Source organism: Macaca mulatta, chromosome 4 (genome assembly GCF_049350105.2).
Source record: "Macaca mulatta isolate MMU2019108-1 chromosome 4, T2T-MMU8v2.0, whole genome shotgun sequence".
NCBI classification, from domain to species: Eukaryota; Metazoa; Chordata; class Mammalia; order Primates; family Cercopithecidae; genus Macaca; species Macaca mulatta.
This window is the reverse complement of record NC_133409.1, coordinates 152,538,542-152,666,961: the sequence shown is the minus strand read 5'-3', so window position 1 is coordinate 152,666,961 and position 128,420 is coordinate 152,538,542. Positions and strand designations below refer to the sequence as shown.

General features: G+C 44.1%; 4 protein-coding genes, 4 long non-coding RNA genes and 2 pseudogenes across 40 annotated transcripts; 6 read left to right on the top strand and 4 right to left on the bottom strand.

Moving 5' to 3' along the window:
- The first annotated feature begins 29,913 nt into the window (after nt 1–29,913).
- Nucleotides 29,914–35,800, top strand: LOC144340515 (uncharacterized). The gene is made up of 4 exons (XR_013416699.1): nt 29,914–29,978; nt 31,118–32,719; nt 33,570–34,032; nt 35,472–35,800. It is a non-coding gene; the product is annotated as an uncharacterized LOC144340515 (long non-coding RNA).
- A 6,579-nt stretch (nt 35,801–42,379) lies between these two features.
- Nucleotides 42,380–61,757, bottom strand: LOC144340514 (uncharacterized). Of its 2 annotated transcripts, none has more exons than XM_078000629.1 (4): nt 61,394–61,757; nt 44,824–46,470; nt 43,953–44,063; nt 42,380–42,789 (listed from the first exon to the last, which is right to left on the bottom strand). In XM_078000629.1, exons 2-4 carry the CDS (start codon nt 44,860–44,862, stop codon nt 42,616–42,618), a joined length of 324 nt encoding a protein of 107 aa, XP_077856755.1. In that variant the 5' UTR covers nt 44,863–46,470; nt 61,394–61,757; the 3' UTR covers nt 42,380–42,615. The 2 variants fall into 2 exon arrangements, with proteins under 2 accessions (XP_077856755.1, XP_077856754.1); XM_078000628.1 differs by lacking the exon at nt 61,394–61,757 and adding an exon at nt 47,636–48,141.
- On the top strand, nt 56,964–58,039 carry LOC711058 (farnesyl pyrophosphate synthase pseudogene; annotated as a pseudogene).
- Nucleotides 61,758–64,086: 2,329 nt separating the features above from the next.
- Nucleotides 64,087–67,897, bottom strand: LOC144340505 (uncharacterized). The gene is made up of 3 exons (XM_078000626.1): nt 66,541–67,897; nt 65,675–65,785; nt 64,087–64,482 (listed from the first exon to the last, which is right to left on the bottom strand). The coding sequence occupies exons 1-3, from the start codon at nt 66,577–66,579 to the stop codon at nt 64,309–64,311; spliced, it is 324 nt and encodes a 107-aa protein (XP_077856752.1). The 5' UTR covers nt 66,580–67,897; the 3' UTR covers nt 64,087–64,308.
- A 1,297-nt stretch (nt 67,898–69,194) lies between these two features.
- LOC144340511 (uncharacterized) lies at nt 69,195–99,149 on the bottom strand. The gene is made up of 5 exons (XR_013416695.1): nt 99,059–99,149; nt 98,728–98,961; nt 86,967–87,036; nt 82,542–85,071; nt 69,195–69,764 (listed from the first exon to the last, which is right to left on the bottom strand). It is a non-coding gene; the product is annotated as an uncharacterized LOC144340511 (long non-coding RNA).
- A 2,970-nt stretch (nt 99,150–102,119) lies between these two features.
- LOC144340503 (patr class I histocompatibility antigen, alpha chain E-like) lies at nt 102,120–126,397 on the top strand. 32 transcript variants are annotated; one of them, XM_078000613.1, is made up of 8 exons: nt 102,120–102,205; nt 102,336–102,605; nt 102,851–103,126; nt 103,744–104,019; nt 104,141–104,257; nt 105,010–105,042; nt 105,147–105,194; nt 125,007–126,397. In XM_078000613.1, the coding sequence occupies exons 1-8, from the start codon at nt 102,151–102,153 to the stop codon at nt 125,009–125,011; spliced, it is 1,080 nt and encodes a 359-aa protein (XP_077856739.1). In that variant the 5' UTR covers nt 102,120–102,150; the 3' UTR covers nt 125,012–126,397. The 32 variants fall into 32 exon arrangements, 30 of the variants coding, with proteins under 30 accessions (XP_077856739.1, XP_077856741.1, XP_077856735.1 ...); XM_078000615.1 differs by having other exon boundaries at nt 105,010–105,046; nt 105,151–105,194; XM_078000609.1 differs by lacking the exon at nt 125,007–126,397 and adding an exon at nt 105,360–105,602 and having other exon boundaries at nt 102,336–102,598; nt 102,838–103,126.
- Nucleotides 105,725–108,504, top strand: LOC144340509 (uncharacterized). Its single transcript, XR_013416692.1, has 2 exons — nt 105,725–106,902; nt 107,021–108,504. It is a non-coding gene; the product is annotated as an uncharacterized LOC144340509 (long non-coding RNA).
- LOC144340504 (iron-sulfur cluster assembly 1 homolog, mitochondrial pseudogene) lies at nt 109,456–110,095 on the top strand (annotated as a pseudogene).
- On the bottom strand, nt 118,859–122,480 carry LOC144340513 (uncharacterized). Its single transcript, XR_013416697.1, has 2 exons — nt 121,194–122,480; nt 118,859–119,380 (listed from the first exon to the last, which is right to left on the bottom strand). It is a non-coding gene; the product is annotated as an uncharacterized LOC144340513 (long non-coding RNA).
- On the top strand, nt 121,826–124,841 carry MAMU-E (major histocompatibility complex, class I, E; the record flags this gene model as incomplete). The annotated part of the gene is given in 7 exon segments (NM_001114966.1): nt 121,826–121,880; nt 122,011–122,280; nt 122,526–122,801; nt 123,419–123,694; nt 123,816–123,929; nt 124,657–124,689; nt 124,794–124,841. Coding segments are annotated over 7 exon segments (1,072 nt in total), but the record flags the coding sequence as incomplete, so codon positions are not given.
- Nucleotides 126,398–128,420: the final 2,023 nt, after the last annotated feature.

Sequence of the window (128,420 nt, the reverse complement as noted above, 5' to 3'; positions counted from 1 at the left end):
TGTTTGTGTGGACAGATGTTTTTGTTTCTCTTGGGTATGCTGTATACCTAGGAGGGGACTGCTGGGTCATATGCTAACTTAGCATTTGACATTTTGAGGAACTGCTGGCCTGTTTTCTAAAGAAGCTACACCTCTTTATATTCCCACCAGCAGTGTGTGAAGGTTCCAGTTTCTCTGCATCCTCACCAGTGTTCACTATTATCTTTTTATGGTAGCCATTCTAGTGGGTGGTTACAACTAAGGAAAAAAAATCAAACTTTAAAGAATTAACTTAGTTTTATTTGGAAATCTTACTGAGGACTATAGACTGAAGCCTACAACCCAACAGCAGCCCTTTAGAGAGGCTCTATCAGACTGTACCAGCTCAGTATTTTAGCCCACTGCTTATATTATAGGTGTTCTGTATTGCAACATCACATCACACTTGGTGAGAAGTTACATTGAAGCAGAATCACACCAAAGTTTGGAAGCAGGAATTCATCCAGTGTAGATAACGGAAGCACAATCACTATGCCCATCAGACATTATGTTATGTGCAGGGAAAGGCAAGGGCATTCATCTTTTAAGGAATGTAGTGGCTTAGGCAAGAGGCATTGGGAGCTGTGTGCTCTCCTGTTTTGTCCTCAAAGCATCTTTCCAGAGAGGTGCACATCCTCACAGTCAGGGACTTTGTGAAATTATGCTGGCAAGTAAAAATCAGCTTCTGACATTTACTACTTTGTCTCACAGTGTGAAATACTATCTCATTGTAGGGTTGATTTGCATTTCCCTGATGGTTAATGATGTTGAACATGTTTCCATGTGCTTATTGGCCTTTTGTATATCTTCATTGGAGAGCTGTAAATCAAAATCCTTTATTTCAAAATTTGGTTATTTGCCTTTTTATTATTGAGTTATAACCAGTTTTATATATTATAGACAGAAGTTTCTCTTTTACCATATGTATGATTTGCAAAAATGTTCTCCCATTTTGTGGGGTTTTTTTTTCACTTTCTTGATGGCATCTGTAAACACACAAAAGTTTTTAAATGTGATGATATCCAGTTTATCTTTTTCTTCTTTTTTTTGCTTATGCTTTTGGTGTCACATTTAAGATTAGGTGTCTTTACTTAATCCAAAGCCATGAAGATTTATGCGTATGTTTTCTTTTCTTTCTTTCTTTCCTTCCCTCTTTCCTTCTTTCTTTCTTCTTTCTCTCTTTCTCTTTCTTTCTCTTTTTCTTTCTTTCTCCCTCCCTCTTTCTTTCTTTCTCTTTCTTTCTTTCCTTCCTTCCTTCTTTCCTTCTTTCCTTTCCTTTCCCTTCCCTTCCCTTCCTTTCCTTTCCTTCCTTCCTTTCCTTTCCTTCCTTCCTTTCCTTTCCTTTTCTTTCCTTTCCTTTCCTTTTTTTCTTGAGACAGGGTCTCACTTTGTCACCCAGGCTGGAGTGCAATGGTGCAATCACGGCTCATTGCAGCCTCAACTTTCTCAGACTCAAGTGATCCTCCCACCTCAGCCTCCTGAGTAGGTGAAACTACAGGCGCATGCCACCATGCCCGGCTAATTTTTGTATTTTTTGTAGAGACAGGGTTTTGCCATGCTGCCCAGGTTGGTCTATGAACTCCTGGGCCCAAGCGATCCACCCACCTAAGCCTCCCAAAATGCTGGGATTACAGGCATGAGCCATTGTGCCTGGCCTGTTTTCTTCTAAGAATTTTCTAATGTTAACTCTTACACTTATGTCTTTGATACATTTTGAGCTACTTTTTATATATAGTGTGAAGTAGGGGTCCAACTTCATTTTTTTTTTTTTTTTTTTTTTTGCATGTGGATATCCAGTTGTCCCAGCACCATCTGATGAAAAAGTTATTCTTTTCCGCCCTTTGAATTGGGTTAGCAACCTTTTCAGAAACTAATTGACCATAAATGTGAAGGGTATTACTAGACTCTCAGTTTTATTCTTTTTGATGATATTATAAATTTGACTTTTTAAGTAACATTTTTCTTTCATTGATATTCTATAGAAACACAATTTTTATATTTTGATCTTGTATCCTGCCAATGTGATAAAATTCTTTAGTTGTAATACTTTTATTAAAGTAAATTCTTTGGATGTCTATGTATAAGATCATATCATCTGCAGTGAAGGTAGTTTTATTTCTTTCTTTTCAATTCAGATGAATTTTACTTTATTTTCTTGTTCATTGTAGCAAAAAATTCTATTAATCTGTTTATAATACCCTGTCACTTGATGTTTTTATTTATATTGTGAACATCTCATCAATTTCATGGAAAAACCTTGAACTCATCATTGTAAATCCTATTCCATAGTATTTTGTGTGCAGCTGCTTCTCTGGTGTAAGTATTTAGGTGATTTCCTTTATTTGTCACTACACTGAATGTCCACTGCACAGACATCTTTACACACATATCCTTACAGCCATCCCAAAGTTTTCTGATTTCCCATAGCACTAGATGATAGTGGTTAATCTGATGATCTGACTGACTAACCAAGCAGACTGACTGACTGACTGACTGACTGACAACCCCATTGCTGCTGTGTATAAAGTCAGTAACTACATTTGGAACTCAGCTTCTCCAGGCCCAGCCGTACTTAGTCTTTCCCAATCTGAGAGGTTCCCTTTCTGCCTCTAAATTTATCTGTCCCTGAAACCACCCTTGTACTGCAGTCCAAGAGCTATTCTAGCCTGATAGTCCTGGCTCTACCACTTGCAAACTGGTAGAAAGTATCATCTGAGGCTGGATGCAGTGGCTCACGCCTGTAATCCCAGCACTTTGGGAGGCCGAGGCAGGTGGATCACAAGTCAGCAGTTCGAGATCAGCCTGATCAACATGATGAAACCCCGTCTCTACTGAAAATAAATAAATAAATAAATTAGCCAGATGTGGTGGCGGGCGCCTGTAATCCCAGCTACTCAAGAGGCTGAGGCAGGAGAATCGCTTGAACCCAAGAAGCAGAGATTGCAGTGAGCCGAGACGGTGCCATTGCAGTCCAGCCTGGGCAATAAGAGTGAAAATCCATCAGAAAAAAAAAAAAAAAAAAGTAAATATCTAGAGAAGGTAAGTAAGGGATTTATCTCCATTCCCTTCATATCTAGTTATCACATTTTCCATGTAGCTCAGTAAGGTTGAGTTGAAAACATCTTGACTTTAGTCATTTAGCCACTGAGCACATCATAGCTCTTTTTGTACCTCAGTCCTATTCATATATTTAATTTAACAAGCTTACTTATAAATGCTAAGTCTCTCACTTAGCCACCTCTGACCCTACAGCTCCAAAGTCCCTTCCATTTTGAGAACATGCTCCTGCCAGGCCAATCTCCTCACTGCCCACGATTATCCATCACTGTCTTTGCTTCTGCACATTTGCTCATTCTGACCTCGTCAATTCTCAAGCATCAGCAGCCACCTCTAGTTGCAACAGAGTGGAATTTCCTTAATATTGCCCTCACCCTCTCTAGGGCATTCTATAGGTAGAATCTTCCTTTTTGTGGTCCCTAAGTTGGCCTGGATATTACACTCTAAAGTCTAGAATGCAGAGTCATGCCAAATCCCATCGAGAACCTTATTTATAAGTAACTATTTTTGGCGCCCTCCTAGACCTACAGAATCAATCTCCAGAAGCAGAACACCTCACTCTTTTAAAAATTCTTGGGGGATTGTGATCAACTAGTCAATGGATCTCGGGTTGGTGTCCACAATACCACACTCCAGTCTGCCTAGTTTCTGCTTTCCTCAATCAGTTCATCTGCGAGCTATCTTGCTTCTCACCCTCTCTTCCGCGACAGGTCAGGCACCACGTTCTGGCAGTTTTCCCAAACATTCCTCTACATTCTTAGCCCCCCGGTCTCCCCTCACTTATGGACCTTTTATCATTTCATCTAAGGATAAAGAAGCTTTGTATTTATGTTCTTGCTTATGATTCCTTCCATCCCTTCCAAATTTTAACCTTCACATATACATTTATTTGAAAAGTATTTACAGCTTACTAATTGCAGGAATTGCATTAGGTGCTACTATTCAATTTCCCCAAACATTGTCTTTCAGGTCCCTATATGTATTTTAAAAAACCACTACATCGGGGAGACAGAACAAAGTTTTAAAATTCTGGTATTAAGTTATCCACCACATTGTCTCAGTCTATCTTTCTGTTCAGTCAGCTAATTATTAGGATAAGAAGATACCATCAATCTGATTTTCCCCCCATATTTTTAAAGGAGAGGAGAGAGAACAGTTTGGAAAGTCAAGGGATTGGTATGTGCAGGAGTTCACAGCTCTCACCTTTGGGATTTTATTTAATATTTTTAGGCTTGCTTTATTTATTAGCAAAAACAGAATAATTAGTTATTCTCTGACAACTGTATAAGATTGTAAGGGTCAAGTGTGTTCATGTGTATAAAGCACCATGAATATTATATATCAAATGTAATTACAATAGACTATATGTAAAATTAGAAAACACATTTTGAAATAACAAATGGTAGAAACATATATTGAAAAATATTAGTGCAGGAGGTCACAAAGTTTGAGTTATTTGCTTTTCATTTCATTTTAAAATGAGCATATCTGAGTATGATGAGTTCTAAGGATTCCTTTCAGGGCAAAAAATTGAGGTTACCCCAGTGCAGTTGTCCAGTCTTTCCACTGGATGACAAAAGGTAACCATGTATTTCTTTGAAATGTTTACTTGCTTATGGCACTAAATTTTGAACTTAGACTTCTAGAAATGAGTCTATAACTTAAATTTCTTGAAGGCAATCTCAGAGTACCTATGAAAAGACATCTATGAGATACTTTTGCAAAACTACCTAACACATCAAACATGTGCTCACCACATCTTATCGAAGCAAAGTGTAAAACATTCTCAGGGACTTATAAAGCTAAAATGTCACCTTCTATGTTCAAGATATATGTTGAATTCTATGTCCAATTCTCTTCTCATTATTGGACTTAATTCTGTAAAACTTGAGGCTTGAACTTTTCATGAACTGATTGGTGTATCCTCTGCTTAATTGATTTTCTTCCCATTTGACTTGGAGGATGGTGCTGGCCAGAGGCCCTTTCTTGTAGAGGCCTTTAAAGATATTTATTGGGAAGAATGTACTACATGGGACATTTGACTAAAAAAAACACTGTTATGGCCGGGCGCGGTGGCTCAAGCCTGTAATCCCAGCACTTTGGGAGGCCGAGACGGGCGGATCACGAGGTCGGGAGATCGAGACCATCCTGGCTAACACGGTGAAACCCCGTCTCTACTAAAAAATACAAAAAACTAGCCAGGCGTGGTGGCGGGCGCCTGTAGTACCAGCTACTCGGGAGGCTGAGGCAGGAGAATGGCGTGAACCCAGGAGGCGGAGCTTGCAGTGAACTGAGATCCGGCCACTGCACTCCAGCCTGGGCGGCAGAGCAAGACTCCGTCTCAAAAAAAAAAAAAAAAAACCACTGTTATTAACACTGACAATAAGCAAACACATATTTCTTTAGCTGCCTTGCAATTGGTACATTCTCCGCTTTCCATTGAGGAAGTATCTGCTCTACCCTTGCTTCAGAGATTAAACATTTTGAAACTCTCAGTTTTAACATCATTGAGCCATATTATTATTGAAATAATTCTTTTCCCAAAGAACCAGGACTACACTAAAACTCCAGAAGATGCCCCTAACCAAGACTAATATTCTGACATCAAAGAAAATCTGTGGATAAGATATTGGGAACTTCTGAAAAATGTTAGTAGGGCTATGACTGGAGAATTTTCACAATCTTAACAAATCTTGCTCATTCAACAAGCCCTTGGAGAGCCTTCATGGGAACCTGTGAAAAAGAAACTCCTCAATGTATTACATGGAAAATAACAATAGCAACAACTATAATAATAATAGCAGCTGCATTTAAAGGGCACTGGCTGTATTCTAGGCATTGGCTTAACTACCTACATAGGTTATTTCATTCAGTATTTATCACAACCATATGAAAAGAATGTTCTCATCCACAATAAAGAAATGAAGTTTAGGCTGGGTGTGGTGGCTCACACATGTAATTCCAGCACTTTGGGAGGTTGAGAAGGGCAGATCACCTGAGGTCAGGAGTTCGAGACAAGCCTGGCCAACATGATGAAACCCTGTCTCTACTAAAAATACAAAATTAGCCAGGCGTGGTAGCACGCACCTGTAATTCCAGCTACTCAGGAGGCTGAGGCGAGAGAATCACTGGAACCTGGGAGGCGGAGGTTGCAGTGAGCTGAGATTGCACCATTGCACTCCAGGGTAGGCAAAAAGAGCAAAACTCTGAAAGAAACAAGAAAGACAGAAAGACAGAAAGACAGAAAGAAAGACAGAAAGAAAGACAAAAAGAAAGAAAGGAAGGAAGGAAGGAAGGAAGGAAGGAAGGAAGGAAGGAAGGAAGAAAGAAAGAAAGAAAGAAAGAAAGAAAGAAAGAAAGAAAGAAAGAGGGAAGGAAGGAAGGAAGGAAGGAAGGAAGGAAGGGAGGGAGGAAGGAAGGAAGGAAGGAAGGAAGGGAGGGAGGAAGGAAGGGAGGAAGGAAGGAAGTCTATAAGGTATAGGTAACTTGCTCAAGAAAATTAGGTTCAGAAAGGTGAAGTAACTCGCCCATGGTAATACAATTATGAAGATCTGAGGCCAGAATTGAGTTCCAGGCAGTTTTGTTCTAGATCTATTGCTCTTCAGCCACTATAGTGTCATGCCAAGACTGGCCTAAACTCGTCTCTTCTGCTCAAACAGGCCCTTCTATGGTAATGATCATGAAATACATGGCTAATAAAGCATTAGGGGCAGGAAGAGGGGCGAGAAGAATGCAGTATTTGAGACTATGGTTACTGACCATATTTAAAATCACAATTTCATGACTATTAAGATTCCTCTTAAACTTTTCTCCCTCATGTTTCATGGTATCCAGGTGAAAGAAGATCTGGCTCTCTACATCCCAGGACGTGTAGAACTGTCCATGGTTCTGAAAGACAAACTAGCAGGTTCCACCACCTTCACAAATGGCATTCTTACTGTGGAAAACTGCACTAGTGAAAAGTCTACATATGACTTTGTACATGCATCACTTACAAGGATTCAGCAATCCTTGGAAAGATGACACGGAAAGACCCACAGAATATTCTCTTTATATGCCGTATACTAAAATATGCAAAACAAAATCAAATTAGACGACACTATAAGTTAGAAGTTTATCTTGAAATTTTAGATCAGAATGTAAAGAAAAGAAATCCAGCATTATTCTATGGACAAGAGAGAATGGATATAGATTTTAACTAACTATATATTCCCTCAAAACACATATGCTATCCTTTTTAACCTCACCTTAATTTAAATTTAACCACACATTTACTTTCATTTTTGTTTTTTGTTTGTTTTGTATTTATGTTTTATTTTATCCTGTATCTTCCAACCAAGATTTCCCCTTTTGCCTGAAGCGTATTCTTTAGAACTCCCTTCAGTAAAGGCGTGTTTGTGCCAAATTGTCTTTGGAAAAAATCCATTGAGACTTGATTTTTATATTATTATATTTTCATTTCTAAATGTTGTATATTTGTCTTTTCAAATTTTCCTGAACATTATTTGTAGTTTCTGATCAACTGAAAGTCTTTTAAATCCTGTTTTTTAATCACAGTAAGCAGAGCTATTTTATATCTTATTCTTATTATTCTGCTGTATGGTGTTTCTGCTTGGTCTTTCATGGTGACTTGTATCTTGTGAACAGTTTTGTTGTTGTTTTCGTAGTAAGTGCTCATTTTGCTTATGGAATAATTTTAGGAAATTTTGAAAGTGTGGATGATGGCATCTTCCTCCAGAGAGGGTTTGTGTTTGTTTCGCGTATTATTCGCATTTGTTTTCTGACAGGTTCCTTGGAGCCTGGCCCACTATAAACTGAATTCACAATCTGATGATTGTCAGACAATCCAGGTAGTGAGAACTTGGGCTGCAAGTACATTTATGTGCAGGGCCACCGTGTTTACTCCCAGTTCCACTCAGCACCAAGGCGGCTGTCCCTGCAGTCCTTTGAGCATGGGGCATTTCCCTTACACTGAGGAACTGACCTTAGGGGTCCCAGCAAAATGGAGGAGCTCATCCTAGGAGATTTCCCACTTTGAGTGCTATTTGAGCTTTGCCTCCTATTCCAAATGCCTTATGAGGCCGTGGAAACTAAAGCTTAACTTGTTTACATTGAGCAAATGAGCTCAGGACAAAAGTAAATTCAGAGCTCCCTGATATTTACTAGACAGTTTTCACTGATGTGAAAGCCTCTCAGTGCTTTTATGATGTATTTTATCTTTTGATAACCCATTTTTTGTTAGCACGAGAGTAGGTGTGGATACCTAATACGCCACATTAGTGGTTCACACCTTATTCTTAAAGCTCCTTATCACAAACCTTCCCATCTTGTTCCTTTGAAGTCATTGAATATCTGAGCAAACTATTAGCCACTACCCATGCATTGATAAGGATCTAACAGTAAGACATTTCTTTAGGCAAAATGAACTTCCAGATGGTCTGATTGAAAATCTTCCTGCTGGAAGTACTTTCCTTTCCACTCTTCTTTATGACAATTCTTGAAAAGGGCTGTAATGCTGCAAAGTACACTTTTGGGTATTCAAAGCATATTCAAATTTCTTCTTCTATAGTCAACAGTCCTTAGGGAACTCCTCAAGACTCCAAGGATGAGACAAGGGAGAATGGATTTACCAGTGGTAATAAGAATACTAGGAATATAGTACACATTATGAGGCAACTTAGCTGGCCTTGCTAAGGACCAGCTCAAGTCTGATACTGTATGTATATACAGTATATATATCCACTTCCTCCTGATGACTGAGTGCTGGTGACCATAAGCGAATAAATAAAATCCAGGTCATGATGGACATCTCAAGTCACTTAGTTACTTGCTGTATCATGATCATGGCATTCAGAATCTACCAGGGCCCAATAGCAAGCCAAGAACTGTTATTTAGTGGAAGAATAAAGAATAAAGCTTTTCTTCAAAGCCCTGGAACTTGAGTAGTGAGCTTCTATGCCTGTTTCTCACACACACACACACACACACACACACACACACACACACACACACACACACAAATATCCAAGGAAGCATTTAGGCCAAATGGCAGATATGTTTGATGCCTGCCTGGATCAGAATGACATTTCCATTTCTTATGGAACATTTTGCACTTGTACTAACTTACCAGATTTTAGTTCAGAGAAATCCCCTCACTAGATAAGAAATCACAATTTTTCTTTGTTGAAATTATTTATCTTCATTAACGTTTAATAACACTGGTGCGGTTATTTTTTCAAAGAGCTTGTACTCCAATCTTGGAGGAATTCCTTAAGTTGAAAAGCCCAGGGCCTGAATAATGAGGAAGTCTCATTCCCAACAGCTTCCAATCAGCTTAGGATTGAATGAAGACACATGTGATTGCATGGTTTTAAGAGAGGGTAGGGGACATGGGCAGTGCTTGTTTCACACTTAACTGAACTACTTCCTTGGCCTCCATTCAAATTTAACTGCAGCGTTGATGACTTGATTTACAGAGTCAGAAATTTCTCAGGTGTGGAATGTGCTGTCTTAAATAGTAATGAGGCCAATCTATATAGACTGTCCTTCTTTATCATTGGGGGTCATATAAAGTCAGTGATTCCTTTAGAAATTTGAGGTTACAAACACAAGGCCTCAACTCACTTCAATTTGAAAAACCCGAACAAGGAATATCTGATGCCTGGATCCTTATTTGTCTCACAAAACTGAATTGTGAGCTGTGACATTTTCTCCCAAAAGTCTCTTTTAGGACAGAACTTCTGGTAATGGCAACATGAAGAGATAGATCAGCAAGTGTTCCTCTAAACAGCAATATGAAAACTGGACAAAATGCTAAAAATAACTATTTGAAGTCACTGGTAAACAAAAAAAAAAAGGCAAGCAAAAATGTAATAGCGCTTTGATCTTGATATTGGGTAAAAGCTGTAAATTGGTGGCCTTTCCTCCTTACCTATGAGTTTGCTCCAACCTCCCAGCTAGTAACTGCAGCCCTAATGGCTCAAGAGGGCAGTTTATAGAGTTAAAAGCCAAAATAAGCTAAAAATGTAAAAGACAATTTTGAAAGAGATCGGCTGAAGAATTCAGATTCAAAATCTGAATACAAACTATGCTCACATCCATGTGTTCTCATCATTTAGCTCCCACTTATAAGTTAAAACAAGTGGCATTTGGTTTTCTCTTCCTACATTAATTTGCTAAGGATAATGGCCTCCAACTCCATCCATGTTCCTGCAAAGGACATGATCTCATTCTTTTTTATGGCCACATAGTATTCCATGATGTATATGCACTACATTTTCTTAAAAGCGAGCAGGAGTACCTATTCTTATATAAAACAAAAACAGGCTTTAAAGCAACAACAGTAAAAAAAAAAAAAAAAGACAAAGGACATTATATAATGATAGAATGATCATTTCAACAATAAGATATCACAATCGCAAATTTATATGCACTTAATAGTGGATCTCCCAACTTTATAAAACAACTACTACCAGACTTAAGAAATGAGATAGACAGCAAGACAATAATAGCAGGGGACATCAATACTCCACTGACAGCTCTAGACAGATCATCAAGACACAAAGTCAACAAAGAAACAACGATCTTAAACTATATCCTATAACAAATGGACTTAACAGATATTTACAGAACATTTCTTCCCAACGACTGTAGAATATACATTCTTCTCAACAGCACATGGAACATTCTCCGAGATAGACCATATGATAGGCCTCAACACAAGTCTCAATAAATTTAAGAAAATTGAAATCCTATCAAGTATCTTCACAGACCAGAGTGGAATAAAACTGGAAATCAACTCCAAAAGGAAACTTAAAAACTATATGAGTACATGGAAATTAAATAATTTATTCTTGGATGATTTTTCAGTTATCAATGTAATCAAAACCTCTGGGATATAGCCAAAGCAGTGAAAATAGGAAAGTTCATAGCATTAAGTGCTGACATGAAAAAGTCTGAAAGAGGCTGGGTGCCGTGGCTCACGCCTGTAATCCCAGCACTTTGGTAGGCTGAGGCTGGTGGATCACTTAAGGTCAGGAGTTTGAGACCAGCCTGACCAACATGGTGAAACCCCATCTCTACTAAAAATACAAAAATTAGCCGGGCTTGGTGGCACACACCTTTAATCCCAGCTACTCAGGAGGCTGAGGCAGGAGAATCACTTGAACCTGGGAGGTGGAGGTTGCAGTGAGCTGAGATCGCACCACTGCACTCCAGCCTGGGTGACAGAGCAAGACTCCATCTTAAAAAAAAAAAAAAAAAAAAGGTCTGAAAGAGCACAAACTGAAAACCTAATGTCACACATCAAGGAACTGGAGAGATATGAACAAATAAAACCCAAAGCCAGCATAAAAAAAAGAAATAACAGGCTGGGTGCGGTGGTTCACGCCTGTAATCCCAGCACTTTGGGAGGCCGAGGCGGGCGGATCACAAAGTCAGGAGATCGAGACCATCCTGGCTAACACGGTGAAACTCCGTCTCCACTAAAAAATACAAAAAATTATCCGGGCGAGGTGGTGGGCGCCTGTAGTCCCAGCTACTCAGGAGGCTGAGGCAGGAGAATGGCGTGAACCCGGGAGGCGGAGCTTGCAGTAAGCGGAGATCGCGCCACTGCACTCCAGCCGGGGCGACAGAGCAAGGCTCCGAGACTCCGTCTCAAAAAAAAAAAAAAAAAAGAAAGAAAGAAAGAAATAACAAAGATCAGAGCAGAACAAAATGACACTGAAACAAAAGTAATATAAGAGATAAATGAAACAAAAAACTGGGTGTTTGTAAAGGTAAACAAAATTGATAGACCATTGGTGAGGTTAACCAAGAAAAGCAGAGAAGATCCAAATAAGCTCAATTAGAAAATAAACTGGAGATATTACAACTAATACCACAGAAACACAAAAGATAATTTAAGGCCACTATGAACACCTTTACACACACCAGCTAGAAAATCTAGAGAAAGTGGATAAATTCCTGGAAACATACAACCCTCCTAGACTAAATCAGGAAGAAACAGAAATCTTGAACAGACCAATAAATAACAAGCAGTGAGACTGAAACAGTAATAAAAAAATTGTCAACAACAACAACAACAAAAAGAGTCCAGGACCAGATGGGTTCACAGACAAATTCCATTAGACATTCAAAAAATTAGTACCAATCCTACTGAAACTATTCCAAAAGATAGGAAAAAAGGGAATCCTCCATAAATCATTCAATGAAGCCAGTATCATCCTAATGCCAAAAGTAGGAAATGACATAACAAAAAAAGAAAAATACAGACCAATATCCCCAATGAGCATAGATGCAAAAATCTTCAACAAAATACTAGCTAACCAAATCCAGTAGCCTATCAAAAAAATAATACATCATGATGAAGTAGGTTTCATCCCAGGGATGCAGGGATGGTTTAACATATGCAAGTCAATAAATGTGATACACTACATAAACAGAATTAAAAACAAATATCATATGATTATCTCAACAGATGCAGAAAAAGCATTTGATAAAATCCAGCATTGCTTTATGATAAAAAACCTTCAACAAAATAGGCATAGAAGGGACTTACCTCAAAGTCATGAAAGTGATATATGATAAACTCACAGCCAACATCATAGTGAATGGGGAAAAGTTGAAAGCATTCCTCCGAGGACTGAAACAAGACAAGGATGTCCATGTGCATCACTTCTATTCAACATAGTACTGAAAGTCCTAGCCAGAACATCAGGCAAGAGAAAGAAATAATGGGCATCCAAATTAGAAAAGAGGAAGTCAAAATGTCCCTGTTCACTGAGGATATGATCGTATAACTAGAAAATACTAAGACTCATCCAAAAGGCCCCTAGAACTGATAAACAAATTTGGTAAAGTCTCAGGTTACAAAATCAATATACACAAATCAGGAGCATTGCTATGCACCAACGACGACCAAGTGAGAATCAAATCAAGACCTCAATCCCTTTTACAACAGCTGCAAAAACAAAAAGCAACAACAAAAAAACTTCCGAAAAAACAACATCCCCCAAAACCTAGGAATATACTTAACCAAGCAGGTGAAAGATGCCTACAAGGAAAACTAAAATCATAGATGACACAAACACATGGAAACACATCCCATGCTCATAGATGAATAGAATCAATATTGTGAAAATGACCATACTGCCCAAAGCAATCTATACATTCAGTGCAATTTTCATCAAAATACCATTGTCCTTCTTCACAGAACTGGAACAAACAACCCCAAAATTCATATGGAACCAAAAAAGAGTCCACATATCCAAAGCAATACTAAGCAAAAGTAACAAATCTGGAAGCGTCACATTAACGGACTTCAAGTTATACTACAAGACTATCGTTACCAAAGCAGCATCGTACTGGTATAAAATAGGCACTTCAGCTGGGCACGGTGGCTCACGCCTGTAATCCCAGCACTTTGGGAGGTAGAGGCGGACAAATCACTTGAGGTCAAGAGTTCAAGACTAGCCTGGCCAACATGATGAAACACCATCTCTACTAAAAATACAGAAAATTAGCTAGGCATGGTGATGGACGCCTGTAATCCCAGCTATTCGGGAGGCTCAGGCAGGAGAATCACTTGAACCTGGGAGGCAGAGGTTGCAGTGAGTCGAGATGGTGCCATTGCACTCCAGTCTGGGCAACAAGAGCAAAACTCCTTCTCAAAACAAAACAAAATAGGCACTTAGACCAATGGAATGGAATAGACAATCCAGAAATAAAGCCAGATGCTAACAGCTAACTGATCTTTGACAAAGCATACAAAAAAAACAAATTGGGAAAAGCACATCCTATTTAATAGATGGTGCTGGGAAAACTGGCAAGACACATGTAGAATGAAACTGTATCTCCATCTCTCACTTTGTATAAATGTCAACTCAAAATGGATCAAAGACTTAAACCTAAGACCTAAAACCATAAAAATCCTAGAAGATAACATTTAAAAACCCTTCTGGACATTTGCTCAGGCAAAGAATTCATGACTAAGAACCCAAAAGCAAACACAACAAAAATAAAAATAAATAAATGAGACCTGGTTGAATGATAAAGCTTCTGCGCAGCAAAAGAAATAATTAGCAGAGTAAACAGACAACCCACACAGTAGGGGAAAATATTCACAGTCCATACATCCAACGAAGGACTAATATCCAGAATCCACAAGGAATGCAAAGAAATCAGCGAGAAAAAAAACAAATAATCCCATCAAAAAGTGGGCAAAAGACATGAATTGACATTTCTCAAAAGAAGATATACAAACAGCCAACAAACATGAAGTGCATCACAGAGGTCTGTTACTGTTCCAACCCCAAAGCTCAGCACCCTGTGCGGCATGTGGTAAGACCTCAGCAAATACATCAGTTGGCTGGATGAAGGAGGACAGGTGTGAGCTGACAAGGAAAATCTTGTGATTTTTGTTGGCGGATGAATGTAAAAGTGTTGATGTACCTCCCTTGTAAGGAGATAGAAAGGTAGAGAGCAGACAGATGCATGCATGGATGAATGCATGTATGGATGGAAGGATGGATGGACGGACGGACGGACGGATGGATGGATGGACGGATGGATGAATGGATGGATGGATGGATGTTCATTTTCTGTATGTGTTTCTATTGCTGTTCTGCCTTTCTGTTTTGTCTCTGGCTCTGTCTGTGTCTGCCATTGTCCCTTCACTATTGTGCCTTCATTATTATCAGTAACATCTTTTACCTGGTCTTACAGGATCTTGCCTGTGTTGTATTAGTAGTCACAGGACAGAAAAAGGAAAGAAGTCTGTGGAAAACAAAATAAGGGAAACAGATGCTTCAGACATGGGGCAGTGGGAGGATGTGTGGACCTGAGGCCCCCAGGGAGACAGGGGCTGCACCTCACTGCAGAGTCAATCCTGCTGAACACAGAGGGGAAAAGCGCTCAGACAGCCGTGCCTGTGCTGATCAGAAGGGAGGGCTGCGCCTCCAGATCCTTCTCCTTGTGTTCTTCAGGGCCCAGCCCTGGGAGTTCCAGGGTCCCACTTTCTGAGTTAGGACCTCAAGGCCCTATCAGAGTCCAGCCCCAGGAAGCCTGCAGTCATAGCACTGAGCTAGTCCGAGTTACTGCCATGAAAAGGGATTTGATAATTCCCAGAGGAGCCTTTCAGCCTCTTTCCATGGTTGTTTCTGCCCTTTCAAAGGCACAGCCAGAGACATCAGAAATGAAATTGTGTATAATTATATGGACTTTTCGACAATCATTGAAATTTCTGTAAGCCCCAGTTACATTTTGGCAACCCCATCAAAGCCAGGTGTGCCCAGGGCAGTCAGCTCAGGCCCTGGACTCTCATTCAGATTGGATTCTATGAGAACCGTATTCGCGGTGAGAATTCTAGAGCCAGATCTTGCTACTCCACAATTGCCTCACGTTGCAAGACAAGCAAATCTAGCCTGAGTCTCCAGATTCCAGGGCTGCCTAGGAGGAAATTCCATTCCCGCGTGGATGACCTCAGGCTCCGAACCCCTGCCCCACGCAGTCCTCACCCAGTGCTCGAGTGCTCTCAATCAGAATCCGAGAGCAGCGCAGCGGCGCCCCCGTGTGGCCACAGAGCCGAGGACAGAGGATCCCGCTCCCCTTTCTCACCAGCCGGGACCTCCAAGGCTCTCACTCTCCTCCCAGCACCTGGACAGGGCTCTGCACGCAAGGGGCCTCCGGGTCTCAAGTCAGGCTCTGAGTCCATTCGGCTTCCCAAAATCCATGTTGACAATGACATTTCCTCTCACCACTGAGTGAATGGACTTTTGCCTCAGGGCAGAGAGAGGCCTCCAGGGCAAAACAATGGGATCAGATCTGGGGATGACCCACCCCAAACCCTTGCTACCACAGAACCCAGTCTCTCAGCCACCAGATGGGGCCTTGGCCTCCCGCCCCCTCGTTTGTTCCTGCTGCTGTTCCTGCAGGTGGAGGCTGCTCATCCCAGGGATCAGCCTGTGAGCCTCCAACCCTGGGGTCCGGGGACAGCAGCTCCTGGTGCCTCCGTCCAGGAAGAAGGGAGCCTCCAGAGAGCAGAAGGGAGAAAAAATGGATCAAGGGAGAAGGGGGTGGGGGGAAGGAAGAGAATGAAAGGAGCCAGGGAGGAGAGAAAAATGGAAAACATTCTATTAGGAGTGTGTGTGTGTGTGTGTATGTGTGTGTGTATGTGTGTGTATGTGTGTGTGTGTGTGTGTAGACCAGGAGAGTTTCTAGGGTTCTGAGGAAAAGAGAGCTGCTATACAGATGCTAAGGGGCCCAGCCCTGGGAGTTTCAGGGTCCCACTTTCTTAGCTAGGATCTTAAGGCCCTATCAGAGTCCACCCCCAGGAAGCCTGCAGTCATAGCACTGGGCTAGCTGGACGGCTGCCTCTTCTTTGCCTTTGACAGCAGGAGCTGCCATGCCAGGCCCAGGGGCCCTGGGGTCATGGGCAGAGAGCAGGTCCCTCTGCTGGCAGCCAAGGAGATGTTGTTCTTGGAGGGTGCGTCAAAGACTTACTTAGCTGGGAGTCTGAAGGTGGTCATGGGTTACAAAGAGCTCAGTGGTGAGCCTGGCCCAAGCTTCTGACCCCTTTCTTTGGATCTCAAGGGCTCATCATTCCCTATTCCCAATGGATCTCAAGAATTTGCCTATTTACCTCCTGCCTCAGACCCTCCCCACTTTGATACCTTGGGACGCAGGCATCCTCTTTCCTTCTCCTCCAGCTACCCAAGCACCTCCAGGCCCTACTCTCTGCCAACTTGAACTCCAGGACCCTGCAGCCCCACCCCCAAATTGCTAGATAATATAGTGATTCTATTTTTAGTGTTTTGAATAGTCTCTATACTGTTTTCTATAGTTGCTGTACTAATTTCACACACTGTGTGTAAGACTGCCCTTTTCTTCAGATCCTCACAAGCATCTGTTTTTGCTTTTGTTTTTGTTTCTGTTTTGTCTTTTTAGTTGTACCCATTCTATCTGGGGTAAGATGATATTTCATTGTGGTTTTGATTTGCATTTCCCTGATGATCAGTGATGTTGAGCATTTTTCAAGTACCTGTTGCCCATTTGTATGTCTTCTTTTGAGAAATGTCTATTCATGTCCTTTGTCTACTTCTCAATAGAATTTTTTGGGTTTTTTTTTAACTCTCGAGTTGAGTTCCTTATATATTCTGGATATCAGTCGTTTGTCAGATAAATTGTTTGAAAATATTTTCTCCCATTCAAGATGTTGTCTCTCTACTCTTTTGATGGTTTTCTTTGCTGTGCAGAAGCATTTTAGTTTATTATAGTCCCATTTGTCTGTTTTGTTTGGGTTGTCTGTGCTTTTGAAGTCTTAGCCAAAAAATCTTTGCCCAGACCAATGTCCTAGAATGTTTCTCATAAGTTTTCTTCCAGTTGTTTTATAGTTTTGGATCTTACATCTAAGTGTTTAATCCATCTTGAGTTGATATTTATATAGGGTGAGAGACAGGGATCTGATTTCATTCTTCTGCATATGGATATCCAATTTCCCCAGCACCATTTATTGAAGAGAGTGTCCTTTCCCCAAATGTATGTTCTTGGCACCTTTGTCAAGAATCAGTTGGCTGTAAATATGTGGATTTATTCCCAGATTCTCTATTATGTTGCATTGATTGACATGTGTTTGTAGAGACGAAGTCTCAGTATGTTTCCCAGACTGGTCTAAAACATCTGGGCTCAAGTGGTTCACTCTCCTCAGCCTCCCAAAGTGCAGGGATTACAGGAGTGAGCCACAGTACCTGGCCTCTATGCTGTGTTTTGATTCATCATTATCTCCTAAGCCCTTTCCCCACATTGATATTCTAGTAAACATCCCATGATTAAATTATATCTCTACACCTTGAGATAAACAAAAAATTATTTAAGCAGTAAAGAAAAATATGAAAAAATAAAACTACTACCAATGTTATTAGGAGGATAACCTTAAAACATTTCAGTAAGAAAATTTTTCTTTCATTTTTTTTAGCTACACCTGCTGGAATGGAAAATGTTTCTTAAATGAGACAAATATATGAAATTGAAAATGCTTAAACTTCAAAGGACTTACATTACATATATAGTCATTCTTTCTTAATGATGAGATAGGTTCTGAGAAATGTGTCCTTAGGTGATTTGGTCTTATGTGAACATCATAGAGTGTCCTTACACAAAGCTAGATGGTATAGCCTACTGCACACCTAGGCTACATGATAAAGCCTATTGCTCCTAGGATACAAACTTGGATAGCATGTTGCTGTAGTGAGTACTGTAGGCAACTGTAACACAATGGTAGGTATTTGTGGATCTAAACATATGTAAACAGAAAAAATACAGTAAAAATGCGGTAAAAAGATTTTTTAAATGGCACACCTGTATAAGTTACTTACCATGAATGGAGCTTACAGGACTGGAAGTTGCTCTGGGTGAGTCAGCAAGTGAGTGGTGAGTGAATGTGAGGGTCTAGGCCATTACTGTGCACTACTGTAGATTTTATAAATGCTGTACACTTAGATTACACTAAATTGATTTTAAAAGTCATTTTCTTTCTTTAATAATAAATTAACCTTAACTTAGTGTAACTTTTTTAACTTTATAAACTTTAATTTTTTAAACTTTTCAGCTTTTGTAATAGCACTTAGCTTAAAAGACCAACATGCTACAAAGCTGTACCAAAATATTGTACAAAAATATTGTTCCTTATATTTTCATTCTAGAAACTTATTTCTATTCAATTTTTTTTACTTTTAAATCTTTTCTGTTAAAAACAAAGACATACATTAGCCTAGGTTGACAAAGGGTCAGGATCAACAATATCACCATCTTCAGCCTTCACATCTTATCCCACTGGAAGATTTTCAGGAATAACATACATGGAGCTGCCATCTCCTGTGATAACAATGCCTTCTGGAATACCTCCTAAAGAACCTGCATGAGGCTGTTTTAAGTTAACATTTTTTAATAATTAGAAGGAGCACACTCTAAAATAACAATTAAAAAGTATAGTAAATACATAAACAAGTAACAGTCATTTATTATCATCAAGGATTATGTATTGTACATAACTGTATGTGCTAGACTTTTATAGGATTGATAGTGCAGTAGGTTTGTTTACACCAGCATTACCACAAACATATGATTAATACATTGTACTATGACATAAAATGTCACCTACAATGTCACTACAGAGAAGAAACCCCCAAAATCTGCGCTCCTAAGCTGCATATGCTTCAGGTGATACTCTAAGAAGCCCACCAGAGAAGAGTTGCTTGGAGATTGCATGCTAAGTAGAAATGCCAAAGGCTTTGGAGTATGAGGAGATGTTGGAATTTTAGCCCAGCCAAACCTGGGTTGAGCCAACAGGGTGGTGAAGCACTATGAGTGAGGACCCTTGCCTTGGAGGAAGACCACACTGAACTAGACTCATGTTAACAAAGGCTAAAATCAAGCCTAAGTAGAATCAAAGTGGGTCTGATTTTTATGATAATTAATGAACTGTCAAGCAGTTAGCAGTCTTAGGAGGAAGACAGCAAAATCCAGAACCTCTATAACGCATCACCCAGAATATGTGGCATGCCAAGCAGCAGAAAAATGCAACAAGTAGAGATAAAATAATCAACAGAAGCACACTCAGATGATCTGGATACTGAAGCCAGTGAGCAAGGACATTCTTTAAAATATTTATTATTAATATGTTAAGGATAATAGAGGAAAAGATGAGCAAACTATTTCACAATCCCCAGAAAGATCAATCACAAAAAGAGAAAACACGAATGAACACTGTGAGAAGGGACAACTTATAAAACCACAGATTTTATTAAAACAAAAATAAGAGAATATTAGACAAAACTTCATGATAATACCTTTTAAAATTTAGGTGCAATGAAATGAATTCTTGAATAACACAGCTGAATAAAGCCAACAGAAAACTAGATAGAAAATATAAATAGTCCTCTATCCATTAAGAAATTGAATTCTAATTAAATTCCTTCCCACCAGAAAAACTTCTTGACCACATTTCTTCCCGTCAATTCTTTCAAAAACTTAAAGAAGAAATGTCAGTCTTATATAGTCATCCCTTGGTATCCTTTTGGGATGGGTTCTAGGACCCCTGTGGATACCAAAATCTATGGGTGCTCTGGTCTCATGTATAAAATGGCCTAGTATTTGCCTACTACCTATGTGCATCATCCTATATACTTAAAATCATCTTAGATTACTTACAACACCTAGTGCAATGTCCATGATTGTAAACAATAGTTATACTATAATGTTTAGGAAATGATGACAAGAAAATGTCTGTGCATCTTCAGTACAGATGTAACCACTGTAGGTAGTCCTAACTACATAGTACACATGAGCAGCAACACAACATTTCCAATCCTCAGGCAGTTGAATTCACAGATGTGGAACACACAGACATAGAGGACAGACCGTCTTATATTTTATATAATGAAGAGTGGCCAGGTGCGGTGGCTCATGCCTGTAATCCCCATACTTTGGGAGGCCGGGGTGGGCAGATCACCTGAGGTCAGGGGTTCGAGACCAGCCTGGCCAACATGGTGAAATCTCATCTCTACTAAAAATACAAAAAAATTAGCTGGGCGTGATGACAGGTGCCTGTAATCCCAGCTACTCAGGAGACTAAGGCAGGAGAATCGCTTGAACCTGATAATTGCTAGGCTTTGAGTAAAGTAGATTGACCTCTATAATGTGACCCTCCCCAAACAACATAGAACTCTGCAGCAGACATCCTGGGATTTGAACTGCAATATCAGTCACCTGACCCACAAAGAGCTGGTTGGTTTGTGTACAGCATTTGCAAGATGAGCGGACAACACCCTGTTTGGAAGTCCACCCCTTTGATCAAAGAAGTTAAAAACAGGACAGTTTTTTTTTGTTGTTGTTGAATTGCATGATGTTTTCTGAGAAGTGGTGAAAGAATTGAACAATGACAGAAGTGCCTATGTTTTAGTTTTTCTGACTTATGGGCAGTGACTGATGGCCTGGCCATATAATTAAGAGAGCAATGAAAAACTGGCCTATGAAAAGAAAACCCACATAGGACACAGTCTTATGGAAATCACTATGGTAATTTGAGGGGTGCATTAATGTAAGACATGTTGATGTCTGATATAAATTGGATGTTGTCCCCACCCAAATCGCATGTTGAGATATAATCCCCAGTGTTGGAGGTGAGGCCTGGAGGGAGGTGATTGGATCATGGGGATGGCTTCTCATGAATGGTTTAGTACCATCCCCTCGGTGCTGTTCAATGCCCCTCAGAATAACTTCCCTCCAGGTTTGGAAGGTGATTGAAATCAACAAGCATTTATTTCTAAGTGCTTTCCGGGTGTACCTGTAATTCCAGCTACAAGAAGAGCTGAGGCAGAAGGATCTCTTGAGCCCAGGAGTTTTAGTTTTGCCTCAGCAACTTTTGAGTCCAACCAGGGAAAATATCAATACCACATCTCAAAAAAATCCACGTTTGCTTGTGGTGATCACCTGATTCCATGAAATAAGTAGACACTGAGGGCTGCAGCAATGCAGAGATGGGCTGAATCAAGACATATTCCTTTTACATCCTCCACCTCACAGGCACGAAATACCCCTAAGGACTGTTCTGTTTAAGAAGAGACAGAGACAGCATATGGCTATGTGGCAGATTCTCTCATGGGAAAGGCTTGGAGATAGATAGCTGGCAAATTAGACTGATACCAGTATTCCTAGGAGGCAGCAAATGGGTCTTGGCAGGAATAGATACTGGAGTGAGCATTGATCAGCTGGTGGTAGATATGTTATCAAACTGAACTGGGCCCACTCGCCTGGTGCAACAAAGGTAAACGTCCACATTGAGATTTTGTAGTGGGAGAAAGGAAGGCATTTATTTGCAAGGCACCAAGCAAGGAGAATCGGGCAGCTCACACTTAAGACCTAACCTCCCCAGTGGCTTACAAGCAGGAGTTTTTAAGACAGGGGTAAAGTTCAGGAAAGCAGAGTGACAGGCAACATCAAAAATCAATGCATAGAAATTACACACTGGTTTGGCCTAAAAAGGTGGGGTATCCTGACGAGGGATCTTACAGGTCATAGGTGGATTGAAAGATTCTCTGATTTGTGATTGGATAAGGAGCTAAAGCTTTGTCTACACACTTGAGGGCAGAAGGGAGGAATGTTCAGGTATGGTCTGTGGACCTGACTGTCTCCAGGCCCTTCAGGAACAAATTTAGAACAAAGAATCACAGTCAGCATTGAGTCCTCATTTTCTCCTTTTCTGAGGTCTCTTCATCCCTGGCTCTGTTTGGTGAGAGGCTGGATTCTTGAAAAACTACTCAAGATGTTAAGATGTTCTCTTTAGTTTCTATAAAGAATCAAACATCTTGTAACTCTAGCTCCCTTGGCTATTGTTTTAAGCTATTTTTACCTGCTTGCTTACAAGTTCACTCACTTGCTTTTTAGGGCTGGCTAGATGCCTGGAATTTCTCTTGAAGGAACTCAACATTTTCCTTTATTTCCATGTTAGGGAAGCCTGGCAGGCTTCTAAGAGAAATCCCTACTTCATCTCAGATGCAAATGCTTCGAGTACTATTATAGAACCTGGATGGAAGATACTGCAACCATTTGCATCACTGAGTCACATTTCTTCACAGCAGGAAACACACTTGCCCAAAATGTCCAACAGTGTTCAGAAAAATATTTTGCTCAGAGGAATAGTTTCATAGAGAATAAAAATGGTCAGTTGACCCATTGCTTTTATAAAGCAGGAGTGGGGAGACATAAGCATGAAGGGCGGGCTTACACACCTTCATGAGTGTGCTCACACTGGACACAAGTGTGGACAAAGGAGTGTCCCCACTAGAGAGTGTCCTCTTTTTTCCTGCTGGATCAGGGAAAGGTGCTGGTGTGACTCTACATACAACTTTTCCCATGGCAAGAGGACACTGGAGTGATGACTATACTTCACCTCAACTCTCCTTTCTCATACCTGAAGCAGTGCTCTTACGACTAGGGATGCAAATAAAAGTTCCAGAAACAGGAATTATTCCTAAGCAAGAAACTGTAAATATATTTTAAAACCATTATGCAAGAATTCCTAAGGGCCTGGAGGAGTAGGTTGTGCATTCACTGCATCTGGCAAAGTTGGGAATAACACTGAGTGCAGCTGTATTGCCCGGGGTCAGATAGCCGCTCAGTTCTCCACCTGCATAACCCTAACCTCTACAAACTGGAATGGACTGACAGGAGACACTTGCTAGAACAGTATTGCTCCCTTCAGTCTAGGCCAGCACAGTAGCAGAACCTAATGTTCCTTCCAAAACTAGAAATGTTTGGTATAAATGAAGAGAAGGAGGATTAGTAGCTGAGGGTAAATGAATGAATAAACTGGTTGTGTAATAAGGAAAATCCAATGTTACATGAACTCCTAAAAAAAAAAGAGGTATAAGCAAGAGATGATACTGTCTCTTGACAGTGATGGTGCACCCCATCTCCATGGGGACAGAGGGTTCTGTGCTCAGGGTGCTTCCAGACGTCACCCCCTGCACTTCATCTGGCTGCTCATTTGTATCCTTTAAAACTGCTATTGTTTGAATGTTTCCCCAGAAAAGCATCTGTTGGAAACTTAATCCCCAATGCAACAATGTTAAGAGATGGGACCTTTGAGAGGTGATTGGACCATCAGAGCTCTGCCTTCATTAATGAACTGATTAAGGCTGCCCTCATTAAGGCTGATCATAAAGGACCTGAGCCTGTGAGTTCGACCTCTTACTCCCTTTAGCGCTCACCATCTCTTGCACTTCTCCCTTCTGCCAGATACAGTCCCTTGATGCTGGAATTCCCATCCTCGACAACCAAGAGCCAATTAAATTTTTGTTCGTTGTAAGTTATCCAGTCTCAGGTGTTCTATTATAGTGGCATAATTTAAACCAGGGATCCCTAACTCCCCTGCAGTGGACCGGTACAAGTTTGTGGCCTGTTAGGATCCAGACTACACAGCAGGAGGTGAGGGGTGGGGGAGAGAGCATAAGCATGACAGCCTGAGCTCTGCCTCCAGTCAGATCAGTGGTGGCGTTAGGTTCTCATGGGAGCACGAACCCTACTGTAAACTGTGCATGCGAGGGATCTAGGCTGCACCCTCCTTTATAAGATTCTAATGCCTGAGGTGGAATTCTGAGGTGGAACAGTTTCATTCCAAAACCAATCCCTGCCCACTTGCGCCACCTGCCCTGGTCAGTGGAAAAAGTTTGTTCCATGAATCCAGTCCTTGGTGCCAAAATAGGTTGAGGTAAGCTATGATTACTGCTGATTTAAGCTATGACAATAATAAGCTGCAATACTGATTGTGAAAGAAAAATAAAATCTTGGGACCCCAAACTCACAATGCCAAAGGGAAAAGTTAAGTTTGGGAGCTGAGTCATGGAAAAACTGCCTTTCTTTTGTTCCTAAACAAATACCTGCAAAGATAGAAGACCACATATCTCCCCAGGTGGCCTCCCTCACAAATTGCTCACAAGGTAATTCCTTGTGGGCCCCAACATCTTTACCCTAAAACTGAGTTTTGTTGAATTTCCCCCAACAATGTAAATTGACAGCTTATCTTCACAGGTACAGGACAAACACAAGACTAGAAACCATCCCTCCACCCACCCGGAGACAAGTGCGTATTTGACTACTGTGTATTTACTTTAGCTTATGTAAAATGCAGATTTACTGAGCACAAGATGAATGCATAGTTGGCCGATTTTTCCCCTTCTGCCTGCTCTTTCCCCTGTAAGTATTGAAGTCCTCAAAACCCTCTCAGGAAAAAGCATGGGCCACAGATGCTAGTGGTTTGTGTCTTTTTTTCCAAGGTGTGTCTTGAAACGGGAGACTGGAGGGACCCATGGATCCCAGCCCTGGACCTGGTTCCCCCAGTACGAGCCATGAGCCAGTTGAATCTGAATGCAAAGATAGAATGAGGACTGACCGGAGTCACACTGACATCAACCCCCATAACATGGGGACAGATCAAGAAAACCACACAGGAAGCTGAGAAACTGCTGGGGCGCCAGGGTTTCACCTTTTGCTGGAACTCAGAAGTACCATCGATGCTTAATGGACTGATGCTTTCTGACTGAGCTCCTCTCTACCCTGAATACAAGAGACCCTAACAGTTAGGCAGGAATCTCATCGCCCTTATTCATTATGAAGAAGTTGCAGAAAACAGACCTTCATCCTTCTGCAACCCTTAGGATTAACAGGCCTCTTGTAAAAGGGAAGGGGGAAATATGTAAGAAGCATTCAAACCCCAGTGACCCCATTTTGAATAAGGGCTAAGAAAAATGAAGCTGGATCACCAACCGGCAATTAAAAGCTGCACAGCCTGCAGTTGCGTTGCTCAATTAATTTAAAAACAAAAAGGAGGAGATGTTGGAGGCCACACGAATGTTTCTTATGATTAGGCACAACTGAAGCCTGCCAGTAACGATATGAACCTGTGATCAATTAAGCAGCTGACCAATCATTGCATCCTCCTCCTTGCTCTTGTTACCCAATAAATATGAAGGGCTGAGAAGCTCGGGGTGGCAGTCTTCGCTCACTAGAAGCAGGGAACTCTTTTCTTCTCTTCTCTCTTCTTCCCCATGCTAGCTTTTCCTTAAAATGACTTAGGGTATCTGGCAGATAAAATTTCTAAGCAGCAAAGCATCCAAAGAGTGACTTGGGTGCTCTTAAAAGCATTCCATTTTAAAAGGGAAACAGAGCATAAAAGTTCAGAAAATTTACAGCCCTGCAATGCAGTAGAAAAGAAAAACCCATTTTTTGAGGAGAAACTCAAGCTAGCTGCAGAAATTTGCATAAGTAACAATGAGCCAAGTGTTGATCCCCAAGACAATGGGGAAAATATCTCCAGGGCAAGCCATAAGTCTTCATGGCAGCCCCTCCCATCACAGATCCAGAAGCATAGGAGGAAAAAATGGTTTTGTGGGTCCCGCCCAGGGTCCTCATGCTGTGTTCAGCTTAGGGACTTGGTGCCCTGCGTCCCAGATGCTCCCACTGCTGCTAAAAGGGGCCAAAGTACAGCTTGGCCCATGGCTCCAGAGGATGCAAGCTTTAAACCTTGGCAGTTTCCACATGGTTTTGAGCCTGCAAGTGCACAGAAGTCAAGAATGGAAGTTTGGGGACCTCCACCTAGATTTCAGAAGATGTATGGAAATGCTAGGATGTCCAGGCAAAGTTTGCTGCAGGGGTAGGGCCCTCATGGAGAACCTCTGCTAGGGCAGTGTGGAAGGGAAATGTGGGGCTGGAGCCCCCACACAGAGTCCCTACCAGGGCACTGCCTAGTGGAGCTGCGAGAAGACGGCTACCGTGTTCCAAACCCCAAAATGGTAGATCCACCAACAGCTTGCACTGTGCATCTGGAAAAGACACACTCAGGCCACACTGTGAAAGCAGCCAGGAGGGAGCATATACCCTGCAAAGCCACAGGGGCAGAGCTGCCCAAGATACGGGGACCTACCTTTTGCATCAGCATGACCTGGATGTGAGACACAGAGTCAAAAGAGATCATCTTGGAGCTTTAGAATTTGACTGCCCCACTGGATTTAGGACTTGCATGGGCCCTGTAACTCCTTCGTTTTGGCCAATTTCTCCCATTTGGAATGGCTGTATTTACCCAATACCTGTACCTGCATTGTATCTAAGAAGTAACTAGCCTGAGTTTGATTTTACACGCTAATAGGTGGAAGGGACTTGGCTTGTCTCAGATGAGATTTTGGACTGTGGACTTTTGGGTTAATACTGAGATGAGGAAAGACTTTGGGGGATTGTTGGGAAGGCATGATAGTTTTGGAAATGTGAGGATATGAGATTTGGAGGGGACAGGGGCAGAATGATATGGTTTGGCTCTGTGTCCCCACCCAAATCTCATCTTGAATTGTACTCCCATAATTCTTACATGTTGTAGGAGGGACCCAGTGGGAGATAATTTGAATCATGGGGGCAGTTTCCCCGACACGATTCTTGTGGTATTGAATCAGGCTCACAAGATCTGATGATTTTATCAGGGGTTTCTGCTTTTGTATCTTACTCATTTTCTCTTGCCACTGCCATGTAAAAAGTGCCTTTCACCTTCTGCCATGATTCTGAGGCCTCCCCAGCCATGTGGAATTTTAAGTCCAATTAAACTTCTTTTTCTTCCTAGTCTTGAGTATGTCTTTATCAGCAGCGTGAAATTGGACTAATACAGCTGGCTTCATAGATTGAATTGAGAAAAGCTGCCTCCTTTAATTTCTAAAAGGTATGTGTAAAATTGATGTTATTTCTGAATTATATGTTTGATACAATTCATCAGTAAAGCCTCCTGGAGTTTCCTATATGAGAAGGATTTTGATTACAAATTCAATTTCTACAATCAATATATGGCTGACCACATTATCTATCTCTTCTCAGGTCAGTTTTCATAAGTTTTCCCTCTAAAGGAAATTGTTCATTTCATTTGCTTGTCAAACTTATTGACATGAGATTATCAATATTTCTTTTTGAGATCTAGAGTGTGTACTGATGTTCTCTCTACAGAGAAAAGAGACTCGAGTTGAGAACATGTCTGTATCTCAACTAAGAAATGTTTTTGTGACCACAAAGGGGAGGAAACAGGAAGATGTGGTCAACTGTGGCAGAAGTTAAGGCTAAAAAAAAGAGTGAAACAGTGAATTTAAAGATACTAAACAGACATAACGACAAAAATTAATAAATGCATCCCTTTGGATTGTGATTTAAACACATCCATTTTTAGAAATGGTCATTTATTATAATTATGAAGTTCATAAAGTTCTCTCAGAGCCACATTTAAAAATATTTACTGATGAAGTATGACTGAAATGTTCTTCAAAATATCCAGCATGTATTGGGGGTGGGAACCAGTTGAAGGTATAAATGATGCAAGATTTGCTATGAGTTGATGATTATTGAAGGTAATTTATGGTCGATACATATGTGATGGTTCATTGTACTATTTTCCCTACTTATGTCATACTTGAAGTCTCAATAATAATATTTTTCCAAAGAAAGACGCTGAAAGCCAAGATCCTTGAAAATCATATACCTTCTTCCAGGGACAAGCTCTGTGAGGAAATATGATGGGATCATTCCTGAGGAGGTCTACTAAGGAGGTCTACTGAGATGAGGGGAACCTCCGCTGAGGGCCCCAGAGGTATAATTTGCCCACCTGATTGGACAGTTTCACTCCTCTTGTACCCTGATGACATTTTCACAACTGTGTGCTCAGAAAAGCATCCTTGCAGGAGGAAGGTTCAGTCACATGGAGGGAGAAGGGAGAAATAATAGACAAGGAGAGCAGAAACTCCCATGTAAGATTTCCCAGCAACCTCTGAGAAAGAAGGTCAGGAACGAAAGGTCAGCCTGGGCCTTCCCCCACGCTCCCCAGCCTTGGTTCCCTAATTAGTGCTCCTGATTCAAGGAAGCAAGCTGCAGGGCCTGGCACTGTCTTCTATTTGGAGCTGATTATGGCAATGTACCACAGTGTACTATTGCTCAGACTAAAAGTGGTTTCTTATGTTTTTTAATTCCCCTTGAAAATCTCTTGTGACCAAAAAAAAAAAAAAAAAGTCTCTGGGTATACAGAAAATAGATTGATAGGTTGTGCCATAACTGTAACTAATGTGAACTTCCAAGATACAAATGTATTCACAACTTTATTTTTTCAGTGATTCATTCTAATGCCTCTTGAGGCTTCCTGTGAAATGTCTAAGCACCCTACAGCCAAAGGGGATACTCACAGTCTCCTTCAGTCCTAAGAACCGAAAAGAAGAAAGGAAGCTGTTGCCCTTCTCTGCTATAGGTGTTGCTGTTGAAAACTCATCCCACACAACTGATGTTGATAATTTTTCACTGCCTTAGTCACCTAAAAAGGCCTTGCTGATCCACATTGCTGTCCAGATTACTACGATTCTCTAAGGAAGGGACGATTGTTGCAACTGAGTGATGGAAACACTTTGCTATTCTTTCTAATTTTTTATGTTTAAAGTTTTCCATAATAAAAAGTTAAAAACCAAAAATTGAAAGAATCTGACAGGCTGGGCACAGTGGCTCACGTCTATAATTCCCGCATTTTGGGAGGCCAAGGCAGATAGATCACTTGAGCCCTGGCATTCAAGACGAGCCTGGGCAACATGGAGAAACCCCATCTTCACAAAAAACAAATACAAAAATTAGCTGAGTATGGTGGCAGGCTCCTGTAGTCCCAGCTACTCAGGGGGCTGAGGCAGGAGGATCACTTAAGCCCAGGAGGCAGAGGCTGCATTGAGCTGAGATGGCGCCATTGCACTCCAGCCTGGGCAACAGAGTGAGACCCTGTCTCAAAACAAAACAAAAACCAAACACAAACCACTAAAATTCCATAAAATAAAGAAAGTAGAAAAAAATTAATAGAACCCAGTCAGAGGCCACAGGAGATGTGGCTAAAGGAAAAATTTTGGGTTGGGTGAACTCTCCCATGGGCTCTGGAACACAATATCCCAAGGATCTCAGGGATTAGCGCCCTTCATATTTACCTGCAGCCTGGGAGTAGCTCCCTCCTTTTCCACCTGTTGGAAGAAAATGTCCTGTGAGAGGCCAGGGAAGAGGCAGGGCCATGACGTCCTAGGCCATGAGTCCTAGACTTGGATCCCAGAGAACTTTGCAGAACTGTGACTGCAGACCCAGGGCAATGTCAGGAAACATCAAGAAAGGTGATGTGGGTCCTGGACCAACTGCCTTCCTGAGGTCTGTCCTCAGCAGGAACCTTTCTCTAACTTGTGACTGCTGAGATCAGGTCACCATCACTACAATCATCAAGGTAATAAATTTGTCCTTCATTTTCACAGGTGGTTTACAAAAGAGTAAATGCTGGCACACAGGGTCCCAGGCTGGTACTTCCAAGTTACAAGGTAGGGCACACCTCTACCTGGCGCTGTTAGAAGGAGTAAATGTGGTTTTTCCATTTTTTGTGTGTTTTGCTTGTTTGTTTATTTGTTTGTTGAGACAAAGTTTCACTCTTGTTGCCCAGGCTGGAGTACAGTGGTGTAATCTCGGCTCACTGCAACCTCTGCCTCCCAGGTTCAAGCGATTCTTCTGCCTCAGCTCCCCGAGTAGCTCAGATTACGGATGCCTGCCACCATGCCTGGCTAATTTTTGTATTTTTAGTAGAGATGAGGTTTCACCATGTTGACCAGGCGCATCTGGAACTCCTGACCTCAGGTGATCCAAAGTGCCTCCCAAAGTGCTGGGATTACAGATGTGAGCCACCGCGTCCGGCCAGATTAAATGTGTTTTAATGCGTCAAAAGCACCTAGAACAGTGCCTGAGACATAGTAAGTTCTAGAGCTTCTATTAAATAAATAAAATATATACAAAAGTGATGCTAAATTCAAGATCCTGATCCTTTGAGACACCCAACATGTTTAGAATTGTGCTCAACTTCCACTTACACATTCACAGTGAAATGTTTCTGGATAACTGAATGATCTGTGTGAGGTGTCCATCTTTTACATTAAACTTGGTACAGCATACAACAATATTCTCTTATATCATAAAAAATAATTTACCAAGCTAACACAAGCTTGCTTTTTTGAATTCTTTTTTTCCACACAGCATAGAATTACACTGCTATATTTTTAAATTACAGATAATTTGAAAATATTTACACTGTAGTGCCCAAATATGATAATTATGATATATATTTATGTATATAAATAAATTTTATTTATATACATTTATTTAACATAAATAAATATATGTATATATTTATTTAACATAAATAAATATATGTTTATTTAATTATAAATAAGATAATTGTAATTATAAATATTATAATTATAAAATTGGGTAAAATGTTTGCAAATTAAAAATTATACTTAGAATAAATTTCTCACTTTACATCTTGAAATATGCTAGTAGTTACAGTATCTTTTCCTTGATGTATGTTTTATTTTATCATGGGAAGTAAAGGGAAAAGAAGGGAAACTTCATAAGTGAAAACAGGCGCCTGTCAGCCCAGGTACCTGGATTTTCAAAACCCTTTACCCAGGTGTGAGCCTTCTGACTTCCTGGATTCTCCACACTCCAGCACCGAGTTCCCTCTCCTATGATGAACTGGGGTCAGGAGAGGAGACGGACAGATGGGCCAATGCTGAAGGGCAGTCAGTCACCTGTGCCTGCAGAGGAGAAACCGCAGCCGAACCTGACGGGACCTCATGCGGAAATGAGTTTCCACGGACGGCCTCCAGCTCAGGGTTTCCATCCCAACTCGAGATCCCTAAACACCGAGGGCTCTGCCCAGTGTGGTTTGATCATGCCCCTCCTTCCCCACACTGTGGCTTTCCCTCCCAACTCCACACCCCCGGATGCTGGTACCAGGCTGGTACCAGGTGTTCATGGTGGACACCGCTCCCTCCGACGTGGGAACACTTTTGATCCAGCCGCTTTGACAACGTCGTCCAGTCTCCTCTGGAGAGAGCCACCGAGCCCTTTGCTGAGGAGCTGGTACTGACAGGGAACAGAGTTGCGATCTCGGATGGGGTTGGGGATGGACACCAAAGTCGTCTTCTAACCACCAAGTGGGCTCTAACCACGGAATTCGTCTCTTACCAGTGACTCCTCCAGAAGAGGAAGAAAGAAGCCTCTCTACACTAAGCTGAAACACTTAACACACTAAGTGTTACATTAAGTACACTAAGTGTTAAACTTAGTACTAAGTGGTACACGAAGCTGAAACAGCAAACTGCAGCCATGGCAGAGGAACCTCAACTTAAATAGTGCGGAGTTGCCACTTAGTTTCAGCGGCTTGTAGTCGAGGAGGAAGCGCGAGGCTTTAGCCGCTGCAAGATCCAAGCGCGCTCCCTCCCAGCGGTGGCCCCGGGCTCAGGGAACCAGGGCTGCTTCTCTCAGAGGCGGTTCGCCGCCTGAGAAACCCTCCGCTCCGAATCCGGGCTGGCCTCTCCGGGAAGCCTTGAAACTCAACTCCCGGGTGGGCCAGGAAGGCTGTCCACGTTGGGCAGCGCCGAGCTGGGGCCTCCCTCAGAGCCGAGCTGCTCGCAGCCCTCCAAGGCCCAGCCGAGCCTGGAGGAGAGACCAGGTCTACGCGGGTGGGGCCCTTGGTGCCTGGCGACCCCATGAGCCCCCACCCTCCAGCTTGGGGCGGGATAACCCAATCGGATGCTGGGGGTGGGGGTCCGTTTGGAAACCACTCTCTGCTTTGAGGACACGCGGGGAGCTTCCCTGGGAGGAGGAGGCTCTGAAGGAAAAGTGGATGAACACTGGGCAGGCCAACACCATTCTGCCCCAAGAAAACCTGGAGGTGAAGATGCCTTTGGAGAGAATAATAAAATGAAAAAGTCAAGGTGGATTGTGCCATCCCCTAAAAAGTCCAGCTTGTCAGTTAAACTTTCCCCAGGAGGATGGTGCCTGAACTAGAACGGGCCTCCTAAGATCTTATCTAGCTCCTCTCCTCTAAAAGCAAGTCTCTCCTCCTCTTGAAAAATAGCAAACACCTAGCAGAGGATCCCAGCTCCCAAGCCACTAATTGAGCTGCCAGTGTCCTGCCACTCTGATTGATGAAACACTGCCCAGGAGTTTATAACAGCTGGAGAGGGTCTTAAAGTTAGAGCCAGGAAAGGTGTCCTGGGGAAAGGTGAGTGAGTACAGAGCGACACCGGAAGCTGGGTTGTTCCCTGGGGCGGACAGGCATGCAGGCTGTCCAGCAGGTCCCCACCAGAGAGAGTCAGGAGGTGAAAAGATTTGTCCTGCAGAGGATGAAGAGGCATCGGAGGGGAAAGGCATGTTTGGGGTCACCTGGATTCTGCCGAACCAGAGAGGGAGGTGGAGATGGGAAGACACCCCAGACTACAGAGTAAAAAGAGATTATGTGTTTTAGTCACTCAAGGTTTTCTCAGTCATGACAGGAGCCCAAAAGGTAGCTTCCCTGTAGTTTGTGGTGGGAAGAATGACAAGATGGGAAGAATATCACCAGGGAAAGGGGTCAGTGGTTGGGAGTGAGGAGACAGGAAGGGAGTAAAGAAAGAACTAGGGGCTGGGTGACAGCACCAGTCTCAGAACCAGGTGCTGGGTTCTGCTTCATCAGGTTATAATCACATTGATGAGAGACTCCAGCAAGTGGAGAAATGGAAGCTGTGAGACCAGCCAAATGTGGCCTCATGATGGTATTCCCTGGCCCCATTCCTCTGCCACACTTGCTAGCAAGGAATCCGGAATCCTGAATCCTGGGATCCCTCTGTGTGCTGACACCAACCTGCCCTCCCTCCTCTTCTCCTCTCACCCTTTCCCTCCCTCCTCTGTTCTCCTGGCCTGGAGCCCCACTCACAATGCCTCTCCCTTCTCTTCCCCTCTGATAGCTTAGGAAGAACCAGATGCAGGCTGAGGTTAGGTGTTTTAATAATTTACTCAGTACTCTCTGAAAGTGTATTTGAGGACAATGACATTGTCCTTGGTCTCAAAGCATTTTCCCCACATCTGATCCTCAGCTATGAGAAGGCCATCAGATTGACTCAATGCCTGGGGAAGGAAACTTTGGCCCAGAGCCTTAAGGACGCTTGCCTGAGTTCATCTAACCCTTCAGCTGAACCTCCGGAACAACATCTTGCAAGAACCCTAATAGTAGAAGGCCCAACTTTTATCTCAAAACAGTAGACTCCAGCCCCTGGTGTTTTATTCTGCTGCCTGCTGGGGAAATTGGATAGGAATGATTTAGATATTTTGTGCATCAAAGAGGCCACCTACGCCCTTGGAGGAGCTTCTCCTGTGGCCCCAGTTGCTCCGGCCAAAGATGACCTCATCTCTACAATCCATCTCTGTAAAATGGGAAGAAATTCAAACATGCAATACATCAAGAATTGAATCCTTTTTCAGGAAATTTTGGGATATGTTCCAGAAAGGAAGACCTATACCCAAAGAGGGAGATTTTGGATCTAGGGAACTGCGGCACTGGTAAGAGGGGATGAAACTCACCAGAGAAGTAGGTGGGGGTAGGAGAAGAGTTGACAAGGCAGCAGGCCCAGAAAGTGACAAGCAGGCCCAGGTGGGTGGGAAGGCAAAGAGAGTCTTCCCCAGGAAAATGACCTTGACAACAACCTCCATGAGTTTGAAGATACCGAGAAGAGATTTACTCAACTAGGGTAGACTTGGGGGATACATTTATTAAAGTAGAAGAACATGGTAAGTAAGAAAATGAAAACACCAGGTAATTATTAAATCCCTGGAAAACATCAGTATGTGTGCATGGAAAAGATAAGTGAAGGGAGTTTAACATGCAGCTCAGGTTTGGCTAATATTCACATGCATAAATAATTGTATCTCTGACTCCCAATCAAGTCAAAATTACCATATATTCACTGAGAGGATGAAATTGTATATGTTGGGGCCAGATACCAAGGGTGAAAGCAAAATTGAAAAATCAGTACAGAGTGCCTGAAACTGAAATGTTTTAAGTCACTCCAATGTATGCTGTTAAGAGACATGGAGAGAAAGAAGAAAACGTAAGCCAAAAGTCTTCAAAGGGGCTGTCTACTTGAAAGGCAGTGGGTGGGAATGGTTGAGAGGGAGTAGAGGGGAACCAGTATTTTGCAACTGGTAAAAAAAAAAAAAAAAAAAAAAAAAAAAAGCAGGCAGCCTCTGGAGCCTCAGAAAACAGGGTTCCAGGAAGTGCTGGCGGGTCCCTGAGATCCCAAATTCTCTGTCTGTGCATGGCAGAAGAGAAGAAAGATATTCCAGGTGAAAAGCTTACTCTAGTCTCCCTCACGGCTCCTTTTCCAAGCGTTATGTGACAAATTCTTTCTAAATTCATTTCCCCTTGAGTGGAATTCCTCCCCTCATTTCCCGTACCCACACCACCAACATTTCATCAAAATGTTGTTCTGCACATACTCTGGGGTTTGTTTTTACCAACTGGTGACAAGGGCGCCTAGCCCAGCCAGAGCAGGAGTGCATCAGGGACTGCCCCAGGGACCAGAGCTCACCACGTCCGGGGCTCCAGGTCCACAGTGAGGGTGTCAACTCCTAGGAAAAATTTTTCTGTGGGTGTAAAGGAAAAGCCAGAATGACAAAGCTATCCCTTGTTTCATAGAGAGTGCAAACATCATGGGAAAACACAGAGAAACATGAAGAAATTACCTCTAAACAGAAGCAGGCTTAGTCAGGATGGTTTAGGGGCAAGGAAGAAGGTGGTGATGGGGGAGACACATGGCTTCTGGGCCCTGGCGGGGTGGGCATGGGTGAGGGGTGGGGGTAGCAGGTATAACTCTTGACTATGAGATGGATAATAGAGGGTTCAGAATAATTACTAAATGAAGTTTACATACATGTTTTAAGGACTTTGATTATATAAATATAATAACCTTGATTTTCCTCTTCCAACTCTGGACCGGCAGATCCATATGCCAATCAAGCTCCATGCACACCGCTGTCTTGAACTTGGCAAAACCTCAGGTCCAGTGGTTCTCCAAGATCTCCTCCAGACTCCACTGGAGACCCCCTTCTCCCTACTGTTGTGCTCTTTGCTAATAAGCTTGAACTGATTGGGGAAATTGAGCTGAGACCTCAGAAAAAATTGAGAATAAACACCAAAGTCCTTTTCTAACCACAGATGCCTCCAGAACAAGAAGAAACCTGTAGGTTTTTCCTTTTACCTGCAGTGTCTTTCTCCTCTTCTCTCATGCACAGACTCATAAACACTCAAATACCACTGAAGTTTCATTCCATGTCTTTGCTGTCCTTTGATCTCTTCATTCCTTCATCCCTATTGTAATGAAAAAAAGTAGTCCTCCCTCAGTGGTTTTCCCTTGGCAAACACTGGATGTACTGTACATTGCAGTTTGGAGGCCCCAGGTCCAACTGCAGCCATCTGCTGAGGAACCAAAAGCTCAACATCTGTAAAGCTGCCCACTTGGCTTCTGCGGTTGGTAGCTGAGGAAGAGCGGGTGACAATTTAGCAGACCTAGGATCTGAGGGCCTCTCTAGCAGCATTTGGACCTGGGCTCAGGGAACCAGGGCTCCTTCTCTCTCAGGCTGAGTGGGGCTTGTAGCATGGGCAACACTTCCACTCCAAATTCACGCTGCCCTCTCCAGGAAGCCTTGGAACAGCGAGACCAGGTGGACAGAGTTGGGCTGGGTGGGCTGGGATCTCCTGCAGGGCCCAGCTGCTTGTGGCTCACGGAAACAGAGGAGAACCTAAAGAAAGATGCAGTCGGTGTCCAGGTGTGAAGGGCGGTGCAGCTCCCAGGGGCCTGGAGACCCCATCATCCTCACGCTTTGCCTGGGGACCAGGTACAATCAGGTGCCTAGGGTACTGGATCCGCATTCCAAGGGTTTGAGAACCAGTCTCTTTTCCAGGACAGACACTGGGCTTCCCTGGGAAAAGCCTGTGAAGCCTCCAGCACTGTGAAGAAGAAGTGGGAGACCTGTGGCCTCTGGTCAGCCCCGCATCAAGGCCAGGCTTCCCTATTTCTATTTCTGGTCTCCAGGTTTGTCACAACAGTGAACTTGAAAGGACTTTCATTCCACTGCTCTCTCCAGTCCCCTCTTTCCCCTTTGGTGATCAAGGGAGCAGACCTCACTGGTGGCTTCAGGGTGTGGGTGTCAGTGTGGGCCACAAGAAAGAAGTGGGAAACCTCTCTTGGTTGGCCCTGGGGTTTGGATCTCCGATCCTGCGGGCAATCTCTGAAGAACACTCTATTGCCCAGATGAAAAAAGGCAAGGTCCGGCCACCCCCATGCCCACGGAAAGAAGCCTGGGGGTGACAGTGTCTTTGAGAATGGTTTTTTTATTTGTGTGTGTGTGTGTGTGTGTGTGTGTGTGTGTGTGTGTGTGTTGGTTTGGTTTGGTTTTTTTGAGATGGAATTTCGGCTCTTGTTGCCCAGGCTGCAGTGCAATGGCGTGATCTCAGCTCACTGCAACCTCCGCCTCCTGGATTCAAGTGATTCTCCTGCCTCAGCCTCCCGAGTAGCTGGGATTACAGGTGCGTGCTACCACGTCCAGCTAATTTTTGTATTTTTATTAGAGACAGGGTTTCATAATAGTCAGGCTGGTCTCGGACTCCTCACCTCAGGTGATCTGCCCACCCCGGCCCTCCCAAAGTGCTAGGATTACAGGCATGAGCCACCGTGCCCAGCCAAGAATGTTGTTTTTTTTTTTTAAGTCCAAGGTGGTTTTTGCTTTCTTCTATTGAATGCAATTGGTATATTAACTATTTCCAGGGGGAACAGTGCTTAGACTATACCTGGCCTCCTGGGTTCCCATCAAGAGCCTTCAACATAAAGCATTAATCATAAAAATGATTAGGATATGGATATGTTTGGGGGCCATTATTTAGCTATCACACTAGCCTTGTGGGCTAGCATTCTCCTAGCAAAAAAAAAAAAAAAAATGCTCTCCTAGAAGTACATCCAGGGCTGGGCGCGGTGGCTTATGCCTGTAATCCCAGTACTTTGGGGGGCCAAGGCAGGTGGATCACAAGGTCAGGAGGTTGAGACCATCCTGGCTAACAGAGTGAAACCCTGTCTCTACTAAAATTACAAAAAATTAGCCAGGCGTGGTGGCGGGCGCCTGTAGTCCCAGCTACTCGGAAAGCTGAGGTAGGAGAATGGCGTGAATCCGGGAGGCCGAGCTTGCAGCGAGCCGAGATCGCGCCACAGCACTCCAGCCTGGGGAACAAAAAAAAAGAAAAAAAGAAAGAAAAAAAGTACATCCGATGTTTGCTAAGGGGAAACCACTGAGGAAGGACTAAATTTTGTCATTACAATAGGGATGCAGGGATGAAGAGGTCAAAGGAAAGCAAAGACGTGGAATGAAACTTCAGTGGTCTTTGAGTGTTTGTGAGTCTGTGCATGGCAGAAGAGAGGAAAGATATTCCAAGTGAAAGGAAAAAGCTGAGTTAATGGCCCAGGTGCCAGAAAGTATATAATGTGCTTTGAGGACAGATTAATTAACAGAATAGAACACTTGCCTGTAGAGTTGATGGTGCATTTGGAACCTAAGGCAGCTTTATGTATGTATTTATTTATTTAGAGACAGGGTCTCCTTCTGTCACCCAAGCTGGAGTGCAGTGGCATGATCATAGCTCACTGCAGCCCAGACCTACTGGCCCCAAGTGATCCTCCCACCTCAGCCTGCTGAGTATTTGTGACTACAGACATGTGCCACCAAGAACAGCTTGTTTATTTATTTATTTATTTGTATTACAGAGGTGAGGAGTTACTATTTTTCATTTTTGTTGGGGTGTGGGAGTTGGGGAGAATCTCACTATGTTGCCCAGGCTGATCTCGAATCAAAGTCTCAGCTGGGATTACAAGCCTGAGCCATCTTACTAGGCCCTAAGGTACCTTTTAAAGGACCTAAGGAAGGAATCTGGTTTTAACCATTAAACAATACAAGTGGATTATGACTGAACGCCTCTAAGTCAGAATCCCACCAAGGCAGAATGAAGCCACAGCAGGGAGCCTTGGTTGGACCTGGGTAGCCAGTCCCCATCTCCATGATTGTGCAGGAGCCAATTCGGTGCAAAAACCCTTCATCCTGAGACACAAGGCTAGACCAGAAAGGTGGCCTCTCCCTTGCCCATCAGGCAATTTGGTGGGGAAACCTGGTCCTGAACCTTTGTAGAGGACCTGCTTCTGTGTCAGGGCTCTCAGGAAGCGGAGCAGCTCCCTTGCGCAGTCTATGGAAAGTCAGCCCTCTGCACCAGGGATTGTCCAACTGCGCCTGTCCATTCCATCATTCCTCCACTCTGGAGCAGGCTTCTCCCATTGCCCCCTCCCTGCTCAGCCTGGAGCAGGTGTCAGGCCTCCCGTGCACTCACACACTTGCCCGACCATGCTGTCAGGAGGCGCCCCTTTTGGCCCATGGGCTGCTTGAGGGGACAAGGGATGTATTTGGTAGAAACATTTCTCTCTTGGGAATTTTACCAAGCCCAAGTTGCAGTGATAGGAAACAATTTTTAAAGAAAGTCATAGGTGTGCACTATGCACAATAGCCAAGATTTGGAAGCAATACGAGTGTCCATCAATAGACAAAGGGATAAAGAAAATGTGGTACATATGCACAATGGAATATTATTCAGCCATGAAAAAGAATGAGGTCCTATCATTTGCAACAACATGGATGGAACTGGAGGTTTTTATGTTAAGTGAAATGAGCCAGACACAGAAAGACAAACTTCACATGCTCTCACTTATTTGTGGGGCTAAAAATTAAAACAATTGAACTCATGGAGATGGAGAGTCGAAAGATTTTCTATTTTCTCTATTGCTACCTGCTTTCTCTATTTATTTGATTTCTTTTCTCATATTTATGATTTCCTTCCTTTGCTTACTTTGGGTTTGTTTTTGCTCTTCTGTTTCTAGTTTCCTAGAGTGGAAGTGATATTAGGTCTTTCCTCCCTTCTAATGTAAGCACTTAAAGTTTCATATTTGCCTCAGAGCACTGCTTCAACTGTACTCCACACATTTGGATATGTTGTTTTTGTGATCATTCAATTCAAAATATTTTCTTAATCCCTGGTGATTTTGTCTTTGGCCATTCATTTATATAGAAATATGTGGTTTCATTCCACATATTTGGAGTTTCCAAAATATCTTATTGGTATTAGTTTCCAATTTAATATTATCAACGTCAGAGAACACACTCTGATGACTGTTATCAGACCCAGCATCTGCAAGGGTTTAAAAACAAGACCATGAGTAGATCATACTATCATAAAATAGAATCTGTTTCTTGTAATTCAACATGAGAGACCCCACCTCATCCCCCAAAATAGGTACTGAACAGAGGTTCCTATCCCCAGAACCCCCCTCCTCCATCTTTAGATCCATCCCTGAGATTGCAGAATGCTTCTGGCCGAAGGCAAAGCCCCATCTTTATGATTCCCCTCCTCCTTCCTCCACCTCTCCAAGATCCAGGCTTCTTCCTCATGCCTCAGACTCCAGGGCCTGCTCCAGGGTCAGGATCATCAGTTCCCTTCTTCAGAGAGGAACTCTTAATGAAGCTGACCCAATTTCCTCTGGAGATCACTGGAGGCACCCGCTAAGCCTCTCCCTTCAGTGGAGAGAAATTTCGGTGGAATCCCAGAGACTCTTGGCAAACCCACTGCAGACTACCCTGCTGAACCCATCTTCACACTCACCACTGCAAGGAAGCTTCAAACTGAGTTCTACTAAAAAGCTATTTTGGCTCTTACACTTCCTCTTTAGTGTTCTTCTAGCTTACTAGGCAAGTAACCACACTGTGCCTCCATTAATTAATAAATCCCCAAAACACTGGTGTTATGAACAGTGTATTGATCAAGGCTCTCCACAGAAGCAGAATGAATAGGAGGCATATATCTCCGATTGATCTGATGAGGCCCACTGACATTATGGAGGGCAATGTACATTAGTCAATTCCACTGATTTAAATGTAAATCATTTTTTGAACACACTCATGGGAATACCTAGAATAACGTTTGGCCAAATATCTGGGCTTCTTTGTGACCCAGTCACATTGAGAAACTAAATTAATCATCACAAGGAACAAATCAGATAGTATTTACTTGGATATTGTTATTAGTAGTAGTTTTTTTTTTTGTTTTTTGTTTTTTGTTTTTTTTGAGACAGAGTCTTGCTCTGTCGCCCAGGCTGGACTGCAGTGGCGCGATCTCCACTCACTGCAAGCTCCGCCTCCCGGGTTCATGTCATTCTCCCACCTCAGCCTCCCAAGTAGCTAGGACTATAGGCGCCCGCCACCATGCCCAGTTAATTTTTTGTATTTTTAGTAGAGACAGGGTTTCACTGTGTTAGCCAGGATGGTCTTGATCTCCTGACCTTGTGATCCACCTGCCTCGGCCTCCCAAAGTGCTGGGATTACAGGCGTGAGCCACCGCGCCCGGCCTACTTGGATATTAGACTAGAGTCTTGGACATACTAAGTGCTCTGTAAATGTTAGCCTTATAAATGTAAAGCGGTGTTTTAGATTTACAGAACACAGTAGATCCTAAGGTATCGCAGGCTTGTTGATTAACTCTGTTGGGAAAAGTAATACATGGGAAATTTAGTTGTGGAAATTGAATTTTGTCATTTTGTTTTTGTCTTTGGTTTTCTGTGTGAGTGAAGGAGTATCAGGCAAATTTCTGAGTACATGGGGCATGCACTAAAGGGGTTTCATTTGGCATTTGGAGTTTTGTCACACTATAGGAAAAATAAACCGTTATTTAAGAACTTCCCTGCCAGCTCTCACGTTGGGGACTGGCTGGTCCATCTAGCCTGGTTGATTGATTCCAAAAAAATGTGTAGGGAGGTGCAGTGACTAAACGTGAAGAATGGGGAACTCTGGAAGTGCAGAATTGAAGCCCACAAGGAAACAGAAGCCTCCCTCTACTTCACAGAAGATGAGAGGAGATGCTCATCCCTGGGATAGAAAATCCATTGGACTCAGAGACTCAGTGAGTTGTGTTCCGGATCTCACCACTGGAGGGAGGTGGGAGAGGGGTATGAATGAGTGTGGAGGGGCTCAGAAGCCCAGCCAGCTAGTGTGCAGGCTGCCCTGCAGATTCTCACCAGGGCTGTTTGAAGCCCAGAGGGCACCCCAGAGGAGGAAGGGAAGGACAAAGCCTGCCTGGGGTCCCAGGATAAGAGGAGAGAGGCAGACTGAAGGAAGCCCAAGACTACAAAGTAAAAGAAAATGCCTCTTTTAGTCACTCAAGACTTTGTCAGACACAGACAGGGAGGAGTGGCTCACACCTATGATATTAGCACTATGGGAGGGTGAGGTGAGGCTGGGAGTTCAAGACCAGCCTGGACAGCAATGCAAGACCCTATCTCTACAAGAAATAAATTAATAAAAGACTTTGTCGAACATGACTAGAACCCAAGAGGTGGGCACCTGGTAGAGTCACGTGGGAAGAATGGAGCGATGGGTTTGGCAGTTGGGGTGGGGAAACAGGGAGGAAGGGAATGAAAAAAAACTCTTGAGGGTAGATGACGGTGCCAGTCTGAGAATCAAGTGCCAGTTCCATTCTACTGTGCGTCTAGTCAGATTGGCGTAGACGTCCAGGCAGGAGGAGGAGCAAGCTGTGGGATCAGCTACATGTGGGCTTCCAAAGGTAATCCCAGGTGCCACCTCTCCTCTATACTTACTAGGAATCCCAGGCCCTTCCCTGAAGTGACACCATCCTGCATCCTTTGTACCTCTCTTTCCACTTCTTCTCACAGCCTTTCCCTCCTTCCTACATTCTCCTGGCCAGGACCCACACTCACCCCACTTCACCTCTCTCTTTTGATCAGTCCCATAGTTCAGAAAGGAACAGAAATGCCAGCTGAATAAAAATTTATTTAGTGCTCTCTGGGCATGTATTTGAGAACAATAACATTGTTTCCAGTCTCAATGCACTTTCACCACATCTGATTTTTAGCTATGTGAGGAAGGCCATCTGTATGATCAACCCATCACCCAGTGAAGGAAACTGAGGCCCAGAGCCCTGAGGATGCTTGCCCAAATCACCCTGCCCTTCAGCTAAATCACCCAGAACAGGACCTTGCAAGGGCCCTAAGAGTCAGAGAAGACCGCAGCCCCTCGTGTTGGATTCTGCTGCCTGCCCAGGAAACTGGGTGGGAACCATTCAGATTCTTCCTGCATGAGAAGGGTGACCTGTGCCTTCGGGGATCCTCCAGTGGCCCTAGTTGTTCCTGCTGGGGATGACCTCAACTCCCGAATCCAACCCTGTAAAATGAGAAGAAATTCAGATATTGTAAGGCATGGAACATTTTCTCCCAATAGCAAAGTTGAAGGATGTACTCGGAGAGGAGGGAACATAGCAAGAAGAGAAGGAAGGAATATATATTAAAAGAATACAAAACAAAAATAAGCAGACCAAGACGCGGAATGTATAGAATCAGACATCAACCCATGGAAAGGTGAAAGGGCAACAGGACCAGAAAGGAAGAGGGTCACCTGAGTGGGTGGACGGCAGAGGGGAAGCCATCTCCAAGAAGATGACCTTGACAACAGCCACCATAAGTGTAAAGATGTTGAGAAGACATTTACTCATCTAAGGGACAGTTGGTGAATTCATTTATTAAGGTTCATGGAAAGTCAGAAAATGAAAATGCCAGGAAATTATCAATTCTCTGAAAACATCAACATGTATGGAAAGAAAAACTAAAAGAGTTTAACATGTGGCTCAGTTCTGAGTAGCATTCACATAAGTCAATAATTTTAACTCTGGCTCTCAGTGCACTCAAAATCTCCACCTGCCTACACGAGGAGGATGAAAATGTCTGTGCTGGGGAAGGTACTATGGACGAAGGGATATTGAAAAGTCAATACATAATATCTAAAATGGGAACATTTGAAGTGGCATAAATGTATATTATCAAGAAACATAAAGATAAAGAACAACATATGAATGAAAAGGCTTCTGTGTGGTTGTTTGCCAGGAAGCTGGTGGCTAGGAAGGATTGAGAGGGAGTAGAGGGGAGACCATGTTTTGGAACAGGGGAAATGAAAGGGAAGCAGGTAGCACCTGGAGCCCGCCTCATGCGGAGAACAGGGTTCCACACAGCGGTCCAGGATCTCAGGAACTTACTGTGGCTGAGGCCACCTGCCCCCAGGACAAGCCCCTGGCACTGAGTCTACTGAAATGTGGGGAGGGACAAGAGGAGGCCTTCGAACCTTTGACTTGAGCAGACTGGCTTACTCTAGGCTGTCTTGGCTCCTGTCCAGAGATTAATGTAACAGATTGTCTCCAAATTCATCCAAGGGAGTGGAGTTCCTTCCCCTATTCCCTATCCCCCTCAACACCACCCTTTCTGGAAGTGTTATTCTGAACATGTTCTCGGATTTGTTTATATCAGTGGAGAAAGAGAGGCTAGAAGAGCACTCACCCAGCAGAGCCAGAGGGAGGCAGCTCCAAGGACCCCAGTGGCCACCAGAGTCCACCACGATCCAGGGCTGGACATGCACAGTGAGATCCTCAGCGCAGAGGGAGAAATCTCCTGGGGTAGGAAGGAAAAACAGAATTGGGGAGCATTTCCTTACTTCACAGCAAGGGCAAACATGATGGGAAGGCATAGAGAAAAAGGAAGAAATTATAGAGAAAGGTGCTTGTTTAGGGGGAGGTGATACTGCGGGAGGGGTACACCAGACCCAGCACTGGTTGGGTGTAGGAGAAATAGGTATAACCCTTGACTAGAGAATGGATACTTGAGGTCAGAATAGTTGCTAAATGAAGAGGATTGCATACGTTTTAAGGACGTTGATTTTTGTTATAGTTTGTCATTGGAATTTAAGGGAGAAGAAAGGAAACTCATAAATAAAAACAGGCTGCATGTAGTAAAATCAACAGTCAGCCCTGGGACTTGTGTTTTCAAAACGCTTTATCCAGGTGCGACCCCTCTGACTTCCTGGATTCCCCACCCTCTAGCACCCGGTTCCCTCTCCTGTAATGAGACGGGGTCAGGAGGAGAGATGGACACATGGGCCCATGCTGAAGGCAGTCAGTCACCTGTGCCTGCAGATGAGAAACCGCAGCCTAACCTGAGGGAACCTCATGCAGAAAAAGAGTTTGAACCACTAGCCTCCAGCACAGGGATTCCATCCCAGCTCAGTATTTAGTATTTAGAGATGTAGTATTTAGTATTTAGAGATTCCTAAACACTGAGGGCTCTGCCCAGTCTGGTTTGACCATGTGCCTCCTTCCTCACACTGTGGGGCCCCAGCTTTCCCTCCCAATTCCACACCCCCAGATGCTGGTACCATGCTCAGGTTCATCGTGGACACCGCTCCATCCGACATGGCAACACTTCTGATCCAGCCGCTTTGACAGCCTCGTCCAGTCTCCTCTGAAGAGAGCCACCGAGCCCTTTGCTGATGAGCTGAGACTGACGGGGAACAGGGTTGCGATATCCGATGCGGTTGAGGATCAACACCAAAGTCGTCTCTTCACGACCAAGTAGGCTCTAACCACAGAAGTCGTCTCCAAACACTGATTCCCCCAGAAGAGGAAGAAACCTCTTCTCTAAGTACACTAAGCCGAAAAACTAAGCGGAAATACTAAACTGAAATAATAAGTACATTAAGCTGACAAAATAAGTTGAAACAGCGAACCGCTGAAAAAGCAAACCTCAGGCATGACTGAAAAACCTCAACTTAAAGAGTGTGTCGCTGTTAAAGAGTGTGTCGCTGCCAAAAGTGTGTCGCTGCCACTTGTTTTCCGCGGCTTGTGGTCGAGGAGGAGTGCGCCAGGCTTTAGCGGCTGCAAGATCCAAGCGCGCTCCCTCCCAGCGGTGGCCCCGGGCTCAGGGAACCAGGGCTGCTTCTCTTCGAGGCTCGTCGCCTGAGAAACCCTTCGCTCCGAATCCGGGCTGGCCTCTCCGGGAAGCCTTGAAACTCAGCTCCCGGGTGGGCCAGGAAGGCTGTCCAAGTTGGGCAGCGCCAGCCGGCCGGGACCTTCCTCAGAGCCGAGCTGCTCGCCGCCCTCGAGGCCCAGCTGAGCCTGGAGGAGAGACCGGGTCCGCGCGGGTGGGGCCCTTGGTGCCTGGCGACCCCATGGGCACCCACCCTCCAGCTTGGGGCGGGATAACCCAATTGCATGCTGGGGGGTGGTCTGTTTGGAAACCACTCTCTGCTTTGATGAGGCGCGCAGAGGTTCCCTGGGAGGAGGAGGCTCTGAAGGAAGAGGGGCAGAGGCAAGGCCTCTCGCCAGCCGCGCCTCTGGTCCAGACCTCCCTGTGTCCACATCAGGTCTCCCGGCTTTTCACAATGCTGACCTTGACAGCGCCCAAATACCGCAGCTTCCATCCAGTCCTCTCTTGCCCTGCGTGGCCGAGAGGGTGCAGCACTGGTGACTTCAGGATGTGGCTGTGAGCGCGGGTCTGGGGCCAAGAGCAGAGGACAGGAGAAGACCTGCCAGGCCACCACTGGTCCTTCGACAGCTTCACCGGCTCCAGATTCGGGTTTGCCCAGCAGGCGTTGGGTGTCCATGCTCCCTCTCCACCTCCCTGCCTCTCTAAGGAGGACCTGGCCCATTTGGAAGCCCGGGGCCTTCTGTGGGCTGGGTGGTCAAAAAGTGTGGGTGGAGGAGGGGGTCCATTGAGATTAGACGTGAAAAACGGGGAACCTGGGGACCTCAGGGTTGGGGCCCAGGAGGGGACCGAAGCTTCCAGCCAAGACTAAGTGAGGAACACTGTGGCAAGAGGAGGAAAGATTGATTCACAATTGACTTGTAGATGTGATCGGTTTTAGTCCCTGCGTGACCGCCAGAAGTCTGCAGCTTTATTCTTGGTGAGTTCTGAAGGCCCCTGGGGAGAGCTGAGCCCAAGATACTTTTTAATTCTGCAAAGGTACTTCACATGAGGCAGGTCTCCTCTATGCCCAGGGAAGGAAGGCTGGGTGAGAGGGTGTCTGAAAAAATTAACAGGAGAAAAGGTCAAGTCCATTTTTGATATCCTGTACTGAACACAGATCAATTAAGTGGTCCCAGGATTGATGGCAACAGGCCTATAACTGGTCTCCTAGTTCCTATCCAGCCCTTCCCCCATAAACTCAGAACCCTGTCCTCTTGGAACAGTGAATCCCCAGCAGAGGACCTCAGCTCCCAAGCTCCATTCAGCCTGGGCTGCCTGGAACCCGCTACCCTGCCCAGGAGCTGTTAACACCTGGAGCTCGGTGCAGGAAGAATGCAGGGGCGCTTGGTGGGGAGGTGAGTGAGTGCAGAGGGGTTCCAGGAACTCCTTGAGCCCTTGCAGTAGCTCCCACTCAGGCTGTCCTGCAAGTCCTCACAAGGCCCACCACTGAGCAGGAAGAATGTCCCCAGGAGAGGCAAGGGGTGGGGCAAAGGCAGGTGTGGGGTCACTTGCCCTTTGCGGCAAACTGGAGAGGGAGAGGAGAGGCAAGGAGTACTGGTCCTCATGTGGAAACCTAGAGCACACTGCCCTGAGGGAACGGGAAGGGAACCACAGCCACGCTCGTCCACAGAAGACCTGGCAGATGGGAGAGGGTAGCTTTGAGGACTGAAATCCCTACCTCACAGGACTCTGGATACTTGGACACTTGCTTCCTCCTGTGCTTCTCTATGAATCTCAGGACTATGTTTGGGACACTGTCTACACTCTTATTCTAGTAATTCTCTTCTCTCTGAATGGCCTCCTTTCCCTTGGAGTGCAGTAGTGGCCATCAGATTCTTGGGCTGAAGGTCACTGGGTAACTCTGGGTGACTGTGGGATTCTGGGGCCATTACTTCCCTTTCTTAGCCACCCCATGCTTCACAAAACTGAGCTCCAGAGTAATGTGCATCTCTCCCTGCGCAGCACAAAGGAATTATTAATTTAAAAAAGACATGGAATGGAATGGTGTTTATGGAATGGAATGATGTTTATGGAACCAATTGGTTAACATGGAAAAGTATGGACTTCCCAGTTTTCTGCCTTTCGTGAGAACTTAATCCTAAAACATTGATCTCATGTCAATCTTCTGCCTTAATGGGAATTGCTGTAGCCAGTCTGTTCTAAGGGCGTCCCGTGAGCCCCAAGGGTTGGAGAAGACAAGGCCACTTTTCCTAAACACATACATGGTTCTGTCCTGGCCAGATCAGTGGACTTCCAGTGTCGTTCCTGAGTCACACCGAGATAAACTGCACAGACCAGAAACCCACATTTAAAAAAGAATAAAATAAGTGGCCTGTAGTGTGTGGCCTGGGGTTGGTGCGGGCTTCCGGCTTGGCCACCGGTGTCCGTGGTTCAGCCCCGGGGCTTTTCTGGCGTGGCTTTGAGAGTTTTTGCCCTGTTCGGTGGCGCTCCTCTGGGGCGGGAGCCGCGAGGCCCGGGCGAGCTCGGGCGGGACCGGCGGCTGTAAAGACTGCTGGGAGGGGGACTCGCAGCTCCTGGAGTTGCAGGCATTCCTAGAAGACTCCTGGGTCCTGACGAAAGATAAGTTGAAGAGTGAGTTGGTCGCCATTAAAGTGAGGCTCCCGGCCCGAAGCAGCGCAGAGACTAGTTCGCACAGCTGCGCCCGCAGCACTCGGCGCTGGAGCTACCGGCCGGGCGGCGGACAGCGAGGGCCCCGCCTCCCCCAGCTGCGCGGAACTCGAGCTCACCCTGGTCCTGGCTCCGGAGCCGGGCCTCCCGCAGCAGGAAAGCCACTAAGGAAACGGATCAACCCAGACCAAAAAAATAAAGCTGATCTCGAGGTAACGACACTCACTACTGAAGATCTTGTGGACCCGCTTGCGAGGTATGGAGAGAAACCTAGTCCCACTGGAGAACAACCAGGAAGCGATGTGAGAAAAAAAAAACACTTGAAACCGAAGGAACGAGGGCGATCTGTCGCCCAGGCTGGCGTGCAGTGGTGCGATCTCGGCTCACTGCAGCCTCCGCCTCCCTGGTTCAAGAGATTCTCGTGCCTCAGCCTCCCGAGTGGCTAGAAACAGGCATGCGCCACCTCGCCAGGCTTTTTTTCTTTTCTTTTCTTTTTTCTTTTTTTCTTTTTTTTTTTTTTTTTTTTGGTATTTTTGGTAGGGACGGGTTTTCCCCGTGTTGTCCAGGCTGGTCTCCAATTCCTGAGCTCAAGGGATCCGCCCACCTCGGCGGATTAACAATTTAATCTTCAGCAGAAAATGCAAAGCAGAATGGAAATAAAGGTTCTAATAGATACCGTGACAATGAAAAGGACTGAAGTAGAGATCAAGCTTGAGAAGAGAGAACCACTAAAAGGCAGAGCAAAGACTCCAGTAACACTGAAGCAAAGAAGACTTGAGATAGAGCTATTCTCACGCCGGAATAACTGAGGCTGAACGCACAAGTGGAGCGTCAGAAGGTGGAGCTCTGCAGGACTGGAGTAGAGAGTCTACCAGAGACTGGAGGAGAAGGCCAAGGAAGAGGGTGGAAACCAGAATATTTTTGCATAGATGGTGCAGTAATTTCAGAGAGCTGCAACTCTAATGACTTCAGGACACAAAACCTTCGTTGTCAATAGGGTAACTGGAAATTTCAAGCATGCAGCTCCTATTCCGCAACTCACCAAATTCTCAGACATACCTAGAACTCCAAAGAAACTATTGACAAAAAAAAAAAAAAAAAAAAAAAAAAAAAAAAAAAAGCAGAGGAAAGAAGAGTGGAAAGGGATATTGATGATATTCTTAAGGAAATGTTGACCTATGAAGCACCTACACCAAAAGGAATTAGTGCAGACCAGTCAAAGGGGCTACAGGCAGGCCATTAGAACTCAGTGAGTTCACAGTGGCAGAATCCTTTTCATCTAAATGTGTTCGTAAGAGTGTTCCCTTGGCAGATATCAACTCAGAAAAGACAAAAAAAAAAAAAAAAAAAAAAAAAAAGAATGAGCCTTTTCCGTATGGACAAAAGTTTTGCTGTATGTTATTGTGGCAGGTTTTGTTTGTTTGTTTGTTGGTCTATCAAGCTATAGAAACCAATCACGGAAATCCTTTCTCTAATATTCTTCCTGATGACTCTAGAAACCCAACTGAATGGAATCCATTTGGCACATTCAACTTGGTCTCCTATTTTTAATAACTGTATTGAAAAATACTTGTGTACACTTGTTGACTTAAAGAACTTTAAAAAAGGTGATTTCACCTCAATAAATGTAGTATTCCATGAAAAGCAAACAAAATATGTGTAAATGAACTTCATTAGAGTGTTTTTGGACTCTGGACTAGCAGGAGATCACTTGAAGCCGTAGGAAAATCTTTTTTAGCTCTGTAACTTTTTTGTAGGCTTTTTAAATATTTTTTCTTCTCACTTCTCACTTCTCACTTTTTATATTTAAAACTCATACAGGGTTTTTAAATATGTGGACATCTGGATTTGTTTTTGAAAAAAATATATATATATATGTTTTGTGGAAACAAGAAGGGCAAAACATGGTAATATAGTATGAAGTTACACATTTAAATACTTTGAATACTTACAGAAAAGAGTGTAAGAATTATCTTCTGCTGAATAAAAACTTTACAGACATGGGAGACAATGAAATTTGGTAAGAGAAAAAGTAACGCGGGAGGCAGAGCTTGCAGTGAGCTGAGATCCGGCCACTGCACTCCAGCCTGGGTGACAGAGCCAGACTCCCCATCTCAAAAAAAAAAAAAAAAGTAACATGGTTGTACTTTTTGTAACTGCAACACAATTTGATGGTGTTTATGAGGAAAAGTACAGGAATAATCTCTTCTGTAACTTTTATTAATAGTAATGTTATTACTGTAGCCCTATCATACTCACTTTTTGAACGACACGCGGTGGCTCAAGCCTGTAATCCCAGCACTTTGGGAGGCCGAGACGGGCGGATCACGAGGTCACAAGATCAAGACCATCCTGGCTAACACGGTGAAACCCCGTCTCTACTAAAAAAAAAAATACAAAAAACTAGCCGGGCGAGGTGGCGGGCGCCTGTAGTCCCAGCTACTCGGGAGGCTGAGGCAGGAGAATGGCGTGAACCCGGGAGGCGGAGCTTGCAGTGAGCTGAGATCCGGCCACTGCACTCCAGCCTGGGCGACAGAGTGAGACTCTGTCTCAAAAAAAAAAAAAAAAAAAGTATCATGAAAGTCCTACTTCAGTAAGACCCATTTAAATACCGTTGATGTTTAGCAGGGATCTTTTAATGTAGCATATACATGTTTTAGAGAACTGTTGGCAGGCTGTACATGTGTTTAAAAGCTGTTAGCTAGCTATGAGGCCACAGTTGAAAGTTATACTTTTTATTAGAAATTGTAAACACTGGTCTTATGTTTCATTTGGATTCCTTATTGCATCGTCTTCTGTTAACAAAAACAAATTTTGCCAATATTTTTGCCTTTTATTTCCCAACACAATTTGATTTAAAAGTACAAAAAGTGTTTGCTTTCAAATTGCATCATAGGCAGCAGTTAACACTTAAAGATGGCCAGGTGCAGTGGCTCATGCCTGTAATCCCAGCACTTTGAGAGGCCAAAGTGGGCAGATCCCTTGAGCCCAGAAGTTCCAGACCAGGAGTTCTGAGTACCTGACAGAACCCTTTGTCTACCAAAATACAAGAAAATTAGCCAGACATTAGTGGCACATGCCCTGAGTTCCAGCTACTCAGGAGGCTGAGGTGGGAGGACCACCTAAACCCAAGAGCTCAGGCTGCAGTGAGCCATGACCATGCCACAGCCGCTGTACTCCAGCCTGGGTGATAGAGTGACACCCTGTCTCAAATAATAATAATGATAATAATAACAATAATAATAATTAAAGTCGTATACTTAGAGGTATAAATTCTGAATATGAAGTGGGCATTGTGATTTTGTGTACTCTTGAAATGATTATCTTTGTGATTGGTTTTTTTTTTAAGCTGCAACTTACCTCATGAATAACTTGGTTACATAAACTAGTAGGTGATTGAAATTTGAACGGAATCGAGTAATGAACATTTTAAACTGACTCATTTCAGTTTCAACTTTCTAGTCATTGACCATAAAGCACATTAAGAATGTAAATTAGTCTTCATATCATCTGAAATGAAAAGATACTTTTTTAAAAAAGGAAGGTAAGACATATATTTAGAACAGCACACAATTTTGATTTGAATTAGCCCTATTCTGATGTTTAGCTTTTAGATATTCCAAAGATATTTTCACTGACTTTGCAATTGAGACCAGAAGGACTTGTAGGTCTGGCCCTGCAGAGTGAGTGGAAAAGTCCTGTTTGCCATATTAGGGAACATTCTCATAGGCTCCAAGGCTTAGGATATGGACATTTTGGGAGCCCATTCTTCTGCTTACCATATTACTTCAATGATGTTTGCTCCCCTAGATTTTCACTAATAGTAAAAAGTAAACAAACAGATCTGGAGAAAAATGGAAGATAAGAGGCAGGACTAACTGCAGCTCTTCCCTGGGGTGGACAGAACAGCATGTAGAGACTCACATCGTGAACTTTTGGTTCAAGAACCACCACAGGATCGTATCAGGAAAACCAACAGAATTCTCAGACTCTTTGAAATAAGTGACTTGCCGCTGTAAACTCTGTGAGACAGCTGAAAAACTGTGAGTTCCCAAAGTGTGAGAGAGGGAAAGTCTGCCTCCAAACACACATTCACACTGGGGAACCTGAAAATCTGGATCAGGGGAGAAGTATTTAACCTTACCTAGAGCTGAAACAAATTTAGAGAGCCCGGTGAAATATAAAGGTAGAAGAAGCAGTGGGAAGAGCCCTGTAGGCACTTCTGGGCCCAAGGAAGCCCGGGGAAGCCATTTCTGACTATATCTCACAGTGGTCCCTTGGGAGGGCAGACAGTGGGATTGGGGAAGGGCCACAGGGAGAAGGAGGCTTCCAGTGAAACTTTGTAACAGTTCTGACCAAGCGTGAATTTTCTTGGGCAATATCAAGTGTGGACGGGGTGAACGATAAGGGCAGATATGAGCACAGAAGCCATGGCAGGCAGGGAGGGGTGAGACCTGTAAGATCTGCTTGCTTTCTCAGTAGGGAGGCTTATAGCCTGGGGCAAGATGGGAGCTGTCACTGCAGTGACAGTGAGACCTTTCACTCCAGACTTTCACGTACTTCCCTGGTGACCTGTATGAAGCAGCAGAGGCAGCCATAATCCCAATTGGAATATAACTCCATTGGCCTGAGAACCAGCCTTCCATCCCACACAATGACCACAGCAAGCCCCATCCAAGGAGAGTCTGAACATGACCAGCTTGAGAAAATCAGCATACTAAACAAAACTGAAACCAAGGATTCTCAGAGATTCCACTTCACTCCCCTGCTACCTCCACCAGAGCAGGTGCTGGTATCCATGGCTAAGAGACCTGTAGATGGATCACATCACAGGACTCTGAAGACACTCCCCATTATCAGCCTGGAGACCAGTAGCTTCGCTGGGTGGTTAGACTCAGAAGAACAATAATGATAACTGCAGTCCAACTCTCAGGAAGCCCCATCCCAAGGGGAAGAGGGAAAGCACCACATCAAGGGATCACCCCATGGGACAAAAGAATCTGAACAGGAGCCTTTGAGTCCCAGATCTTTCCTCTGACATAGTCTACCCAAATGAGATGGAACCGAAAAACAATTCTGGTAATATGACAAAGCAGAGTTCTTTAACACCCCAAAAAGATCACACCAGTTCACCAGCAATGGACCCAAACCAAGAAGATATCTCTGAATTGCCAGAATAAGAATTCAAAAGGTCAATTATTAAGCTACTTAAGGAGGCACGACAGAAAAGTGAAAACTACCAAAAAAAAAGTTTTAATAATATAGAATATAGATGAAAAATCTTCAGAGAAAGAGATATCATAAATAAAACACAAACACAACTTCTGGAAATGAAGGACATGCTTAGAGAAATGCAAAATACACTGGCAAGTTTCACCAGTAGAATCAAACAACTAGAAGAAAGAACTTCAGAGCTCCAAGACAAGGCTTTCAAATTACTCTGATAAAAACAAAACAAAAAAAAAGAATCAAAGGAACAAAGCCTCCAAGAAGTTTGGGATGATGTCAAATGACCAAACTTAAGAATAATTGGTGTTCCTGAGAAAGAAGAGAAATCTGAAAGTTTGAAAATTTTGTTTGAGGGAATAATTGAGGAAAACTTCCCTGGCCTTGCTAAGGATCTGGACATTCAAATACAAGAAGCTCAAAGAACACCTGGAAAATTCAACTCAAAAAGATCCTCACCTCTGCACATAGTCATCAGGTTATCTAGGGTCAAGATGAAGGAAAGAATCTTAAGAGTTGTGAGGCAAAAGCATCAAGTAACCTGTAAAGGAAAACCTATCAGATTAACAGCAGATTTATCAGCAGAAACCCTACAAGCTAGAATGGATTGGGGTCCAATCTTTAGACACCTTAAACAAAATAATTATCAGCCAACAAATTTGTATCCAGTAAAAGTAAGTTTTATAAATGAAGGAAAGATAAAGTATTTTTCAGATAAACAAATGCTGAGAGAACTTGCCACTGTCAAGCCAGCACTACAAGAACCGCTAAAAGATGCCCTAAATCTTGAAACAAAACCTTGAAATACACCAAAATTTGACCTCTTTAAAGCATAAATTTCACAGGGCCTATAAAACAATCATACTATTAAAAAAAAAAAAAAGGTATTTAGGCAACAACTAGCACAATGAGTAGAATAGTACCTCACATCTCAATACTAACACTGAATGTAAATGGTCTAAATGCTCCAATGAAAAGATACAGAATTGCAATATGGATAAGAATTCACCAATTAACCATCTGCTGTCTTCAAGAGACTCACCTAACACATAAGGACACATGTAAACTTAAGATAAAGTGATGGGAAAAGATGTTCCATGCAAATGGACACCAAAAGCAAACAGGAGTAGCTATTCTTATGTCAGACAAAACAGACTTTAAAGCAACAACAGTTAAGAAAAACAAATTGGGGCATCATATTATGACAAAAGGACTAGTCCGACAGGAAAACATCACAATCCTAAATATATATGCACCTAATACTGGAGCTCCCAAATTTATAAAACAATTACTACTAGACTTAAGAAACGAAATAGATGGCAACAGAACAATAGTGGGGGACATTAATACTCTACTGACAGCACTAGACAGATCATCAAGATAGAAAGTCTACAAAGAAATAATGGACTTAAACTATGTCCTTGAACAAATGGATTTAACAGATATTTATAGAACATTCCACCCAACAACTGCAGAATATACATTCTATTCATTAGCACATGGAACACTCTCCGAGACAGATCATACGATAGGCCACAAAACAAGTCTCAACAAATTTGAGAACACTGAAATTTTGTCAGGTACTCTCTCAGACCACAGTGGAATAAAATTGGAATTCCACTCCAAAAGGAGTCCTCAAAACCATGTACATACAGGAAACTAAATAACGCTGCTCCTGAATGATAATTGGGTCAACAATACAATCAAAATGGAAATAGAAAAATTTCTTGAACTGGCTGGTGCAGTGGCTCACGCCTGTAATCCGAGCACTTTGGGAGGCCAAGGCAGGTGGATCACCTGAGGTCAGGAGTTTGAGACCAGCTAGACTGATATGGTGAAACACTGTCTCTACTAAAAATACAAAAATTAGCTGGGCCTCATGGCAGGTACCTGTAGTACCAGCTACTCAGGAGGCTGAGACAGGAGAATTGCTTTGCTTGAACCCAAGAGGCAGAGGTTGCAGTGAGTGGAGATCCCACCACTGTACTCTAGCCTGTGTGACAGAGCGAGACTCGTTTCAAGAGAAAAAAAAGAAAAAAGAAAATATTCCTCGAACTGAACGATAATAGTGACACAAACTATCAAAATCTCTGGGATACAGAAAAGATGGTGCTAAGAGGAAAGTTCATAGCATTAAATGTCTACATCAAAACATCTGAAAGAGCACAAATAGACAATCTAGGGTCACACCTCCAGGAACTAGAAAAACAAAACAACCCCAAACCCAGTAAGAGAAAAAAATTAGCAAGATCAGAGCAAAACTAAATAAAATTGAAACAAAAAATTACAAAAGATAAATGAAGCAATAAGCTGGTTGTTTGAAAAGATAAATCTAATTGATAGACAGTTAGCAAGATTAACCAAGAAAAGAATAGAGAACATCCAAATGAGCTCAATTAGAAACAAAACGGAAGATATTACAACCAATACCACAGAAATACAAAAGATCATTCAAGGCTACTATGAACACCTTTATGCACATAAACTAGAAAACCTCGAGAACATGGATAAATTCCTGGAAATATGCAGCCCTCCTAGATTAAACCAGGAAGAAATGGAAACCTTGAACACACCAATAACAAGCAATGAGATTAAAATGATAATTTAAAAAGTTACCTACAAAAAAATACTCCAGGACCAAACAGATTCACAGCTGAATTCTATCAGATATTAAAAGAAATGGTACCAATCCCATTGACACTATTCCAAAAGATAGAGAAGAGGGGAATCCTCTCTGAATTATTCTATGAAGCCAGTATCACCCTAATACCAAAACCAAGAAAACACATAAAAAAACAAAACTACAGACCAATATCCCTAATGAACATAGATGCAAAAATCCTCAAAAAATTCTAGCTAACAGAATCCAACAGCATATCAAAATGATAATCCACCATGATCAAGTGGGTTTCCTACCAGAGATTCAGGGATGGTTTAACATATGCAAGTCAATAAATGTAATATACCACATAAACTGCATTAAAAACAAAACCCACATGATCATCTCAATAGATACAGAAAAACCATTTCACAAATACTAGCATCCCTTTATGATTAAAACCCTCAGCAAAATCAGCATAGAAGGGACATACCTTAAGGAAATAAAAGACAGCTATTACAAACCCACAGCCAACATTATACTGAATGGAGAGAAGTTGAAACCATTACCACTGAGAACTGGGACAAGTCAAGGATTCCCACTTTCACCACTTCTATTCAACATAGTGCTGGAAGTCCTAACCAGAGCAATCAGACATGAGAAAGAAATAAAGGGCATCTAAATTAGTAATGAGGAAGTCAAACTGTTATTGTTTGCTGATGGCATGATTATACACCTAGAAAATTTTAAGGACTCATCCAAAAAGTTCCTCAACGGGTGAATGAATTCAGCTCAGTTTTAGGAAACAAAATTAATACACACAGATCAGTAGCTCTGCTCTACACCAACCGCGACCAAGCTGAGAAGCAAATTAAGAGCTCAACCCCTTTTAAAATAGCTGCAAAACAAATAATGAAATACTTAGAAATATACCTAACCAAGGAGGTGGAAGACGTCCACAAGGAAAACTACAAAACACTACTGAAAGTAATCACACATGACACAGGCAAATGGAAACACATCGCACACTCACGGATGGGTAGAATCTATATTGTGAAAATGGGACTGAGCAGGAACCCGCATCCAGGAACAGATCCCTTTGCTCCTCCCTCAGAATGAATGGAGACTAGAAATCAGATGTTTATGCCCAAGAAAAGCAGGATTTTGTTCAGCACTTCTCCCAGATCATTAGGGTGCTGACTGAGGATGAGATGGGACACCCAGAGACAGGAGATGCTATTGCCCAGCTTGAGGAGATCCTGGAGTATGATGCCATTGGAGGCAAGTGTCACAGGGGTTTGACTGTGCTAGCCTTCCGGGAGCTGGTGGAGCCAAGGAAACAGGATACTGAGAGTCTCCAGTGGGCCCTGACTGTGGGCTAGCATGTGGAACTGCTGCAAGCTTTCTTCCTGGTGGCAGATGACATCATGGATTCATCCCTTACCTGCTGGGGACAGATCTGCTGGTATCAGAAGCCGGACATGGGGTAGGATGCCATCAATGATGCTACCCTTATGGGAGCATGTATCTACCGCCTGCTGAAGCTCTATTGCCGGGAGCAGCTCTATTACCTGAACCTGATTGAGCTCTTCCTGCAGAGTTCCTATCAGACTGAGATTGGGCAGACCCTGGACCTCATCACAGCCCCACAGGGCAATGTGGATCTTGGCAGGTTCACCGAAAGGAGGTACAAATCTATTGAAAAGTACAAAATAGCTTTCTACTGCTTCTACCTTCCTGTAGCTACAGTCATGTACATGGTGAGAATTGATGATGAGAAGGAGCATGCCAATACCAAGAAGATCATGCTGGAGATGGGAGAGTTCTTTCAGATTCAGGATGATTACCTTGAACTCTTTGGGAACCCCAGTGTGACCCACAAATTTGGCACTGACATCCAGGACAACAAATTCTGCTGGCTAGTGGTTCAGTGTCTTCAATGGGCCACTCCGGAACAGTACGAGATCCTGAAGGAAAATTCTGGCAGAAGGAGGCCGAGAAGGTGGTCCGGGTGAAGGCACTGTATGAGGAGCTGGATCTGCCGGCCGTGTTCTTACAGTATGAGGAAGGTAGTCACAGCCACTTTATGGGTCTCATTGAACAGTACGCAGTGCCCCTGCCCGCAGCCATCTTTCTGGGGCTTGCACGCAAAATCTACTAGCGGAAAAAGTGACCTAGAGACTGCAAGGGCGGGGAGAGGAGGCTCTCGAGGAATAAATTATTGTATAACCAAAATATATGTATAGATACATATATTGTGAAAATGACAATACTGCCCAAAGCAATCTACAAATTCAATGCAACTCCCATCAAAAATACCACCATCTTTCTTCAAAGAACTAGAAAAAATAATCCTAAAATTAATGTGGAACAAAAAAAGACCCTGCATAGCCAAAGTAAGACTAACCAAAAAGAACAAATCTGGAGGCATTACATTACCCGACTTCAAAATATACTATAAGGCCACAGTCACCAAAACAGCATGGCACTGGTATAAAAATAGGCATATAGACCAATGGAACAGAATAGAGAACCCAGAAATAAAGCCAAGTACCTAATGGTCAACTGATTTCCGACAAAGCAAACAAAAACATAAACTGGGTAAAGGACACCCTATTCAACAAATGGTGCTGGGTTAATTGGCAGGCCACATATAGAAGAATGAAAGTGGATCCTCATCTCCCACCCTATGTAAAAATTAACTCAAGGTGAATCAAAGACTTAAATATAAGACATGAAACCATAAAAATTTTGAAAGACCACATTTTAAAAACCATTCTAGACATTGGCTTAGGCAAAGACTTCATGACCAAGTACCCAAAAGCAAATGCAACAAAAACGAAGATAAATAGATGGGACTTAGTTAGATTAAAAGCCTCTGTATAGCAAACAAACAATCAGCAGAGTAAACAGACAACACACACGGTGAAAGAAAATCTTCAATCTACACTTCCGACAAAGGACTCACATCCAGAATCTACAAAGAATTCAAACAAATTGGAAAGAATGAAACAAACAATTCCTTCCAAAAATGCAATAAGGACACGAATAGAAAATTCTCAAAAGAAATATACAAATGGCCAACAAACACTAATGCCCAGCATCACTAATGATCAGGGAAATGCAAATCAAAACCACAATGCAATAACACCTGACTCTTGCAAGAATGACCATAATCAAAATAACAAAAAACAATTATGTTGGCATGGATGTGGTGAAAAGGAACACTTTTACATGGCTGGTGGGAAAGTAAACTAGTACAACAACTATGGAAAACAGTATGGACATTCCTTAAATAACAAAAAGTAGATCTACTGTTTGATCCATCAATCCCACTATTGGGTATCTACCTAGAGGAAAAGACATCCTTATACGAAGAAGATACCTGCATACGCATGTTAACAGCACAATTCGCAATTGCAAAAATATGGAATCAGTCCAAAAGCCCATCAATCAATGAATAAAGAAAATTATATATATATATATATATGGGGTGTGTGTGTGTGTGTATATATATATATAAAAACACACCATACAATACTACCCAGCCATAAAAAGGAACGCAATAATGGCATTTGCAGGAAACTGGGTGGAAATGGAGATCACTATTCTGAGTAAAGTAACTCAGGAATGGAAAACCAAACATGGTATGTCCTCACTCATTAAGTGGGAGCTAAGCTATGAGAACACAAAGGTATAAGAATGATAAAATGGACTTTCAGGACTCGAGGGAAAGAGGGGTAGAGAGGTGAAAAATAAAAGACTACACATTGGGTACATTGTATGCTGCTCAAGTGATAGGTGCACCAAAATCTCAGAAATCAGCACTAAAGAACTTATTCATGTAACCAAACACCATTTGTTCCCTCAAAAACCTATTGAAATACAAAAGAAAAATTAAAAACAAAGCAACTCCAATCCCCAAAAAAAGAAATAAAGAAGACCTAAATAAGTGGGGAGAAATACTGTGTTCAAAGATTGGAATATTCAGTATTGTAGATTAAATGCAATTCCAATCAAGTTCCTGGCAGGCCTGAACCTAAAAGTTTAAAAAATAAAAATAAATTCTGGCAGGCTTTTTAAAAACAGAAATTAACAAGCTGATTTTTCAATTTATGTGGAAATCTGAAGGAGTTTGAATAGCCATCATAATTTTTTACAAAGAAGAAACTTGGAAAATACACACTACCTGATTACAAGACTTACTATAAAGCTCCAGGAATCAAAGCAGCGTTATTGGCATAAAGATAGCCATGAATCAGTGGAATAGAATAAAGAGTTCATGAATGAAGCCACACATGTATGTCTCTAAAAAATGCTTCAAGGAGAAAGGATAGTGTTTTCAACAAATGGTGTTGGGAAAAAATTACAAGAAAAAGAAAGAACACCGTATCCAAAAACTCACTTGATATGAATCACAGATACAAACATAAGAGCTAAAGTTGCTAGCCTTCTAAAACACTGCTACCCAATAGGCTATAATCTGAGTCACAAATGTGAGCCACATCGGTAATCTTTACTTTTCTAGTAGCTGCATTTTTAAAAGTAAAAAGTAATCAGTGAAATTAACTTTAACAATATGTTTTATTTAATCCAATACATCCAAAATACAATTTTAGCATGGAATCAAAATAAAAGATTATTGGCGTATTTAACATTTTTTCTCATACTTAGTCTTTCTTGAAATTATTCTTTTGAGCCTCCAAGGCTTAGAAATTCCTTACAACCTGCCATGTCAAGATTTTCCTCCAGTTGCGAGGATTCTGGGATTTGCAGAAGACATCAGTACCATTTACATTTCCAGCTCTGGGTCCAGGAAAGAAAGAGTACAGAGACACAGTCCGGACTGGGACGCACCTTAGCCTCTTCGTCTCCCAGCCTTCCTCCACGTGCCAGACCCCTGATGCTCCTGACAAGCTCAGGGTTTCATGAAGTGCCAGCCACAGGTGGGAAGCAGACAGGAGATACACAAACCCAGACCTCTGCAACCCGCCTCAGGAAGTCCTTCTGAAACCTACCCAGCCCCATTCCTGCCGCAGCCTGGGTGCTTTCCCCGGCGGAGTTCCACGTCTGCAGAGGGTGATTCTAGAACACCCTTCCTCCCAGTAACCCTGGGCTCCCTCCTTCATCTGCTTCAGGACTCAACTCGCAGGGTGCCTCTCGGGAAATCTCACACCAATGATAATAACTTAAAATTGCCCCGGCTCCTTTCATCTTCTGTGCCTTGCTTTTCTCTTAATAATCCTTTACTTTCGGACACCCCTGTAGCTGACTTCGGTGGTTTTTTATTGGCCGTAAAATCTTTCAACTGAACGCAAATTCCTTGAAGGCCATGATTTTTTCTGTTTGGATCTGACCCAAGCGCCTAGAATAGCGCCTGACGAAGAGTAGATGCTCAACAAACAGTTAAGGGCTGAATAAATCTAGAGACCAAGACCTCTTAAAGTTGAGTCTGGGACTGACAGGTCGGTATTTTCCCAGCATATGATTTTTGAGGCCCACAGGGGAGGGGTGGGGGGAGTCTTACCCAGGGCAGCGAGTGCAGCCTCAGTGGCAGAAATCCCAGCGCGCCCCCTCCTGCAGCAGACCCCGCTCCTCCTGCGAGGCCCCAGATGAAACCCGACCCCCAGCTGCCTGCGCAGCCTCCTGGCAGGGGTCGCGGGGCGCTTCTGCGAGGCAGTCTGGGCCAAAGCGCCAAAATCCGCCGCTGTCGCTCAGCCGCAGCCTGTTTGGGGCTGGGGAGCCTCTCCTGGTCGGTGACTGTCGCGGACAATAGACGAGACCAGAAATTAGATTTAGTTCCAGGATCAAGTACCTTTAATCAGGGAATGGAGATGGCAGGGGACGAGGCCTAAGAGATGTAGACAGCAAGTCCTGTCTGCTTAGGTCGCAAAGAGGAAGAAGAGACGGGACTCGGGGTCCTGGACTGGGACTAGGAAGGGGCGGCTCCAAGAGGGTGCGGGTTCCCATGCCAGGGTCCTGGAGGTCCAGGGAGTTGCGGAGGGACCGCCCCCCGGTAACTGAGGGACTGGGGGCAAATGCTCGGCCCAGTCTGATCCCAGACATTCTTGTAACCCAATATAGTTACAGCTCGGACGCCATGTTCTTCCTGGGTCCCTCCAAACTAGGGTTGGAGGATCAACTAGTGGATTCCGGGTAGGAGGAACCTTCCTCCCCAGAAGCAGCAGAACAAATTTCAGGGACTCGGGAGTCCAAGGCCTCATTCCAAAAAACACTGAGAGATTGCGTACTGGGCGCACAGTATATCTGTGGGGTCACACGGACCCGGGAACCAGATCTTAGGGCCCGCAGGCTTCCCTCTGCCTTGAGATCAGAGTTCACCGCCAGTAACTGTGAGGAAACATCTGTACTCCAGGATTTGGAGACACCGACGCGGGAGCCGGGCGCCCCGTGTGCACAGAGCCCTGTTCTGCAGCTGGGAACCCAGCGGAACCCTGTGGAAGTCGCCGGTGGGGAAGCTAAAGGGGACCTGAGTGTCTGTCCTCAGTCCTTCGGCCACACGGGGGCGCTGCCGCTATGCGCTCGGGTTCTGATGAGCCGCTCTGGAGAGGACTGGTCGGTGGTCTGAGTAAGACAGAGATTGTTGATCCAGAAAGGATGTATCAATGAGGTGGGGCTGGGGTTGTCCCCGGGGTGGAAAGGCCTTCTGAGAAGCCCTGGACCGGGCGGGGTTCCGGTTCTGCGGAACAGAGGAGGGCTCTGGAGCTGCCTGTCTCTGAGGTTTCCAACTCCTCCTTGCAAACCCTCTCTCCAGCTTTTTCATGGTAACACTCTAGGAAAATGGAAAATTGATCATTTTTTTCTTCCACTCCTTAATCCTTTCCTGAGTGCTACTTTTAAATAATTTTATTTTAGAAGAGTTTTAAATTTACGTAAAAGCTGCAATGGTAGTACAGAGTTGCCATCCGCTCCAGTCAGTTTCCCCTGGTGTGAACATCTCTCATTCCTATGGTCCGTTTGTCACAGCTAATGAAGCCATTTTCATACCTTATTATTTACGAAACTGCAGACTTTATTTGGAGTTCATTAGCGTTCCCCTAGTGTTCTTTCTGTGTTCCAGGATTCCATCGAGAATATCACATTACATTTAGTCTCCTTCATGCCTCCTTGGCCTCCTCTGGTCTGTGATAGTTCCTGAGATTTTCCTAATTTTTTATGCCCTTCACAATATTGGGAAGAACTGACCAGATATATTGTAAAATGTCCCTCAAACTGAATTTATTTGGGGTTTAGATCATGGTTAGACTACGGTTATGGATGTTTAGATGAGGTGAAGTGCGATTCTCCAAACACTTTGTCAAGGTTATAGAATATCAATTGATGTACCACTGTTGTTATTGAAGTTGATCACCTGGTATATTAGCTTCAATATACCTCCCGGGTATATTGAACCCAGGAGGCAGAGGTTGCAGTGAGCCGAGATCATGCCATTGCACTCCAGCCTGGGAGAAAAGAGGGAAACTTCATGTCAAAAAAAAAAAAAAAAAAAAGTTAAAATAAATAAGAAAAGAAAAAAATTAAGGTCATCTCTTGTGTACTTTTTAAAATCAATGGATAGAGTATAGCAAAGTTATGTGAGCACTCACAATACCTGGTTTTTAACTGAAAGAAACACTGAAAAGGGCAAGATATTGTCTCAAATTGCCAATGCCACCCCAGCCCCATCCTCCAGCAGCAGCTCTGCAGTGCGTTGAATCATGCACTTTGGGAGAGGGAGAACACAGAAATTGTGAGACATTGCATTGAACTCAGTGGTGCCTTGATATAGAGTTATATTAGAAGAATGGAGCAATGGGTTTGGTTGTTGGTGTGGGGAAACGGGGAGGAAAGGAATGAAAAAAATAATCGGGGGTAGATGATGATACCAGTCTGAGAATCAGGTGCCGGTTCCATTCTACTGTGCATCTAGTCACAGTGGCATAGACGTCCAGGCAGGAGGAGGAGCAAGGTGTGGGATCAGCTACATGGGCTTCCAAAGGTAATCCCAGGTGCCACCTCTCCTCCATACTTACTAGGAATCCCAGGCCCTTCCCTGAAGTGACATCCTCCTGCAACCTTTGTACCCCTCTTTCCACTTCTCACAGCCTTTCCCTCCTCCCTCCTTCATTCTCCTGGCCAGGACCCACACTCACCCCACCTCACCTCTCTCTTTTGATCAGTCCCATAGTTTAGAAAGGAACAGAAATGCCAGCTGAGGTCAGGTCTTTTAAAAATTTATTCAGTGTTCTCTGGGCATGCATTTGAAGATGATAACATTGTTTCTGGTCTCAGTGCACTTTCACCACATCTGATTTTCAGCTATGTGAGTCAGGACATCTATATGATCAATCAATCAACCAGGGAAAGAAACTAAGGTCCAGAGCCCTGAGGATGCTTGTGCAAATCACCCTGATTTGGACAGAACAGGATCTTGTAAGGGTCCTAAGAGTCAGAGAAGACTGCAGTCCCTTGTGTTGTATTCTGCTGCATGCCGGGGAAACTGGATGGAAACGATTCAGATTCTTCCTGCATGAAAACGGCAAGTTGTGTCCTTGGGGATCCTCCAGTGGCCCCAGTTGTTCCTGCTGGGGGTGACCTCGACTCTCGAATCCAGCCCTGTAAAATAGGGAGAAATTCAGACATTGCAAGGCATGAAAAATTTTCTCCTGAGAGCAAAGTCGAAGGATAACAAAATTGAAGGAGGGAACATATCAAAAGAAGAGGAAGGAATATACAAAAACAAAAAACAAAAAACCAGCAATAACCAACAACAAGAACAACAACAAAAAAAATACCAAGACATGGGATGTATGAAATCAAACATCAACCCATGAAAAGGTGAAAGGGCAACAGGACCAGAAAGGAAGAGGGTCACCTGGGTTGGTGGACGGCAGAGGGGAAGCCATCTCCAAGAAGATGACCTTGACAACAGCCACCATAAGTTTAAACGTATTGAGAAGACATTTACTCAACTAAGGGACAGTTGGTGAATTCATTTATTAAGGTTCATGGAAAGTAAGAAAATGAGAATACCAGGCAATTATCAAATCTTGAAAACTTCAACATGTATGGAAAGAAAAACTAAGAGAGTTTAACATGTGGCTCAGGTCTGAGTAGCATTCACATAAGTCAATAATTTTAACTCTGGCTCTCAGTGCATTCAAAATCTCCACCTGCCTACACGAGGAGGATGAAAATGTCTGTGCTGGGGAAGGTACTATGGACGAAGGGATATTGAAAAGTCAATACATAATATCTAAAATGGGAACATTTGAAGTGGCATAAATGTATATTATCAAAAGACATAAAGATAAAGAACAACATATGAACTAAAAGGCTTCTGTGTGGTTGTTTGCCAGGAAGCTGGTGGCTAGGAAGGATTGAGAGGGAGTAGAGGGGAGACCATGTTTTGGAACAGGGGAAATGAAAGGGAAGCAGGTAGCACCTTGACCCTGCCTCATGCGGAGAACAGGGTTCCACGCAGTGGTCCAGGATCTCAGGGGCTTACTGTGGCTGATGCCACCTGCCCCCGGGACAAGCCCTTGGCATTGAGTCTACTGAAATGCGGGGAGGGACAAGAGGAGGTCTTCGGACCTTTGACCCGAGCAGCCTGGCTTACTCTAGACTCTGTCTTGGCTTCTGTCCAGAGATTAATGTAATAAATTGTCTCCAAATTCACCCAAGGGAGCAGAGTTCCTTCCCCTACTCCTTATCCCCTTCAACACCATCATTTCTGGAAGTGTTATTCTGAACATGTTCTCAGATTTGTTTTTATCAGTGGAGAAAGAGAAGACAAAAGAGCACTCACCCAGCAGAGCCAGAGGGAGGCAGCTCCAAGGACTCCAGTGGCTACCAGAGTCCACCACGATCCAGGGCTGGACATGCACAGTGAGATCTTCAGCGCAGAGGGAGAAATCTCCTAAGGGTAGGAAGGAAAAACAGCGTTGGGAAGCGTTTCCTTACTTCACAGTGAGTGCAAACATGATAGGAAGGCATAGAGCAAAAGGAAGAAATTATAGGGAAAGGTGCTTGTTTAAGGGGAGATGATGCTGCGGGAGGGGTACACCAGACCCAGCACTGGTGGGGGGTAGGAGAAACACGTATAACCCTTGACTAGAGAATGGATACTTAAGGATCAATATAGTTACTAGGTGAAGAGGACTACATACGTTTTAAGGACGTTGATGTACATTATAGTGTACTATTGGAAGTTAAGGGGAAAGAAAAGAAATTTCATTAATAAAAACAGGCTGCATGTAGTAAAATCAATAATCAGCCCTGGGACTTGTGTTTTCAAAACGCTTTATCCAAGTGCGACCCCTCTGACTTCCTGGAATCCCCACCCTCTAGCACCCGGTTCCCTCTCCTGTAATGAGACGGGTCAGGAGGAGAGATGGACACATAGGCCCATGCTGAAGGCAGTCAGTCACCTGTGCCTGCAGATGAGAAACCGCAGCCTAACCTGAGGGAACCTCATGCTGAAAAAGAGTTTGAACCACTAGCCTCCAGCACAGGGATTCCATCCCAGCTCAGTATTTAGTATTTAGAGATGTAGTATTTCGAGATCCCTAAATACTGAGGACTCTGCCCAGTCTGGTTTGACCATGGGCCTCCTTCCTCACACTGTGGGGCCCCAGCTTTCCCTCCCAATTCCACACCCCCAGATGCTGGTACCATGCTCAGGTTCATCGTGGACACCGCTCCATCCGACATGGCAACACTTTTGATCCCGCCGCTTTGACAACCTCGTTCAGTCTCCTCTGGAGAGAGCCACCAAGCTCTTTGCTGACGAGCTGGGACTGACAGGGAACAGGGCTGCGATCTCGGATGCGGTTGGCAATGGACACCAAAGTCGTCTTCTAAAGACCAAGTACGCTCTAACCACGGAATTCGTCTCTAACCAGTGACTCCTCCAGAAGAGGAAGAAAGAAGCCTGTCTACACTAAACTGAAACACTAAATACACTAAGTGTTATATTAAGTACACTAGGTACACTAAGTGGTAAACTTGATCAACTTAGAGCACCAAGTGCACTAAGTACAGTAAATGGTAAACTTGGTCAACTTAGAGCACTATGTGCAATAAGTACACTAAGTAATAATATGAGTAATAAGTGGTACACTAAGCTGAAACCGCTAACCGCAGCCTAACCGCAGAGGAACCTCAACTTAAATAGTGTGGAGCGGCCGCTAGGTTTCCGCTGCTCCTAGTCGCCCCCAAGAGGAAGCGCCGGTGAGGCTTTAGCAGCTGCCCGGCCCAGCAGTGGCCCCGGGCTCAGGGAACCAGGGCTGCTTCTCTCCGAGGTTCAGGTTCGCGGCCTTAGAAACCCTCCGCTCCGAATCTGGGCTGGCCTATCCGGGAAGCCTTGAAACTCAACTCCCGGGTGGGCCAGGAAGGCTGCCCGAGTTGGGCAGCGCCGGCCGACGCCTTCCTCAGAGCCGAGCTGCTCGCTGCCCTCGAGGCCCAGCCGAGCCTGGAGGAGAGACCGGGTCCGCTCAGGTGGGGCCTTGGTGCCTGGCGACCCCATGAGCCCCCACCCTCCAGCCTGGGGCGGGATGGCCCAATCAGGCGCTGTGGGGGCCCGTTTGGAAACCACTCTCTGCTTTGAGGACACACGCGGGGCTTCCCTGGGAGAAGGAGGCAGTGAAGAGGGGCAGACACGAGGCCTCTGGCCAGCCGCGCCTCGGGTCCAGGCCTCCCTGTGTCCACATCTGGTCTCCCGGCTTTTCACAACAGTGACCTTGACAGCGCCCAGAGTCCGCTGCTTCCGTCCAGTCCGCTCTTCCCCTGCGTGGCCGAGAGGGCGCAGCACTGGTGGCTTCAGGAGGTGGCTGTGAGCGCGGGGCTGGGGCCGAGAGCATAGGACCAGAGAGGAGTCGCCAAGCCACCACTGGCCCAGGGTCACCGTCACCGGCTGCCGGCTAGGTCAAGCCCCAGATTCGGGTTTGCCCAGCAGGCGCTGGGCGTCCATGCTCCCTCTCCACCTCCCTGCCTCTCTAAGGAGAACCTGGCCCATTAGAAAGCCCAGGGCGTTTTGTGGACTGGTTGGTCAAAAATGGTGTGTGGGGGAGGGGGTCAATTGAGATCAGACGTGAAAAACGGGGAACCTGGGGACCATAGGGTTGGGGCCCAGGAGGGGACCGAAGCTTCTATTTAAGACAGGTGACTAAGTGAGGGGCACTGCCGCAACAGGAAGAAAGATTGATTTGCAATTGATTTGCAGGCGTGATCAGTTTTAGTCCCTATTTGACAACCAGAAGTCTGCAGCTCTATCCTTGGTGAGTTCTGAAGGCCTCTGGGGACAGCTGAGCCCAAAAGACTTTTTAATTCCACAGAGAACTTCCCCTGAGGCAGGTCTCCTCTGTGCCCAGGGAAGGAAGGCTGGGCGTGATGGTTTCTGAAAAAAGTTACACAGAGAAAAGGCCAAGTTCATTTGTGCTACCCTGAACTGAACACAGATCAATTAACTGGTCCCAGGATTGATGGCAACAGGCCTATAACTGGTCTCCTAGTTCCTATCCAGTCCTTCCCCCATAAACTCAGAACCCTGTCCTCTTGGAACAGTGAATCCCCAGCAGAGGACCTCAGCTCCCAAGCTCCATTCAACCTGGGCTGCCTGGAACCCGTTACCCTGCCCAGGAGCTGTTAACACCTGGAGCTCGGTGCAGGAAGAATGCAGGGGCCCTAGGTGGGGAAGTGAATGAGTGCTGAGGGGTTCCGGGAACTCCTTGAGCCCTTGCAGTAGCTCCCACTCAGGCTGTCCTGCAAGTCCTCACAAGGCCCACCACTGAGCAGGAAGAATGTCCCCAGGAGAGGCAAGGGGTGGGGCAAAGGCAGGTGTGGGGTCCCTTGCATTTGCAGCAAACTGGAGAGGGAGAGGAGAGGCAAGGAGTAAATGGTCCTCACGTGGAAACCTACAGCACACTGCCCTAAGGGAATGGGAAGGGAACCACAGCCACGCTCGTCCACAGAAGACTTGGCAGATGGGAGAGGGTATCCTTGAGGACTGAAATCCCTACCTCACAGGACTCTGGATACTTGGACACTTGCTTCCTCCTGTGCTTCTCTATGAATCTCAGGACTGTGTTTGGGACACTCTCTGCACTCTTATTCTTGTAATTCTCTTCTCTCTGGATGGCCTCCTTTCCCTTGGAGTGAAGGCATGGCCATCAGATTCTTGGGCTGAAGGTCACTGGGTGACTGTGAGATTCTGGGGCCAGTTACTTCCCTTTCTTAGCCACCCCATGCTTTACAAAACCGAGCTCCGCAGTCATACTCATCTCTCCCAGTGAAGCTCAAAGGAATTATTAATAAAAAACACAAAAACATAAATGAAATGATGTTTATGGAGCCAACTGATTAACATGGAAAAGCACGGGCTTCCCACTTTTCTGCCCTTCGTGAGAACTTAATCCTAAAACACTGATGTCATGTCAACCTTCTGCCTTAACTGGGAATTGCTGTAGTCAGTCTAAGGGCATCCCGTGAGCCCCTAGGGTTGGAAAAATAAGGCCACTTTTCCTAAACACACATGTGGTTCTGTCCTGGCCAGATCAGTGGACTTCCAGTGTCCTTCCTGAGTCACACCGAGGTAAACTGCACAGACCAGAAACCAACATAAAAAGAATAAAATAAAATAAGTGGCCTGTAGTGTGTGGGCTGGGGTTGGTGCGCGCTTCCGGCTTGGCCACCGGTGTCCGTGGTTCAGCCCCGGGGCTTTTGTGTCGGGTCTGGCTTGGCTTTGTGTTCCAGAGTTTTTGCCCTGCTCCGCAGCGCTTCTCCGGGGCGGGAGCCACGAGGCCTGGGCGAGCTCGGGCGGGACCGGCGGCTGTGAAGGTTGCGGGGAGCGGGACTTGCAGCTCCTGGTGATGCCAGAGTTCCTGGAAGGCTCCTGGGACCTGACGAAGGACAAGTTGAAGAGTGAGTTGGTCACCATTAAAGTGAGGCTCCCGGCCCGGAGCAGCGCGCAGACCAGGACGCACAGCTCCGCCTGCAGCACTGGGCGCTACCTCTACCCGCCCGGGCGCCGACAGCGAGGGCCCGCCTCCCCCAGCTGCGAGGAACTCGCAGCTGCGAGTGCACCCTGGTCCTGGCTTCGGAGCCGGGCCTCCCGGAGCAGGAAAGCCACAAAGAAAACGGATCAACCCAGACCAAAAGATGAAGCTGATCTCGAGGTAATCGCGCTCACTAATGAAGATCTCGTGGACCCGCTTGCGAGGTATGAAGAGAAACCTAGTCCTACTGGAGAACAACCCGGAAGCGATGTGAGAAAAAAATCCTTGAAACCAAGGAACAAGGACGATCTGTCGCCCAGGCTGGCGTGCAGTGGTGCGATCTCGGCTCACTGCAGCCTCCGCCTCCCTGGTTCAACAGATTCTCGTGCCTCAGCCTCCTGAGTGGCTAGAAACACAGGCATGCGCCGCCTCACCCGGTTACTTTTTTTTTTTTTTTTTTTTTTTTTTTTTTTTTTTTTGTATTTTTGGTAGGGACGGGTTTTCCCCGTGTTGTCCAGGCTGGTCTCCAACTCCTGAGCTCAAGGGATCCGCCCATCTCGCCGGATTAAGGATTAACAATTTAATCTTCAGCAGAAAATGGAAGATCGAATTTAAATAAAGGTTCTAGTAGATACTGTGACAATGAAGAAGACTAAAGTAGAGATCAAGCTTGAGAAGAGAGAACCACTAAAGGGCAGAGCAAAGACTCCAGTAACACTAAAGCAAAGAAGACTTGAGACACAGCTATTCTCACGCCGGAATAACTGAGGCTGAACGCACAAGTGGAGCTTCAGAAGGCGGAGCTCTGCAGGCCTGGAGTAGGGACTTGGAGCAGGGTCTCTACCAGAGACCTGAGGAGAAGGCCAAGGAAGAGGGTGGAAACCAGAACATTTTTGAATAGACCATGCAGTAATTTCACAGAGTGCTCCCACAGCTGAAAATCTAGTGGCTTCAGGACACAAAGCCTTAGTTGTCAGTAGGTGACTGGAAATTTCAAGCATGCAGCTCCTATTCTGCAATTCAGTAAATTTTCAAACATACCCCAAACTCCAAAGAGACCATTGAAAAAAACAAACAAACAAAAACCAAAACAAAACAAAATACAGAAAAGAAGAGTAGAAAGGGATATTCGTAAAGAAACGTTGCCCTGTGAAGCATCTACACCAAAAGGAATTAGTGCAGACCAGTCAAAGGGGCTACAGGCAGGCCATTTGAACTCAGTGAGTTCAGGATGGCAGAATCTTGTACATCTAAATATGTTCCTACGTGTGTTCCCTTGGCAGATATCAAGTCAGAAAAGACAAAAAAAGAATGAGCCTTTTCTGTATGGACAAAAATTTTGCTCTTTGTTGTTGTGGTAGGTTTTGTTTGTTTGTTTTTTGGTCTATCAAGCTATGGAAACCAACCAAGGAAATCCTCTCTAATGTTCTTCCTGATGACTCTAGAAACCCAACTGAATGGGATCCCTTTGGCACATTCAACTTGGTCTATTTTTAATAAATGTATTGAAAAACACTTGGGTACACTTGTTGACTTAAAGAACTATAAAAAGGTGATTTCACCTCAATAAATGTAGTATTCCATGAAAAGCAAACAAAATATATATAAATGAACTTCATTAGAGTGTTTTTGAACTCTGGACTAGCAGGGATCACTTCCTGACATATGAAAATCTTTTTTAGCTCTCAAGCATTTTTGTAGGCTTTTTAAAATTTTTTCTTCTCATTGTCCAAACCTATGCAGGGTTTCTTTAAAATGTGGACATCTGGTTTCATTTTTGAAAAAAGATATATATATATATATATGTTTTGTGGAAACAGAAAGGGCAAAACATGGTAATATAGTATGAAGTTACACGTTTAAATACTTTGAATTCTTACACAAGAGTGTAAGAATTATCTTCTGCTGAATCAAAACTTTACAGACATGGGAGACAATGAAATTTGGTAAGAGAAAAAGTAACATGGTTGTACTTTTTGTAACTGCAACACAATTTGATGGTGTTTATGAGGAAAAGTACAGCAATAATCTCTTCTGTAACTTTTATTAATAGTAATGTTATGCCGGGCGAGGTGGCTCAAGCCTGTAATCCCAGCACTTTGGGAGGCCGAGACGGGTGGATCACGAGGTCAGGAGATCGAGACCATCCTGGCTAACACGGTGAAACCCCGTCTCTACTAAAAAAAAATACAAAAAACTAGCCGGGCGAGGTGGCAGGTGCCTGTAGTCCCAGCTACTCGGGAGGCTGAGGCAGGAAAATGGCGTGAACCCGGGAGACGGAGCTTGCAGTGAGCTGAGATCCGGCCACTACACTCCAGCCTGGGAGACAGAGCGAGACTCCATCTCAAAAAAAAAAAAAACAGTAATGTTATTACTGTAGCCCTATCATACTCACTTTTTAAACCACTGGCTTTTTAAAGTATCATGAAAGTCCCACTTCAGTAAGACCTATTTAAATACTGTTGATGTTTAAGCAGGGATCTTTTAGTGTAGCATATACATGTTTTAGAGAACTGTCGGCTGGCTGTACATGTGTTTAAAAACCGCTAGCTAGCTATGAGGCTACAGTTGAAAACTACACTTTTTTTTAGAAATTGTAAACACTGGTCCTACGTTTCATTTGGATTCCTTATTGCATCATCTTCTGTTAACAAAAACAAATTTTGCCAATATTTTTGCCTTTTATTTCCCAACACAATTTGATTTAAAAGTACAAAAAGTGTTTGCTTTCAAATTGCATCATAAGCAGCAGTTAACACTTAAAGATGGCCGGGTGCAGTGGCTCATGCCTGTAATCCCAGCACTTTGAGAGGCCAACGTGGGCAGATCGCTTGAGCCCAGAAGTTCCAGACCAGGAGTTCTGAGTACCTGACAGAACCCTCTCTCTACCAAAATACAAGAAAATTAGACAGACATTGGTGGCACATGCCCTTAGTTCCAGCTACTCAGGAGGCTGAGGTGGGAGGACCACCTAAACCCAAGAGCTCAGGCTGCAGTGAGCCATGACCATGCCACAGCCGCTGTACTCCAGCCTGGGTGATAGAGTGAGACCCTGTCTCAAATAATAATAATGATAATAATAACAATAATAATAATAATTAAAGTTGTATACTTAGAGGTATAAACTCTGAATATGAAGTGGGCATTGTGATTTTGTATACTCTTGAAATGATTATCTTTGTGATTGATCTTTTTTTAAGCTGCAACTTACCTCATGAATAACTTGATTACATAAACTAGTAGGTGATTCAAATTTGAACAGAATCTAATAAAACATGAAAGTTTTAAACTGACTCATTTCAGTTTCAACTTTCTAGTCATTGACCATAAAGCACATTAAGAATGTAAATTAGTCTTCAATATCATCTGAAATGAAAGGATACTTTTTTAAAAAAGGAAGGTAAAGATATATATTTAGAACAGCACACAATTTTGATTTGAATTAGCCCTATTCTGATGTTTAGCTTTTAGATATTCCGAAGATATTTTCACTGACTTTGCAATTGAGACCAGAAGGACTTGTAGGTCTGGCCCTGCAGAGTGAGTGGAAAAGTCCTGTTTGCCATATTAGGGAACATTCTCATAGGCTCCAAGGCTTAGGATATGGACATTTTGGGAGCCCATTCTTCTGCTTACCATATTACTTCAATGATGTTTGCTCCCCTAGATTTTCACTAATAGTAAAAAGTAAACAGATCTGGAGAAAAATGGAAGATAAGAGGCAGGACTGACTGCAGCTCTTCCCTGGGGTGGACAGAACAGCATGTAGAGACTCACATCGTGAAATTTTGGTTCAAGAACCACCACAGGATCGTATCAGGAAAACCAACAGAATTCACAGACCCTTTGAAATAAGTGACTTGCTGCTGCAAACCCTGTGAGACAGCTGAAAAACTGTGAGTTCCCAAAGGGTGAGAGAGGGAAAGTCTGCCTCCAAACACACATCCTCACTGGGGAACCTGAAAGTCTGGATCAGGGGAGAAGTATTTAACCTTACCTAGAGCTGAAACAAATGTAGAGAGTCGAGCGAAATATAAAAGTGGAAGAAGCAGTGGGAAGAGCCCTGTAGGCACTCCTGGGCCCAGGGAAGTCATTTCTGACTATATCTCACAGCAATCCCTTGGGAGGGCAGACAGTGGGATTGGGGAAGGGCCACAGGGAGAAGGAGGCTTCCAGTGAAACTTTATAATAATTTTGACCAACTGTGAATTTTCTGGGTAATATCAAGGGTGGACGGGGTGAATGATAAGGGCAGATATGAGCACAGAAGCCATGGCAGGCAGGGAGGGGTGAGACCTGAAAGCCCTGCTTGCTTTCTCAGTAGGGAGGCTTATAGCCTGGGGCAAGATAGGAGCTGGGTGGGGCCTGGCACTACAGGCTTTCACCCACCTCCGTGGTGACCTGTATGAAGCAGCAGAGGCAGCCATAATCTCACTCCATAACTCCACTGGCCTGAGAACCAGCCTCCCATCCCACACAATGATGACAGCAAGTCCCACCCAAGAAGAGTCTGAACATGACCAGCATTTGAGAAAATCAGCATACTAAACAAAACTGAAACCAAGGATTCTCAGAGATTCCACTTCACTTCCCTGCTACCTCCACCAGAGCAGGTGCTGGTATCCATGGCTAAGAGACCTGAAGATGGATCACATCACAGGACTCTGAAGACACTCCCCATTATCAGCCTGGGGACCAGTAGCTTCGCTGGGTGGTTAGACTCAGAAGAACAATAATGATAATTGCAGTCCAACTCTCAGGAAGCCCCATCCCAAGGGGAAGAGGGAAAGCACCACATCAAGGGATCACCCCATGGGACAAAAGAATCTGAACAGGAGCCTTCGAGTCCCAGATCTTTCCTCTGACATAGTCTACCCAAATGAGAAGGAACCAGAAACACAATTCTGGTAATATGACAAAGCAGAGTTCTTTAACACCCCAAAAAGATCACACCAGTTCACCAGCAATGGACCCAAACCAAGAGGATATCTCTGAATTGCCAGAATAAGAATTCAGAAGGCCAATTATTAAGCTACTTAAAGAGGCACCACAGAAAGGTGAAAACTAACTAAAAGAATTTTTTTAATAATATAGAATATAGATGAAAAATCTTCAGAGAAATAGATATCATAAATAAAAGACAATCACAACTTCTGGAAATGAAGGACACACTTAGAGAAATGCAAAATACACTGGCAGGTTTCAAAAATAGAATCAAACAACTAGAAGAAAGAACCAGAGTTCCAAGACAAGGCTTTCAAATTAACTCTGACAAAAACAAAGAAAAAAGAATCAAATGAACAAAGCCTCCAAGAAGTTTGGGATGATGTTAAATGACCAAACTTAAGAATAATTGGTGTTCCTGAGGAAGAAGAGAAATCTGAAAGTTTGAAAATTTTATTTGAGGGAATAATCGAGGAAAACTTCCCTGGCCTTGCTAGAGATCTAGATATCCAAATACAAGAAGCTCAAAGAACACCCAGGAAATTCATCTCATCTCATCTCAAAAAGATTCTCACTTAGGCACATAGTCATCAGGTTATCTAGGGTGAAGATGAAGGAAAGAATCTTAAGAATTGTGAGGCAAAAGCATCAAGTAACCTGTAAAGGAAAACCTATCAGATTAACAGCAGATTTATCAGCAGAAACCCTACAAGCTAGAAGGGATTGGGGCCCAATCTTTAGACACTTAAACAAAATAATTATCAAACCAGAATTTTGTATACAGTAAAAGTAATGAAGGAAAAGTACATGAAGGAAAGATAAAGTATTTTTCTTTTTTTCTTTCTTTTTTTTTTTTTTTTTGATGGAGTCTCACTCTGTCACCCAGGCTTGGGTGCAGTGGCACAATCTTGGCTCACTGCAAGCTCCACCTCCTGGGTTCACACCATTCTCCTGCCTTGCTTCCCAAGAAGCTGGGACCACAGGCGCCCACCACCATGCCCAGCTAACTTTTTTGTGTATTTAGTAGAGATGGGGTTTCACCATGTTAGCCAGGATGCTCTCGATCTCCTGACCTCATGATCCGCCCACCTCGGCCTCCCAAAGTGCTGGGATTACAGGCGTGAGTCACTGTGCCCAGCAGAAAGATAATACAAAAAAATGCTGAGAGAATTTGCCACTATCAAGCCAGCACTATAAGAACTGCTAAAAGAAGTTCTAAATCTTGAAACAAAACCTTGAAATACACCAATGTGACCTCCTTAAAGCATAAATCTCACAGGGCCTATAAAACAATCACACTATGAAAAAGAAAAAAAAAAGGTATTTAGGCAACAATTAGCACAATAAGTAGAATAGTACCTCACATCTCAATACTAACACTGAATGTAAATGGTCTAAATGCTCCAATGAAAAGATACAGAATTGCAAAATGGATAAGAATTCACCAACTAACTATCTGCTGTCTTCAAGAGACTCACCTAACACATAAGGACACATGTAAACTTAAGATAAAGTGATGGAAAAAGATGTTCCATGCAAATGGACACCAAAAGCAAACAGGAGTAGCTATTCTTGTATCAGTAAAAATAGACTTTAAAGCAACAACAGTTTAAAAAAACAAAGAGGGGCATTATATAATGACAAAAGGACTAGTCCAACAGGAAAATATCACAATCCTAAATATATGTGCACCTAATACTGGAGCTCCCAAATTTATAAAACAATTACTACTAGACTTAAGAAATGAGATCAGTGGCAACACAACAATAGTGGGGGACATTAATACTCTACTGATAGCACTAGACAGGTCATCAAGATAGAAAGTCAACAAAGAAGCAATGGACTTAAACTCTCTCCTAGAACAAATGGATTTAACAGATATTTACAGAATATTCTACCCAACAACTGCAGAATATACATTCTATTCATTAGCACAGGGAACACTCTCCAAGACAGATCATATGATAGGCCACAAAACAAGTCTCAACAAATATGAGAACATTGAAATTATGTCAGGTACTCTCTCAGACCACAGTGGAATAAAATTGGAAATCAACACCAAAAGGAGCCCTCAAAACCATGCACACATGTGGAAATTAAATAACCTGCTCCTGAATGACCAACGGGTCAACAATACAATCAAGATGGAAATGCAAAAATTCCTTGAACTGGCCTGTGTGGTGGCTCAAGCCTGTAATCCCCACACTTTGGGAGGCCGAGGCGGGTGGATCATCTGAGGTCAGGGATTTGAGACCAGCCTGATCAATACGGTGAAACCCCATCTATACTAAAAATACAAAAATTAGCTTGGCATGGTGGCAGGTACCTGTAGTCCCAGTTACTCAGGAGGCTGAGACAGGAGAATTACTTTGCTGGAACCCAGGAGGCGGAGGTTGCAGTGAAGCAAGATGGTGTCACTGCACTCTAGCCTGCGTGACAGAGCAAGACTCTGTCTGAAAAAAAAAAAAATTCCTTGAACTAAATGATAATAGTGATGGAACCTATCAAAACCTCTGGGATACAGAAAAAGCAGTGCTAAGAGGAAAGCATTAAATGCCTACATCAAAAAGTCTGAAAGAGCACAAATAGACAGTCTAGGGTCACACCTCCAGAAAGTAGAGAAACAAGAACAAACCAAACCCAAATGTGCAGAAGAAAAACAAAAATAACGTGATCGGAGTAAAACTAAATGAAATTGAAACAAAAAATTACAAAAGATAAATGAAACAAAAAGCTGGTTGTTTGAAAAGATAAATTGAATTGATAGACAATTAGTAAGATTAACCAACAAAAAAAGGAAGAAAATCCAAATAAGCTCAATTAGAAACAAAACTGAAGATATTACAACCAATACCACAGAAATATAAAAGATCACTCAAGGCTGCTATGAACACCTTTATACACATAAACTAGAAAACGTAGAGAACATGGATAAATTCCTGGAAATATACAACCGTCCTAGATTAAACCAGGAAGAAATAGAAACCCTGAACAGACCAATAACAAGCAGTGAGATTGAAACCGTAATTTAAGAAGTTACCAGGTGGGCGCGGTGGCTCATGCCTGTAATCCTAGCAATCTGGGAGGCCTAGGCGGGCAGATCACTTGAGGTCGGGAGTTCAAGACCAGCCTGTCCAACATGGAGAAACCCCATCTGTACCAAAAATACAAAAAAATTAGCCCACAGCGGAATTCTATCAGACATTCAAAAAAATGGTACCAATGCCATTGACACTATTCCAAAAGCTAGAGAAAGAAGGAATCCTCTCTAAATCATTCTGTGAAGCCAATATCATCCTAACACCAAAACCAGGAAAGGACAAAATGAAAAAAAACAAAACTACAGGCCAATATACCTAATGAGCATAGACGCAAAAATCCTCAAAAGAAACTAGTGGCCAGGCGCAGTGGCTCATACCTATAATCCCAGCACTTTGGGAGGCCGAGGTGGGTGGATCACCTGAGGTCGGGAGTTTGAGACCAGCCTGACCAACATGGAGAAACCCCATCTCTACTAAAAATACAAAATTAGCTGGGTGTGGTGGTGCATGCCTGTAGTCCCAGCTACTCGGGAGGCTGAGGCAGGAGAATCACTTGAGCCCGGGAGGCAGAGGTTGCAGTGAGCCGACATTGTGCCACTGCACTCCAGCCTGGGCAACAAGAGCGAAACTCTGTCTCGAAAAAAAAAAAACATACTAGCTAACAGAATCCAACAGCATATCAAAATGATAATCCACCATGATCAAGTGGGTTTCCTACCAGAGATGCAGGCATGGTTTAACATATGCAAGTCAATAAATGTACTACAACACATAAACAGAATTAAAAACAAAAATCACACGATAATCTCAATAGATGCAGAAAAGTCATTTCACAAAATTCAGCATCCCTTTGTATTAAAACCCTTAGCAAAATCAGCATAGAAGGGACATATCTTGAAATAAAAGGCATCGGCCGGGCGCGGTGGCTCAAGCCTGTAATCCCAACACTTTGGGAGGCCGAGACGGGCAGATCACGAGGTCAGGAGATCGAGACCATCCTGGCTAACACGGTGAAACCCCGTCTCTACTAAAAAAATACAAAAAAAAACTAGCCGGGCAAGGTGGCGGGCACCTGTAGTCCCAGCTACTCAGGAGGCTGAGGCAGGAGAATGGTGTAAACCCGGGAGGCGGAGCTTGCAGTGAGCAGAGATCCGGCCACTGCATTCCAGCCTGGGCGACAGAGCGAGACTCCGTCTCAAAAAAAAAAAAAAAAGTAAAAAGAAATAAAAGGCATCTATGACAAATCCACAGCCAACATTATACTGAACAGGGAAAAGTTGAAAACATTCCTGCTGAGAACTGGGACAAGTCAAGGATTCCCACTTTCACCACTTCTATTCAACATAGCACTGAAAGTCCTAGCCAGAGCAATCATACAAGAAAAAGAAATAAAGGGCATCTAAATTGGTAATGAGGAAGTCAAACTGTCATTGTTTGCTGATGACATGATTGTATACCTAGAAAACCCTAAGGACTCATCCAAAAGGCTCCTAGAACGGGGGAATGAATTCAGCAAAGTTTCAGGATACAAATTTAATGTACAAAAATCAGTAGTTCTGCTCACCAACAGCCACCAAGCTGAGAATCAAATCAAGAACTCAACCCCTTTTACTTTAGCTACAACAAAAATAAAATACTTGTGAATATACTTAACCAGGCACGTGAAAGACCTCTACAAGGAAAACTACAAAACACTGCTGAAAGTAATTATAGATGACACAGACGAATGGAAACACATCCCATGCTCATGGATGGGTAGAATCAATATTGTGAAAATGGCCATACTGCCAAAAGCAATCTACAAATTCAACGCAATTTTCATCAAAATAACACCATCATTCTTCACAGAACTGGAAAAAAATAATCCTAAAATTCATATGGAACAAAAAAAAAGACCCTGCATAGCCAAAGTAAGACTAACCAAAAAGAACAAATCAGTAGGCATTACATTACTCAACTTCAAACTATACTATAAGGCCACAGTCACCAAAACAGCATGGTACTGGTATAAAAATAGGCATATAGACCAATGGAACAGAATAGAGAACCCAGATATAAAGCCAAATACTTATAGTCAACCGAACTTCAACAAAGCGAACAAAAACATAAACTGAGGAAAGGACACCCTATTCAACAAATGGTCCTGGATTAATAGGCAGGCCACATATAGAAGAATGAAAGTGGATACTCTTCACTCACCCTATACAAAAAGCAACTCAAGATGGATCAAAGACTTAAATCTAAGACATGAAACTGTAAAAATTTTTAAAGACAACATAAAAAAAAAAAAACCCTTCTAGATATTGGCTTAGGCAAAGACTTCGTGACCAGGAACCCAAAAGCAAATGCAACAAAAACAAAGATAAATAGATGGGACTTAATTAAACTAAAAGCCTCTGCACAGCAAAGAAATAATCAGCAGAGTAAACAGACAACCCATAGAGTGGGAGAAAAATCTTCACAATCTACACATCTGACAAAAGATTAATATCCAGAATCTGCAAAGAATTCAAACAAATCAGCAAGAACAAAACAAACAATCCCATCAAAAAATGCACTAAGGACATGCATAAAAAATTCTCAGAAGAAATACACAAATGGCCAAAAAACATATGAAAAAAATGCTCAACATCACTAATGATCAGGGAAATGCAAATCAAAACCACAATGCAATAACTCCTTACTCCTGCAAGAATGACCATATCAAAATGTCAAAAAATAATAGATGTTGGCATGGATGTGATGAAAAGGAACACTTTTACACTGCTGGTGAGAATGTAAACTAGTATAACAACTATGGAAAACAGTATGGAGATTCCTTAAATAACTAAAAGTAGATCTACTGTTTGATCCATCAGTCCCACCATTGGATATCTACCCAGAGAAAAAGAAGTCATTATACAAAGAAGATACCAGCATACACACGTTAATAACAGCACAATTTGCAATTGCAAAAATATGGAACCAGTCCAAATGCCCATCAGTCATCGAGAAGATAAAGAAAATGATGCATATATATATATATATACACCATGGAATACTACTGAGCCATAAAAAGGAATGAAATAATGGCATTCGCAGCAACCTGGATGGAAATGGAGACTATTATTCTAAGTGAAGTAACTCAGGAATGGAAAACCAAACATGATATGTCCTCACTCATAAATGGGAGCTAAGCTATGAGGATGCAAAGGCATAAGAATGATAAAATGGACTTTGGGGACTCAGGGGAAGGGGGGTGAGAGATAAAAGACTACACATTGGGTACATTGTATGCTGCTCAAGTGATGGGTGCACCAAAATCTCAGAAATCAACACTAAAGAACTTATTCATGTAACCAAACACCACCTGTTCCCTCAAAAACCTATTGAAATTTTTTAAAAACTAAAAAACAAAACAACCCCATCCCCCAAAAAAGAAATAAGGAAGACGTAAGTTAAGTGGGGAGAAATACTATTCAAATACTATTCAAATAATATTCAAAGATTGGAATATTCATGTTGTTGAGGTACCAAGTCTCCCACAATTGACCTGTAGATTAAAGGCAATTGCAATCAAAATCCTAGCAGGCCTGAACCTAAAAGTTAAAAAAAATAAAAAATAAAAATAAATCCTGGCAGGCTTTTTTAAAAAAGAAATTACTAAGCTGATTTTTCAATTTATATGGAAATCTGAAGGACTTTGAATAGCCACAATAATTTTTACAAAGAAGAAACTTGGAAATACACACTACCTGATTACAAGACTTACTATAAAGCTCCAGGAATCAAAGCTGTGTTATTGGCATAAGGATAGCCATGAATCAGTGGAATAGAATAAAGGGTTCATGAATAAAACCACACATGTATGTCTCTAAAACATGCTTCAAGGGGAAAGGATAGTGTTTTCAACAAATGGTGCTGGGAAAAAAAATGACAAGAAAAAGAAGTAACACCGTAACCAAAAACTCACTTGATATAAATCATAGATATAAACATACGAGCTAAAGTTGCTAGCCTTCTAAAATAGTGCTACCCAACAGGCTATAATCTGAGTTACAAATGTGAGCCACATCGGTAATCTTTAATTTTCTAGTAGCCACATTTTAAAAAGTAAAAAGTAATCAGTGAAATTAATTTTAACAATATGTTTTATTTAATCCAATATATCCAAAATATAATTTTAGCATGTAATCAATATAAAAGATTATTGGCATATTTAAAATTTTTTTCTCAAAATTAGTCTTTCTTTAAATTGTCTTAGAGCCTCTAGGGCTTAGAAATTCCTTAATTTTACATCCTGCCATGTCAAGATTTCTTCCAGTTCCAGGGATTCTAGGATTTGCCGAAGACATCAGTACCATTTACATTTCCAACTCTGGGTCCAGGAAAGAAAAAGTACAGAGACACAGTAGGGGCTGGAACGCACCTTAGTCTCCTCCTCTCCCAGCCTTCCTCCACACACCAGGCCCCTCACCCTGCCGGCAAGCTAAGTGTTTCATGAAGTGCCAGGCACTGGTAGGAAGTGGTCAGGAGACACACAAACCGTGATCTCCGCAACCCGCCTCAGGAAGTCCTTCTGAAACCTACCCAGCCCCATTCCTGCCGCAGCCTGGGTGCTTTCCCCGGCGGAGCTCCACGTCTGCAGAGTGTGATTCTAGAACACCCTTCCTCCCAGTAACCCAGGGCTCCCTCCTTCATCTGCTTCAGGTCTCACCTCGCAGGGCGCCTCTCGGGAAATCTCACACCGATAATAATAACGTAAAATTGCCCCCGGCTCCTTTCATCTTCTGTGCTTTGCTTTTCTCTTAATCATCCTTTATTTTCGGACACCCCTGTAGTTGACTTCAGTAACTTTTATTGGCCATGTCTTTCAACTGAACGTAAATTATTCGAGGGCCATGATTTGTGCCTGTTTGGATTTGACCCAAGCGCCTAGAATAGCGCCTGACGAAAAGTAGATGCTCAAAAAACGGGGTCTGAATAAATCTAGAGACCAGAACTTCTTAAAGTTGAGTCTGGGGCCGACAGGTCGGTATTTTCCCAATATGTGATTTTTGAGGTCCACAGGGGAGCGGTGGGGAGCAGCTTACCCAGGGTGGTGAGTGCAGCCTCAGTGGCAGAAATCCCCTTGCGCCCCCTCCTGCCGCAGAGGAAGACAGATCCCTGAGTAGCCTCCAGGGCGGAGTCCCGGGCGCTTCGGGGAGAGAGTCTGGACCAAAGAGCCAAAATCCGCCGCTGTCGCTCAGCTGCAGCATGTTTCGCGCTGGGGAGCCTCTCCTGGTGGGCGACCGTCACGGACAATCGACGGGACCAGAAATTAGATTTGAGTCCAGAATCAAGAACCTTTAATCAGGGATTGGAGGTGGCAGAGGGCCAGGATTAAGGGAGATAGACAGCAGGTCCTATCTGCTTAGGTTGCAAATGGGAAGAGGAGGTCGGATGCCAGGGTCCTGGACTCTCAGTGTTCGGGTGGGGCCAGAATCCTGGACTCTCAAGGCTGGGGAGGGGCTGCCCTCTAGGATCCAATAGGGTGTAGGTTCAGATGCCTGGGTCCTGGAGGTCCGGGGAGTGGCAGAGGAACCGCCCTCGGGTTCCCGATGGATTGGGGGCAAATGCTTAGCCCAGTCTGATCCCAGACATCCTTGTAACCGAATATAGTCTCCAACTCCGATGCCACGTCCTTCCCGGGTCCCTCCGTACTAGGGCTGGAGACTCAACTAGTGGATTCCGGGGAGGAGGGATCTTCCTCTCTGGAAGCAGCAGAACAAATTTCAGGGACTCCAAGGCCTCGTTCCAAAAACACTGAGAGTCCAAAAACACTGAGAGTCCAAGGCCTCATTCCAAAACCACTGAGAGGCTGCGTACAGTATGTCTGTGGGGTCCACCCGGACTCGGGAACCAGGTCTTAGGACCTGCAGACCTCCCTCTGCCTTGAGGGCAGAGTCCACCGCCACTAACTGGGAAAAAAACATCTGTCGCGGGACGGGGTCGCCCCCATGTGCACAGAGCCCTGTTCCGCGGCCGAGATCCGAAGAGGACCCTAGGGAGGTCCCAGGTGGGGAAGGGAAAAGGGAGCTGAGTGCCTGTCTTCAGTCCTTTGGCCACACGGGGGCGCTGCCGCTATGCGCTTGGTTTCTGATGAGCCCCTCTGGAGAGGACCGGGCGGTGGTCTAAGACAGAGATTGTTGACCCAGAAAGGATGTATCAGTGAGGTGGGGCTGGGGTCGTCCAAGGGAGTGGAAAGGCTTTCTAAGCCCTGGACTGCGCGGGGTTCCAGTTCTGCGGAACAGAGGTGGGCTCTGGAGCTGCCTCTGAGGTTTCCAACTCCTCCTTGCAAACCCTCTCTCCAGCCTTTTCATGGCAACACTCCAGGAAAATGGAAAGTTGATCATTTTTTTCTTCCACCCCTTAATCCTTTCCTGAGTGCTACTTTTAAATAATTTTATTTTAGAAGAGTTTTAAATTTACATAAAAGTTGCAAAGGTAGTACAGAGTTGCCATCCGCTCCATAGTCGGTTTCCCCTGGTGTGAACATCTCGCATTATTATGGTCCATTTGTCACAGCTAATGAAGCCATTTTCGTACCTTATTATTACTAAATAATAAACTGCAGACTTTATTTGGAGTTAATTAGCGTTCCCCTAATGTCCTTCCTGTGTTCCAGGATTCCATCGAGAATATCACATTACATTTAGTCTCCTTCATGCCTCCTTGGCCTCCTCTGGTCTGTGATAGTTCCTGAGATATTCCTAATTTTTGATGCCCTTCACAATTTTGGGAAGTACTGACCAGATGTATTGTAAAATGTCCCTCAAGTTGAATTTAGTTAAGGTTTAGATCATGGCTAGTTGGACTATGGTTATGGATGTTTAGATGAGGTGAAGTGCTATTCTCCAAATACCTTATCAAGAGTATATAATATCAATTTGATGTACCACTGTTGATGTTGAAGTTGACCATCCATATTTCAACTTCCTGTAGGTGCCACAACAAATGCCCTCAAAGCTGGCAACTTAAAACAACAGAAAATTATTCTTTCACAGTTCTGGAGGCCCAAACTCCAAAATCAATATACAGGGCCACACTCCGTCTGAAGGCTCTAGGAGCAAATCCATTCCTTGAGTCCTCCAGCTCTGGCAGCTGTAGGTCATTCATCAGCATTCCTTGGCTTGTAGCCCCATTGCTCCAATCTTTGCCTCCTTCTTCACATCACCTTCTCCTCTCCTGACTCTCCTTCTGTGTACCTGTTAGGAAGACACTTGTCATTGGATTTAGGGCCCACCTAGGAGGATCTCCTCATTTCAACATCCTTAGCTTAATTACATCTGCAAAGACCCTTTTTCCAAACAATTTGACATTCACAGCTTCTGGGGACTAGGACAGAAACATATCTTTGTGGGGACCACCATTCAACCCACTACATCTGGCTAAGCTAATATTTCCAGAACAGCAATCCACCAGTGCACCCCAGGTTACAATCCTCATTCTCATTCCCAAATAAACTCAACGTATTTGGACATTTCTCTAATGTCTTTTTTTTTTTAGGTTGAATAATCTGGTGTCAGAAGTGATCCTGAAGAAGGATTACCTCCGGAAGAGACTTTTACAGAGTTTGTTGCTTGATTTCTTGCCTCTGTTTCTGAACATCTTTTAAGAGCAAACTTCACTTTCTAAAAAGGTGGGTATATGTCAACCCTTTAGAAGCTGTTTGGGCTGTTGTCACCATTCAATGACAGACTTCAGTCTCCCCAAAGAGAAATTATCTGTTGTCAGGATAAACTGGTACATGAATAAACAAAATTGCCATTAGGTGGCGCACCACTCTCAAGAAAAATGACAGGACGGACAATTAGATCACAGGCTGCCTGTCCACCAAGTAAAAACAAAAATCCTATGCTAGGCACACTGTTAAAAAACAAATCGCTCCAACCCCTACCATTTCCTCACAGGGATTATAGAATTTTTCTTTTGCTGTTGAGAAATTAATAAGAGGCAGAACAGGATGCCAAAATTCCAAAGCATCCAATATAGGCCCTCTTCTGGGACTCCTGTCAGCTATATGTTCAAAATTTATGGTTGGTGGCTCATGCCTGTAATTTCAGCACCTTGGGAGGCCGAGGTGGAAGGATTGCTTGAGCTCATGAGATTGAAACCATCCTGGGCAACATAGCAAGAGCTCATCTCTGTTTTAAAAAATCAAAATAAATAAGAAAAAAAATTAAGGTCCTCTATTGTGTACGTTTTGAAATCAACAGGTAGACTACACCAAAGTTAATTTGGATCTTCAATGGCCATCCTTGGGGTCTTTTGAGTTCCCCAAACTTGTCTTTCTTAAAACAAAACTAGAAGACCACGGTCCTAAAATTAATGTGAATGGGAGGCTTACTTTACTTGGTACTTCAAAGTTTCAAAGTACATTCAGGATTCGAAAATTGCCTCCCTCTAAGATTCTATCACAAAATTAACTGAGACCAACAAACAGTTGAGAAAGGACAACAAGGCTCTAGGGCCCCAGATTCTTCCCTCTCCAGAGGAGATTTCCTGTTCTCTTTCCTCTATTCTTCTCTATCCACCTTTGGCTGAATTACCTTTCCCTCCAATTCCTCACTTCCACTAACCCTGAACCTGGACTGTTAAAACTTATTCCCTTAATGGCCGGGAGCGGTGGCTCACGCCTGTAATCCCAGCACTTTAGGAGGCCGAGGTAGGCAGATCACGAGGTCAGGAGATCGAGACCATCCTGGCTAACACGGTGAAACCCTGTCTCTACTAAAAATACAAAACATTTTTTAGCCGGGCGTGGCAGCGGGCGCCTGTAGTCCCAGCTACTCAGGAGGCTGAGGCAGGAGAATGGCGTGAACCCGGGAGGCGGAGCTTGCAGTGAGGTGAGATCGCACCACTGCACTCCAGCCTGGGCGACAGAGCAAGACTCCGTCTCAAAAAAAAAATAAATAAACTTATCCCCTTAATGTTAAACTTACTGATTTCCTAAAACCAAAATTTCTTTCTTTTTTTGGAGCAAAGCTGAACTTCGAGCCATTGCCAAGCAATTCCCCAGGGTCACTGAGGACCCTTACCCATTTGCTGATGAATTCAACACAGCACTCCGGCTTCTCAGCTAGGTTTTTCTAACACATACCAGTTAGTTCACATCCCTGTTGGTGAAGGGCAGGCCCATTACTGGATGGACAATCCTCCTTGGTGTGACACTGTGGAGGGAGGGGCTATTTAGGCAAAAACACCTTCAACGACTATGATAAAAGCCAGAAGCTTAGAAAAAAACCCATGAGGCAATACTTGAGGATTTTTGTAAAACCTTAAATGAAATAATATCCAAACCTATGCCCACGAACCTAATAAAGTAGTTTACAATCATTACACTTGGATCCAGGTCATGTTTGAAGAAAATTCTGCATTACCTATAGATGTTAAATCTACTTGAGTAGCCTTTAATTCTAAGTTTGTGAATGGCTTTTCTTCAAAACGTTCTGAGCTTGGTAAAAGAGCCAGCATGAAATGGGAAACTATGCCCGCTTCTGATCTTGTCCATTTGGCAAATCAGTTGTCTGACCCCTTGAGGACACTATTAAGAAAACTGCTAAAATTCTTGGCGGGATGTGGTGGCTCATGCCTCTAATCGCAGCACTTTGGGAGGCCGAGGCAGGCAGATCATGAAGTCAGGAGATCGAGACCATCCTGGCTAACATGGTGAAACCCCGTCTCTACTAAAAATACAAAAACAAAATTAGCCGGGCATGGTGGTGGGCGCCTGTAGTCCCAGCTACTCAGGAGACTGAGGCAGGAGAATGGCGTGAACCCAGGAAGTGGAGTTTGCAGTGAGCCGCGATCATGCCACTGCACTCCAGCCTAGGCAACAGAGCAAGACTCCATCTCAATTTAAAAAAAAAAAAAAATTAAATTCACAAAAATTTAAATAGTACCGAGCATCCTCTGACCATAATGGAATAAAACTAGAAATCAATAACAAGAGGAATTTTGGAAACTACACAAACACATGGAAATTAAACAATATGCTCCTGAATAACTGGTGGGTCAATGAAGACATTAGGAGGAAAATTTAAAAATTTTTTCAGGGAGAGGGGTAGAGGAAGATGGCCAAATAGAAGATTTTACCAACAGACCCCCTGATGCAAAGGTACCAATTTATCAACAATCTACACCAAAAAAAGCACCTTCACAAGAACCACTCACAGTACCTGTTAGAGGAGGAAGAGTACAGCAATTGTGAGACATTGCATTGAACACAGTGGTTCCCTGATACAGCAGAAAGCAAAACCGCGTTGAATTCAGCTGATGCTGCCAACCAAGACAGTATCTAAGCCAGCCCTAACCAAAGGTGAATCAACCATTCCAGTGGTCAAAACTTGAGTTCTGGCTGGGTGCAGTGGCTCACACCTCTAATTCCGGCACTTTGGGAGGCCGAGGTAGGTGGATCACCTGAGGTCAGGATTTTGAGACCAGCCTGATCAATATGGAGAAACCCTATCTCTACTAAAAATACAAAAGGTAGCCAGACATGGTGGCGCATGCCTGTAGTCCCAGCTACTCGGGAGGCTGAGACAGGATAATTGCTTGTACCCGTGAGGCGGAGGTTGCAGTAAGTCAAGATCACGCCACTGCACTCCAGCCTGGGTGACAGAGCGAGACTTAATCTCAAAAAACAAAACAAAACAAAACAAAAACAAAAGAAAACTTGAGTTCTGCCAAGCCTCACCATCACGGGCTAAAAGGCTCTAGGGCTCTAGGGCTCTAAATAAACTTGAAAGTCAGTTTAGGCCACAAGGACTGGAACTCCTAAGCAAGTCCTAGTGCTGAATTGGCCTCAGAGCCACTGGACTGGAGGAGCACACGGCCTACTGAGACACCAGCTAGGGGGGCTAAGGGAGTGCTTGCACCACCCTTCCCCCAAACCCAGGCTGCAGAGCTCATGGATCCAAGAGAGACTCTTTCCTTCCACTTGAGAAGAGAGAGAAGAGTAAAGAGGACTTTTTCTTGCGTCTTGGATGCCAGCTCAGCCACATTAGAATAGAGCACCAGCCAGAATCATGCAGTCCACTCTCCAGGCCCTAGCTCCCACATCACATTTCTAGACACACCCTGGGCTGAAAGGGAACCCACTACCTTGAAGGGAAGAAGCCAGTCCTGGCAGGACCCATCATGTACTGACTAAAGAGCCCTTGGGCCCTGAATAACCAGCAGCAATAGCCAGAGAGTATGCCATGGGCTTTGGGTGAGACTCTGTGGCTTCCTGACTTCAGGTGAAACTCACCACATTCCCACCTTTGGTGGCTATAGGGTGAGACTCCTGCTTCAGAAAAGTGAAGGGAAAAGTAAAGAAGGCTTAGTCCTGCACCTTAGGTACCAGCTTGACCACAGGAGGGTACAACACCAAGCAGGCTCTTGGGGTCCCTGATTCCAGGCCTTGGATCTTGGATGGCATTTTTGGGCCTGCATTGGGCCAAAGGGGAGCCCACTACCCTGAATGGTAAGTCCCAGACCAGGCAACGTTCATCACAAGCTGAGAGCCCTCGAGTCTTAAGAAAACATCGGCAGTAGCCTGGCAATACTCTCCATGGGCCTGTGGTGATGTCAGCCATAGGGTGAGGCTCCTCTGCCTGTGGAAAGGGGGGAGAAGAGTGGGAAAGACTGCATCTCATGGTTTGAATGCCAGCTCAGCCACGGTACAATAGAGTACCAGGTGGAGTTCTAAGGTTTGCTATGCCAGCCCTTGGCTTCTAGACAGCACCTCTGGACCTGCCTGGGTCCTAGGGGAAGCCACCATCCCAAAGGGAAGGACACAAACTTGTCTGGCTTCACCACCTGCTGATTGTAGAGTCCCCAGGGCCTTCAGTGAACACAGGCAGTAGCCAGGTAGTGGTCACAGCCACCCTTGGGTGAGAATCAGTGCTATGCTGGCTTCAGGTCTCATCCAGCACAGTCCAGTGGTGGTGGCCACAGGGCTACTTGTGTCACCTCACCACCAGCTCCAGGTGGCCCAGCACAGAAAAGGAGACTCCATATGTTTGGGAGAAAGTAAGGAAAGAGAGCAAGAGTCTCTACCTGGTAATCCAGAGAATTCTTCCTGGTCTTATCCAAGACCACTAAGGCAATACCTCTACAAGTTTGGAATAACCACAGTGCTACTGGGCTTGAGATGCCCCCTAATGCAGATATGGCTTAGATCATAACACCCAAGTCCTTTTGAATACCTGGAAAACCTTCCCAGGAAGGACAGGTACATATAAACCCAGACTGCAAAGACTACAATAAATACCTAACTCTTTAATGCCCAGACACTGATGAACATCTATAAGCATCAGCACCATTCAGGAAAACGTGACCTCAGCAAACCATCTAAATAAGGCACCAGGGACCAATCCTGGAGAAACAGAGACATGTGACCTTTCAGACAAAAAATTCAAAATAACCACTTGAGGAAATTCAAAGAAATTCAAGATAACACAGAGGAGTTCGGAAGTTTATCGGATAAATTTAACAAAGAGATTGAAATAATTGAAACAAATCAAGCAGATATTCTGCAGTTGAAAAATGCAACTGATATACTGCAAGATGCATCAGTCTTTTAATAGCAGAATTAATTTTAAAAAGAAGAAAGATTTAGTGAGGTGGAAGACAGGCTATTTGAAAATACAGAGGAGACAAAAAAAAAAAAATGACACAGGCATACAAGATCTAGAAAATAGCCTCAAAAGGGAAAATCTAATAATTACTGGCCTTAAAGAGGAGGTAAAGAAAAGAGATAGAGGTAGAAAGTTTGTTCAAAGGGATAATGACAGAGAACTTCCCAAACCTAGAGAAAGATATAAATATCCAAGTAAATGAAAGTTATAACGTAGAGAAAGATATAAATATCCAAGTAAATGAAGGTTATAGAACACCAAGCAGATTTAACCCAAAGAAGACTACCTCAAGGCATTTAATAAGCAAACTCCCAACGGTCAAAGATAAAAATACAATATCCTAAAAGCACAAGAGAAAAAGAACAAATAGCATACAATAGAGCTTGTATACATCTGGCAACAGACTTTTCAGTGGAAACTTTACAGGTCAGGAGACAGTAGCATGACATATTTAAAGTACTGAAGGAAAAAAACTTTTACCCTAGAATAGTATATCCAGTGAAAATATCCTTCAAACAGAAAGGAGAAAAAAAGACTTTTATAGACAAACAAAAGCTGAAGGATTTAATTAACACCAGAACTGTCTTACAAGAAATGCCAAAGGGAGTACTCAATCAGAAAGAAAAAGATGTTAATGACCAATAAGAAATCATCAGAAGGTACAAAACTCACTGGTAATAGTTTAGTACACGGAAAAAAAGAAACAGAATATTATTATAACAAGGGTACTGTGGTATATAAACTACTCATATTTTAAGTAGAAAGACTAAAAGATGAACCAGTAAAAAATAACTGCAACAACTTTTTAAGACATAGATTGTACAATAAGATATAAATAGAAACAACAGGTTAAGAAGCAGGGGATGAAGTTAAGGTATAGAGTTTTTATTAGTTTTCTTTTTGCCTGTTTGTTTATGCAAACAGTGTTCACTTGTTATTAGCTTAAAATAATGGGTTATAAGATATTATTTGTAAGCTTCATGGTAACCGCAAATTAAAAAACATGCAACGGATACCCAAAAAACAAAAAGCAAGAAATTAAATCGTATCACCAGAGAAAATCACCTTCACTAAAAAGAAGATATGAAGGAAAGAATGAAGGAAGAGAAGACCACAAAACAACTAGAAAACAAATAACAGAATGTCCTCCCTTATCAATAATAACATTGAATATTAATGGACTAAACTCTCCAGTCAAAAGACAACATGACTGAATGGATAAAATAACAGGACCCAATGATCTGTTCCCTACAAGAAACGCATGTTGCCTATTAAAAAAACACATAGACTGAAAATAAAGGAATGGAAAAAGATATTCCATGCCAATGGAAATCAAAAAGAGCAGGAGTAGTTACACCTATATCAAACAAAATAGATTTCAAGACAAAAACTATAAGAAGAGACAGAAAAGGTCACTAAATAATGATAAAAGGGTCAATTCAGCAAGAGAATATAACAATTGTAAACAGATACACACCCAACACTGAAGCACCCAGTTATATAAAGCAATTATTATTACAGCTACAGAGAGATCAATCTCGATACAATAACAGCTGGAGACTTTAGCGTCACAGTTTCAGCACTGAACAGATCATTTAGACAGAAAATCAACAAAGAAACATTGGACTTAATCTGCGCTACAGACTAAATGGAACTAATAGATATTTACAGAGTATTCTGTCCAATGGATGCAGAATACACATTTTTCTCCTCAGCACATGGATCATTTTCAAGGATCTGTATGTTTGTCACAAAACAAATCTTAAAACATTCACAAAAATTGAAATATCAAGCATTTTCCCTGGCCAAAATGGAATAAAACTAGAAATCAATAACAAGAGCAATTTTGGAAACCATACAAACACATGGAAATTAAACAACATGCTCCTGAATCACTGGTGGATCAATGAAGACATTAAGAAGAAAACTGAAAAATTTCTTGAAGCAAAGGATAATGGAAACACAACACACCAAAACTTCTGGGATACAGTAAAAGCAGTGCTAACAGGGAAGTTTATAGCTGTAACTGGCTACATCAAAAAAGAAAAAAACTTCAAATGAACAATCTAACAATGCATCTTAAAGAACTAGAAAAGCAAGGGCAAACCAAACCCAAAATTAGCAGAAGAAAAGAAATAAAGATCAGAGAAGTAAATGAATTTGAAATGAAGAAAACAATACAAAAGATGAATGAAACAAGTTAATTTTTTGCAAAGTTAAACAATATTGACAAACCTTTAGCCAGACTAAGAAAAAAAGACAGAAGACCCAAATAAATAAAGATTAAAAAGGACAGATTACAACTGATACTGCAGAAATTCAAAGAATCATTAATGGCTACTCTGAGTAAGTATATACCAATAAATTGAAATACCTAGAAGAAATGGATAAATTCCTAGACACATACAACCTACCAAGACTGAACAGTGAAGAAATCCAAAACCTGAACAGACCAATAGCAAGTAATGAAAGTCAAAATAAAAAGTCTCCCAGCAAAATAAAAGCCCGGGACGCGCTGGTTCCACTGCTAAATACTACCAAACATGTAAAGAAAAACTAATACCAATCTTAGTCAAACTACTCCAAAAAGAAGAGGAGGGAACACTTCCAAATTCATGCTAGGAGGCCAGTATTACCCTGATACCATAATCAGACAAAGGCACATCAAAATAAAGAAAACTGGCTGAGTGCAGTAGCTCACGCCTGTAATCTCAACACTTTGGGAGGCTGAGGCAGGTGGATCACTTGAAGTCAGGAGTTCAAGACTAGCCTGGCCAACATGGTAAGACTGTCTCTGCTAAAAATACAACAATTGGCCAGGTGTGGTGGCGTGTGCCTATAGTCCCAGCTACTCGGAAGGCTGAGGCAGTAGAATCGCTTGAACCCAGAAGGTGGAGGTTGCAGTGAACTGAGATCATGTCATTGCACTCCAGCCTGGGTGACAGAGCAAGACTCTGTCTCCAAAAAGAAAAGAAAAGAAAACTATAGGCTAATATCACTGATAAATATTAATGCAGAAATCCTCAGCAAAATACTAGCAAATCAAAATCAGTAACACATTAAAAAAGATGGTTCATCATGACCAAGTGGGATTTATCCTAGGGATGCAAGGACGATTCAAAGTATGCAAATCAATCAATGTGATACATCATATCAACAGAATGAAAGACAAAAACCATATGATTATTTTGATTGATGGTGAAAAAGCATTTGATAAAATTCAACATTCCTTCATGATAAAGACCCCAAAAAAACTGAGTATAAAAGCAACATGGCTTAACATAATAAAAACCATATACAACAGACCCACAGGTGTATCACACTGAATGTGGAAAACTTGAAAGCCTTTCCTCTAAGATCAGGAACACAGTAAGGTTGCCTTCTTTCACAACTGTTATTCAACATAGTATTGAAAGTCCTACTTAGAGCAATTAGACAAGAGAAAGAAATAGAGGTCAAATTCTCTTTGCTTGCAGATGATATAATCTTACATTTGGAAAAATCTAAAGACTCCACCAAAAAACTATTAGAACTAATAAGCAAATTCAGTAAAACTTGCAGGATACAAAATCAACATACAAAAATTAGTAGCAGGCCGGGCATGGTGGCTCACACGTGTAATCCCAGCAATTTGGGAGACCGAGGCAGGCAGATCACTTGAGGCCACGTGTTCAAGACCAGCCTAGCCAACATGGTAAAAACCCCATCTCTGCTAAAAATACAAAAAATTAGCCAGGCGTGGCCGTGGGTCTCTCTAATCCCAGCTAATTGAGAGGCTGAGGTACAAGAATCGCTTGAACACAGGAGGCAGAGGTTGCAGTGAGCAGAGATCATGCCTCTGCATTTCAGCCTGAGCGACAAAGTGAAAGTCTGTCTCAAAAAAAAAAAAAAAAAAAAAAAAAAAAAAAATTAGTAGCAGCAGGACGCGGTAGTTCATACCTATAATCTTGTCACTTTAGGAGACCAAGGCAGGAGGATCACTTGAGTCTAAGAGTGCAAGGCCAGCCTAGGCAACACAGGGAGACCCCCGACTATACAAAAAAAAATTTTTTTTTGAGACGGAGTCTCGCTCTGTGGCCCAGGCTGGAGTGCAGTGGTGGCCATCTCGGCTCACTGCAACCTCCGCCTCCCCGGTTGACGCCATTCTCATGCCTCAGCATCCCAAGCACCTGGGTCTACAGGCGCCCGCCACGATGCCCAGCTAATTTTTTTGTATTTTAGTAGAGATGGGGTTTCATCATGTTGGCCAGGATGGTCTCGATCTCCTGACCTCGTGATCCGCCTGCCTCAACCTCCCAAAGTGCTGGGATTACAGGCGTGAGCCACCGCTCCCAGCTAAAAAAAAAAAAAAATTTTTTTTAATTAGCTGAGTATAGTGTCACCTGCCTGTGGTCTCAACTACTTGGCAGGCTGAGGTGGTAGGTTGAGGCTGCAGTGAGCTATGATCCCACCACTACATTAGTCGTTAGTACAAGATCCATTCAATGAGGGAGATAGACCAATCTATTTTAATGTAACAGAATACAAATATTTAACGATGGGGATTCAGGTTGTATCTCACCTCTAAGAAATTACCACTTGCTAAGACTTCCAGTACTATGCTGAATAGAAGTGATGAAAGTGGGGATCCTCGTCTTGTTCCAGTTCTCAGGGAAAATGCTTTCATCTTTTCCCCATTCAGTATAATGTTGGCTGTGGATTTGTCATAGATGGCTTTCTGTGTCAATTTTGCTGAGAGTTTTAATCATAAAGGGATGCTGGATTTTGTCAAATGATTTTTCTGCATCTATTGAGATGATCATATGATTTCTGTTTTTAAAATCTGTTTATGTGGTGTATCACATTTATTGACTTGTGGTTTTTTGTTTTTTGGCTTTGGGAGGCGAGTTTAGTAGAGATGGGGTTTCACCATGTTGGCCAGGCTGGTCTTGAACTCCTCATCTCAAGTGATCTGCACGTCTCAGCCTCTCAAAGTGCTGGGATTACAGGCATGAGCCACCACACCCGGACTGACTTGTGTATGTTAAACCATCCCTGCATCCCTGGTTTGAAACCCACTTAATCATGCTAGATTATCTTTTATATGTTGTTGGATTCAATTAGCTAGTATTTTATTGAGTATTTTTGCATGTTCATCAGGGATATTGGTCTAGCCAGAGCAAACAGACTAGAGAAAGAAATAAAAGGCATCCAAATCGGAAAAGAGAAAGTCAAATTATCGCTGTCCACTGATGACATGATCATATACCTAGAAAACCCTAAAGACTCATCGAAAAAGCTCCTAGATCTGATAAATGGATTCAGTAAAATTTCAGGATACAAAAATCAATGTAGACAAATCAGTAACACCAACAGTGACCAAGCTGAGAATCAAATCAAGAACTCAACCCCTTTTACAGCAGCTGCAAAAACAAATAAAATATGTAGGATATACCTAACCAAAGAGGTGAAAGGCTTCTGCAAGAAAAACTACAAAACACTGCTGAAAGAAATCATAGATGACACAAACAAATGGAAACACATCCCATTTTCATGGATGGGTAGAATCAATATTGTGAAAATCACCATAATGCCAAAAGCAATCTATAAATTCAATGCAATTCCCATCAAAATAACATCATCATTCTTCACGGAATTGGAAAAAAACAATCCTAAAATGCATATGGAACCAAAAAAGAGCCTGCATAGCCAAAGCAAAACTAACCAAGAAAGAACAAATCTGCAGGCATCACATTAGCTGACTTCAAACTATACCACAAGGCTATAGTCACCAAAACAGCATGGTATGGGTATAAAAATAGGCACATAGACCAATGGAATAGCATAGGGAACCCAGAAATGAAACCAAATACAGCCAACTAATCTTTGACAAAGCAAACAAAAACATAACGAAAGGACACCCCGTTCAACAAATGGTGCTATGATAATTGTCAGGCCACATGTAGAAGAACAAAACTGGATCCTTATCTCTCACCTTATATAGAAACCAACTCAAGATGGATCAAAGACTTAAATCTGAGACCTGACACCATAAAAATTCTAGAATATAACATCAGAAAAACTCTGCTAGACATTCTTTAGGCAAAGAGTTCATGACCAACAACCCAAAAGCAAATGCAACAAAAACGAAGATAAGTAGATGGGACTTAATTAAACTAGAAAGCTTCTGCACAGCAAAAGAAATAATCAACAGAGTAAACAGTCTACAGAGTGGGAGAAAATATTCACAAACTATGAATCTGACAAAGAACTAATATCCAGAATCTACAAGGAATTCAAACAAATCAGCAAGAAAAATAAATAATCCCATCAAAAAGTACACTAAGGACATAAATAGACAATCTTCAAAAGAAATATACAAATGGCCAACAAACATGAAAAAATGCTCAATATCACCAATTCTCAGAGAAATGTAAGTCAAAGCCACAATGCCATACTACCTTATTCTTGCAAGAATGGCCATAAAAAAATAAAATAGATGTTGGCGTGAATGTGGTGAAAATGGAGCATTTTCATACTGCTGGGAGGAATGTAAAGTAGTACAAACACTACGGAAAACAGCTTAGAGATTCCTTAAAGAACTAAAGCTAGATCTGTCATTTGACCCAGCAATCTCGCTACTGGATATCTACCCAAAGGAAAAGGAGACATTATACAAAAAAGATACTTGAGGCCAGGTGCGGTGGATCACGCCTGTAATCCGAGCACTTTGGGAGGCCGAGGCGGGCAGATCACGAGGTCAGGAGATCAAGACCATCCTGGCTAACACAGTGAAACCCTGTCTCTACTAAAAATACCAAAACAAAATTAGCCAGGCATGGTAGCGGGCGCCTGTAGTCCCAGCTACTCAGGAGGCTGAGGCAGGAGAATGGCGTCAACCCGGGAGATGGAGGTTGCAGTGAGCCGAGATAATGCCCCTGTACTGCAGCCTGTGCAACAGGGCCAGACCCCATCTCAAAAAAAAGAAAGAAAAAAAGAAAAAGATATTCGTACAAGCAGATTGATAGCAGCACAATTCGTGATTGCAAAAACATGGAACCAGCCCAAATGCCCATCAATCAATGAATGGATAAACAAAATGTGATATTATATATAATATATAATATATATTATATATATATAATGGAATACTACATAGTCATAAAAAGAAAGGAAATAATGGCATTCAAAGCAACCTGGATGAAGTTGGAGACCATTATTCTAAGTGAATTAACTCTGGTATGGAAAACCAAGCATTGTATGTTCTCACTTATAAGTGGGAGCTAAGCTATGAGAACACAAAGGCATAAGAATGATACAATGGACTTTGGGAACTGGTGGGGGAAGGGTGGGAGGGAGGTGAGGGATAAAAGACTACACATTGTGTACAGTGTACACTAATCGGGTGCTGGATGTACCAAAATCTCAGAAATCACCACCAAAGAACTTATCCATGTAAACAAACACCACCTGTTCCCCAAAAACTATTGGAATTTAAAAATGTTTTAAATAAATAAAATTAAAAGAAATTTTAAAATGGATTATTTGCTTTCAAAAAAAAGAAATCACCACTTGTACAGTTTCTGTGTAATGTGAAATATGAATATCCACAACTACATGAAAAGCTGTTAAAAATAATCCTCCCAGTCCGGGCATGGTAGCTCACACATGTTATTCCAGCTACTGGGAAGGCTGAGGTGAGAGAATCCCTTGAGCCCAGAAGTTCGAGGCTGCAGTGAGCTATGATGGCGCCACTGCACTCCAGCCTGGGTGACAGAGAGAGACCCTGTCTCTAAACACAGCAATAATAATCCTTCCTTTTTCAAATCAATATTTGTGTAAGGCTAGATTTTTAAAAATATACACTTCAATCAAAGTAAGAGAATGGCTAGGATGCAACTGGAGGCCATAAACCTAAGTGACTTAATGCAGGAACATAAAACCAAATACTGCATCTTCTCACTTATAATTGGGAGCTAAACACTGAGCGCACATGGACATAAACATGCGTACAACAGACACTGCAGACGACTAGAGTGGAGAGGGTGGGGACATGGGTTGAAAAACTACCTGTGGGTACTATGGTCACTACCTGAGTGACAGGATCCATACCCCAAACCTCAGCATGAGACAACATACCCATGTAACAAATCGGCACATGTACCCCCTGTATCTATTTTTTTTTTTTTTTTTTTTTTTTTGGAGACAGTTTCACTCTTGTTGCTCAGGTTGGAGTGCAATGGCGTGATCTCGGCTCACCGCAACCTCTGCCTCCCGGGTTCAAGCGATTCTCCTGCCTCAGCCTCCTGAGTAGCTGGGATTACAGGCATGCACCACCACGCCCGGCTACTTTTGTATTTTTAGTAGAGACGGGGTTTCTGCATGTTGATCCAGCTGGTCTCAAACTCCCGATCTCAAGTGATCCACCTGCCTCGGCCTCCCAAAGTGCTGGGATTACAGGCGTGAGCCACCGTGCCTGGCCACCCCCTGTATCTAAAATAAAAGTTAAAATTTTAAAAATTAGTAAATAAGAGAATGTATGCTATGAGCCAAAATGACGCTTGCAAAATTTTCCAAGAACGACACTTACGAAAATGAAAAATAATCACTCTTCTTGTTACCAAAAATCTTGGTAGCTGCAGAAGGTGGGATCTTTCCTCATTGGGAGTCGCAGAGCCAATACATGAAACCGAAAGTGAGCCTCAAGCAGAGCAAGTTTTATTTCCTGCACAGGACTTCTAAAGACTAGAACAGCTCTCCCAAATCAACTTCTCCGCTAGTGAGGCGGCTAGTGAGGAGTGAGGGGGCTAAAACGTGGTATTGCTCTAATGGAGGAGTTGGGCATTAAAAGTGAAGGGGAGGAATATTCATATGTTTTATGGGAACAGGCATTGAACTTCTCCAAACCGGTAATACTGCTTTCCTTTCGGTCCTTTTAGGACTTCTACTCATTGTCATGGAGATTGTCAACTGTCACGGCACGGATGGGAGTGCAATTTAGCTTGGAAACGGGATTACAATGAAGCGTGAGGTCTTTCTGAAGTCATTTGGCCGGCTCTCTTGGTTGTAACCAGTCTCAGCTGGTTTGACCTCAAAGGCAACTTCTTGAATCAGATCCTGTTTTTTTTTGTTTTTGTTTTTGTTTTTTGTTTCTTGTTTTTTTCCCCAGATGTCTCACTCTGTCGCCCAGGTTGGAGTGCAGTGGTGTGATCTCGGCTCACTGCAACTACCACCTCCCGAGTTCAAGCAATTCTCCTGTCTCAGCCTCCCGAGTAGCTGGAATTACAGGCGGGCACCACCACACCCAGCTGATTTTTGTATTGTTAGTAGAGAAGGGGTTTCATCATGTTGGCCAGGTTAGTCTTGAACTCCTGACCTCGTAATCTGCCCTCCCCAGCCTACCAAAATGCTGCGATTACAGGCGTGAGCCACCGTGCCCTGCCTATACATTGTTAATTTTGGAAAAATTAAAAGTTAGGTGGGTTTTTTGCATTAAAAATATGTTATTTCCGCTCAAGAGATCAAGACCATCCTGGCCAACATGGTGAAACCCCGTCTCTACTAAAAACACAAAAATAAGCTGGGCGTGGTGGCACACGCCTGTAGTCCCAGTTACTGGGGAGGCTGAGGCAGGAGAATCGCTTGAACCCGGGAGAAGGAGGTTACTGTGAGCCAAGATCGTTCCACTGCACTCCCGCCTGCGGACAGAGCAAGACTCTGACTCAAAAAAAAAAAAAAAAAAAAAAAAAAAAACCACACAAAAAGTTGTTTCCATTAACATGTAATGGGTTATTAATATTATATTAAATGAATTAATACTTTTAATATTTTGTTTTAATCTGTTTTAATTTTTATATGATAAAACTTGACACAAGCCACAGAAACAAAATTTATTTGGGTCCTCACTAATTTCTTTCTTTTTTTTTTTTTTTGAGACGGGAGTCTCGCTCTGTCACCCAGGCTGGAGTGCAGTGGCCGGATCTCAGCTCACTGCAAGCTCCGCCTCCCGGGTTCACGCCATTCTCCTGCCTCAGCCTCCCGTGTAGTTGGGACTACAGGCGCCCGCCACCGCTCCCGGCTAGTTTTTTGTATTTTTTAGTAGAGACGGGTTTTCACCGTGTTAGCCAGGATGGTCTCGATCTCCTGATCGTGATCCGCCGTCTCGGCCTCCCAAAGTGCTGGGATTACAGGCTTGAGCCACCGCGCCCGGCCCTCACTAATTTCTTTTTGGAGGCTGGAGGGCAATGGCGGGATGTTGACTCACCGCAACCTCCGCCTCCTGGGTTCAAGCGATTCTCCTGCCTCTACCTCCCAAATAGCCAGGCCTCTACCTCCCAAATAGCCAGGATTACGGTCATGCGCCGCCACCCGCCCGGCTAATTTTTTGGATTTTTAGTAGAGATGGGGTTTCTCCATATTGGTCAGGCTGGTCTCGAACTCCCAACCTCAGGTGATCAGCCCGCCTTGGCCTCCCAAAGTGCTGGGAGTACAGGCGTGAGCCACCGCGCCCAGCTGGGTCCTCACTAATTTCTAAGCGTGCACAGAGATACTGAAACCTAAAAGTTTTTACGGCGGGCTAATTGCTGGGGGCGGTGGCTCACGCCTGTAATTCCAACACTTTGGGATTTAAAACAATACAGTATTTAACAATACAGGCTCACGCCTGTAAACACAGTACCTTGGGAGGCCGACGTGGACGAATCGCTTGAACCCAGGAGTTTGAGACTAGCCTTGGCAACATGGCGAAAACCCGACTCTACAAAATACAAAAAAAAAATCAGCGGGTAGGCGGGTCGCAGTGACTGACGCCTGTAATCCCAGCACTTTGGGAGGCTGAGGGGGGCGGATCACGAGGTCAAGAGATCGAGACCATCCTGGCTAACACAGTGAAACCCCATCTCTACTAAAAATACAACAAATTAGCCGGGCGTGGTGGCGGGCGCCTGTAGTCCCAGCTACTCGGGAGGCTGAGGCAGGACAATGGTGTGAACCCGGGAGGCGGAGGTTGCAGTGAGCCGAAATTGTGCCACTGCACTCCAGCCTGGGCGACAAAGTGAGACTGTCTCAGAAAAAAAAAAAAAAAAAAAAAAAAAAAGTCCGGGCAGGGTGGCTCATGCCGGTAATCCTATGCCGGTAATCCTAGCACTTTGAGAGGCCGAGATGGGAGGATCGCTTTAGTCCAGAAGTTCGAGACCAGCCTGGTCAACGGAGCGAGACACCCCACCCCCCCCTACACACACAGACACACGCACACACACACACATACACACACACACACCCAGCTCCAAAAAACACACACGAAAAAAACACTGATTTACACAGTTTACACAGTCCCTGGGCCAGGACTCAGGGAGATAGTGTAACAAAGAGCGCTCGGGTCAGGAGGTGAGAGCGCAGAACAATGTTCCAGGTCCCCGGGCGTGGCTGTCAGGGTCTCAGGACCCAAGGGCAGAGTGTGCAGATCTGGGAGGCGCAGTGTTGGAGATTCCACACCACTTTCATTTCCTCTGTTAACCTGGTCGTGTCCTTCTTCCTGGATACTCATGACGCAGACTCAGTTCTCATTCCCAATGGGTGTCGGGTTTCTGGAGAAGCCAATCAGCGTCGCCACGACTCCCGACTATAAAGTCCGCACGCACGCACCCGGATTCAGGAGGCTCTACCGACTCAGAGAATGGGGTCATGGCACAACGAACCCTACTTCTCCTGCTCTCGGCCCTTACCAAGACCTGGGCGGGTGAGTGCGGGGTCGGGATGGAAGCGGCCTCTACCCGGAGGAGAGAGGGGCCGGACCGGCGGGGGCTCAGGACTCGGGGAGCCGCGCCAGGAGTGGGGCCGGACAGGTCTCAGCCCCTCCTCGCCCCCAGGCTCCCACTCCTTGAAGTATTTCCACACTTCCGTGTCCCGGCCCGGCCGCGGGGAGCCCCGCTTCATCTCCGTGGGCTACGTGGACGACACCCAGTTCGTGCGGTACGACAGCGACGCCGCCAGTCCGAGGATGCAGCCGCGGGCGCCGTGGGTGGAGCAGGAGGGGCCGGAGTATTGGGACCAGGAGACACGGAGCGCCAGGGACACCGCACGGACTTTCCGAGTGAACCTGGAGACCCTGCGCGGCTACTACAACCAGAGCGTGGCCGGTGAGTGACCCTGGCCCGGGGCGCAGGTCACGACCCCTCCCCATCCCTCACGGACAACGCGGGTCCCCTCGAGTCTCCGGGTCCGAGATTCACCCCCAGGCTGCGGAACCCGCCCAGACTCTCGACCCGGCATAGTCCCAGGCTCCTTTACCCCGTTTCATTTTCAGTTTAGGCCAAAATCCCTGCGGGTTGGCAGCGACAGGGGCGGGGCTCGGTGGGCGGGACTGACTAGCGGGCGGGGCCAGCGTCTCATACCCTCCAGTGGATGCATGGCTGCGACCTGGCGCCCGACAGGCGCTTCCTCCGCGGGTATGAACAGTTCGCCTACGACGGCAAGGATTATCTCACCCTGAATGAGGACCTGCGCTCCTGGTCTGCGGTGGACACGGCGGCTCAGATCTCCGCGCAAAAGTCAAATGATGGCGGTGAGGCGGAGCACCAGAGAGCCTACCTGGAAGACACATGCGTGGAGTGGCTCCGCAGATACCTGGAGAATGGGAAGGAGACGCTGCAGCGCTCGGGTAAGAGGGTCCGCAGGCTTACTCTCCCATCTCTTTCTTGGGCTAGGACTGTGCCCACAGCTGACAGACCTCAAACAGTAGAAGACGCAGGGATGGAAGCCAGAATACCCCTCCTCCCTTGGATCAGGAGAGGGGGCTGTCACCCCAGGTACAGGAGATCCTGTACCAGAGTGACTTTCTTAAATGACCAGCCTTCTCTCAGGGACAATTAAGGAATCTAGTCTCGCTGGAGAGTCCATTCTTCAAATGAACTGATGAGCAGTTCTCTTTGACTCTCAGTGTTAGGAATCATGGGGGAGTTTCTCTCATGCCTGGTTCTCAGCCCCACACCAAGAGTTTTTGGAGGTCTGACTCTAGCTTTTCACAGTCACTCAGCATCCGCACAGGCCAGGACCAGAAATCCCTTTTCACTTTCTATCCTGGGCTATCACCCTAATTCTAGAACTTTCCAAGGAATAAGAGGCTATCCCAGATCCCTGAGTTCAGGCTGGTGTCAAGGTTTTGTCCTCGTCTCCTACTATAATTGTCCTCTTCCTTCTCAGGATGGTCACATGGGTGCTGCTGGAGTGTCCCATGAGAGATACAAAGTGTCTGAATTTTCTGACTCTTCCCCTCAGAACCCCCAAAGACACACGTGACCCACCACCCCGTCTCTGATCATGAGGCCACCCTGAGGTGCTGGGCCCTGGGCTTCTACCCTGCGGAGATCACAGTGACCTGGCAGCGGGATGGGGAGGACCAGACCCAGGACACGGAGCTTGTGGAGACTAGGCCTGCAGGGGATGGAACCTTCCAGAAGTGGGCAGCTGTGGTGGTGCCTTCTGGAGAGGAGCAGAGATACACGTGCCATGTGCAGCATGAGGGGCTACCCGAGCCCCTCACCCTGAGATGGGGTAAGGAAGGGAATGGGAGGTCATGTCTCTTAGGGAAAGCAGGAGCCCTTCTGAAGCCCTTTTGCAGGGTCAGGGCTGAGGCCTGGGGGTCAGGGCCCTTTACATTCCCCTGTTTTCCCAGAGCCGTCTTCCCAGTCCACCATCCCCATCGTGGGCATCAGTGCTGGCCTGGTTCTCCTTGGAACTGTGGTCACTGGAGCTGTGGTTGCTGCTGTGATGTGGAGGAGGAAGAGCTCAGGTGGGGAAGGGAGAGGGGTAGAGTCTGAGTTTTCTTGTCCCACTGAGGGTTTCAAGCCCTAGGTAGAAGTGTGTCCTGCCTTGTTACTGGGAAGCACCATCCACACACACGGGCTGACCCAGCCCGGGTCCTGTGTGCCAGCACCTACTCTTTTTTTTGAGATGGAATCTTGGCTCTGTCACCCAGGCTGGAGTGCAATGGCGTGGTTTCAGTTCACTGTAACTGTAACCTCTGCCTCCTAGGTTCAAGCGGTTCTCCTGCCTCAGCCTCCCGAGTAGCTGGGACTACGTGTGCGTGCCACCACACCCGGCTAATTTTTTTTTGTATTTTTAGTAGATATGGAGTTTCACTGTGTTGGCCAGGCTGCTGTCTAACTCCTGACCTCGTGATCCACCTGCCTCGGCCTCGCAAAGTGCTGGGATTACAGGCGTGAGCCATCGCGCCCAGCCACACCTATTTTTTTCTAAAGTACCTGTGACAATGAAGGACAGATTTATCACCTTGACGATTGTGGTGATGGGGATCTGAGCCCAGCAGTCACAGGTCACAGGAGAAGGTCCCTGCTGAGGACAGACCTCAGGAGGGCAGTTGGTCCAGGACCCACACTTGCTTTCTTCATGTTTCCTGATCCTGCCCTGGGTCTGCAGTCACAGTTCTGGATACTTCTCTGGGATCCAAGACTAGGAGGTTCCTCGAGGACCTTGTGGCCCTGCCTCCTCCCTGGCCCCTCACAGGACATTTTCTTCCAACAGGTAGAAAAGGAGGGAGCTACTCTCAGGCTTCGTGTAAGTAGGGGGCGGGAGTGTGGAGGAGCTCGCCCACCCCATAATTCCTCCTGTACCACATCTCCTGTGGGCTCTAACCAGGTCTTGTTTTTGTTCTACCCCAGGTAGCGACAGTACCCAGGGATCTGATGAGTCTCTCACAGCTTATAAAAGTGAGATTCTGGGGGTCTGAAGTGGGTGGAGGGTGGGGCAGATGGGACAGGACTGGGTTGTGGGGATTTTTTCCTTTGGAATTTTTGAGTGTGTGGTGGGCTGTTCAGAGTGTCATCACTTACTGTGACTGACCTGAATTTGTTCATGACTGTTTTCTTCTGTAGCCTGAGACAGCTGCCTTGTGTGCGACTGAGATGCAGGATTTCTTCATGCCTCCCCTTTGTGTCTTAAGGGACTCTGGCTTCTCTTTTTGCAAGGGCCTCTGAATCTGTCTGTGTCCCTGTTAGCATAATGTGAGGAGGCAAACATCTACCTCCGTGTCTACCATGACCCCCTTCCTCACACTGACCTGTGTGCCTTCCCTGTTCTCCTACTTTTCTATTAAAAATAAGAACCTGAGCAGAGCATGGCCGCTCACGCCTATAATCCCAGCACTTTGGGAGGCCGAGGTGGGCAGAGCGAGACTCTGTCTCAAAATAAATAAATAAACAAAAATTTTTAAAAAATAAAAATAAAAATAAAAAAAGAAGTATTTACACTTCGATAACGAAAGACAACCCAGTCACAAAATGGGCAAAGGACTTGCATAGGGACTTCCTCAAAGAAGATACATAAACAGCCAATAACACAGGAAAACATACTCAACACCACCAGCCATTTCAGAAATGCAAATCATACCACAATAACATGGTTACAAAAATAACTTTTTTAGGCCGAGTGCAGGTTCTCACAACTGTAATCCCAGCACTTTGGGAGGCCAAGGCAAGTGGATCACCTGAGGCTGGGAGGTCAAGACCTGCCTGACCAACATGGAGAAACCCCATCTCTACTAAAAATATAAAATTAGCCGGGTGTGTTGGTGCATGCCTGTAATCCCAGCTACTCTGGAGGCTGAGGCAGGAGAATCGCTTGAACCCAGAATGCAGAGGTTGCAGTGAGTCAACGTCATACCATTGCACTCCACCCTGGACAAGACCAAAACTCCATCTCAGAAAAAAAATATATATGAAAAATAACTTTTTTAAAGAAACATAAACAACAAGGGTTAACAAAAATGTGGAGAACATATAAACCTCATACCACTGTGTCTGGAATTGGTGAGTTCTTGGTCTCATTGGCCTCAGGAGTGAAGCCGTGGACCCTTACACTGACATTACAGCTCAAAAAATGTCACACAGACTCCAACAGTAAACAGCATACTTTTTGTGAAGAGCAAATAGAACAAATCTTCCACAACGTGGAAAGGGACCCGAAAAAAAAAAAACAACCTTTCACAATGCAATTAGGAATCTGAGTGGGGTGTGCCACTGCTTCAGGCAGCCTGCTTTTATTCCCTTATCTGACTCCACCCACATGCTGCTGATTGGTCCATTTTACAGAGAGTTGATTGGCCCATTTTACAGAGAGCTGATTGGTCCGTTTTGAGAGGGTGCTGATCCTTCCATTTACAAACGTTGAGATAGACACAGTGCTGATTGGTGCATTTGCAATCCTTTAGCTAAATACAAAACTTCTCCAAGTCCCCACTAGATTAGCTAGACACAGAGCACAGATTGGTGCATTTACAAACCTTGTGCTAGACACAGACTGCTGATTGGTGCATTTACCATCCTTTAGCTAGACACAAAAGTTCTCCAAGTCCCCAACTAGATTAGCTAGACACAGAGCACTGATTAGTACCTTTACAAACCTTGAGCTAGACACAGGGTGCTGATAGGTGCGTTTACAAACCTTGAGCTAGACACAAAGTGCTGACTGGTGTATTTGCAAACCTTTAGCTGGACATAAAAGTTCTCCAAGTCCCCACTAGATTAGCTAGACACAGAGCACTGATTGGTGCGTTTACAAACCTTGAGCTAGACACAGGGTGCTGACTGGTGCATTTACAAACCTTTAGCTGGACATAAAAGTTCTCCAAGGAACCCAGCTGGTTTCACCTCTCAGTGGCACTGGCATTGCAGGAGTTTGTGGCACTTAGCCCAGGGCGCTCTGGCAGCAGAGAGGGAGCTCATCCCCCAAGCAAGCCCAGCAGGCAGCAGCCTGCCGCGTCTGAGGAGTGAAGGGCCCGCCGAGCCTTCGCCCACCGGGAACCTGCGGAGCCGGCGCCCACCCGCAACCCTCGTCGGCCCGTGAGCGCTGCGGGCAGCCCCGGCTTCCGCCAGCGCCTCTCCCTCCACACCTCCCCGCAAGCAGAGGGAGCCGGTTCCGGCCTCGACCAGCTCCGGAGAGGGGTCCCCACAGCGCGGCGGCGGGCTGAAGGGCTCCTCGAGCGCGGCCAGAGCGGACGGACGCAGAGGCGAGCAGGCGCCAAGAGCGAGCGAGGGCTGCTAGCACGCTGTCACCTCTCACCACTATATTTTATAGAAATATAAAATAGCCAGCTGAGGTTCTTGTTTGGTGGAAGCAGTCTTCTTGGGAAATCCACTAAGCCCAGGGTGGCGGGGATGGGAAGCAGAAATTTTAAAAGTAATTAATAGGTGTAATTGTATTAGAAAATTTATTAACGTAATAAATTATCTCAGCTTTTTTAGTGAAAATAAATGCTCTAACTTTGTTCATCTTTTTTAAAATTCCGTAAGTTGTGCTGCATATTGATGACATGCTGATAGTCCCAGCTACTCTGGAGACTGAGGCAGGAGGATCCCTTGAGCCCAGAAGTTAGAGGCCAGCCTGGAGCAATATGGCAAGCCTCTCTTCTTAAATTTTTAAAAATAAATTGCATAGGTTATTCTAGATCTTTTATGTTTTCATATAAATTTGTACATCAGTTCATAAATTTCTATCAAAAAGCCTCCTAGAATTTTGTTTGGTATTTTTTTGAATCTCTGGATCAATTTGGAGAATATCACATTTTAACAATGTTGAGCCTTGCTCTCCCTGAACAGGGAATGTATTTCCTTGGGTCCTCTATACACTTTCCACAGTGTTTCTTGGTTTCTAGGGTCTTGGATTTCAGAGATCTTAAACCATTTTTTTTTTTTTGGTAAGATTTATTCCTAAATATTTTATGTTTCTGGTTCTAGTGTACTTAGGAGAAAATTTTTAATTTTTTTCATCGTTTATATATAATAATACATCTGGAGTGTGGTGTTGGGTTTTCTTTTTGTTTGTTGTTTGGTCGGTTGGTTGATTTTGGTTTTGATTTTAAATTAACCATGTAGACTGAGATAGTCTTGGTGATATTTTGTTAAAGATCTTTGTATCATTAGTCTTAAATGAAATTAGCCTGTAATTTTCTTTCTTTCCTTTTTCATGCTTTTCTTTTTTCAATTTTGTTGTTTTAATTTTCAATAAATTGGTCCATTTGCATTGAAATAGATTTTAAAAATTCATAATATTCTGTTACTATTATTTTAATGACTGTAGGATCTGCGGTGATAATACATTTTTCATTCCTGATGTTGGTGACTTTTGTTCTCTCTTTTTTTCTTCATAAGTCTAAATAGAGCCTTGTCAATTTAAGAACAACAAAAAAAGTTTTGCCTTTGTTAGTTTTCTCTACTGCTGTCTATTTTCTGTTTATTTGATTTCTTCTCTTATATTTATTATTTTCTTCCTTTACTTAACTTTGGGATTATTGTGTTCTTTTGTTTCTAGTTTCCTAGGATGGAAGTGGTTTTAGGTCTTTCCTCCTGTCTAATTTAAGCATTTAATGGTTCACGTTTCCCTCAGAGCACTGCTTGAGCTTCACTCCATATGTTTTGAGATGTCATTTTGCTGATTATTCAATTCAAAATATCTTCTTACTTCTCTGGTAATTTTGTCTTTGGCTCTTAATTTACATAGCAATTAATTTATATAGAAATGTAAGAAATTACATAGAAATACATTGTTTCATTCCACATAATAGGATTTCCAAAACATCTTTGTATTAATTTCTAAGTTAATGCTATTGTAGTCAGAGAATACACTTTGATGACTATTATGCTGTTACTGTTTTCCAGCTCTGTATATTGCCCTGGAACTACACAATGAATGTACCTCGTGTACCAGGGGGAATGGGGGTTTATTCTTCCATTCCTAGAAGTAATGGTACATAAATGAAAAGTAAATCAGGATGGTTAAAATTCTCTGTCTCTCCTGACACTGTGTTTAATTCTATCAGTTGCAGAGAGTGGTGATAAGTCTACTGATGGTGGAAGTAGAGAGGCAGTCCTTCTTTATCCGTATCTGACCTCAAAGCGTCTGGGAGGACAGAGCCTAAAAGACTTTTCAGTTTCCTCAGATGAACCCTGTGCCAGGGAGGCCTTCTCTGAGCCCTGGGAAGCCTAGGGGTAAGAGTGTCTTTCCAGGGAATTGTACAAACAAAAATAGCGTCCATGCGCCCACAGTGTCCATAGAGAGAGGCTGAGGCGGCCAAGCTCCGGCCCGAGGCACCCGGTCGCTGGGACGATGAAGATGTTGGCTTCCTTAGTCTGGGCAACTGTCCAGGCTCTGAACAAGAGGAAGCTGCAGCCCACCCAGGCCGCCCTCACCCTGACACCTTCGGTAGTAAACAAGATAAAACAACTTCTTAAAAATAAGCCTGAGCATGTAGGTGTAAACCAGGGGATGCAACAGCCTTTCTTATACTCTAGAATATACAAAGACAAAAGGAGATTCTGATGAAGAAGTTATTCAAGTTGGAGTCAAAGTATTCATTGAAAAGAAAGCAAAGCTAACACTTTTAGGAACAGAAATAGACTGTGTGGAAGACAAATTATCCAGTGGGTTTCAAACATGAAAGGAACTTGTGGCTGTGGAGAAAGCTTTAGTATTTGAAATCTCAGGACTCTTCTGGCCATAGGCTCCAGGAAAGCTGTGGAAGCCTTGGGGCTCACTGAAGAAATCATGTGACTGTCACGTGCTTAACGTGCGGGTGCCTTGTTAGGAAAATAAAGTGATGCATTTTGAAAATGAAGCCAGTGTGTTAGATTCCAGAAGAAATGATACTATGATACTTGTATTCTCTGTAGGTGATGGAAAATGAGAAGCCATCACTCTCTTTGGATCATTTAGGTCTCTTGCATTCTTGTTTTAGAACCAGTTTCATTAAAGTTGCCTTCCTGGGCACCTGTTTATCCATTTCTTGAACGTGTGCACTCCTTAGATCTCTATCGAATGGCTTGAACATGCATCTCCCTCAGCATTTCTCCCAACCAGATCAATGACTCCTAAAATCAGAGACAAGACGTCCTGACTGCTGGTAGTAACATGATGTTGCATTATTTTTCCACCCAAACTTAACATAGCCTTTTTACATTTTTATCAAACATTTATTGTCAGATGCCTTATTGCATACCCTTTAACGGTATGGGGCAAAGATTTTCTTGAACTATAGTACAGATTAGTTTTGAGTGATGGTATCAAAAGGTGAGAAAGACACCATCCACCCATTTTTTAATCGATTTCTTTTGCCACCCTATATGTCTGCTCAGAGATGGGATCTCAAGTTGACTTTGATTCTTTTAGTTGAGGAGTCTCTTAAAGCCATCTAGCCCACCTCCCTCAATTCCCTATGTGAGGAGGCAAAACCCCAGGGAAGCCAAAGGGCTCTTGTCCACCCAACTCCACAGACAGGGGGAGAGTGGGGACTCTACCCCCATTTCCCCTTTCTTGCAGGTGACACATATGCTGTATGTCCTGAGGCAGACAGTGAAGGCAAATGGTCTGGATTCTTTATCTGGTCTACATTTTGATAGAATTTCTTTATAATTTGATGGAGATCATATTACTTTTATTTTATTTTATTTTACCTGGGAAGAATATTTTAAAACCCTTTTATGTGAATTACCATCTTCTTTCTTTAAATGTTTGTTTCAATTCTTGTTTCAATGTTTCTTTGAAACAATGGTTTGTAGCAGAGAACACATTGTAGCAATCCAGAAGTATGCTTTTGGAATGGGTGAAGGAGAACACGGGGATCTTTTCTTAAAATTCCCAGTATGCATACACTTTCTGGTTTCTCAGTCTCGTTGCTAAAGTTCTTAAACAATATTTTAACCTAACATTTTTATCATCTTTTCTTTAAAAGTGTTCCTTTTGTCATTTAATTACTGCTTTTCCTGGGTTTGATATATTAAGTATTCTAAGAGATGACATATATGCTTTTTTTGAAAGCTAATTCTCATGAATTCAAGTAGCTGAGTTCCTTTATGTTTCTTTTAATCACTAAAGTAGCCAGAACAAAAGGCACCAAAACCTAGAGCAGTAGTTTTATGTAAATACCCATGAGTTTGTATCATTAATATAATTGTTGATCCACTTATAATTTGTAAAATACTGTATGTATAGATTGAGTTGTCAATTTAAAAAAAAATGTAGCCTCTTTGCGCTTATAAACAAATTTAGAAATAAAATAAAACTGATAGACAATTAGCAAGATTAACCAAGAAAAGAAGAGAGAAGATCCAAATAAGCTCAATTGGAAACAAAACAGAAGATATTACAACCAGTACCACAGAAATACGAAATATCATCCAAGGCTACTAAGAACACCTTTATTCACATAAACTAGAAAACCTAGACGACATGGATAAATTCCTGAAAATATACAACCTTCCTAACTTAAACCAGGAAGAAATGGAAACCCTGAACAGACCAATAACAAGCAGTGAGATTGAAATGGTTATTTAAAAAGTTATCCAAAACAAAGTCCAGGACCCGACAGATTCACAGTTGAATTCTATCAGACTTTCAAAGAAATGGTATCAATCCGACTGACACTATTCTGAAAGATGGAGAAGGGAGGAATCCTCTCTAAATCATTCTATGAAGCCAGTATCACCCTAATACCAAAACCAAGAAAAGACGTCAAGGAAAAACTACAGACCAATATCCCTAATGAACATAGATGCAAAAATCCTCAAAAAATACTAGCTAACAGAATCCAACAGCATATCAAAATGATAATCCACTATGATCAAATGGGTTTCCTACCAGAGATGCAGGGATGGTTTAACATATGCAAATCAATGAATATAATAAACCACATAAAGAGTATTAAAAACAAAAATCACATGATCATCTCAATAGATGCAGAAAAACTATTTCACAAATACCAACACCCCTTTATGATTAAAACCCTTAGCAAAATCAGCATAGAAGGGATATACCTTAAGGAAATAAAAGACAGGTATGACAAACCCACAGCCAACATTACACTGAATGGAGAAAAGTTGAAAACATTCCCACTAAGAACTGGGACAAGTCAAGGATTCCCACTTTCACCACTTCCATTCAGCATAGTATTGGAAGTCCTAACCAGAGCAATCAGACAAGAGAAAGAAATAAAGGGCATCTAAATTGATAATGAGGAAGTCAAACCGTCATTTTCTGTTGACGACATGATTGAATACCTAGAAAACCCTAAGGACTCATCCAAAAGGCTCCTAAACAGGTGAATGAATTCAGCACAGTTTTAGGAAACCAAATTAATACACACAGATCAGTAGCTCTGCTCTACACTAACAGCAACCAAGCTGAGAATCAAGTCAAGAGCTCAACCCCTTTTAAAATAGCTGCAAAAAAAATAATGAAATATTTAGGAATATACCTAACCAAGGAGGTGAAATGCCTCTACAAGGAAAATACAAAACACTGCTGAAACTAATCATAGATGATACAGACAAATGGAAACACATCCCATGCTCATGGATGGGTAGACTCAATATTGTGAAAATGACCATACTTTGAAAAGCAATCTAAAAATTCAATGCAATCCCTATCAAAATACCACCGTCATTCTTCAAAGAACTAGAAAAACTAATCCTAAAATTCATATGGAACCAAAAAAGACCATGCATAGCCAAAGCAATACTAACCAAAAAGAACAAATGTGGAGCCATTACATCAAGCAACCTCAAACTATACTACAAGGCCACAGTCACCACAACAGCATGGTCCTGGTATAAAAATAGGTATACAGACTAATGGAACAGAATAGAGAACCCAGAAATAAAGCCAAATACTTATGGTCAACTGATCTTCAACAAAGCAAACAAAAACATAAACTGGAGAAAGGACACTCAATTCAACAAATGGTGTAGGGATAATTGGTAAGCCACATATAGAAGAATGAAACTGGCATAATTGGTAAACCACATATAGAAGAATGAAACACAGCAAGGTTGCCTTCTTTCACAACTGTTATTCAACATAGTATTGAAAGTCCTACTTAGAGCAATTAGACAAGAGAAAGAAATAGAGGTCAAATTCTCTTTGTAGATGATATTCTTACATTTGGAAAAATCTAAAGACTCCACCAAAAAACTATTAGAACTAATAAGCAAATTCAGTAAACTTGCAGGATACAAAATCAACAAACAAAAATTAGTAGCAGGCTGGGCATGGTGGCTCACACCTGTAATCCCAGCAATTTGGGAGACCGAGGCAGGCAGATCACTTGAGGCCACGTGTTCAAGACCAGCCTAGCCAACATGTAAAAGCCCCATCTCTGCTAAAAATACAAAAAATTAGCCAGGCATGGCCGTGGGTCTCTCTAATCCCAGCTAATTGAGAGGCTGAGGTACAAGAATCGCTTGAACACAGGAGGCAGAGGTTGCAGTGAGCAGAGATCACACCTCTGCATTTCAGCCTGAGCAACAAAGTGAAAGTCTGTCTCAAAAAAAAAAAAAAAAATTAGTAGCAGCACGACGCGGTTGTTCATACCTATAATCTTGTCACTTTAGGAGACCGAGGCAGGAGGATCACTTAAGTCTAAGAGTACAAGGCCAGCCTAGGCAACATAGGAAGACCCCCGACTGTACAAAAAAAATTTTTTTTTTGAGACGGAGTCTCGCTCTGTCGCCCAGGCTGGAGTGCAGTGGCCGGATCTCAGCTCACTGCAAGCTCCGCCTCCCGGGTTCACGCCATTCTCATGCCTCAGCATCCCGAGTACCTGGGTCTACAGGCACCCACCACGATGCCCAGCTAATTTTTTTCTATTTTAGTAGAGATGGGGTTTCATCATGTTGGCCAGGATGGTCTCGATCTCCTGACCTCGTGATCCGCCTGCCTCAGCCTCCCAAAGTGCTGGGATTACAGGCGTGAGCCACCGCTCCCAGCTAAAAAAAAAAAAAAAGATTCTTTTTAATTAGCTGAGTATGGTGTCACCTGCCTGTGGTCTCAACTACTTGGCAGGCTGAGGTGGTAGGTTGAGGCTGCAGTGAGCTATGATCCCACCACTGCATTAGTCGTTAGTACAAGATCCATTCAATGAGCGAGATAGACCAATCTATTTTAATGTAACAGAATACAAATATTTAACGATAGGGATTCAGGTTGTATCTCACCTCTAAGAAATTACCAGTTGCTAAGACTTGCAGTACTATGCTGAATAGAAGTGATGAAAGTGGGGATCCTTGTCTTGTTCCAGTTCTCAGGGAAAATGCTTTCATCTTTTCCCCATTCAATATAATGTTGGCTGTGGATTTGTCATAGATGGCTTTCTGTGTCAATTTTGCTGAGAGTTTTAATCATAAAGGGATGCTGGATTTTGTTAAATGATTTTTCTGCATCTATTGAGATGATCATATGATTTCTGTTTTTAAAATCTGTTTATGTGGTGTATCACATTTATTGACTTGTGGTTTTTTGTTTTTTGGCTTTGGGGGGTGGGTTTAGTAGAGATGGGGTTTCACCATGTTGGCCAGGCTGGTCTTGAACTCCTCATCTCAAGTGATCTGCACGTCTCAGCCTCTCAAAGTGCTGGGATTACAGGCATGAGCCACCACACCCGGACTGACTTGTGTATGTTAAACCATCCCTGCATCCCTGGTTTGAAACCCACTTAATCATGCTAGATTATCTTTTATATGCTGTTGGATTCAATTAGCTAGTATTTTATTGAGTATTTTTGCATGTTCATCAGGCATATTGGTCTAGCCAGAGCAATCAGACAAGAGAAAGAAATAAAAGGCATCCAAATCGGAAAAGAGAAAGTCAAATTATCACTGTCCACTGATGACATGATCATGTACCTAGAACACCCTAAAGACTCATCGAAAAAGCTCCTAGATCTGATAAATGGATTCAGTAAAATTTCAGGATACAAATATCAATGTAGACAAATCAGTAACACCAACAGTGACCAAGCTGAGAATCAAATCAAGAACTCAATTTCTTTTACAGCAGCTGCAAAAACAAAATATGTAGGATATACCTAACCAAAGAGGTGAAAGGCTTCTGCAAGAAAAACTACAAAACACTGCTGAAAGAAATCATAGATGACACAAACAAATGGAAACACATCCCATTTTCATGGATGGGTAGAATCAATATTGTGAAAATGACCATACTGCCTATAAATTCAATGCAATCTATAAATTCAATGCAATTCCCATCAAAATAACATCATCATTCTTCACGGAATTGGAAAAAAAAAATCCTAAAATGCATATGGAACCAAAAAAGAGCCTGCATAGCCAAAGCAAAACTAACCAAAAAAGAACAAATCTGCAGGCATCACATTAGCTGACTTCAAACTATACCCCAAGGCTATAGTCACCAAAACAGCATGGTATGGGTATAAAAATAGGCACATAGACCAGTGGAATAGAATAGGGAACCCAGAAATGAAACCAAATACAGCCAACTGATCTTTGACAAAGCAAACAAAAACATAAGGAAAAGACACCCTGTTCAACAAATGGTGCTGTGATAATTGTCAGGCCACATGTAGAAGAATGAAACTGGATCCTTATCTCTCACCTTATATAGAAACCAACCCAAGATGGATCAAAGACTTAAATCTGAGACCTGACACCATAAAAATTCTAGAATACAACATCAGAAAAACTCTGCTAGACATTGTTTAGGCAAAGAGTTCATGACCAACAACCCAAAAGCAAATGCAACAAAAATGAAGATAAGTAGATGGGACTTAATTAAACTAGAAAGCTTCTGCATAGCAAAAGAAATAATCAACAGAGTAAACAGACAGTCTACAGAGTGGGAGAAAATATTCACAAACTATGAATCTGACAAAGAACTAATATCCAGAATCTACAAGGAATTCAACCAAATCAGCAAGAAAAATAAATAATCCCATCAAAAAGTGCACTAAGGACATGAATAGACAATCTTCAAAAGAAATATACAAATGGCCAACAAACATGAAAAAATGCTCAATATCACCAATTCTCAGAGAAAAGTAAGTCAAAGCCACAATGCCATACTACCTTATTCTTGCAAGAATGGCCATAAAAAAAATAAAATAGATGTTGGCGTGAATGTGGTGAAAATGGAGCATTTTCATACTGCTGGGAGGAATGTAAAGTAGTACAAACACTATGGAAAATAGCTTAGAGATTCCTTAAAGAACTAAAGCTAGATCTGTCATTTGACCCAGCAATCTCGCTACTGGATATCTACCCAAAGGAAAAGGAGACATTATACGAAAAAGATACTTGAGGCCAGGTGCGGTGGATCATGCCTGTAATCCAAGCACTTTGGGAGGCCAAGGCGGGCAGATCACGAGGTCAGGAGATCAAGACCATCCTGGCTAACACAGTGAAACCCCGTCTCTACTAAAAATACCAAAACAAAATTAGCCGGGCGTGGTGGCGGTCGCCTGTAGTCCCAGCTACTCAGCAGGCTGAGGCAGGAGAATGGCGTCAACCTGGGAGGTGGAGGTTGCAGTGAGCCGAGATAATGCCACTGTACTGCAGCCTGTGCAACAGAGCCAGACCCCGTTGCAAAAAAAAAAAGAAAAAAGAAAAAAGAAAAAAAGAAAAAGATATTTGTACAAGCAGATTGATAGCAGCACAATCCGTGATTGCAAAAATATGGAACCATTATATATATATATATATATAATGGAATACTACACAGTCATAAAAAGAAAAGAAATAATGGCATTCAAAGCAACCTGGATGAAGTTGGAGACCATTATTCTAAGTGAATTAACTCTGGTATGGAAAACCAAGCATTGTATGTTCTTACTTATAAATGGGAGCTAAGCTTGAGAACACAAAGGCATAAGAATGATACTTTGGGAACTGGTGGGGGAAGGGTGGGAGGGAGGTGAGGGATAAAAGACTACACATTGTGTACAATGTACACTAATCGGGTGCTGGATGTACCAAAATCTCAGAAATCACCACCAAAGAACTTATCCATGTAAACAAACACCACCTGTTCCCCAAAAACTACTGGAATTTTAAAATGTTTTAAATAAATAAAATTAAAAGAAATTTAAAAATGGATTATTTGCTTTCAAAAAAAAGAAATCACCACTTGTACAGTTTCTGTGTAATGTGAAATATGAATATCCACAATTACATGAAAAGCTGTTAAAAATAATCCTCCCAGTCCAGGCATGGTAGCTCACACATGTTATTCCAGCTACTGGGAAGGCTAAGGTGAGAGAATCCCTTGAACCCAGGAGTTCGAGGCTGCAGTGAGCTATGATGGTGCCACTGCACTCCAGCCTGGGTGACAGAGAGAGACCCTGTCTCTAAACAACAGCAATAATAATCCTTCCTTTTTCAACTCAATATTTGTGTAAGGCTAGATTTTTCAAAACATACACTTCAATCAAAGTAATAGAATGGCTGGGATGCAGCTGGAGGCCATAAACCTAAGTGACTTAATACAGGAACATAAAACCAAATACTGCATCTTCTCACTTATAATTGGGAGCTAAACACTGAGCGCACATGGACATAAACATGCCTACAACAGACACTGCAGACGACTAGAGTGGAGAGGGTGGGGACATGGGTTGAAAAACTACCTGTAGGCCGGGCGCGGTGGCGCAAGCCTGTAATCCCAGCACTTTGGGAGGCCGAGACGGGCGGATCACGAGGTCAGGAGATCGAGACCATCCTGGCTAACATGGTGAAACCCCGTCTCTACTAAAATATACAAAAAACTAGCCGGGCGCGGTGGCCGGCGCCTGTAGTCCCAGCTACTCGGGAGGCTGAGGCCGGAGAATGGCGTGAACCCGGGAGGCGGAGCTTGCAGTGAGCTGAGATCCGGCCACTGCACTCCAGCCTGGGCGGCAGAGCAAGACTCCGTCTCAAAAAAAAAAAAAAAAGAAAAAAAGAAAAACTACCTGTAGGTACTCTGTTCACTACCTGAGTGACAGGATCCATACCCCAAACCTCAGCATCAGACAACATACCCATGTAACAAATCGGCACATGTACCCCCTGTATCTTTTTTTTTTTTTTTTTTTTTTGGAGACAGTTTCACTCTTGTTGCTCAGGTTGGAGTGCAATGGCGTGATCTTGGCTCACCGCAACCTCCGCCTCCCGGGTTCAAGCGATTCTCCTGCCTCAGCCTCCTGAGTAGCTGGGATTACAGGCATGCACCACCACGCCCGGCTACTTTTGTATTTTTAGTAGAGACGGGGTTTCTGCATGTTGATCCAGCTGGTCTCAAACTCCCGATCTCAGGTGATCCATCTGCCTCAGCCTCCCAAAAGTGCTGGGATTACAGGCGTGAGCCACCGCGCCCGGCCACTCCCTGTATCTAAAATAAAAGTCAAAATTTTAAAAACTAGTAAAGAAGAGAATGTATGCTATGAGCCAAAATGACGCTTGCAAAATTTTCCAAGAACGACACTTACGAAAATGAAAAATAATCACTCTTCTTGTTACCAAAAATTTTGGTAGCTGCAGAAGGTGGGATCTTTCCTCATTGGGAGTCGCAGAGCCAATACATGAAACCGAAAGTGAGCCTCAAGCAGAGCAAGTTTTATTTCCTGCACAGGACTTCTAAAGAGAGAACAACTCTCCCCAATCAACTTCTCCGCTAGTGAGGCGGCTAGTGAGGAGTGAGGGGGCTAAAATGTAGTATTGCTCTAATGGAGGAATTGGGCATTAAAAGTGAAGGGGAGGAATATTCATATGTTTTATGGGAACAGGCATTGAACTTCTCCAAACCGGTAATACTGCTTTCCTTTCGGTCCTTTTAGGACTTCTACTCACTGTCATGGAGATTGTCAACTGTCAAGGCACGGATGGGAGTGCAATTTAGCTTGGAAACGGGATTACAATGAAGCGTGAGGTCTTTCTGAAGTCATTTGGCCGGCTCTCTTGGTTGTAACGAGTCTCAGCTGGTTTGACCTTAAAGGCAACTTCTTGAATCAGATCCTGTTTTTTTGTTTCTGTTTTTGTTTTTGTTTTTTGTTTCTTGTTTTTTTCCCCAGACGTCTCCCTCTGTCGCCCAGGCTGGAGTGCAGTGGTGTGATCTCAGCTCACTGCAACCACCACCTCCCGGGTTCAAGCAATTCTCCTGTCTCAGCCTCCCGAGTGGCTGGAATTACAGGCATGCACCACCACACCCAGCTAATTTTTGTATTGTTAGTAGGAAGGGGTTTCATCATGTTGGCCAGGTTAGTCTTGAACTCTTGACCTCGTGATCTGCCCGCCCCGGCCTACCAAAATGCTGGGATTACAGGCGTGAGCCACCGTGCCCTGCCTATACATTGTTAATTTTGGAAAAATTAAAAGTTAGGCGGTTTTTTTTCATTAAAAATATGTTATTTCCGGCCGGGCGCGGTGGCTCAAGCCTGTAATCCCAGCACTTTGGGAGGCCGAGACGGGCGGATCACAAGGTCAGGAGATCGAGACCATCCTGGCTAACACGGTGAAACCCCGTCTCTATTAAGAAATACAAAAAACTAGCCGGCGTAGTGGCGGGCGCTTGTAGTCCCAGCTACTCGGGAGGCTGAGGCCGGAGAATGGCGTGAACCCGGGAGGCGGAGCTTGCAGTGAGCTGAGATCCGGCCACTGCACTCCAGCCTGGGCGACAGAGCGAGACTCCGTCTCAAAAAAAAAAAAAAAAAAAAAAAATGTTATTTCCGCTCAAGAGATCAAGACCATCCTGGCCAACATGGTGAAACCCCGTGTCTACTAAAAACACAAAAATCAGCTGGGCGTGGTGGCGCACGCCTGTAGTCCCAGTTACTGGGGAGGCTGAGGCAGGAGAATCGCTTGAACCTAGGAGGAGGTTGCGGTGAGCCGAGATCGTTCCACTGCACTCCAGCCTGGGGACAGAGCAAGACTGACTCAAAAAAAAAAAAAAAAAAAAAAAAAAAAAAGTTGCTTCCATTAACATGTAATGGGTTATTAATATATTAAATGAATTAATATTTTTAATATTTTGTTTTAATCTGTTTTAATTTATATATGATAAAACTTGATACAAGCCACAGAAACAAAATTTATTTGGGTCCTCACTAATTTCTTTTTTCTTGTTACCCAGGCTGGAGGGCAATGGCGGGATCTTGGCTCACCGCAACCTCCACCTCCTGGGTTCAAGCGATTCTCCTGCCTCTACCTCCCAAATAGCCAGGCCTCTACCTCCCAAATAGGCAGGATTACAGTCATGCGCCACCGCCACGCCCGGCTAATTTTTTGGATTTTTAGTAGAGATGGGGTTTCTCCATATTGGTCAGGCTGGTCTCGAACTCCCAACCTCAGGTGATCAGCCCGCCTCGGCCTCCCAAAGTGCTGGGAGTACAGGCTTCAGCCACTGCGCCCAACCGGGTCCTCACTAATTTCTAAGGGTGCACAGAGATACTGAAACCTAAAAGTTTAAGAACGGCGGGCTGATTGCTGGGTGCGGTGGCTCACGCCTGTAATTCCAACACTTTGGGATTTAAAACAATACAGTATTTAACAATACAGGCTCACGCCTGTAAACACAGTACCTTGGGAGGCCGACGTGGACGAATCGCTTGAACCCAGAAGTTTGAGACTAGCCTTGGCAACATGGCGAAAACCCGACTCTACAAAATATTAAAAAAAAAAAAAAATCGCCGGGTAGGTGGGTAGCGGTGGCTGACGCCTGTAATCCCAGCACTTTGGGAGGCTGAGGCGGGTGGATCACGAGGTCAAGAGATCGAGACCATCCTGGCTAACACAGTGAAACCCCGTCTCTACTAAAAATACAAAAAATTAGCCGGGCGTGGTGGCGGGTGCCTGTAGTCCCAGCTACTCGGGAGGCTGAGGCAGGAGAATGGTGTGAACCCGGGAGGCGGAGGCTGCAGTGAGCCGAGATCGTGCCACTGCACTCCAGCCTGGGCAACAAAGTGAGACTGTCTCAGAAAAAAAAAAAAAAAAAATGTCCGGGCAGGGTGGCTCATGCCGGTAATCCTATGCCGGTAATCCTAGCACTTTGAGAGGCCCAGATGGGAGGATCCCTTTAGTCCAGAAGTTCGAGACCAGCCTGGTCAACGGAGCGAGACACCCCACCCCCCCCAACACACACAGACACACACACACACACACACCCAGCTCCAAAAAACACACACACACGAAAATAACACTGATTTACACAGTTTACACAGTCCCTGAGCCAGGACTCAGAGAGAGAGTGTAACAAAGAGCGCTCGGATCAGGAGGTGAGAGCGCAGAACAATGTTCCATGTCCTCGGGCGTGGTTGTCAGGGTCTCAGGCCCCAAGGGCAGAGTGTGGAGATCTGGGAGGCGCAGTGTTGGAGATTCCACATCACTTTCATTTCCTCTCGTAACCTGGTCGTGTCCTTCTTCCTGGATACTCATGACGCAGACTCAGTTCTCATTCCCAATGGGTGTCGGGTTTCTAGAGAAGCCAATCAGCGTCGCCACGACTCCCGACTATAAAGTCCGCACGCACCCACCCGGATTCAGGAGGCTCTACCGACTCAGAGAATGGGGTCATGGCACTACGAACCCTACTTCTCCTGCTCTCGGCCCTTACCAAGACCTGGGCGGGTGAGTGCGGGGTCGGGATGGAAGCGGCCTCTACCCGGAGGAGAGAGGGGCCGGACCGGCGGGGGCGCAGGACTCGGGGAGCCGCGCCCGGAGTAGGGCCGGACCGGTCTCAGCCCCTCCTCGCCCCCAGGCTCCCACTCCTTGAAGTATTTCCACACTTCCGTGTCCCGGCCCGGCCGCGGGGGGCCCCGCTTCATCTCCGTGGGCTACGTGGACGACACCCAGTTCGTGCGGTATGACAGCGACGCCGCGAGTCCGAGGATGGAGCCGCGGGCGCCGTGGGTGGAGCAGGAGGGGCCGGAGTATTGGGACCAGGAGACACGGAGCGCCAGGGACACCGCACAGACTTTCCGAGTGAACCTGGAGACCCTGCGCGGCTACTACAACCAGAGCGAGGCCGGTGAGTGACCCCGGCCCGGGGCGCAGGTCACGACCCCTCCCCATCCCTCACGGACATCGTGGGTTCCCTCGAGTCTCAGGGTCCAAGATTCACCCCCAGGCTGTGGAACCCGCCCAGACCCTCGACCCGGCAGAGTCCCAGGCTCCTTTACCCGGTTTCGTTTTCAGTTTAGGCCAAAATCCCTGCGGGTTGGCGGCGACAGGGGCGGGGCTCGGTGGGTGGGACTGACTAGCGGGCGGGGCCAGGGTCTCATACCCTCCAGTGGATGCATGGCTGCGACCTGGGGCCGGACGGGCGCTTCCTCCGCGGGTATGAACAGTTCGCCTACGACGGCAAGGATTATCTCACCCTGAATGAGGACCTGCGCTCCTGGTCCGCGGTGGACACGGCGGCTCAAATCTCCGAGCAAAAGTCAAATGATGGCTCTGAGGCTGAGCACCAGAGAGCCTACCTGGAAGACACATGCGTGGAGTGGCTCCACAGATACCTGGAGAATGGGAAGGAGACGCTGCAGCGCTCAGGTAAGAGGGTCCACAGGGCTACTCTCCCATCTCCTTCTTGGGCTAGGACTGTGCCCACAGCTGACAGACCTCAAACAGTAGAAGACGCAGGGATGGAAGCCAGAATACCCCTCCTCCCTTGGATCAGGAGAGGGGGCTGTCACCCCAGGTACAGGAGATCCTGTACCAGAGAGTGACTCTCTTAAATGACCAGCCTTCTGTCAGGGACAATTAAGGAATCTAGTCCCGCTGGAGAGTCCATTCTTCAAATGAACTGATGAGCAGTTCTCTTTGACTCTCAGTGTTAGGAATCATGGGGGAGTTTCTCTCGTGCCTGGTTCTCAGCCCCACACCAAGAGTTTTTGGAGGTCTGACTCCAGCTTTTCTCAGTCACTCAGCATCCGCACAGGCCAGGACCAGAAATCCCTTTTCACCTTCTGTCCTGGGCTATCTCACCCCGATTCTAGAACTTTCCAAGGAATAAGAGGCTATCCCAGATCCCTAAGTTCAGGCTGGTGTCAAGGTTTTGTCCTCATCTCCTACTATAATTGTCCTCTTTCTTCTCAGGATGGTCACATGGGTGCTGCTGGAGTGTCCCATGAGAGATACACAGTGAATTTTCTGACTCTTCCCCTCAGAACCCCCAAAGACACACGTGACCCACCACCCCGTCTCTGATCATGAGGCCACCCTGAGGTGCTGGGCCCTGGGCTTCTATCCTGCGAAGATCACAGTGACCTGGCAGCGGGATGGGGAGGACCAGACCCAGGACACGGAGCTTGTGGAGACCAGGCCTGCAGGGGATGGAACTTTCCAGAAGTGGGCAGCTGTGGTGGTACCTTCTGGAGAGGAGCAGAGATACACGTGCCATGTGCAGCATGAGGGGCTACCCGAGCCCCTCACCCTGAGATGGGGTAAGGAAGGGAATGGGAGGTCATGTCTCTTAGGGAAAGCAGGAGCCCTTCTGAAGCCCTTTTGCAGGGTCAGGGCTGAGGCCTGGGGGTCAGGGCCCCTTACGTTCCCCTGTTTTCCCAGAGCCGTCTTCCCAGTCCACCATCCCCATCGTGGGCATCATTGCTGGCCTGGTTCTCCTTGGAGCTATGGTTGTTGCTGTGGTTGTTGCTGTGATGTGGAGGAGGAAGAGCTCAGGTGGGGAAGGGAGAGGGGTAGAGTCTGAGTTTTCTTGTCCCACTGGGGGTTTCAAGCCCTAGGTAGAAGTGTGTCCTGCCTTATTACTGGGAAGCACCATCCACACTCACGGGCCGACCCAGCCCGGGCCCTGTGTGCCAGCACCTACTCTTTTTTTTTGAGATGGAATCTTGGCTCTGTCACCCAGGCTGGAGTGCAATGGCGTGGTTTCAGTTCACTGTAACCTCTGCCTCCCAGGTTCAAGCGATTCTCCTGCCTCAGCCTCCTGAGTAGCTGGGACTACATGTGCATGCCACCACACCCGGCTAATTTTTTTTTGTACTTTTAGTAGAGATGGGGTTTCACTGTGTTGGCCAGGCTGGTGTCGAACTCCTGACCTCGTGATCCACCTGCCTCGGCCTCACAAAGTGCTGGGATTACAGGCGTGAGCCACCACGCCTGTGGTACCTGTGACAATGAAGGACAGATTTATCACCTTGATGATTGTGGTGATGGGGATCTGAACCCAGCAGTCACGGGTCACAGGGGAAGGTCCGTGCTGAGGACAGACCTCAGGAGGGCAGTTGGTCCAGGACCCACAATTGCTTTCTTCATGTTTCCTAATCTTGCCCTGGGTCTGCAGTCACAGTTCTGGATACTTCTCTAGGATCCAAGACTAGGAGGTTCCTCTAGGACCTTATGGCCCTGCCTCCTCCCTGGCCCCTCACAGGACATTTTCTTCTAACAGGTAGAAAAGGAGGGAGCTACTCTCAGGCTTCGTGTAAGTAGGGGGCAGGAGTGTGGAGGAGCTCGCCCACCCCACAATTCCTCCTGCACCACATCTCCTGTGGGCTCTAACCAGGTCTTGTTTTTGTTCTACCCCAGGTAGCGACAGTACCCAGGGATCTGATGAGTCTCTCACAGCTTGTAAAGGTGAGATTCTGGGGGTCTAAAGTGGGTGGAGGGTGGGGCAGATGGGATAGGACTGGGTTGTGGGGATTTTTTGATTTGGAATTTTTGAGTGTGTGGTGGGCTGTTCAGAGTGTCATCACTTACTGTAACTGACCTGAATTTGTTCATGACTGTTTTCTTCTGTAGCCTGAGACAGCTGCCTTGTGTGCAACTGAGATGCAGGATTTCTTCACGCCTCCCCTTTGTGTCTTAAGGGACTCTGGCTTCTCTTTTTGCAAGGGCCTCTGAATCTGTCTTTGTCCCTGTTAGCATAATATGAGGAGGCAGACAAACACTCCACCTCCATGTCTACCATGACCCCCTTCCTCACACTGACCTGTGTGCCTTCCCTGTTCTACTTTTCTATTAAAAATAAGAAACTGAGCAGTGCACGGCGGCTCACACCTATAATCCCAGCACTTTGGGAGGCCGAGGCAGGCAGATCACGAGGTCAGGAGATCGAAACCAACACGGTGAAACCCTGTCTCTACTAAAAAATACAAAAAATTAGCTGGGCATGGTGGCAGGCACCTGTAGTCCCAGCTACTCAGGAGGCTGAGGCAGGAGAATGATGTCATCCCAGGAGGCAGAGGTTGCTGTGCGCCGAGATTGTGCCACTGCACTCCGGCCTGAGTGACAGGGTGAGACTCTGTCTCAAAAAATAAAAATTAAAAAAAAAAAAGAACCAGGATCTCAATTTATTTTTTCATATTCTGCAGTGAAATGGAGTTGAGGAAGCTAAGGTCATAGTTAGAAATACAGACAGATAATTCCACAGCACATCTCTGGCAAATTTAGCCTATTCCTTACCACCTGTAATCTTGACCATATACCTTGGAGTTGAATATTGTTTTCATACTGCTTTGGTTTGAATGTTCCTTCCAACACTCATGTTGAGACTTAATCCCTAATGTGGCAATACTGAAAGGTGGAGCCTTTGAGATGTCATTGGATGATAAGGCTCTACCTTCATTCATGGGTTAATGGATTAATGGGTTATCACAGGAATGGGACTGGTGGCTTTATAAGAAGAGGAAAAGAGAACTGAGCTAGCATGCCCAGCCCACAGAGACCCTCCACTAGAGTAATGCCAAGTGGAAATGTGAGGTGCAGCTGCCACAGAGAGCCCCCACCAGGGAAATGTCTAGTGTCTAGTGGATCCAGGCCGCAGGAGAGTGCATTGTGGAGCGGTGGGAGCAGGACCTGACCACCACCAGGACACCAGAACTGTGGAGTCAGTGGCAGCATGCAACGCCCCCTTCGGAAAGCTTCAGGCACCAGCCTATAACCCATTCGAGCAGCCATGTAGGCTGCACCTAGCAAAGCCATAGGCACAGGGCTACCTGAGGTCTTGGGGGCCCAATCCCTGCTCCAGTGTGTCTGTGAGGCAGCACATGGAGTCAAAAGAGATTATTCTCTTCCCACAGATACCTTTTCTCTCCTATGGCCCTTTAACAGCATCTGCTTCATTCCCCTCACCTTCTCAAGCTGAGCTGAAGTAAACTTTGAAGTAAAATAAAAGCTGTGTTTGAGCATCATTTGTATTTCATTTGTGCATTTTGTGCCTTTTTTTTTTTTTTTAAACCACATTCAAGCTATCCTTGGGCTTCCAATGCCATGGTCCACCCAGAACTGCATTCACTGGCCAGTGTTCTAGTTCTGGTCATGCCGACTTTCCCCTTTTTCCTGGTGAATCCCTGTAATCACCTGAGTCTCATTCTGTCAGGTGATATCCAATGAGAAGGCAATATGTGTGGTGAAAAGCCCAGGGAGTCCTGGGTGTGAATTTTTACTTTGCCATTTCTTCCTGTGTTAAACGCAGTGGGGCTTCACCTGTCTGGGCTCCAGTTCCTCATCTTGTATATGGCACTGTTTTCTTGGGAGAGTCTTTATAAAGCTAATATAAAGTATCTGTGCCGGGCGCGGTGGCTCAAGCCTGTAATCCCAGCACTTTGGGAGGCCGAGACGGGTGGATCACGAGGTCAGGAGATAGAGACCATCCTGGCTAACACGGTGAAACCCCGTCTCTACTAAAAAATACAAAAAACTAGCCGGGCAAGGTGGCGGGCGCCTGTAGTCCCAGCTACTTGGGAGGCTGAGGCAGGAGAAGGCCGTGAACCCGGGAGGCGGAGCTTGCAGTGAGCTGAGATCCGGCCACTGCACTCCAGCCTGGGCGACAGAGCGAGACTCTGTCTCAAAAAAAATAAATAAAAAAAATAAAGTATCTGTGCTGTGGTTTGAATGTGTCCTCCAAAAAGCATGTGTTGGAAACTGAATCCACAATGCAACCATATTGAGAAGTGAAGCCTAATAACTGGCTGGCCATGGGGGTTCCAACTTTATGAATGGATTAATACTGATTTTAAAAGGGCTTGAGGTTGAGGCAAGTTCAACCTCTTGCCCTCACTCACCCACTTGCCTCTACCAAGAGATGATACAGCAAAAAGACTCACCAAATGCCGGGATCTTGATATTAGACTTCTTGTCCTCCAGAACCATGAAATAGACTGCTATGCTTTATAAAATACTCAGTCTGTGGCATTCTATTACAGCAACACAAAATGGTCAACCTGATATTTCGGTTTCAGTTAGTGGTAGGTATTTTTATTTCAAGCATTCCTACTAAAGTATTAGTTTCTTCGTAAGCCCAGAATCTGCATTTTAGCAACAACAAAGACGTCTTTTTTGTTTGTTTTTTTGTTTTTGTTTTTTTTTTGAGACTGAGTTTCACTCTTGTCACCTAGGCTAGAGTACAATGGCATGATCTTGGCTCACCGCAAACTTGGCCTCCTGGGTTTAAGTGATTCTCCTGCCTTAGCCTCCCAAGTAGCTGGGATTACAGGCACGCGCTACCAAGCCCAGCTAATTTTTGTATTTTTAGTAGAGATGGGGGTTTCACCATGTTGGCCAGCTGGTCTCGAACTCCTGATCTCAGGTGATCCACCCACCTCAGCCTCCCAAAGTGCTGGGATTGTAGGCATGAGCCACCGCACTCCACCAGAAGTCAATTGATGCAAAGAAAATTGATCTATAGATTTGATGGAAATTTGGACTCCTACATCCTATTTTTTAAAGAATTGAAGGGAAACTGTTACTCCTTATTAGTGTCCCAGAAAGATGAACTGTTTTCCTTCTCTACTTGGTCTGCCCATTTCTACTTCCTGCCATATCGGCAGGCTATGTTTGCCTTACCTCAAAGATCTGCCTTCCTCAGTTTTAGATCTTAAATTTTTTTTTTTTTTTTTTGAGACGGAGTCTCGCTCTGTAGCCCAGGCTGGAGTGCAGTGGCCGGATCTCAGCTCACTGCAAGCTCCGCCTCCCGGGTTCACGCCATTCTCCGGCCTCAGCCTCCCGAGTAGCTGGGACTACAGGCGCCCGCCACCTCGCCCGGCTAGTTTTTTGTATTTCTTAGTAGAGACGGGGTTTCACCGTGTTAGCCAGGATGGTCTCGATCTCCTGACCTCGTGATCCACCCGTCTCGGCCTCCCAAAGTGCTGGGATTACAGGCTTGAGCCACCGCGCCCGGCCTAGATCTTAAATCTTTTTAAGCCAAACTCCAAG

What these genes read in the sequence shown, in the direction of transcription:
- LOC144340505 (XM_078000626.1), bottom strand. Translation starts at nt 66,579, where the DNA reads ATGTCGGATGGAGCGGTGTCCACGATGAACCTGAGCATG. An exon ending in CCACGATGAACCTGAGCATG is followed by an intron (nt 65,786 to 66,540) that starts GTACCAGCATCT and finishes TCCTACCCTTAG; the next exon opens with GAGATTTCTCCCTCTGCGCT. An exon ending in CCTCCCTCTGGCTCTGCTGG is followed by an intron (nt 64,483 to 65,674) that starts GTGAGTGCTCTT and finishes CCTATTTTACAG; the next exon opens with GGCTGGATTCGAGAGTCGAG.
- LOC144340514 (XM_078000629.1), bottom strand. Translation starts at nt 44,862, where the DNA reads ATGTCGGATGGAGCGGTGTCCACGATGAACCTGAGCATG. An exon ending in CCACGATGAACCTGAGCATG is followed by an intron (nt 44,064 to 44,823) that starts GTACCAGCATCT and finishes TTCCTACCCCAG; the next exon opens with GAGATTTCTCCCTCTGCGCT. An exon ending in CCTCCCTCTGGCTCTGCTGG is followed by an intron (nt 42,790 to 43,952) that starts GTGAGTGCTCTT and finishes CTCATTTTACAG; the next exon opens with GGTTGGATTCGGGAGTTGAG.
- LOC144340503 (XM_078000592.1), top strand. Translation starts at nt 102,143, where the DNA reads ATGGGGTCATGGCACAACGAACCCTACTTCTCCTGCTCTCGGCCCTTA. An exon ending in GGAGACGCTGCAGCGCTCGG is followed by an intron (nt 103,127 to 103,743) that starts GTAAGAGGGTCC and finishes TCTTCCCCTCAG; the next exon opens with AACCCCCAAAGACACACGTG. An exon ending in GCCCCTCACCCTGAGATGGG is followed by an intron (nt 104,020 to 104,140) that starts GTAAGGAAGGGA and finishes CTGTTTTCCCAG; the next exon opens with AGCCGTCTTCCCAGTCCACC.